At 42.6% G+C, this 122,089-nt stretch overlaps 3 protein-coding genes across 6 annotated transcripts; 1 reads left to right on the top strand and 2 right to left on the bottom strand.

Annotated features, from left to right (window-relative positions):
- The first annotated feature begins 13,599 nt into the window (after positions 1-13,599).
- Positions 13,600-56,764, top strand: LOC112236632 (neurabin-1). Of its 3 annotated transcripts, XM_024405221.2 has the most exons (20): positions 13,600-13,770; positions 14,150-16,105; positions 41,131-41,263; positions 41,424-41,544; positions 41,834-41,938; positions 44,463-44,589; positions 47,212-47,370; positions 47,483-47,536; positions 47,774-48,003; positions 48,704-48,800; positions 48,894-49,038; positions 49,256-49,401; positions 49,593-49,911; positions 50,081-50,132; positions 50,217-50,288; positions 50,448-50,643; positions 51,578-51,622; positions 53,641-53,757; positions 54,892-55,080; positions 55,405-56,764. In XM_024405221.2, exons 2-20 carry the CDS (start codon positions 14,315-14,317, stop codon positions 55,561-55,563), a joined length of 4,257 nt encoding a protein of 1,418 aa, XP_024260989.1. In that variant the 5' UTR covers positions 13,600-13,770; positions 14,150-14,314; the 3' UTR covers positions 55,564-56,764. The 3 variants fall into 3 exon arrangements, with proteins under 3 accessions (XP_024260989.1, XP_024261004.1, XP_024260998.1); XM_024405230.2 differs by lacking the exon at positions 51,578-51,622 and having other exon boundaries at positions 13,602-13,770; XM_024405236.2 differs by lacking the exons at positions 51,578-51,622; positions 53,641-53,757.
- A 3-nt stretch (positions 56,765-56,767) lies between these two features.
- Positions 56,768-60,488, bottom strand: pdk1 (pyruvate dehydrogenase kinase, isozyme 1). Its single transcript, XM_024405247.2, has 11 exons — positions 59,808-60,488; positions 59,523-59,667; positions 59,243-59,314; positions 58,957-59,141; positions 58,609-58,704; positions 58,438-58,515; positions 58,226-58,302; positions 58,022-58,120; positions 57,799-57,906; positions 57,598-57,711; positions 56,768-57,490 (listed from the first exon to the last, which is right to left on the bottom strand). Exons 1-11 carry the CDS (start codon positions 59,917-59,919, stop codon positions 57,350-57,352), a joined length of 1,227 nt encoding a protein of 408 aa, XP_024261015.1. The 5' UTR covers positions 59,920-60,488; the 3' UTR covers positions 56,768-57,349.
- Positions 60,489-63,085: 2,597 nt separating this feature from the next.
- itga6a (integrin, alpha 6a) lies at positions 63,086-88,495 on the bottom strand. 2 transcript variants are annotated; one of them, XM_024405212.2, is made up of 26 exons: positions 88,111-88,494; positions 74,068-74,195; positions 73,838-73,917; positions 73,232-73,493; positions 72,768-72,899; positions 72,064-72,277; positions 71,741-71,934; positions 71,560-71,654; positions 71,339-71,466; positions 71,161-71,250; positions 70,983-71,044; positions 70,687-70,856; positions 70,257-70,400; positions 69,972-70,087; positions 69,713-69,872; positions 69,543-69,629; positions 69,359-69,438; positions 69,189-69,266; positions 68,984-69,086; positions 68,689-68,865; positions 68,459-68,554; positions 68,257-68,373; positions 68,051-68,149; positions 67,815-67,940; positions 67,463-67,591; positions 64,364-64,634 (listed from the first exon to the last, which is right to left on the bottom strand). In XM_024405212.2, exons 1-25 carry the CDS (start codon positions 88,290-88,292, stop codon positions 67,490-67,492), a joined length of 3,222 nt encoding a protein of 1,073 aa, XP_024260980.1. In that variant the 5' UTR covers positions 88,293-88,494; the 3' UTR covers positions 64,364-64,634; positions 67,463-67,489. The 2 variants fall into 2 exon arrangements, with proteins under 2 accessions (XP_024260976.1, XP_024260980.1); XM_024405208.2 differs by lacking the exon at positions 67,463-67,591 and having other exon boundaries at positions 63,086-64,634; positions 88,111-88,495.
- Positions 88,496-122,089: the final 33,594 nt, after the last annotated feature.

The raw sequence follows: 122,089 nt of genomic DNA, 5'->3' as shown, positions 1-122,089 counted from the left end.
CGCACAGGCCACAGCTCACATACCACTGTCAAGTTTGATCCACTGTTATAGAGATTGGGTCTATCTGCGGTGGTGACAAACCACAGTTTGTGTTTGTAAACTGTAATTGGCATCATCTGAAGAGAAGTCTGCTGCCATCACCATAGTTACACCCTCTCTTCTGGAGGTGGAATTTGGAATTGGTCAGCAGGATGGGGTCATATGAGCTTCTCCTGCTCAGGCTCAGGCATGTAGTGCGTGGACACAGCACACATTCCGCTAATACTGCATACCGCCAGCTGCAACATGCCACCATATGAAAGACACACCCTGCCAATTAACACTACGCCACACTCCCTATAGGCTAAGAATTAGTGACCACTGTCGACAAGTTTTTTATTTTCAATCAGACATTTATCCACATTGTTACATATTATATACTATGTTTAAAATACAGTACATGTAAAAAATGGCTTAATGAATAACCCATGGATAACATAGTGAACTGCTGAGGATATACTGCGTTCAGAATTAATAGAATATATGATTTGATTAATGGTATGTAACATTAAAGTCAAAATATGGTACATATTTCCAGTCATGGAGTCAAAAATGGAAATCTGGATGAGGTCTGTGAAGTTTGACTGATGGAATATAATATCATTTCGGGCAGATATGAAACATTGAGGAAAATAATCAGTAAACACTTCAGAGATTTGATCTGTGAAGACCTCAGAGATTTGTATTACATGACTAAGAACTTTAACAGAAAACAGGCCATTTCAAAAATCGGTGGTGCTGGCATGGAAAGTAGTTAACTCGAGAGGGCCTCTGCTCAATGGGCTACGTTTACACAGGCAGTCCAATTGTGATTTTTTTTTTAAACTAATTTGTCTTTTGACCAATCAGATCAGCTCTGAAAAATATCTGAAGTGATTGGTCAAAAGACCAATTAGTTGAAAAAATATCAGAATTGGGCTGCCTGTGTAAATGGCACCAAAGACAAGGATTGAGGCATATCTGGGGGTTTTTTGCCATAAGACTATACATTATTGGCCTCCAGAGTGGCGCAGTGGTCTAAGGCAGTGCAAGCTGTGCCACTAGAGATCCTGGTTCGAGTCCAGGCTCTGTCGTAGCTGGCCGTGACCGGGCAACCCATGGGGTGGAGCACAATTGGCCCAGCGTCGTTTAGGTTAGGGGTGGGTTTGGCCGGCAGGGATGTTCTTGTGCCATCGACCTTCGCCTCTCTTGCAGCGATGGGACAAGACTGTAACTACCAATAGGATACCACGAAATGTTATCAATTTTTTAAAACAAAATAAACAACAAGTGCAAGTTTTAAATTGACACAAAGTGTCACGCCGAGACCTTAGTATTCTTTGTTTTCTTTATTATTTTGGTTAGGTCAGGGTGTGACATGGGTGATGTATGTGTTTTTGTACTGTCTAGGGGTTTTGTATGTTTATGGGGGTGTATACTATCTAGGTGTTTATGTATGTCTATGGTTGCCTAGATTGGTTCTCAATTAGAGGCAGCTGTTTATCAAATCAAATGTATTTTTATAGCCCTTCGTACATCAGCTGATATCACAATGTGCTGTACAGAAACCCAGCCTAAAACCCCAAACAGCAAGCAATGCAGGTGTAGAAGCACGGTGGCTAGGAAAAACTCCCTAGAAAGGCCAAAACCTAGGAAGAAACCTAGAGAGGAACCAGGCTATGTGGGGTGGCCAGTCCTCTTCTGGCTGTGCTGGGTGGAGATAACAGAACATGGCCAAGATGTTCAAATGTTCATAAATGACCAGCATGGTCAAATAATAATAATCACAGGCAGAACAGTTGAAACTGGAGCAGCAGCACGGCCAGGTGGACTGGAGACAGCAAGGAGTCATCATGTCAGGTAGTCCTGAGGCATGGTCCTAGGGCTCAGGTCCTCCGAGAGAAAGAAAGAGAGAAAGAGAGAATTAGTGTGTGCTCGTCAGCACACCTGTGGCGGGGGTGCCCGGCTCGTCAGAGGTCATACGCGTCTGTCATATGCATCCTGGGGCGGGAGCAGGAGCGGGGGATGGGGGAAGAAGAGAAGGAAGGACGTCTCATGATCAGAGTACAGGCCCAGAGGGGAAGGCCCGCAAGGAAGGAGGAGGAGCAAGGAGCAAGGACGGACGAGAGAAGGAAACGGAAGGCACGGGAGTAGGAGAACCGGGAAGAGAGGAGGGAAAAGCGTCGGAAGAAGGCAAGCGAGTGGAGGAGCATGAGAGAGAAGAAAGTGAGGGAGGGGTGGTGGAGAAGGAGACGGTGGAAGGGCAAGTGGAAGGGGAGGGAGGTATCTCTCCACTGCCGCCATCACCAAAGAAGAGAGTGAAGAGTAGGGTGCGATTGGCCGACAGTGAGAGGGAAGGGATGGCCAAGAGAGCGATGGGGGTGGGAGAAACCTCTGGGTTGCTGCTGGTTTCCCCAGGCCCTCAACTCCTGTTGGGTGGGGACCCACCTAACAAGGCCCAGGACTGGGTAGAGGAAGAGGTGGGGAGTTTTTGTTTGGGGACTCAGCCTCCCCTATTTTTTTCCGAACCAGCTACAGCGCTGGGGAGGGGGAGGAGTGTGGGAGTAGACCCATGGTGCAGGGCACCCCGGTGCCAAACACTATTCCTGCATCCTGGGTTGGCGAGATGGAGGAAGAGGGGGGGACGTCGGGAGTACGGATGGTGTTCCCACCGGTAGATATGGAGCAGGGGAGCATCGGGTGAGTCTCCTGTTTTAGTTTTTTTCTGTCTGGGTTTAGTGTTTGAGTGAAATGTTTGATGTTTTTATTTTATTATTTCATGGGGTCTAATTTTACTTTTGTTAGTTTAAATGTAAGCGGTTTAAGGGATTTTGTTAAGAGGAGGGCGGTATTTAGTTATTTGGAGGGTGTGGGGTTTGATTTTTGTTTTTTACAGGAGGTTCACCTGAGGGATGGAGGGGATGTTAGTAGGTTTAAGAGGGAGTGGGACAAGGGGGAGTCGGTTTGGGGTATTGGGGGTGCACTCATCGGGGTAGGGATTTTGTGTGGGCACAGGGAGGTAAAAGTGGAGGGTTCTTTTGTGGTGATGCAGGGGAGGGTTATGGGGGTGGATGTCATTGACGTTTAGATTAGTGGTGGTGTATAGGCCACAGGTTGAGATGGTGGACTGTCTTAGTGGTGTTAGAAATTAGTGATGGGGGATTTTAATATAGATTTTAGGGGGGGGATAGCAGTGCAGGCGCCATCACCGGGCTAATGGCTTGCCATGGTCTGGTTGATGGTGGCCTGCACACTACTCTGAAAATGGCCGGTCCTACATGGCGCAACTCCAGGGGTCTTAAGTTTTTCAGAAGAGGGCGCGGTAGGGCGGATGTGCCCGGGGTTCTCTCTCTGTGAGGGGGCCCTGAGGATTCTCGGGGTGCCATTTTGAGACCTCCGGATCAGCGACGCTGAACTGGAACATGGGTATCGCAGTGGTACGGAGAAAGCTAGTGATGTGGAGGGCTAGGTCTTTGTCTTTTATGGGCAATGTCCTTGTCCTAAAGGTGGATGTGTTGCCGTCTCTTTTGTATTTGGCGTACAACTACCCATTGCCGGCTTGTCTGAGGAGGCCTCTAGTGAGGCTTGTGTTTTAGTTCATGTGGGGTGGCAGGTACGAGTGGGTCGCCAGGGCACGCATGCTCTGTCCCATCAGGGAGGGAGGTAGGGGGGTACCACATCTCCCCCTCAAGCTGGATGCAATTTTTGTTTCTTTCTTGTTAACGGAGCTTGCTCATCCAGTGATACACCCGTCCGGTTACCTCCTGCGGGTGTTCTTCTCGTATCAGGCGAGAAGCGTAATGGTGTGGTCTAACACGGGTCCTCGGGCGGAACAGCTGCGGTGGCACTTTGGCCATGCGGCCAAGTGGCTGCGTGCGCACCCCGAGGTTGAAGTTGCCCGAGTAGGTTTAGATCACGAGGAGGTCAGATAGGCAGGGAGTCCGGCGCCTATAGTGGGCATCTCGGCAGTGGTCTGGGAGGGAGTGCAGGCGCGGGGCCTGGACAACAGGCTCAAGGACCTGAATTAGTTGAGCCTCCACAAGTGCTTGCCGGTACTTGCCGGTGCTTGTACCGGCATAGTTTGGCGCGATCCCCCACCTGTCTAAGATCCTCTTGTGGCAGGGAGGAGACTGTGCGCCATGCCTTTTGGGACTGTGCCTTTGCCAGAGTAGTATGGGCTAGGGCACGGGTGTTGTTAGGTTTGGTAAGGGGGGATTTTGTATTGTCATGGGCCAAGTTAGAGAGAGGTGTAGGGAGAGCGAGAGGGATGGATAGGGACAGGTTTCTGCTCTGGCTTCTCATGAGTCTCTTCAAACGGGGGCTGTGGAAAGCCAGGCAGAACATGGTGAAGACAGGGAAAGATTGGGGGGTGGAAGGGATAGTGAGGAGGGTGGAAGGAGATTTGAGGGAAAGGTAGGGGAGGATGAAGTTTTGTTTTGGGGTTTTTGGAGGAGTATGGAAGTTATAAAGAATGAATGGGCGTAATAAATTATTTTGTCATGCTGGTATAAACTAGTCTCCTCCAGGTGACGTGAGTATAAACTAGAGGTGACGAGCAGGGATTTGTAGTCTAGCATTGTCTAATTAGCATTTTCAAATTAATATAACTAACTAATTAATCAAACTAATATAGTGATAAAAGTCACCTTGTCCAAGAGAGATTTGCATGCCCTTATTTGAAGTATTTCTAAAATTCCCTATGGGAAAAATAATTGGTGGAAAAACAATTAGAACCATTTCCCTATTTGACCGCTAGGTTTTATGGGCATTATGACACCTCTAATACGGTGTATCAAGACTAAGTGGGATGCTTTTTACATTGACGATGTTCTGTAACCTCGTTAGACATCTATCCAGTATATTATCCCAACCAATTATACATTTCTGAAAACCTCAAGATGTTTCCTAATCACACACAACAACAAAAAAATTGATATCATATTCACAGGAGGTATGACACACCCATTTGCGTGCACTGAGTAAAAAACATGTTTTCAGTTTGGATTTGGTAGACAGCAGGATAGATAAACTGGGACACCATTATAGTCCTAATTGTACCCCAATGACAAATCAATTTGTTTGATTAGGAAGCATTGAGGATTTCAGAAATGCATCATGAGTTGGGCTAATATGTTGGATGCAAAAAGTCTCCCACGTTTTCTGAATTCACGTTCTTAACAGACTTGCCTAGTTAAATAAAGGTTAAATAAAACGTCTTTAAAAACGTCTTTAGCTACTCCATCATGCTGTTCTATTGAAACATAATATTGGTAACTTCATGTATTTTGATGCACCAATACACAGTATGCACATTTACATCACAATTTCGCACAGTGCATTATTTAACCTGACCTTCTTTTCTTCTTCCTGTTTTGATGTTATGTCACTGATCTTACCATGTGCTTTGTGGGGTGAGCTCCCTGTTTGAAGCTTACTTGGACTGCAACCCTCTTTGATGTCACACAAATGAATGGATGTGATTTGTACAATGTGGTTTCTCTGCAAGGACTTCACAATAGTTGTGATTGCCTCGTCAGACCAAGCTGTCCCCGTTTGTATGATGTTCAAAAGCTCTAACAAAGGCCAAGATAACAAGAAACACTCTTCAATGAGAAAACAAAAATCCACTTTGGTTAAGAAAATTTAAAAAAAAAACGTTTTTCAAAGATGTAGACTCAGACGCAATAGGCCTACTCGTGATCAAAAACGACCTACCTTTGTAGGTGGTTTGAAATCCGATACAAATCTGATTTAATTAGCACTCAAGTGGTTTTTAGACTGTTATTTGCCTTATCTTGTTGCCTACTAGCTACTCTGTTGACAGTTTGACAAAAAAATGTGGTAGCTAACTAGCTTGTTAATTGTTTACAAACAAATTAGTGAATTTGTTATGAAGATAAACTGCTACCTAGCTAGCCAGTTGACCGCTGTGGCTAGCCAAAAAGGACTTGAATGTTGGATCATCTTATTCTTAGAGGCTTTAAAAGTGTTCTTACACTATTGTTTTCAACATTCAAGGTTTAACTGACTGGGCCACAGTGTCTCAACCCCTCTTGTCTCAGCCTCCAGTTTTCATGCTGCAATAGTTTGTGTCGGGGGGCTAGGGTGAGTCTGTTATATCTGGAGTATTTCTCCTGTCTTTTCCGGTGTCCTGTGTGAATTTAAGTATGCTCTCTAATTCTCTCTCTTTCTCTCTCTCTTTCTCTCAGAGGACCTGAGCCCTAGGACCATGCCTCAGGACTACCTGGCCTGATGTCTCCTTGCTGTCCCCAGTCCACCTGGTCGTTCTGCTACACCAGTTTCAGCTGGTGCTGCGGCTATGGAACCCTTACCTGTTCACCAGACGTGCTACCTTGTCCCAAACCTGCTGTTTTCAACTCTCTAGAGACAGTAGGAGCGGTAGAGATACTCTGAATGATCAGCTATGAAAAGCCAGTTGACATTTACTCCTGAGGTGCTGACCTGTTGCACCCTCTACAACCACTGTGATTATTATTATTTGACCCTGCTGGTCATCTATGAACATTTGAACATCTTGGCCATGGTCTGTTATAGTCTCCACCCGGCACAGCCAGAAGAGGACAGGCCACCCCTCATAGACTGCTTCCTCTCTAGGTTTCTCCCTAGGTTCTGGCCTTTCTAGGGAGTTTTTCCTAGCCACCGTGCTTCTACATCTGCATTGCTTGCTGTTTGGGGTTTTAGGCTGGGTTTCTGTACAGCACTTTGTGACATCAGCTAATGTAAGAAGAGCTTTATAAATTTGATTGATTGAACTGGGAAAAATCCATGGTGGGCAATTGTTGTCACCTTACCTTGCCACATAACTTCTGAGTGATAGGAAGCATGAGCACCACCACCAATCAGCCTACACCACTGCACACATACAGTTGAAGTCGGACGGTCGGTTTACATACACTTAGGTTGCAGTCATTAAAACTCATTTTTCAACCACTCCACAAATTTCTTGTTAACAAACCATAGTTTTGGCAAGTCGGTTAGGACATCTACTTTGTGCATGACACAAGTAATTGTTACAACATTTGTTTAAAGACAGATTATTTCACTGTATCATAATTCCAGTGGGTCGGAAGTTTACATACACTAAGTTGACTGTGCCTTTAAACAGCTTGGAAAATTCTTGGAAAACTCCAGAAACAATGTCATGGCTTTAGAACCTTCTGATAGGCTAACTGACATAATTTGAGTCAATTGGAGGTGTACCTGTGGATGTATTTCAAGGCCTACCTTCAAACTCAGTGCCTCTTTGCTTGATATCATGGGAAAATCAAAAGAAATCAACCAAGACCTTAGAAAAAAAATTGTAGACCTCCACAAGTCTGGTTCATCCTTGAGAGCAATTTCCAAACGCCTGACGGTACCGGCCGCCATACCGCTCAGGAAGGAGATGCGTTCTGTCTCCTAGAGATGAACATACTTTGGTGCGAAAAGTGGAAATCAATCCCAGAACAACAGCAAAGGACCTTGTGAAGATGCTGTAGGAAACAGGTACAAAAGTATCTTTATCCACAGTAAAACGAGTCCTATATCGACAACCTGAAAGGCCACTCAGCAAGGAAGAAGCCACTGCTCCAAAACCGCCATAAAAAAGCCAGACTACGGTTTGTAACTGCACATGGGGACAAAGATCTTACTTTTTGGAGAAATGTCCTCTGGTCTGATGAAACAAAAATAGAACTGTTTGGCCATAATGACCATCGTTATGTTTGGAGGAAAAAGGGGGAGATGTCACACCCTGACCTTAGAGAGCCTGTTTATTTCTCTATATTGTTAGGTCAGGGTGTGATTTGGGTGGGCATTCTAGTTTGTCTGTTCTTTGTTGGCCAGGTATGGTTCCCAATCAGAGGCAGCTGTCTATCGTTGACTCTGATTGGGAATCATACTTAGGCAGCCTTTTTTCCACATGTGTTTGTGGGTAATTATTTATGTTCTGTGAGTGTTTGTGTGCGCCACGGTTGTGTCACGTTTCTGTTTACCTGTTTTTTGTGAAGGTGTCACTCCGATTAAAGATGTGGAATTACATGCACATGGAGCAACATCTCAAGACATCAGTCAGGAAGTTAAAGCTAGGTAGCAAATGGGTCTTCCAAATGGACAATGACCCCAAGCATACTTCCAAAGTTGTGGCAAAATGGTTTAAGGACAACAAAGTCAAGGTATTGGAGTGGCCATCACAAAGACCTGACCTCAATCCTTTTGAAAATCTGTGGGCAAAACTGAAAAAGCGTGTGCGAGCAAGGAGGCCTACAAACCTGACTCAGTTACACCAGCTCTGTCAGGAGGAATGGGCCAAAATTCACCCAACTTATTGTGGGAAGCTTGTGGAAGGCTATCCGAAACATTTGACCCAAGTTAAACAATTTAAAGGCAATGGTAACAAATACTAATTGAGTGTATGTAAACTTCTGACCCACTGGGAATGTGATGAAAGAAATAAAAGATGAAATAAATCATTCTCTCTACTATTATTCTGACATTTCACATTCTTAAAATAAATTGGTGATCCTAACTGACCTAAGACAGGGAATTTTTACTAGGATTAAATGTCAGGAATTGTGAAAAACTGAGTTTAAATGTATTTGGTTAAGGTGTATGTAAACTTCTGACCTCAACTGTACCCGTGTTACAATGACAACTAGCGTAGCCTTGTCAGAAAGTGACTGCTGTCTGAACACACTCACATCCGATTTGGTCACTTGTAATTTGGGCAGTCAGCTGTTTGGGCAGTCAGTAGTCCAAAACGGATTTGAGCATTAATGCCTGCAGTATGAACAAGGCTTTAGCCTATAGGAGATTCTGGAGTGGTGCCAAAGACAGTTTTCCACCACCATCAACAAAACATCAAATAATGGAATTTCTTGTGGAAGAACGATGTCGCATTCCTCCAATATAGTTCCAGACACTTGTAGAATCTATTCTAAGGCGCATTGAAGCTGTTCTGGCGGCTTGTGATAGCCCAACTCCCTAATAAGAAACTTTACGTTGGTGTTTATTTTGGCAGTTCCCTGTATATAGGCCTAGTGAAAAATGTGTTGCAGCTGTGCTATGATTCAAACATATATGTTGTGATTCCTGGCCCCTCAGAGGGCTGAATATCTTCATGATATCATGTAAGCTGTTCACATTGTAGTATGATTTTTAGAATGTTTTGTTGCCTGTACAATGTCCTGTCTTCCCTTGATTTGAAGGTACTGGTGCGTTCAGACATTGTTTGAGGTGTTGTCATGGGGACTGTGGGCCATTGGCCTGCTGGGATTTTACCCCTGGGAGGTATGCTGTCCCACTGACTGCCTGTATGCCTTTCAGGGCCTAATGGCCCACCATTGCTCGGAGATAATCCAGTGAGTTTGTAATAGTAAACACACATGCAGAACACATGTGCACACACAGCATCATTTCAGATGCTAACTAGCATTCAGGCAGCTGCTTTGTTGCAGCTGGTATGTAGATGCCTTTCAAAGTTTCCTACTACTGAAAAAGGGCTACAACAAAGAGTCTTTTTTTACATGTTTTAAAGGCTCCACACACAGTGGATCTAGACATGAGTTTTCACTGAAAAATAAGCCGAGCGCTAAATGTCAAGGGAAATCAAGTCAGTCATCAATCTGTTTCATAATTCCGATCATTGAAACCTTTAACCCTTCACCTTGTTGAACCCACAACAAATCTCTTGACCACAATATAATGTATTTATAGAAATCAAATTAACTATTAAACCAGAAGCACATGTGAGTTTCTGCGAGAAGATTTATAAACCCTCATACATCAGATAACTATGTCCCAAATGGAATGTGAGAGCAGATTACTCCCCAGGAAATGCCTGAGGAGCAGAATTTCTCCAGTTAGACTGCAGAGATTCCTTCCCTAAATGTAGCTACTGCTAAGCTGTTTGTGTTAATTTCTATTTATGAATATGCTCTGACATGTTGACTGTGATGTAGCCTACTTGAGTAGTTACACAAAGGCTGTATTGAAGTAAACTCAGTTGAATCTGTCTACACCATCAGCTACCTACCATTAGCCACACTCTTTTTATATATGAATAAAAAATATATATGATTTGCGTAACTTAACTTCTACATTCAGTGCCTTCGGAAAGTATTCAGACCCCTTGCCTTATTCTAAAATTGATTTTTTTTCTCAGCAATCTAAACACAATACCCCATAATGAGTCAGAATAGTTTGTTAGAAATTTTTGCACATTTATAAAAATTTTAAAAATTACAACTTATTTACATATGTATTCAGACCTTTTGCTATGAGACACGAAATTAAGTTCAGGTGCATCCTGTTTCCATTGATCATCCTTGAGATGTTTCTACAACTTGATTGGAGTCCACCTGTGGTAAATTCAATTGATTGGACATGATTTGGAAAGGCACACACGTGTCTATGTAAGGTCCCACAGTTCACAGCAGATACCAAACCATGAGGTCGAAGGAATTGTCCGTAGAGCACGAGACAGGATTGTGTCGAGGCACAAGTCTCGGGAAGGGTACCAAAACATTTCTGCAGCATTGAAGAACACTGTGGCCTCCATCATTCTTAAATGGAAGAAGTTTGAAACCACCAAGACTCTTCCTAGAGCTGGCCTCAACCGGGGTATAATTGTCTTGGTCAGGAGGTGACCAAGAACCCGATGGTCACTCTGACAGAGCTCTAGAATTCCTCTGTGGAGATGGTAGAACCTTCCAGAAGGACAACTATCTCTGCAGCACTCCACCAATCAGGCCTTTATTGTAGAGTGACCAGACGGGAAGCCACTTCTCACTAAAAGGCACATGACAGCCCGCTTGGAGTTTTGCCAAATGGCACCTAAAGACACTGCCAAAAGGTGCTTCAACAAAGTACTGATTAAAAGGTCTGAATACATATGTAAATGTGATATTTCAGTTATTTTATTTAAATTAGCCTGTTTTTGCTTCATCATTATGGGGTATTGTGTGTAGATTTGAGGGGGGAAATTATTTAATATATTTTAGAATAAGGCTGTAATGTAACAAAATGTTGGAAATTGGGGTCTGAGTACTTTCTGAAGGCACTGTAAGTCATAAAATGTTTGGAGTAGCTCTTCAATCCATTCAATTCTAGTTAAGACATGTTGTTAGACCTACACATTTTTGGAGGGCAATTTTTCTGCAATCTAATGTAGTCTTTGGGTCAGGTACATTTTTCATGTTTAAAACATTTTAAATATGTATGGGTTCACTCCTGGGGTGATTGAGAAAATAACAAAGCTCAACGTATGACAAATAGATCACCATCTGTTTATGCATTAGCTGCCAAGTTTATTTCATTAAATACTGATCAGTAACTTTTGTTTTACACAACGATTTTGGAATGATCACCTAACGAAGTGTCTTCTAAATGTGTTTTGTCCATTATTATCTATGTTTAGTGTGGTCTACTGGTACCAAGACAAGTGTAGGATAGGCAGAAGTTGATGCTCTACAAAGGAACTACTTTTGAATATATCTTGGCTCAGCACAGAAGCCTATTTGCTTTCATGAAAACATTTTCAAGAGGCTTCAGGTGTCATTGACTTCCACTTATCAACGTTAAGATATCTAGTTAGTCTAGTATACGTGTGGAGGCTGCTGAGGGGAGGACGGCTCATAATAATGGCTGGAAGGGAGTCAATGAAATGGTATCATACACATCAAAGACGTGGTTTCCATGTGGTTGATCCACTCCACTGACTCCATTCCAGCCAATATTATGAGCCGTCCTCCCCCCAGCAGCCTCCACTGTTGTACATTGACTTGCAAAGTGATCAGGGTTAACACATTTGATCAAGTCTGTTCTTTATTGGATTGAACATCTACTTAATCTATCCTATACAATGTATTGATGTCTGAGGGTGGAGTGCAAAGCACTTTGTTCTTAAATTCTATTCACCTCTTCTGTCCCCCTTTCTATTTGATTGGTTGGTATTTTTGAAATCTAGGTCCTCGTGTCACCTGGGAAATGTCACTAAACTCTCTTCCAGTGAGTCTGGCTGATCTCAAGAACATCAACAAATCCTGTTAAGGCTATCTTGGTATTTTTAGATTAGAATTAACACATCAAATATGTCTGTCTATAGAGTAGAAGTTAACTTTAACTTGTGTGCTACTTCGTGCAGGGCTACTGTCCCTAAAGGAGGGAACCAGTTTAAATGCTGCATGGTAAGTAATTGCTCCATTTTCCATATTAAATCATTACTGTATTCACTCTTATTCCTATAAAAGAATCCAGTCATTGCATTACAATATGTTGTAGTGTTAAAACATAAAATAATATGATTGCCATTGTTTGGATTGTGTGGAAACGTTTGGCTGTATTAGCACAATTTACCATATAAATTTAACTCCGATCTCAATGATTAGTCAACTCTGAAGTAATATCCTCTATTTACTAAGTGTTATGGTGTGTTCTTCACAGAGAAGATGAGCTCTCCTTACCTGTGCAAACACCACCAGTGTTGATGTTCTCCTGTAAAACGGCACTCATCATTTTCAGTGTACTTTTCCATCCTCAGTAGGCAAACACTGTTTTCTGAGAGGCTGCATAGTCTGGCAGCTACAGAATGACTGAGAGAATGGGACAAAAATCCAAGCAAGCTGGTCCTGGGGCTCTGTTCACAAACACAAACAGAGCCCCAGGACAGCAACACAATTAGACCCAACCAAAATCATGAGAAAACAAAAAGATAATTGCTTGACACATTTGGCCCTAAACAGAGTACACAGTGGCAGAATACGAGAGAGAGAATTTGCATTTGAGAAACTAGTTTGGCTTCTCTGCAAGGCAGCACAGTTCTTCAGTGAGGTAATATAGTGCCATTTATGTACCTTTTTGAGTTTCTTTTCAGGTCAGCTATTCTGGAACAATGTTACACAATCGAATTATGACACATACATCACTGTTCTGCAGTTGTAGTATCGCTAAGATTTATTTATTTAACTAGGCAAATCAGTTAAGAACAAATTCTTATTCACAATGACAGCCAAACCCTCCCCTAACTCGGACGGGACGATGCTGGGCCAATTGTGCGCCGCCCTATGGGACTCCCAATCACGGCTGGTTGTGATACAGCCCAGGATCGAACTCAGGTCTGTAGTGATGCCTCTGGCACTGTGATGCAGTGCCTTAGACCGCTGTGTCATTCGGGAGGCAAAATAGACCAAGTTAAGGTTGGTCGTAAGGTATCTGCGTTGCATCATGCCAAGCCTATTTCACACAAGCTCTTAGACTGTTCACCAAAATCACACCCACTTGTTGGAACATCAAATCACCATATTGCTGTTGAGACATTTACACCAAAACTATCACTATCAGATAGAGAAGCTGCTGAAGATACATACAGTAGCTACCTGAGATAGGTTTTGTTTGAGGACATTTGAAATCTTTCATATGCGGCAGAGCGGTGGGTGAGCTTCTCAAGGAAATCTATTCCTCAAATATTTAATGTGTCTGCGCAACCACGCACTCAAGAAGGGATGGGGGTTTGTCGTCCTGGAATGTTTTGGTGTGCGCGCCCCCGATTGTGTCTGATCGTGTGGCGCGCCAGAGGGCGAGGGTATGTACGCGCGGAAGCGCGATTTGTCTGTATCTGGAGTACAAGGAAGGAGGAAAACTGGAAAGGGGAGTGATGGCGGTAACGAAATGACAAGTTCGGGAGTATAAATTACACAAGAGTTGCATTATGAGGAGCCTTCAGCACCTAGGATGAAGAAACAAGTATCGTAAGAGGTAAAATACAACGGAAGTTAATTTGCGTGCGGTAAAGCTCTGAAATGTTTCGCTCACAGTTTACTTGTAATTGTTACAATGAAACTGATCACCACAAAAGACGTTTGGTATCTAACGTGTTTTGCACAGTTAGCTTATTTTTATTGACTTTTATTGTCAGTGTTTGACCGGCTACGAATTATCATAGGCTCTTAAAAGCCCACTCACGTTCAATAATTAAAGAAGTTGGTCTACGACAATGTAGTGGTGAGGGAAAAGTAATTTGCTTTGAAGCAGCCGGAAGAATGCGATTGCAAGGTATATAGGAAGTTGCTTTGGATAGGCTCGAATAGTACTAACAGCTAGGTTTTGAAAGTGTATTTTCCTCTTGTCTCTGTAGATGACCACCACATTACGCATGATTTAGACTCCCTGACCAAGACGCCGAATAATCTGAGGGATCCGTGTCACTGGTCGACTGAGAACAACAATAGGGGAACAAGAAACACTCAGAAGTTTAACTTCTATCGCCTCTTCCCAAGATACTCCCAGTAAATATTTGAAAATGATAAAAGCCGAGAGCAAAGGAGAAAGGGCACTGAGGAGTGCGTCCCCGCATAGAAATGCTTACAAGTCGGACTTCCACGCTATTAAGTGTACTTTTGATGGGACGAAATCGGACGGTGCTGCAAAGTCATATGCAAATGGCTCTAACGACACACAGGAGGACACGAGGGGGAGGCATTTAGGCAATCGGATAAACAAGATAAAGAATATTTTCCTCCAGATGGATGGCCAGCAACAAGAGATTCAAGAGGTGAAAACAACGTTGAAAGCTGATTTGTCCCAGGTCTCCCCACCAAATGTGCCATTTGCAGTCACCACACACAAAACAAGTTTGAGCTGTGCCACTAGCCCAGAATCTCCAAGTCTAGACAAAACCCCCAAGGGAGAAGATGTCGAAGTTGACAAAACAGCTTTGGCAGAGAAGTTCTCTTCGACCAGGAAACTCTTTGAGAGGACTATCAAAGAACAACCCGCAGCGGAGAAGTCTCCCAACAGAGTTGTAACCCGGGTGCCCCTGGGCAGTGTGTCTGATGGGGGGAAAAGTACCAGGAGATTGTCAGGGTCCACTGAAACTAGCAACATCAAAACAGAGCCTGGTCCCACTCCAGTGACGAGAAGCCAGCCAGATGAGAGGAGCGATACTGAGGAGACTAAACATGTGTCCAGGGTGTCACTGAAAGCTGGACCCATGTCCAGACGGCTAGACAACTTCATTGTGGACTGTGACAATGAGGCAAAAGCCACAGAGATGTTGTCTAAAGTGTGCAGTCTCTCAGATCGCTCAATGCCTACATCTCCGACAAGGGACAGTTTTAACAAATCCACCATTCCAACTAATGATGCCACTAACAAACCTACCTCCATAGTTACCGGTGTCATTCTCAAACCAACTTCCCCATTCAATAACACTACTCACAAAACATTCCCAACAACAGCCAATGCCACTCCAAAGCCCATCTCCCCAGAGCACGTATCCCCAGGTGGCCAAAGCGCTTACAAGCGCTCCCCCTCAACCAGTGATGCTTTCAGTAGACCATCTGTGGGTAGCGACGGAGTAAAACCCTCCAGTCCACCCCCCAGGGATCAAAAACAGCCTTCTGTGTTTGCCAATAGCTTTTACAGTAGCAACAGGGCCAAAACCTCCAACAGTGCCAAGAGTGATGGGCATGTGGCACGGAGTCCCACCAGGGAAAAGCCACCTACCCAGGCCTCGTCTCTGCCTGGCACGGTCCGGGCTGAGCTCGTAGTGGTACAGAATGAGTCATCAGAGAGCGAGGAGAACGAAGAGGAGAATATTGAAGACGATGTTTTTGAGGAAGTGCATGTTCAACCCCCAAAGGAGATCAAAGTTGAGCTAAAAGAATCGCCACCAAAGGCGATCAGTCAGAAGGATGACCACCATCAGCCGATCTCAGAGAAAGATGACGGCAAGGAGACAGAGATTACACTGGAGAAGGAAGAAGGAAGTCGATTTGAGGAGTCACGGCATGAATTGAAAGAGGAGTGGAGAGAAGACACGAATCCTGTAAATCAAACCGCGGATTACGAGGAGGAAAATGCAGAGGAGGTTGCTGAGGAGGAACAGGGCAGAAGGGGCAAGATTTCCCCAGTGGCATATGGTAGAGAGAACACAGCATTTGTGGATGATGGGGATACTGACCAGACCCCCGAGGAGGAGAATGAAGAGCAGCTCTGTGAGGAGGAGTATGAGGAGGCCCCTGGGCTTTCAGATGATGAGGAGGAACCGGAACCACTGAGGAAGATCAAGTTTTCAACGTCACCGATACGGGTAAGCATTGAGAAGAGGGAATGTTACATTGATAATCTGAAGTGAAGTTGATGTTAATTGCTTTCATTTTGGGGTCTTAGAGAATGTGAACCTTACTATATGGTTTCTATTCATGCTAGCTAGCTAGCTTTTGTCTGGCCTAAAAGTTCTGAGAGAGGTCAATTGTACATGTGGTAATATACTGGACAATGTCACAGCTGGCGCCCTTTTGGATCAAATTTATTAACCAAGGAAGTCTACTTTCGCTCAGGTTGTTGACTTATTTGTGGAGGGCATTCTTTGGTGCCTTGATTGACAGATCCCACATAGGAAATGAGTGTCTTTGTTACACATGATGATGTTATGGCTGCTGTAGCACTGTATCAGGTGAAGCATGTCATGGATGAGAACCCAAACTATGGGGTGTTTAAGCTTCTGTAATTACTGAGGCATTGCCTAAAGCTGGTGTGTCTGAGGGTCACATATTTCTCTTGTTAACAATGTTGTGGATCTAGGCTAGTAGTAGTGGAGACATTTCCGGATGTTAGTCCAGAATGCTCCACGCTGTATTTATGGAAACATTGTTGACATTACTTAAGGGGTCTGTGTGAACCCCAGCTGAATGAGGATAGTCGGGAGGGAACTGGAGTGACGTGTTGGAACCCTGACTTAACTGTACTGTACAGTATAAACAACCTCATCATGGCTCTTCCGATGACTTGTTGATGGTTGGTTGGAGGCCTACTCTTGGGGAATGATGATTTCCATTCACTGTGAATCAGCCTTTGAACATTAGGGTTGGGCAGTATTCAGACTTTCATACTGTTTCTGTACCATACTATATATATATATATATAGCACTTGATATATATATATATATCTCTATAGTACCATTCAAAAGTTTGGACACCTACTCATTCAAGGGTTTTTCTTTATTTTTATACATTGTAGAATAATAGTAAAGACATCAACACTATGAAATAACACGTATGGAAGCATGTAGTAACCAAAAAAAGTGTTAAACAAATCAAAATATATTTTATATTCTTCAAAGTAGCCACCCTTTGCCTTGATAACAACTTTGCACACTCTTGGCATTCTCTCAACCAGCTTCACCTGGAATGCTTTTCCAACAGTCTTGAAGGAGTTCCCACATATGCTGAGCACTTGTTGGCTTCTTTTCCTTCACTCTGTGGTCCAACTCATCCCAAACCATCTCAATTGGATTGAGGTCATGTGATTGGAGGCCAGGTCATCTGATGGAGCAATCCATCACTCCTTCTTGGTCAAATAACCCTTACACAGCCTGGAGGTGTGTTGGGTCATTGCCCTGTTGAAAAACAAATGACCGTCCCAAACCAGATGGGATGGCGTTTCGCTGCAGAATGCTGTGGTAGCCATGCTGGTTAAGTGTGCCTTGAATTTTAAATACCTCACATACAGTGTCACCAGCAAAGCAACCCCACACCATCACACCTCCTCCTCCATGCTTCACGGTGGGAATCACACATGTAGAGATCATCCTGTGTCTCATTTGGACTCAAAGGACAGATTTACACCGGTCTAATGTCCATTGCTCATGTTTCTTGGCCCAAGCAAGTCTCTTCTTATTGATGTTCTTTAGTAGTGGTTTCTTTGCAGCAGTTCGACCATGAAAGCTTGATTCACGCAGTCTCTGCTGAACAGTTGATGTTGATGTGTCTGTTACTTGAACTCTGAAGTATTTATTTGGGCTGAAATGAACTTATCCTCTGCAGCAGAGGTAACTCTGTGTCTTCCTTTCCTGTGGTGGTCCTCATGAGAGCCAGTTTCGTCATAGCGCTTGATGGTTTTTGCGACTGGACTTGAATAAACTTTCAAAGGTCTTGAAATTGACTGACCTAATTTCTTAAAGTAATGATGGACTGTAGTTTCTCTTTACTTATTTGAGCTGTTCTTGCCATAATATGGACTTGGTCTTTTACCAAATAGGGCTATCTTCTGTATACCACCCCTAACTTGTCACAACACAACTGATTGGCTCAAACGCATTAAGGAAAGAAATTCCACAAATTAACTTTTAACAAGGCACACCTGTTAATTCAAATGCATTCCAGGTGACTAGCTCATGTAGCTGGCTGCGAGAATGCCAAGAGCGTGCAAAGCTGTCATCAAGGCAAAGGGTGGCTACTTTTTAAAGAATATAAAATATATTTTGAGTTGTTTAACACTTTTTTTTTTTGGTTACTATATGTGTTATTTCATAGTTTTGATGTTTTCACTATTATTCTACGTTGTAGAAAATAGTATAAATAAAGAAAAACCCTGGAGTAGGTGTGTTAAACTTTTGAATGGTACTGTATGTATGTATTTATTTTTTAATTTACGCACAAGAATTTAGGCAATCCAGGGGGGGATTGAATGTCTCTGCTGTAACCAAGAAGCTTCATCTTGACATGTAGCCACTTAACTAGCAAGTTAGCAAATCAAATGCATAGCTGGAGCCCTGAGCTGGATATAATTTATTGACACGTGTTGGATTTTAAAAAATGGTTATACTTAACCTATATACCGTAAAAGCAGTGGCGTAGCCCTCGCCACCGCAAGACGAGGGTGCCCTCAACCCAAATGATATTGAAAATCATTACCGTCAGTATTTCGAAATTCCCCGGTATACGCTATAAACGGTATATCACCCAAGCCTAGTCAACATGTAAGGACTCTTGACCAACAAGACATGTAGATGTTAATTCAACTCGTATGATCTCATTTTACTGACCGGTGCCAAGTCATTTCATGATAATGGTGGGAATAGTAAAACCAATAATTCCCTATTTACTCTACCTTTTACGAGCGAGCGGAACTTAAATCCTTTTGGGAACAAACACATTCCTGCCCTCAGAACTCCCTCCTATCTATTGTGTTAATGATCCGCCTGGTCAATATGCTCAGTTCACTGCTGGTGAGTGACTTGAAGATGGTAAGCTAGAGGGTACTCTTATCTGTGCATGGCATTCTCCTTTACCACTGGCACTCATGGGAATGTAGGGCTGGGCGATATATCAAGTTAATTTGAATTTATGTTCATTCCTAATGCCTGTAGCGTTGTTTTTATGAGCGTTTATGTACGCTTGTTCTCACGTTGTCTTTTCGGTCTTGTTCGCTCCTTCTGTGCTGTGCACCTTCCCATTTACACCAGAGATCTGTATATAATGACGAGACGCTCATGTCTCCGCCCTAACAATGGGAGTCGTTGTCCCAAAGGCGGGAAGGCAGGTGACAATCTTAGGTTCAAAATAAGAGCATAGAAATGCATTGGGCTTATTTTGGACAGATTTTGGCGAGAGTGAAACCTCTTGCTTCGCCTCTTTCACCCAAGCCTCTCCTCCTACCACTCAACAACAACAACAGATGGGATATCCCATCTTCCTCTCTGACAAACGGTTTCAACTTGCTATTTGCATTTGAGGTTTGGTCCAACAGAATGGGTCATATGGACACCAAAACACATGGGAGACATTATTTTTCTGTAATAGATGAGAAGTTTCAAACCATAACCTTTTTTTAAATGTTTCAACTCCTCATGATTTGAAACAGAGCAGATACTACTGAAACAGATGTACCAATGAACATTCTGGAAAATGAATGCTCAGTTAGTCGCGCGCGCATTATGGTACCACGTATCGCTAGCAGATTTTTAGTCAAATAAAGATTGTTATACTAGCTGTGTAATCTGTGTTTTATAAATGTGCAATAAGCGTAAAACAATTTATGTGAGGAATTGGCAACTTGTTCTCATTCTTTAGAAACAAGGCAGGCCACTTGATTTCAACATTTGAACAAACTGGACAGGCTAGCATGCTGTTCAAACAGTTGGAGACAGACAGAATGTTGTGTTCCTAACAATACAACTGTTAGCTGAATTCAGATCCAAATTAGCCAAACTTGAAATATAAATATTAGCTGGCTACTCACTAGCACATGGACTTGTTTATGAGAATGGTGTTAATTTTCTATAATGCCTGCTACGTTATTAGTGAATGGTAAAATTTCTAACAAAAAGGGCTTTTTTTATAGACCAACCTGAAAGCTAGTTCAGTGATTGTTTGGGGGAAAAACAGCAGATACAACTATTTTGATAAATAATGACATTATTATGGTTGTGGAATGCGTACATTACCGTTCAAAAGTTTGGGGTCACTTAGAAATGTCCTTGTTTTTGAAAGAAAAGCACTTTTTCCCCCTCCATCCCTCCAAAATTGATCTGAAATGTAGTGTAAACGTTGTAAATGACTATTGTAGCTGGAAACGGCTGATTTCTAATGGAGTATCTACAGGGGCGTATAGAGGCCCATTATCAGCAACCATCACTCCTGTGTTCCAATGACACGTTGTGTTAGCTAAGTACTATTTAATGAAGCTGCCAATTGAGGTCTTGTGAGGTGTCTGTTTCTCAAACTAGACACTAATGTACTTGTCTTCTTGCTCAGTTGTGCACTGGGGCCTCCCACAATTTCTATTCTTAGCCAGTTAGCACTGTTTTGCGAAGGGAGTAGTACACAGTGTTGTACGAGATCTTCCATTTCTTGGCAATTTCTCACATGGAACAGCCTTCACTTCTCAGAACAAGAATAGACTGACTAGTTTCAGAAGAAAGTTATTTGTTTCTGGCCATTTTGAGCCTGTAATCGAACCCCCAAACATTTGAACGTAGTGTACGTTCAGCCTAATTTCACAAGCTCCGAAATCATTAGATTATTGCTGACTGTTTTTAAATGCAGTGTATTTGACCTTTTAATTGTACAACAAAGCTTATTTAGAGAAAACAAATATATATACAAATTTTGAATTGCCCATAGGTTTGAAAAATATTGAGATAGGGCTGGGCTATATGGCCTAAAACTAATTTGTGAAAGGCGTCAAAATGAAATGGGCTGGGCATGGGGGGTGTTGGGTGATATCTCCCATCAACACAGCTTATCAACAATTTTGGCAGATCAGGGGGGAAAAAATCACTTCAGGGCATTCCACAGCCTATATACTGGTCAATGTTTATCCAGGGCCTCGTGTGTTATCACAGGGTGTGGATGGCCCCAATTGGCCTGACATAGGGTCCTAGGGAGGGGGTCCCGTGAGAGGGGGCCAGTAGCTGACCTGGAGGACGACACAAACAGTGTGCTGCATCTGTCCTAGGGACGACATAGCAGAGATTAGCCTAGCTTTACACTTCACGTCATTGTGTTACAGTAACAGTTCACATATTGATAGAGCTCAGTAACAGTGTGAGTGAAGAGAGACACACACACATGTGTTCAGAAATTCAAGCCATTGCAAACTCCATTATCAAACACTGTTTCAGTGAAGAATGCATTACTTCTAAACTCCTGTACAAACGATGGATCGATTTATGATCACCAGTCTTTTTGTCCATGTAACGCTAAGGTTAAAGGGTGTCTCCTTGTTAGGACTAGGTCGTAAGTGTGACGTGACATCTGTTGGTTGATAGTGTTCTTCCCGTGGTTGTGAAATGGTGGATTCTTCGTTTTGGTCTTGCCCTGGCATGTGCTGCTCATCATTCTTCCCTCCTTGTTTCTCAATTCTAACAGGCTGAAGGTAGATAGCATGGCATATGTCTGGGACAAAGTGCTTACTAGTTATTAATGAAAGATTGTTTTCCGCAAGCTTTTTCGCACCCTTCATTTTTTTTTGCCTTCTATACTCCTTAGGGTGCCATCTGTAAAATGGTGGGTGTCCTATTTTAGATGAGTCATGATTGAACTGCTTCCAGACAGTTTGAAGTGGGCACGGCACTTTAGGTTTTCCTCAAGCATGCACTTCCTGAAAACACTCCACCCTGGAGTATCTCTTAACAACACGAGGATGAGATGCGTCTTCTGCTATGTGTTGACTCGAAAGTGGAATGCTTCCTCTGGTCTTTCCTTTAAACGTCAACGATGATATTGCAAGCAGGGATGGCTTCTGTTACAATACTTAACAATTTGTTTCCACAATTGTAGCCTTACTTGCCTAGAGAGTAAAGTTATGTAAGCAGAGTTCTTTCCCTCTCAAACAGGCCTCAGGAGAAAAGACACTCTCTTTTTGCAATAGGGGTAATTTCGGTGACAGGTTGGCCCTTGCTGTTGGTGTTTGAATATCAGTTGAAAAAGGGGATTGACTGTCTAATCACAACTGTTGTCTTTTTCAATTATCTGAAAAGCAGAAAGATTTGCATTTGACAGTTTGGTCTTCAACCGAAGTGTCTTTCCATTTCATTTTCAATACCAGTCTGTCCTCACCTCTAGTGGCACAATACAGAATGATTCTAGTTTACCTCACTAGTAGTGCTTGACTAGGGTATTCAGTCGACAATGCCTCAGACAGTGTGCTGGTTTGAGCTGGCCCTGCCTGGCGTGGCATGGTGGGTCACTCTGGAGCCCTGGCCTGCTATCAGAGGAGAGTTGAAGTGCTTTGTGCTACAGCCTGCAGCAGGATTTAGGTCTTTGTGTGCAACCTGAGCCTGTACAGGGGACCTGTCGTCTGAGGAAGAAAGGTCTTCTTTGTCAAGCTGCTGCAGGAGACTTCCATTCTGAACATGTTCCTTGACCGAGGCTCAAAAGACAGTTTGCAGCTGCACATATGGAGAGTTACTGTTTGTTTTTCGCAAATGAATGGATTGTAAATTCGTTGAGACTGATTTTCAGACACCTGTACTCCTATCCCATTAGCTCTGTACTTAATCTGCTTGTTCGGCTTTGATGCATCTTTAAAAATAGAGGTTGTGCTTTACTTAAGGAATCTCAACTTAAGTTGACGCTTTGTACCCATCAGAGGCTGAGTATTCCGGGCCTCCCGAGTGGCGCAGCGGTCTAAGGCACTGCATCGCAGTGTTGCGGCATCACTACAGCCTGGGGTCATAACCGTCCGTGACCGGGAATCCCATAGAGCGGCGCACAAATGGCCCTGCGTCGTCCGGGTTAGGGGAGGGTTTGCCCAGGGGTGCTTTACTTGGCTCATCTCGCTCTAGCGACTCCTTGTGTCGGGCCGGGTGCCTGCAGGCTGACCTCGGTCATCAGTTGAACTGTGTTTGCTCTGACCAGTGGTGGGAAAAGTACCTAATTGTCGTCCTTGAGTAACAGCATAGCTACCTTTTTTTTAAAGTAAAATAAAGTAAAATAAAATACTACTTCAGTAAAAGTCAAAGTATTTGGTTTAAAATATTCTTAAGTATCAAAAGTAAATATAAATAAGAAAGAAAGGACACGACTCCACCTTCGCCTCTCCCGCCAGTTGTGGAGTTGCAGCGACGAGACCAGATCGCAATCACAAAATTGTGGAGAATAAAGGTGTAAAAAAAATGACTAACTATAAAAACAACAACAAAGAAGCTGAGTATTCCAACCTGAAGTGCCATAATGGTTATTTGAAGGTTAGGCTTAATTACTAGGTGACATTTACGTCAAAGTTACGTTGGACCTTTTTTGTTTACTGCCTGCTATACTACCCGGAGACCACCCACTGGCTTGTTGACACGTGCACACTGTCATATTTCTGTATGCCAGATAATATAGGGCAGACCACTTCTGCTCCTTGATTTACTGTAGTCGAAATGTCTGTATTGCCGCAGGTTCCTCAGTCAGTCAATGCATTAACGCAATGGTGGGGGGGAAATATCTTCATGTTAATATTTGGATAACAGAGCACCTAGATGGGGCGTTGGATACGATATACTGCATTCCCATAGCAGCTGAGTCGGTAGTAGTCTGTTGCTGCAGCAGTCTGAACCGTCTGTACAGGCCTCGTGATAAATGGTCAACATAAACACTGGGGTTATACCTTAGTCTTTTCCACACGTTTTATCTTCAAGATATCTCTTTGCGCAATCTATCGTTTTATGTCATATTGCGTAGCTTTTATTCTTACTTCAAAGAATGGCTGGGTGATCAATCAAATGAATTTGAATGCATGTTTTGGTGCGCTGTTCCAAATGCCTGTATCACAAGAATCCTTAACATTCTCATCTGTTGCATCAGACTAATTGCTTTTCAAGGTAACTGGTTGTATGAATTTGGACTCTATCATCTCACAACTGTCCCAGAGTCTGTTTGGAATAGGCTATTTCTTTCTTGACAAGCTGACCAATAGAATAGGTCAACTTTTCTACTATAGGGGGTAGTAGGTTGACAAAGGCCAGTGATTTTGCTGTTCGTTACTCGTCTTGCTGGCTGAGAAAAATACAGTTATTCTAACATCTTCAAAGTGCACATCAGAATTCGGTAAGAAGGACCGCACATCGTTCATCCTCGACTTGCATATTCTGATTATATGAATTACCCTAATATAAATGTGATTTCTGTCATTCTGAGCACCGTAGGTGGATGCCCCAATCAGGTTACGCAACCTATGCATATGGGTACGGTCAAGTTCTCAAATGTCCGGCAAATTAAAATGCTGCTGGTCAAATGTCCGGCGCCACGTTTTCCTAATTGAAACCATGTCATAGACAGACTTGAAAGCCAGATCGGTGATTATTGCAAAAAAAACAGGTTAAACTAATTTGATCAAATAAAATGATTAGTGGGTCTTATGGTTTTGGAAGGCTTATTTAGCCTAAATATAATTTTACAAGCCCTGAATTAATTTGATTATACCTGACTGTATACCTGACTGTATACCTGACTGAAATGCAGTGTATTGACCTTTTTTTAATTGTGCAACAAAGCTTATTTAGATCTTGAATCGCCCATAAATAAAAAATGTAAAAAATGCTATATGATTTTCAGGACATATCTCCCAGCCCTATTTCAAAGGGCTTTTGAAACATTTGATTGTGTCATAGGCAGAGGTAAGGAAAGGGTTAACTCCTCTTCTCCGTACAGTTGGAATTGTGTTTTCTAGGTGTGGCCTAATCTGAAGAAAATTATGGAGTGGTGTGACACACAGAGCTATGTTCAAACTGTGAACCACAGGTCTAACAAACAGCACACCCGGCAATCTGTATCTGCTGACATTCACATTCACCTTGACACCAATGCTATGACCACATGTTGTAGAATTATAGTAGAGAGCGGTAACACTCCCCAGTTCCAGGTGTGTTATTATCCTGTTGTAGATACTGTGTGCAGTACCGAGGTAAGTACACTGTAGTTTATCCAGTTAATTCACTGTCCAGAGTGGCTGACTAAACTATTGTACTGTGCTGCTCATTGCTGTTGAAGTTTGGGTAGACATTTGGAGTTGGGAATGAGTTAATCTTCAGAGAAAAGGAAAATGGCACTGAGTATGGATCAACAATATTGTTGTTACTCCACAATACTAACCTAATTGACATTGTGGAAAGAAGGAAAAAATATGTATCCTGTTTGCAACAAGGCACTAAAGTAATACTGCAGTAAATGTGGCAGAGCTATTACCTTTTTGTCCTGAATACAAAGTGCTATGTTTGGGGCAAATCCAATACTATAAGGACAGACGCTGGAGATGAGAAGCAGGTACAGGGAGTGAACATTTAGTCAACGGACAGTGTCTGGACAGGGGAAACATAAACGACAATAATGCTGACACGGGAAACAAACTGAGGAGCAGATATATATATATATATATGGACAATCAACAAAGTAAGGGAGTCCAGGTGAGTAATGAGCGCTGATGCGCGTAATGATGGTGACAGGTGTGCGTTATGAAGGGCAGCCTGGTGCCCCACCCGGCGTCCCACCTGGCCCACCTGGGCGAGCCTAACGGGCTGGCTGAAGCGTAGAAGCCCGACGAGCCAGCTGAGTCGTGGAGCCCGATGAACTGGCTGAGGCATGACGTGGGTTGGGCGCCTGCCGAGCCAACCGAGGCAAGTAAACCGCTCGGGCCAACTGAGGCACCCCCAGTTCCATCGGCGATGGAACCCGGACCCAACGTCAAAAACAAAAACTCCCTGATGTTTCACATATTGGTGTCAGCATTCTGTAAGGATAGACGCTGGAGATGAGAAGCAGGTACAGGGAGTGAACATTTAATAACCAACAAACAGAACAGAATACGGACAGGGGAAACTTAAACGACAATGCTGACATGGGGAACAAACTGAGGAGCAGACAGATATAGAGGGGCAATCAATAAAGTAAGGGAGTCCAGTGGAGTCCAATGAGCGCTGATGGTGTGCATAATGAAGGGCAGCCTGGTGCCCTCGAGCGCTAGAGAGGGAGAGCGGGAATAGGTGTGACAAATACAACACATTACTGAATATGACTATACATATTTTCAAGCTTAGTTGTGGCTGCATCATGTTATGGGTATTCTTGTAATCATTAAGGACCGGGGAGTTTTTCGGAATTAAAAAAAATAAAAATGGATTGGATTGGAGCTAAGCACAGGCAAAATCGTAGAGGAAAACCTGGTTGTCTGCTTTACACCAGACACTGGGAGATTAATTCACCTTTCAGCAGGACAATGAACTAAAACACAAGGCTAGAGTTGCTCTACACTAGAGATGCTCACCAAGAAGACAGCGAATGTTTCTGAGGGGTGTGTTAAATCTTGAATTGACTTAAATCCACTTGAAAATCTATGGCAATATCTGAAAATGGTTGTCTAGCAATGATCAACACCTAATTTGATAGAGCTTGAAATGATTTGAAAATAATAATTGGCAAATGTTGATGTAACAGATGTAATTGCTGCCGATGGTGCTTCTACAAAGAATTGACTCGGGTGTGACTCCTTATGTAAATGAGATAGATCTGTATTTAATTTGAAATACATTTGCAAAAAGAAATTAAACATGTTTTCACTTTGTCGTTATGGGGTATTGTGTGTAGCTGGTGAGAAAAACAACTTTCGTGTGTAGTAAGTAAAGGGTTATGAATTCTTTCTGAAGGCACTGTACAGTGTCAATGTTTAGGATCACTATGTTTGATGTACAGTTACCAGATGACATGTCGTCATACCCTGGGTTGTTATGAACAGAATGAATCTATGACTCAGATTGCCAATTATAATGGGTTGTTTTTGGATAGGGTAAACAACCGGAATTGTGTGATGGCAGGGATGCAGTGCTGTGTTCCAAATAAAACTACCAGTGTGCTTGCTGTAGTTCAACGGCACAGCTAGGAGAGCTCAAAAAAACACCTTATAGTTGAAGACTCTTCTTTGAGTCATAAAAGTGCATTGAGATTACTGTGCACACGTTGAAAAGGTGTGGCCACTTGGAGACACCAGTTAGACCTCATTCAAGCCTTGTAATTTTTTGTCTTGTGTTGCACCGACCCCACATTTTCCAGGAATGTTCTTATGATTTTACTCAATGTATCCAGTATATTTTCTGACTTGGTTATCAACAAATGCGGCTAAAAGTAGAGTAAATGTAAAATTCTCAAATCAACAGTGTAATGTTTGGATCCAGTCTTCTGTCATGTGAACTGTCCCCAAACAATTTGATTTGTTGGTTCTAAGCATTAAACTTTCAAGTAGTTCTTTGTTGACTGTTGCTGGGTGCTATCGTCCTCCATCCTCACCGGCCTGTACCCCACCTGCCCTAAGAGCTCTCCTAGCCCCTTACACTGTCTGAATTTGTCCTGCTAGGTGACCTAAACTAGGACATGCTTAAAACACCTGACCAAGTCCTAAAGCAATGGGACTCCCTAAATCTTTCTCAGATTATTACCAATCCCGCAAGGTATGACTCCAAATACCCAGAAAAGGCTACTCTCCTCGATGTTATCATCACAAATAATTCTGATAGGTATCAGTCCAGTGGTTTCTCTAATGACCTTAGTGATCACTATTTAACAGCCTGTGTTTGTAATGGCTGCTCAGTGAAACAACCTGTCCTGATTTGTCATTGACACTTGCTAAAAAACTTAATGAACTGGCCTCTGTAAAATGGTATAGAATCAGCTTGAAGACGCTTGCAACTTTAAAAAAATATATTTTCTGTGGTATTATTAACAAATACGCCCCATAAAGAAAATTAGAATTAAAAACAGGTTCAGCCCCTGGTTCGACTGTGATCTTGCAGAGTTACTCCACCTCAACAATTGCATTTGGCAAAAATGTTCAGGCAAATGAGAAATAAGTGCACTCAGGCTATCCGGAAGGCCAAAGTTTGTTACTTTAACTTCTCTGGGATATGTGGGACGGGAGCGTCCCACCTCGCCAACAGCCAGTGAAATTGCAGGGCGCCAAATTCAAAACAACAGAAATCCCATAATTAAAATTCCTCAAACATACAGGTACTTTACACCATTTTAAAAATAAACTTATTGTAAATCCAGCCACAGTATCCGATTTCAAATAGGCTTTACGGCGAAAGCACACCAAAAGTTAGGTCAGCACCTAGTTATAGAAAACCATATAGCCATTTTCCAGCCAAGGAGAGGGCTCACAAAAATCAGAAATAGCCATTTAAATTAATCACTAACCTTTTGATGATCTTCATCAGATGGCACTTACAGGACTTCATGTTACACAATAAATGTGTGTTTTGTTCGATAAAGTTAATCTTTATGTCCAAAAACCTAATTTGAAATTGGTGTGTTATGATCAGAAATGCATTGTCTCAAACAAACATCCGCTGAAAGTGCAGAGAGCCACATCAAATTACAGAAATACTCATAATAAACATTGATAAAAGATACAAGTGTTAGACATGGAAATAACTTTAACTTCTCCTTAATGCAACCGCTATGTCAGATTTCAAAATGGTTTTACGGCGAAAGCTCACCTTGCGATTATGTTCGGTCAGCGCTGGTCTCAGAAAAACATCCAGCCATTTCCCAAAGAAGGAGAGGTGTCAGAAATAGCGTTATTTACTTACCTATATTCACTTACCTTTTGATGATCTTGATCGGAATGCACTCCCAGGAATCCCAGTTCCACAATAAATGTTTGTTTTGTTCGATAAAGTCCATAATTTCTGTCCAAATACCTCCTTTTTGTTAGCGCGTTTAGCCCAGTAATCCAAATGCATAATGCGCGATCACTTGTTCAGACGAAATGTCAAAAAGGTTCTATTACAGTTCGTAGAAACATGTCAAGGGATGTATAGAATCAATCTTTAGGATGTTTTTAACATAAATCTTCAATAATGTTCCAACCGGAGAATTCCTTTGTCTTTAGAAATGCAATGGAACGCAGCAACCTTTCACGGGAGCGCTCGTGATCAGCTCATGGCACTCTGCCAGACACCTGGTTGAAACAGCTCTCATTCGCCCCCACTTCACAGTAGAAGCCTCAAACAAGGTTATAAAGACTGTTGACCTCTAGTGGAAGCCTTAGGAAGTGCAATATGATCCCATAGACACTGTATATTCGATAGGCAATGCCTTGAAAAACTACAAACCTCAGACTTCCCATTTCCTGGTTGGATTTTTTTCTCAGGTTTTTGCCTGCCATATGAGTTCTGTTATACTCACAGATATCATCAAACTGTTTTAGAAACTTCAGAGTGTTTTCTATCCAAATCTACTAATTATATGCTTTTGGGCCTGAGTAGCAGGCAGTTTACTCTGGGCACCTTTTTATCCAAGCTACTCAATACTGCCCCCCAGTCCCAAAGAAGTTAAGGAGCAGTGCTCTCTCTGTGGGTCCTAACCCCAAGAAGTTCTGGAAAATGGTTAAAGACCTGGAGAATAAACCCTCCTCGTCACAGCTGCCCATGCCCCTTAATGTTGATGACGTGGTTGTTACTGACAAGAAGCACATGGCTGAGCTCTTTAATCACCACTTCATTAAGTCAGGATTCCTATTTGACTCAGCTATGCCTCCTTGCCCGTCCAACATTTAATCTCCCACCCCTTCTAATGCAACTACCGACACTTCTCCCCCTTTTTCCCCTGCCCCGCTACAAAGTTTCTCCCTGCAGGCAGTCACTGAGTCCGAGGTGCTAAAGGAGCTCCTTAATTAAACTTGACCCCAAAAAAACATCTTGGTCAGATGTTTTTTTTAAATGTAGTTTACTTAAATAAAGGTTAACTAGGCAAGTCAGTTAACCTGTCTAGCGCAGGCTCGACAACATTCCGCTGAAAAGGTAGTGCGCGAAATTCAAAAATATGTGACTTTCACACATTAACAAGTTCAATACAGCAAATGAAAGATAAACATCTTGTTAATCTACCCATCGTGTCCGATTTAAAAAATGCTTTACAGCAAAAGCACAACATATGATTATGTTAGGTCAGAGTCAAGTCACAAAAACGCACACAGCCATTTTCCAACCAAAGATAGGAGTCACAAAAAGCAGAAATATAGATAAAATTAATCACTAACCTTTGATCTTCATCAGATGACACTCATAGGACATCATGTTACACAATACATGTATGATTTGTTTGATAATGTGCATATTTATATCCAAAACTCTGTGTACATTGGCGCGTTACGTGCAGTAATGTTTTGATTCCAAAACATCCAGAGTTTTTAACATAAATCATCAATAAGGTTCCAACCGGAGAATTTAATTGTCTGAAGAAAAGCATTGGAACGAGAGCAAACTCTGTCGGGAGCGCGCGTCATGAGTCCGAGGCTCTCTGCCAGACCACTCACTTAAAGAGCTCTCATTGACCCCTCCTTTATAGTAGAATCCTCAAACCAGTTTCTAAAGATGGTGACGTCTAGTGGAAGCCCTAGGATGTACAACATCATCCATATCTGACTTTGATTTCAATAGGTACTGTTTTGGATTTCTTCTCATGTTTTTGCCTGCCATATGAGTTCTGTTATACTCACAGACATCATTCAAACAGTTTTAGAAACTTCAGAGTACTTTCTATCCAATACTAATATTCATATATTAGCATCTGGGACAGAGTAGGACGCAGTTCCATCTGGGCACACAATTCATCCAAAAGTGAAAATGCTGCCCCCTATCCCAAAAAGGTTAAGAACAAATTCTTATTTACAATGATGTCCTACCCTGGCCAAACCCAGACGACACTTGGCCAATTGTGCGCCACCCTATGGGGCGGCCTGGATTCAAACCAGGTACTGCAGTGACACATCTTGCACTGAGATGCATTGTCTCAGACCACTGCGCCACTCGGGAGCCCACTTGTTTAGACCCTTTCTTCTTTAAGATTTCTGCCCCTATCATCGCCAAGCCTATCTCTGACCTTTTTTAATCGGTCTCTCCTTTCTGGGGAGATTCCCATTGCTTGGAAGGCAGCCACGTTTCCTCCTTTTATTTAACTGTTATAGGTCTATTTCTATTTTGCCCTGTTTATCAAAAGTGTTGGGAAAAACTTGTCTGTAATCAACTGACTAGGTTACTACCTCAAGAGTCAGAACATCTGCTGTCTCAGCCACTGCCTGTCACCAAGGGAGTACCCCAAGGCTCGATCCTAGGCCCTACGCTCTTCTCAATTTGCATCAACAACATAGCTCAGGTAGTAGGAAGCCCTCATCCATTTACATGCAGATGATAGTCATATACTCAGCTGGCCTGGACTTTGTGTTAAATGCTTTACAACAAAGCTTTGTTAGAGTTAAACAAGCTTTCTCTGCCCTTCAGAACACCTCCAAAACAAAGGTCATGTGGTTTGTTAAAAATAATTCCCTTCTCCCCACAGGTGTGATTACTACCTCTGAGGGGTTAGAGCTTGAGGTAGTCACCTCATACAAGTACTTGGGAGTATGGATAGACGGTACACTGTCCTTCTCTCAGCACATATCAAAGCTCCAGGCTAAAGTTAAATCTAGACTTGGTTTCCTCTGTCGTAATCGCTCCTCCTTCACCCCAGCTGCCAAACTAACCCTGATTCAGATGACCATCCTACCCTTGCAAGATTACGGAGATATAATTTATAGATCGGCAGGTACGGGTGATCTCGAGCGGCTAGATGTTCTTTACTGTTCGGCCATCGGATTTGCCACCAATGTTCCTTATAGGACACATCACTGCACTCTATACTCTTCTGTAAGCTGGTCATCTCTGTATACGCGTCGCAAGACCCACTAGTTGATGCTTATTTCTAAAACCTGCTTAGGCCTCACTCCGCCCTATCTCAGATATCTACTGCAGCCCTCATCCTCCACATACAACACCCGTTCTGCCAGTCACATTCTTTTAAAGGACCCAAAGCGCACACATTCCTGGGTCGCTCGTCTTCTAAGTTGGCTGCAGCTTGCGACTGGAACGAGCTGCAACAAACACTCAAACTGGACCATTTTATTTCAATCTCTTCATTGAAAGACTCAATCATGGACACTCTCACTGACAGTTGTGGCTGCTTTTCATGATGTATTGTTGTCTCTACCTTCTTGCCCTCTGTGCTGTTGTCTGTGCCCAGTAATGTTTTGTGCTGCTACCATGTTGTTGTTGTGTTGCTACCATGCTGTGTTATGTGTTGTTTGCTTGCTATGTTGTCTTAGGTCTGTTATGTAGTGTTATCGTGATGTGTGTGTGTGTGTGTGTGTTGTCCTATATTTATTTTATTTTTGTAATTTTTAATCCCAGCCCCCGTTCCGCAGGAGGCCTTTTTGCCTTTTGGTAGGCCGTCATTGTAAAAAATCATTTGTTCTTAACTGGTCTAGTTAAATAAAAACTGTTTTGTCCTAAACTTTGGTCTAATAATTTTCCCATAATCTCCAAACTGTTGCCTTTCCATTATTTTCAGGTTTCTTCCTTAAGAAACATTTACATTTAGCCTATCCATATAGGCCAATTCCCACACGTGTAAAGGGTTCAAATAAATAATTGTTAAACATTTACTTTTTTGCCCAGATGCACTTTTAAATTTAGATTTTGGCAAATAAGCCGTTTTTCTACTTACCCTGAATCAGATGAACTCATGGGTATCATTTTTATGTCTGCGCGCAGTTTGTAGGAAGTTGCTAACTAGTGTTAGCGCAATGACTGGAAGTCTATGCGAGCAGCTAGCAAGTCTATGGGAGCAGCTATTATAGATGTCCAGTCATTGCGCTTAACGCTAGTTAGCAGTGGTTCACAAAACTCATTTTAACTTCCTTAATTCAAACTGCTCACGGAGACAAATTGTATCAATGTGTTCATCTGACTCTGGGTAAGTATACGAAGGGCTTGATTACCAAAATATTGCACTATCCCTTTAAATCAGTGACAAGTTACAATGTATATTTGTCGCAAACAGAATTAGCAGTGGCGCTAATCAGAGACGTGAATCAGTTATATCTCAGATGGTGTCAACATAAATAAGTTAACTTTTTTTTAAAGTCACCAGAAGTGACTTTCTCAGTCGTTCTACAGAAAGAAACATTATGTTGTGGCATGCCCTTTGTCCTGCTCGATTTCCTGTGTGTGAATCCTGGAAAGTGGAGAGAAGTGAACGTAGATACCATTCGGCCCCACTACTCTAGTCATGGACACTCAAGGAGGGGCGGCTCCTGTACATCCCCCTCCGCAAAATGTTATACTTTAATTTCCTGTCTCTGTTTCGTTCTCTGTGGTTGCCAGAGGAATGTGTCTGACACACTCCACCAACGTTCCCTCGAAGCTGTGCGCGCAGTAGCCCTGAGACTGCCGCGCAAAGCTTACAAGAAATATCAGCCCATGGAGAGACGAACGAGATTGAACTTCACTCAACTTCCTCGAGTTTTCCCCGTTAACACTATCGACGTTTCCGTTTACCGTGGCAACTGGGATCGAATCAATGCAATATTACCCACTTTCAATACGACATACCGAAACAAAACAAATTATGCAAGAGAGTTTGTTGTAGGCAGAACGAATCGGAGTAGGGTTTTATTGGGCACGATAATCAGAGCTGCGGTAGGCCTAAATGCAAATCAACCATTGCCATATATGGATCTGTGCCATTTACTTTGAACTGGACTGTGTTTACAGCTGTGGTCGTGATAGAGATGAGCTTGTTTTGAGATCAAAGCAAGAGCTGCATGTAGCCACGTGTGGACATTTTGTTCATATATTTTGCTAGTTAGTGAGTTATTAGCCCAGTTATAGATACTTTGTAGTCAGCAATAAGGGAGTGATTGCTTCCTACAAGAGCACAAAATGTGTACATCTCTAGACGTCTTTGAAAAGCGAGTCAGGTAAAGAGCTTTTTTTGTCTTAAAGGCAGTGTTGTATTTTTAGACTGGCTTAAATAAGCTAAGTAGCCAATAGGCAGAGGGTAGCATAATGTGTCTGATTCTCTGTAATAATGGTATGGGAATAATAATGAATTTAATTTTGTAAAGTGGTTTCTTGCATCTAGCAACACAAATGTTTTCAAGCATCTCCTTGTCTGAAGGACAAGTGGATAAACAGGTTAATGTCAAGCCCTGCATGTTTTTTTTCCTTCTCCAAAGTCTCATGGAATGCCTACGTTGAACTCAACACATTCTCTGCTACTTTAGGCTGAGTGATAGAACAGCTATTTCCATGTTTAAAATGTTGTGGGATGCATCATTTTCTTCATTGTTTTTGATGGTCTGGTAGGCCTACATTATGGTCAAATAGCCACAGTAGTCTACCTGGCCACTGCTTAAACTGTAACTTAAAGCAGGTTCAGCCTCAGTGTTCACAGTAAACACACGCTGGAAGTTGCACAGAATTTTCATAATGTTCAAGTTTGCACTCAGCAGACCTGAAATTTGCTCAGTGACGAAAATATTTTGAGGGAACATTGCACTCCACCCCTTACCCAGCCAACAAAGAAGCCAGAGAGGTGAGGAGAGGGAGGCCTGGCCTGCCAGGATCTGAGCTCCCTCCAGACACCTGGGCTGGAGACTGGAGGGATGGGCCTGAATACTAATACAGCTGCCTCAATGCTGCCTTTTTGCTCTTTGGCACAGGGAGACTCCGACTAGTCTGGGGCTGATTGTGATTGCCTCATAATGCGTTTCATTGTGTGATTTTAAAAGTAAGTACATCAATAACTGTTGTTTTCACTTAGCTGGTTGACAGAAGATGAACTGGTATCGGAGGGTTTTTAACAGCTGCCCATAGCAGGGCACGAGAGGTGCCTGTTAATCTGAGTCTGTGGGCCGTTTAGAAGCAAACCTGTTCAACCTGTCTTTACTCCACGCTCCTTTGAATATGATTCCAAAATGGAACCCAGCCGCATTCTATCCATCTTAATCCACATCACCAAACACAAGGTTAGGGTATGGCCTCTTTCTCACAATTAAACAGTCAGTCACTTGCTTTTCCAGAGTGATTCATTGTTTATTTCTTCAAAGGTAGAGTTGAAAGGGAGGCCTCTTTGACAGATATTTTTGGTTGTTGAACCAATGTCTATTTTTTTTAAATCTGGTCTCATCTTTTTGTAGAGCGTGCTAGCAGGAAGTATTGAACCGATTCCGTGCTCTGTTTATTCAGGACTGAATAACTTGGCGGCATGCTTTCTTTCCTAATTACTGTATGATCTGCACCAGGCCCCTGCCCTGCTCCCACAGCATGTTTTCATTTGTTGTCTTTGTAGAGCTGCTTACATTATGTGCTCGTCCCGATCCAGCGCTCGGCGCTCGCTTTGGTGCCCTTGCGTAGCTCGGGCTTCTCTGGTTAGCTTCCCTCCCAGCTGCTGACTCATTTCCCACAGTGGTATGTTTTGGGGGGAAGGGATAACGGGAGAGGGGGAAAGTGTGTGTGTGTGTGTGTGTACAGCAGGCAGGCCTCTGTGGTGGTTGAAGGTGGATGAAGTGTAATTGTCAAGCCAGGCGTGCTGGGAGACAGGCTTTCACAAGCCATGGAGAAACAGAAAATATGAAGCAGATGGCACTACGGTTTACCAAGCCACATCACAGCTTCTGTCACTCTATTAAAGATTTAGTGGCACAAAATTACAAAATAAAATGCTACATTAATTGCCAAGCTTTCAGCTCAGTAGTCAAAGAGAATACTATGCACTTGACCGATTTTGATCTGAATCTGCTTGTCCTTGCCCTCCAGAATGGAACAAATTGCAACTCTTACCTGGCCAACCACCAGGCCTGCACACAGAGATAAAGGTAAATGGGTGTTTCACATGGTAACTGGAGATTGGTGATCACAACAGCAAGCTGTTTTTTAGGGGGGGGGGGGTTAATAAAGACATTGATTCCAGAGTCTCTATCTTGTGTGGAAGACGGTGCTTGAGTGATTAGGTTTCGGCAACAGAGAAAGGAACATTGTTCCGAATAGCTGGAGTATTCCATGGCAACAGGAAAATGGAACAAAAGAAGTGAGAGGGGAGAAGCCAAGCAAAACCACTGCAGCGCTACTGCAGAGTCCAACTGAGGCCTGGGATGCATCAGTATGTTCCCGCCGTTCTACAATTTACATTTTCTATTAACGTTTCTCCACTTAATTACTGTACACCCCCAAAACCAGGACTTTTTTTTATCCTGAATGACTTTTGTCTGCTTCAGTTTTATTGATTCTTTTTTGGATTTTAACTGGCTATTAAATCCCAAACCAATCTGATTCGGTTGTTCACATAGACTTTTTCTAGAGCACACTGTTCTCAGCCTTAGTAAATGTGTGCGTGTCAGATAATTCAAGGACTGGTGTGCTCCGACTAAACTATTTTCATTTGAAATGGCAGAGAGCACTTGTACTATACATCCTGTATTAATTGGCAGATTCACTCATCTCAATACCAAGTGAGATGGCATTGCTTGTGTCCAAGCTTAAGCAATGTCTGTCCAGCTAGGAGAATAAAGCCAAAGCAGGGGATGCAGGCAGGGAAAATGGTGTTCAGCTATGAGATTATACCCACGGACACGGTCAAAATCTACATCTACTTCTAGTAAAATGAGGGCCATTCTTCCCTTCCACAAAATTGCAATAGTGTGTACAAACCCTTTTGGATTGTAATCTGTTTACATGGGAATGTGCTTGTGAGAACCCATAGCGGTCTACACGGAGACGGACGGTCGGTCGTCTCCTACTCCCGCTGAGCTCCTGCCAGGTTCCTCAAGTCCTGGCATGCTCCAGCACCCAGACCTCAGACTGGGCTTCTCAGAGTGGAAATGTTTACTGGATTACATCATGCAGGCTTCACACTACTCCTCCATCCAAGCTTCCAAAGGGATCTACTTCTAATCATGTAGCTTTCCTCAGTCACTCTCTGCCTACCTCGGCAGACAGCAAACCTCTGCCTTTTTCTGAGGGCTGGCTTGTGCTGTCTCGTGGACCGTACTTCCTTACCACTCGCAACATTTGGGGGGGACTTGGAGATCACAACTGCCATGAACCGCCATGAAGGGAGAGGATTCGTCTCCCTCAGTTAGACATCTATTTTCTACATTGTAGAATAATAGCGAAGACATCAATACCATGAAATAACACACATGGCATCATGTAATAACCAAACAAGTGTTAATAAACAAATCCAAAATATATTTTATATTTGAGATTCTTCAAAGTAGCCACCCTTTGCTTTGATGACAGCTTTGCACACTCTTGGCATTCTCTCAACCAGCTTCACGAGGTAGTCACCTGCAATGCATTTCAATTAAAAGTTCATTTGTGGAATTTCTTTCCTTAATGCGTTTGAGCCAATAATTTGTGTTGTGACAAGGTATGGGTGGTATACAGAAGAGCCCTATTTGGTTAAAGACCAAGTCCATTTTATGGCAAGAACAGCTCAAATAAGCAAAGAGAAACGACAGTCCATTCCTTTAAGACATGAGGGTCAGTCAGTCCGGAAAATGTCAAGAACTTTGAAAGTTTCTTCAAGTGCAGTCGCCAAAACCATCAAGTGCTATGATGAAACTGGCTCTCATGAGGACCTTCACAGGAAAGGAAGACCCAGAGTCACCCAGAGACCAATAATAAGAAGAGTCTTACTTGGGCCAAAAAACACAAGTAATGGACATTAGACCGGTGGAAATCTGTCCTTTGGTCTGATGAGTCCAAATTTAGATTTTTGGTTCCAACCTCCATGTCTTTGTGAGACGCAGAGTAGGTGAACGGATGATCTCTGCTAGAGGTCGACCGATTTATGATTTTTCAACGCCGATACCGATTATTGGAGGACACACAAAAAAACGCCGATACCGATAAATCGGACGATTTTTATATATATATTCGGAATAATGACAATTACAACAATACAGAATGAACAATGAACACTTTTTTACTTAATACATAAATAAAAACTGTTTAGTCTCATAAATAATGAAATATGTTCAATTCGGTTTAAATAATGGAAAAACACAGTGTTGGAGAATAAGGTAAAAGTGCAATATGTGCCATGTAAAAAAGCTAACTTTTAAGTTCCTTGCTCAGAACATGAGAACATATGAAAGCTGGTGGTTTCTTTGAACATGAGTCTTCAATATTCCCAGTTAAGAAGTTTTAGGTTGTAGTTATTATAGAAATTATGACGCGTCAACTATTTCTCTCTCTACCATTTGTATTTCATACATCTTTGACTATTGCATGTTCTTATAGGCACTTTAGCATTGCCAGCTTAATCGCGGGAGTTAATAGGCTTGAAGTCATAAACAGCGCTGTGCTTCAAGCATTGCTAGGAGTTGCTGGCAAACGCAGTAAAGTGCTGTTTGAATGAATGCTTACGAGCCTGCTGCTGCCTACCACCGCTCAGTCAGACTGGTCTGTCAAATATCAAATCATAGACTTAATTATAATAAAGACTCAGAAATCAATATGGTCAAATCAGGAAACTATAATTGCGTAAACAAAAGGTTTATTCTTTCAGTGAAATATGGAACCGTTTTATCGAACGGGTGGCAACCCTAACTCTAAATATTGCTGTTACATTGCACAACCTTCAATGTCTTGTCATAATTATGTAAAATTCGGGCAAATTAATTACGGTCTTTGTTAGGAAGAAATGGTCTTTACACAGTTCACAATGAGCCCGGTGGCCCAAACTGCTGCATAGAAGTGCATAGAAGAGAAGTGACACAATTTCTCTAGTTAATATTGCCTGCTTAACTTGCATTTCTTTTAACTAAATATGCAGGTTTAAAAATATATACTTCTGTGTACTGATTTTAAGAAAGGCATTGATGTTTATGGTTAGGTACATTTTGTGCAACAGGTGTGCTTTTTTTGGGAATGTTTTTGTTAAATCGTCACCCGTTTGGCGAAGTTGAGGTAGGCTAATCCATCCACCTGACAGGTCAGGCATATCAAGAAGTTGATTAAACAGCATGATAATTACACAGATGCACCTTGTGCTGGGAGACAAAAGGCTACTCTAAAATGTGCAGTTTTGTCACACAACACAATGCCACAGATGTCTCAAGTTTTGAGGGAGTGCGCAATTGGCATGCTGACAGCAGGAATGCCCAAAGGAGCTGTTGCCCAGAGAATTTAATGTTCAATTATCTACCATAAGCTGCCTCCAACATCGTTTTAGAGAACGGCCTCACAACCGGGGTGCTAAGAAGTATTTCTGTATGTAATAATGCCATTTTGTGAGGGGGAAAAAACGTATTCTGATTGGCTAGGTCTGGCTCCCAAGTAGATGGGCCTGGCTCTCAAGTGGGTGGACCTATGCCCTCCCAGGCCCACCCATGGCTGCGCCCCTGCCCAGTTATGTGAAATCTATAGATTAGGACCTAATGAATGTATTTCAATTTACTTATTTCCTTCTATGAACTGTAACTCAGCAAAATCTTTGAAATTGTTGCGTTTTATATTTTTGTTCAATATAGTGCGTGCTCTGACTAACATTGGGCCTCACTTTTCTGAGCTCGTCATTGGGTTGTAATAACACAGTGGGTCATGTCTAAGACTCTGTAGTGACATGAGGTAACAACTACCCTGTCCATGTATGGAGATTGCTGTTGTTACAGTGAGGTCACACTTGAAGCTGACCCCATGCCTTAAAAATGAGGGAGAACAGAACAACTCTAGACTAGAGTTTATTCCCTTGGCTTTGCAGTTGTAGACTCCGCATTCCAACTCTTTTAAACCTTGACATATCTTCCCTTTCCTCCGTTTCCTGTAGCTAGCAACACATTTCGTTTTGAGTGAGTTTCCTGCAGTTCTTGACATAGGATGTCCGAAGAATATCAAAGCTGAAGACTAATGTGTGGTCCGATCTATTCCATCCCCACCATCAGTAGAGCTCCCTTCTCTCGGAGCAGATCTGAGATCATCTGAAAAAAGATACCTTGAAATCTCAGCTGGCTGTGCTGCTTGCTCTGGCTCTCTGTCTCTTTGGCTGGATATCACATTGTGACTGAGAGGACACCATACAGACGTGGGAGCCCACAGCCCAAGCCGTTTTAGATAGATTGGATTCATACCTTTCTTACTACATCCTGGTAACGTCGTCACTGTAGATGGTTCTAAGAGTGTTTCACAAATTCGATTATGGAAGGCGGCCATGCCAGCTGACTAATACACGCGGTATGCCGGGCTAAATGAACTGTGTGATGTTTGATTTAATCACAGATATGGCGGGATAACGCCCACCTGCAATGAAAGCTGGCAGAGGGCAGGAGATTGCTGACTGAATACAGGCTTTCTGTGAGCTATTCATTTTAGCGCTGAGGATTGCCACCTGTTGCCACAGAGCAATGATCTTTGCCACATCCACTCTTTTCCTTCCAGCTGTGGCCTGCTTTTTCTCGAGGCAGGGCGTGTTTTGCCTGCCACACTTTGTGCGACTAGGATCCTAACACGGAAACCACTACATCGTCTCTGAACTGAACAGAGACTGAACTAGTGCTCTGATGTTATGTCTGCTGAAATCGTAGGTTCTTTAAACCTTAATGGAATCCCTGTAACAGTGTGTCTTGGTGCATACTGGCATTTGCATGCCTCAGTGCTTTAGTTTGCTGTAAACTAGGGAGACTGCAAGTTACCTCACTGTCTGAAAACTAAGACACAGAAGCCTCTTTCACTGGCGAAGGGTGAACCAGAGTTGGCACCGGGAGTGCTTTTTTAATTGATCATTAATGGAGGGTTAGAGTTCGAGACATCAAGGCCTAGTCTGCTTAATATTTATTGAAACGCATAACCACAGTAGAGACAAAAACAAATACAATAGTTCTGTGCAGAACAGACTTATTTTAGAGAATAACGTTAATTCTATGAGTACAGAGACAGAAAATGTGTGTCCCATATTAGGTCCATTGCTTGTTGGAGTGTGGGGAGTGGTTTACCTAGTTGTAAGCCCCCCGTGCTTGTTGTTCCCACACTGCAGGTGTTCAGCACCTACTCTAACGAGGATTACGACCGGCGCAACGATGAGGTGGACCCCGTGGCGGCGTCTGCTGAGTACGAGCTGGAGAAGAGGGTGGAGAAGATGGACGTGTTCCCTGTGGAAATTGAAAAGGGTCCGTCGCCTTGTCTGTCTTTCATCTTTCCTTTATTAATCCATTTGAGTACCATTGGGCAGCCCTGGCCAATATACATCCTCATCAACATCATCACAAGGGTCCAGAGAATGCAGTCCCATCCATTCACTCTAACTTCCCATCTGTCTTTGCCCCACAGGAGACAACGGCCTGGGCATCAGTATCATAGGGATGGGAGTGGGAGCTGACCAGGGCTTGGAGAAACTAGGAATCTTTGTGAAGACCATATCTGAGCGTGGAGCAGCTGAACGGGATGGCAGGTGATGCCCCTGCCTTTGGGGAAACGCGCTCCGCTCCACTGTGCTTAACCGAACAATTACAGTTTTAACCTTGGCATTTAAAATGTGTTGTGAATTATAGGCGTATCACGATGATCCACAACGCTGGAAGAATTTGTGCATTTCAAAGAAATTAAGGAAAAGCGTCACTATAACATAGTTACAGTACTTTTCTCAAATATCCTCCCCTGTTGATTACACTCCCTCTTTCTAACATACAGTATGTCTCAAATGTCTTTCCTTATGATTGCATTTTGTCCTTTCCAACTAGAATCCAGGTGAATGACCAGATAGTGGAGGTGGATGGGATCAGTCTGGTAGGAGTGACCCAGCTGTTTGCTGCTACAGTTCTGAAGAACACTAAAGGAACAGTCAGGTGAGCTCAGAGTCCAGCTCTAATAGACCTTTTGATAGAATGGCGCCGGAGGAGATGGCTGCCGTTTTACGGGCTCCAAGCCAATTCTGCTATTGTGTGTTTCTTTTTGATGTTGTTATTTGTAACTTATTTTGTACATTACTTATTATGCCACCGTCTCTTATGACCGAAAAGAGCTTCTGGATATCAGAACAGTGATTACTCACCTCGTACTGGACAAAGATTTTTTTCTTTAACGAGTCTGACGCAAAGGATTTACTTCAGACACCTGACATGGCCCAAATCCCCATCATTCATATGAGAAAGAGACAAAGATATCAGGGACGTAGTCCCCACAGGACTCTAACCCGGACGCTTATAACCATCAAACAGACAAGCATCAATACAGGACTAAGATTGAATTCTACTACACCGGCTCCGATGCTCGCCGGATGGGACAGGGCTTGCAAACTATTACGGACTACAAAGGGAAGCACAGCAGCAAGCTGCCCAGTGACACAAGCCTACCAGACGAGCTAAATTAATTCTAACGACCTGTAGCACTCACGTCTGTAGCCATGAAGTGCTATGAAAGGATGGTCATGGCTCACATCACACCATTATCCCAGGGTGGTGTGGAGTGCAATCTCTATTGCACTCCACACCGCCCTTTCCCACCTGGACAAAAGGAACACCTATGTGAGAATGCTATTCATTGACTACAGCTCAGAGTTCAACACCATAGTGCATCACTTAGCTGACCCTGGGACTAAACACCTCCCTCTGCAACTGGATCCTGGACTTCCTGACTGGCCGCCCCCAGGTGGTAAGGGTAGGTAACAACACATCTGCCATGCTGATCCTCAACACAGGGGCCCCTCAGGGGTGCGTGCTCAGTCCCCTCCTGTACTCCCTGTTCACCCATGACTGCATGGTCAAGCACGACTCCAACACCATTATTAAGTTTGCCGACGACACAACAGTGGTAGCATTTATCACCCACAACGATGAGATAGCCTATAGGGAGGAGGTCAGAGACCTGCTGGTGTGGTGCAAAGATAACACCCTCTCCCTCAACGTGACCAAAGGAGATTATCGTGGACCAGAGGAAAAGAGGGCCGAGCACTCCCCCCATTCTCATCGACAGGACTCTAGTGGAGCAGGTTGAGAGCTTCAAGTTCCTTGGTGTCCACATCACCAACGAACTCTCATGGTCCAAACACACAAAGACCGTTGTGAAGAGGGCACGACAAAGCCTATTCCCCCTCAGGAAACTGAAAATATTTGGTATGGCTCCTCAGTTCTACAACTGCACCATCAAGAGCATCCTAACTGGTTGCATCACCACTTGGTATGGCAACTGCTCTGCCTCCAACCACAAGGCACTACAGAGAATAATGTGTACGGCCCAGTACATCACTAGGGCCAAGCTTCCTGCCATCCAGGACCTCTATACCAGGTGATATCAGAGGAAGGCCCTACAAATTGCCAAAGACTCTATCCACCCTAGTCGTAGATTGTTCTCTCTGCTACCGCACAGCAAGCAGTACCGGAGCGCCAAGTCTAGGTCCAAGAGGCTCCTTAACAGCTTCTACCCCCAAGCCATAATACTATATATCAGAGGAATATATATCAGAGGACTCCTGAACAGCTAATAATTTTTACGCTGATTCTACTCTGTTTATCATCTATGCCTGGATACTTTACCTCTGTACATATTACCTCAATTACCTCGACTAATCGGTGCCCCCTCACATTGACTGTACCGTTACCCCCAGTATATAGCCTCGTTACTGTTATTTTATTGTTGCTCTTTATTTATTTGTTATTTTCTTCTTTTTTTCTTTCTTTTTTTACTTATTTGTTTATACTTCAGTTTTATTTAGTAAATACTTAACACTTATTTTTCTTTAAACTGCATTGGTTAAGGGCTTGTAAGTAAGCATTTCACTGTAAGGTCTACACCTGTTGTATTCTACGCACGTGACAAATAAAACGTGAGCTGATTTGATTTTGAAATAAGTCGTAATCATCCTAGGTGTGGCTAGCCTCGCCCCCAGAGTTCTAGGTTGCCTGGCAACACGAGATTAAGGTGTGACAGTAATGGAACGTCCCACAAAATACCTCATAGCTTTCTTCAAGTGATATGGTATGACTGGAGGAAAATAAATATCCTTGAGGAATGTCGAAATATTGAATAAATCGGTTGGTTTTTATTATTGTCTACTGCATGTGCCTCAGGCCTCCACACAGAGAGTAGCCCACATGGGACACGGGTGAATATGTTAATGATTTACTGTACACAATTGAAACGAGAGCACACACACACTCTAGGAAAAGTTCAATAAACAGGCTTCACCCATTTGCCTTACATTACAACGACTCATATCAGTATGAGCCCGCTATTATGATTGAAACTACGCTGGTATGCCAAGACTTAGAGCAAAGGACATAAAATCGACTAGGCAAGGTGTCTGCCAGATACTAAGGCGTCTGCTGGTACTACCACTCTCCACGCTGACCCACTGCACTCTCACACAAACAGCTTTCTGATTGGCCGGGAGAAGCCGGGGACGCAGAGCGAGGTGGCACGTCTGATCAGTGAGACCCTGGAGCAGGAGAAGAGTGAGCAGCAGCACCTGGACGACCCCTATGAACAGTCCACTGAGGAGGTGAGTCACCTGGCCCGTTGGTTAGCCCAATCCAGTTACACTCCATCCGGGAAGGGAGCAGTGAGTAACCCTGGTGCTGTGTGGGTGGGGTGGCTGCTGGAGCCTGCTGGAATTGTGCAATGTTTGCTTTTCAAAAGCCCAGGCAACCACAGGCCTTTATTTGTAGAGGGAACTGGGCATGAAAAGGTAGGGCTCCTTGAAAAGAGACTAAGCTTAAACCTATTGGATCTGTTAAAAGGCGATATACACTGATTATACAAAACATTATGATCACCTGCCCTTTCCATGACATAGACTGACCAGGTGAAAGCTATGATCCCTTGTTGATGTCACGTTAAATCCACTTCAATCAGTGTAGATGAAGGGGAGGAGACAGGCTAAAGAAGGATTTTTAAGCATTGAGACAATTGAGACATGGATAGTGTATGTGTGCCATTCAGAGGCTGAATGGGCAAGACAAAAGATTTTAGTGCCTTTGAACGGGGTATGGTTGTAGGTGCCAGATGCACCGGTTTGTTTTAAGAACTGCAATGCTGCTGGGTTTTTCACGCTCAACAGTTTCCTGTGTGTATCAAGAATGTTCTACCACCCAAAGGACATCCAGCCAGCTTGACACAACTGTGGGAAGCATTGGAGTCAACATCCAAGTGGAACACTTCCGACACCTTGTAGAGGCCATGCCCAGGCGAATTGAGGCTGTTCTGAGGGCAAAAGGGGGGGTTGCAACTCAATATTAGGAAGGTGTTCTTAATGTTTTGTACATGCAGTGTACATGTCTCGTTGTGGAGCATATCATGTAGATACAGTGCTTTTGGAAACTATTCAGACCCCTTGACTTGTTCCACATTTTGTTACGTTACAGCCTTATTAAGAAATGTATTCCATTGTTTTTTCCCCTCATCAATCTGCACACAATACACCATAATGACAAAACAAAACAGGTTTTTAGAATTGTTTGCCAATGTAAGTATTCAGACCCTTTACTCGGTACTTTGAAGCACCTTTGGCAGTGATTACAGCCTCAAGCTACAAGCTTGGCACACCTGTATTTGGGGAGTTTCTCCCATTCTTCTCTACAGATCCTCTCAAGCTCTGTCAGGTTGGATGGGGAGCATCACTGCACAGCTATTTTCAGGTCTATCCAGAGATGTTAGATCGGGTTCAAGTCCAGGCTCTGGCTGGGCCACTCAAGGACATTCAAAGACTTGTCCCGAAGCTACTCCTGCATTGTCTGGGCTGTGTGCATAGGGTAGTTGTCCTGTTGGAAGGTAAACTTTCGCCCTTTCATCAAGGATCTCTCTGTGCTTTTCGCCGTTCATCTTTCCCTCGATCCTGACTAGTCTCCCAGCCCCTGCTGCTGAAAAACATCCCCGCAGCATGATGTTGCCTCCACCATGCTTCACCGTAGGGATGGTGCCAGGTATCCTCCAGACGTGACTCTTGGCAAAGAGTTCAATCTTGGTTTCATCAGACCAGAGAATCTTGTTTCTCATGGTCTGAGTCCTTTAGGTGCTGTTTGGCAAACTCCAAGTGGGCTGTCATGTGTGTTTTACTGAGGAGTGGCATCTGTCTGGCCACTCTACCATAAAGGCCTGATTGGTGGAGTGCTGCAGAGATTGTTGTCCTTCTGGAAGATTCTCCCATCTCCACAGAGTAACTCTGGAGGTCTGTCAGCGTGACCATCGGGTTCTTGGTCACCTCCCCGACAAGGCCCTTCTCCCCCGACTGCTCAGTTTGGCCTGGCGGAAGTGGTTCCAAACTTCTTCCATTTAAGAATGATGGAGGCCACTGTGTTCTTGGGGACCTTGAATGCTGCAGAAATGTTTCCCAGATCTGTGCCCCGACACAATCCTGTCATGGAATTGTCCTTCGACATCATAGCTTGGTTCTTGTCTGACATGCACTGTGAACTGTGGGAACTTATATAGACAGGTGTGTGCCTTTCCAAATCATGTCCAATCAATTGAATTTACTACAGGTGGACTCCAAGTTGTAGAAACATCTCAGGGATGATCAATGGAAACAGGATGCGCCTGAGCTAAATTTAAACTATCAAAGCAAAGGGTCTGAATACTTATGTAAATATGGTGTTTTTTATTTTGAGTAAATGTGCAAACATTTCTAAAAACCTGTTTTTGTTTTGTCATTATGGGGTATTGTGTGTAGATTGAGGGAACAAACATATTTTAACCCATTTTAGAATATGGCTGTAACGTAACAAAATCTGGAAAAAGTAAAGGGGTCTGAATACATTCCGAATGCCGAACTACTCCTGTCCAAGGAGCTGTTGGTAGTGGTGAACAAATTTGGCCATTTCAATGTGGGTATGCAATTAATCTGTGCAGTAGTGTGATGGGGCTTTTTGTGTTGTTTTTTTCTAAGTGTGTGGTGGCTCATGTTTGGGGTTGTGTGTGTGTGTGTGATGGAACATGTTGATGAGCAGAAGATATGAATTTCCTGCTGATACAGGCCTCCTGCTGAGCTCTCTGCAGGCTACCACGGTAACACTGAGATATGATGTAGTGATTACCCATACCTCTCCCCTGGGCTCCGAGCCGAGCTGCTGGGCGCCACGTGGGCAAGTGATTGGCTGCGTGATTGTGTGGTTGTTTTGTGTTTCAGGAGGAGCACTATGAGGAAGAGGAGGGAGAGGAGGGAGGTATCCTAGGGTCTAGTTTCTCCGGCGGAAGGACAGTGGAGGTGTTTGACCTGCCGAAGACCGAGGCCATGTTCATGCCCTCCAACGTGGACTCCACACAGATGGGCTTCAAATTCAAGGAGGTATTTCTAATGTTAGAATTATCACAAGGTTACAGTTTGGTGGCTGTGTAATTATGTGTGTGATATGTGCTTGTTTTTGTTGCTTAGATTGTTTCTTTCTTTACTACCCTAGCTCCAGCTGAAACACAACACAGCAACAGCTGAAATAAACCAACTGAAGGAAAAGGTAGGTCAATCTGAAGAACAAACGATTGTTTTATAAACACGAGAACTTATGGATAAATGCTTGGAGCGTAAGCCGACGCCAGCCCAGTGACTAACCATAAATGTCATCAGTCACACTGTCTGTCTCTGCCTGTCAGTCACCTGACTGACCGTAATGATTTGAATATGTTGATTGTGCTAGTAGACGAGAAGCCCTTACGTTTAGGTAGTAAAAATACCTTTCACTCTTCCTTCACAGCTAAGGGTGTCTGAGGAGGACAAAGCATCCAGGGAGTCCATGGAGGTTGATTTGGAGCAGAAGATTGAGGAGAATAACGAGAAGATGTTGAAGCTGGAGAAGTACTGGCTGGAGGCCCAGGCTCTGTGTAAAACTGTCAACAAGCAACTGTCGGAGACCCAGAGCCAGTACGGGACACTGGACAAGAAATACAACAAGGCCAAGAAACTGCTCAAAGACTACCAGCAGAAGTGAGTTTTATTTTTTTATTTCACTTTTATTTAACCAGGTAGGCCAGTTGAGAACAAGTTCTCATTTGCAATTGCGACCTGGCCAAGATAAAGCACAGCAGTCCGACACATACAACAACACAGAGTTACACATGGAGTAAAACAAACATACAGTCAATAATACAGTAGAAAAAAGAAAAGTGTATATATACAGTGTGTGCAAATGAGGTAAGATAAGGGAGGTAAGGCAAGAAATAGGCCCGGGTGGCGAAGTAATTACAATATAGCAATTAAACACTGGAATGGTAGATGTGAAGAAGATGAATGTGCAAGTAGAGATACTGGGGTGCAAAGGAGCAAGATGAAAAAATAAATGCAGTATGGGGATGAGGTAGTTGGATGGGCTGTTTACAGATGAACTATGTACAGGTGCAGTGATCTGTGAGCTGCTCTGACAGCTGGTGCTTAAAGCTAGTGAGGGAGACATGAGTCATCAGTTTCAGTGATTTTTGCAGTTCGTTTTGCAGTTCGAGTTGAGTTCACTAAGTTAGACGTGCATTTTTTCATTATTTAGAAGTCGCTACTTCAGCTAAGTAAGTTTCTGTGTTGACCAGGCCAAAGGCTTCCTTCCACTATGCTGAGTCACGTAGTGTAGAAAGTACAATATGTTTATATGTCAGTGGAATGATTTCTGAAGTTTAATGCTCTGATTCCTTTCCAGGGAGATTGACTTTGTGAAGAAGGAGGAGGAGATGAGGAACGTTCTAGATGAGAAGGATCGATGGTACAAGGAGCAGCTTGAAAGCCTGCAGGACAGGGTAAGAGGGACATATTGGAATAAAGAGACTTCAACATTAGAACAGACTGAGTGGAGAAGAAGTTGACTGGCCATTCTGTGGTTCTCTCCTCAGATAGCGGTCCTAGAGGGCAGCGGTCCACCTGCTGACCATGAAGAGACCCAGGCGGGTCAGGACTCTGCTGTGGAGAGAAGACGGAGCAGCCAGGGGAGTGAAGGCCCTCTCATCAACACACAGTCAGTGGACTCTCTAGCGCTGGGTAGGGCTCCAACGTACACTTGACGAACAGGATAGAAGCCACCCATTATTTACGACCACTGGAAAGCGTGACTGTCTCTGTGACTGTCTCTGTGACTGTCTCTGTGACTGTCTCTGTGACTGTCTCTGTGACTGTCTCCGAACACCAGTGTGTCTGAGAATAGGGTACAGTTTGCCTTATGTTGTGTTTACTGAGCTGTATTGTCTCTCCTCCACAGATGCAGACTGGAGCGAGCTGGTTCCAGAGACTGAGCGCTTGGACACCAGTGCACACAAAGCCAAGTGCCTACTGGCCCCAAGGAGGAATCGTCCGTCTCGCAACAAACGGAAGGAGAACCTCGTCATGTCCCCTTGCCACTCACAGGTCAGCTCAGAAAGTTCTCTCATTCATTTTGAAAACAATTTCGGGGTTCAATAGTACTAGCTATTTCAAAGATTTCTTCTTCCGCAATCTCTTTCTATGGATGCATGTTCAATATCAATATTCACATGTTTCAGTTCTATCGCCGAGCCACTGTTTGTCTGCTCAATTCACTGACCTTTTTTCTCCTCCAGGAGAACGAGGAGGAGGAGGAGGACTCTGCCAGCAGGAAGAGGTGCATCCAGGAGAGCCTGTCCCTGCCCGGGCCCATCTGCTGTCCTAGGAACGGCCAGAGGGACGACACCCCCGAGGCTGCGGAGAGATCCAGGAGCAAGTTGAAGCTCTCCAGCAGCCCCTCCCTGCCCGCGTCCCAGAGAGATAGTGTCGAAAGCGGGGGCAGTCCTTCCCTGTCCCCGCCGAAAGACACCTCTTCGCCCTCGCCACACTCCCCCTCAGGGTTCCTTCGCAACGTCAAGAAGAGGGAGTCCAAGGGGAAGGGCAAGGAGCTCAAAGGTACCGCCATTAATCTGCTACCCAAAATATGCTGTTTACACAGTACATTTATAAAACAAGTTGTTGCTGCTACCTCCACTGACTGTCACCATATTGATATGCCTCTTACTGGCTCTCTGCTTGTGGCAGTTCATTACTTTGTATAAAAAAAAAATGGACTCTGTTACAGATGAGACAAATGAGAGTTCTTCCGTCGGAAAACCCAAAAAGACGATTTTTGGGTAAGTGCCTGTAATAAAGATTAGATTCCAGTTTGACAGTCCTGTTAGTCCCTGCGCAATCTAAAGCTTTTGAATAACCAACAGTGGCCTTCGGAAGTCTGGTGGCAAAGGGAAGAAACATGACAAGGAGGCGATGCGAGCATCTCTGGACAGCAGGTATGTCACATGTCATGTTACCAGGCTGACTGTTTCACCACATCCTAGATACGTCACCACAGTACACTCACAGCTCTGCTAGCAGAGGACCTTTCTCCTATTAAAGGGACAATATATAACTTGGAGACTTTTATTTTTCTTTATTTTCCTAATGTCCAGGGGTTCTGCCGAGCTCCTGGAGGAATCTGGGGGAAACTTGTCCCCTTCTGAGTCCATGACCTCTATTCCCACATGTATGCCTTTCTCCTGGTTTGGGGACCGAGATAGGGACAAGGAGCCTTCGTCCACCAGCAGCAGCCTACCATACGTAGCCACTGAGACCAGCAGTGAGCAGAGCCAGGACCGCAAGAACAAAGTGAGCACACACACGCACACACACACAGTGCCAACTCCATCAAAAGACAGAAAGAAAAAGCTCTCATCTAGACATCTTTATCCAAGAGGTAGAGATTTTCAGTCACTTCAGAAACAAACGGAAGCAGAACATATAAAGGAATGATTGCATGAGGACATTTTACTGTAATGAAAAATATAGCCGGGATTCGAATTACATTTAATTTGCTACTACTAAGTGGAATAAAAGAAGTCCTGTGTCACTGAACTGACCCCTCTGTCATTTCCTGACCGTTTCATAGTGAGTTGGCCAGTAATAAGCCAGTGATTCATTGGTCAGTAATCCACTGTTTAAAGCAGGTTTTTGCTCTGCGTGGAAATACCACATTCAGTCAAGAGATGTGTAGAGCGTGACGATGACCTTGCTGTGGAGTGGCTGTTCTGTCTCCTATAGCTCCTCCCATTCAGGAAGAGAGCAGAACAGGGTTGCACTGCTGCTGCTCCTGCTGCCGCCTGTGGAACCATATGGGGGCCGTGGTTGCGTCCCAAATGGCACCTTATTCCTCTATGGGCCCTGGTCAAAAGTAGTGCACTATATAGGGAACAGGGTGCCATTTGAGACGGTACCCCGTCATTAATCTGAGAGCAAGAGGAGGAGGAGGAGGATTCACTGGCATTTTCAATGGCTTAGCAACTAGATAATTATCCCCATTAAATGCATCTGCACAAATAGGCCTGAGTAATTCCCAACCAGGCTGCCTGGGGAGTAGACGGAGGCCAACAGCACAAGGGCTGTGGGGAGTGGGCGATGTGTGCCACAAACAGGGCCTCCCCTGGTTCCTCTGGCTGGAATTCTACTCTGTGTGGTCCCGTGGCAGCTAGAGGTGGGTGTCAACCCCAGTGTACAGTATGGAGAACGACGTGACAATCTCTCCAACCGTTCTTCTTTTAAACAGACAAATCTCTCCTGGTCCTCTTTATTCAGTCGCTCGTTAGATTTGGTACAGTATGATTTCCTTTTTACAACCCCAGTCTTAGAGCTGGTAGATTAGAACTAACCAGTCATATAGTTTAGTGTTGTGATAGTTCATTTCACATCTAGATTGTACTAATAACCCAACATTGATTTGTGGTGTTGTAGTGGAATTGGGTTTTGTGGTAGTGTGTCAAGCACTTACAGTGCCCTCAGAAAGTATTCACACCCCTTGACTTTTCCCCTCGTTTTGTTGTGTTACAGCCTGGATATAAAATGGATTGACATTTAGATGTTTGTGTCTACACACAATACACCAGAATGTCAAAGTGGAATTATGTTTTTCTAAATGTTTACAAAAGATGTCTTGAGTCAATAAGTATTCAACCCCTTTGTTATGACAAGCCTAAATAGGTTCCGGAGTAAAAAATGTGCTTAACAAGTCACAGAGTAAGTTGCATGGACATAGTCTGTGTGCAATAATAGTGTTTAACGTGATTTTTGAATGTCTACCTCATCTCTATACCTCACACATACAATTATCTCTAAGGCACTTCAGTCAAACAGTGAATTTCAAACACAGATTCAACCATGAGGCCATGGTGTGGTGACTTTAAAACAGTTAGAGTTTAATGGCTGGGATAGGAGAGAACTGAGGATAGATCCACAACATTGTAGTTACTCCACAATATTAACCTAATTGACAGAGTGAAAAGAAGGAAGCCTGTACAGAATGAGAAATATTCCAAAACATGCATCCTGTTTGCAACAACATCACTAAAGTAATACTGTAAAAAATGTGGCGAAGCAATTCACTTTTTGTCCTCAATACAAAGTGTTATGTTTGGGGTAAATCCAATACAACACATTACTGAGTACCACTCCATATTTTCAAGCATAATGGTGGCCTCATCATGTTATGGGTATGCTTGTGATCGTTAAGGACAGGGGAGTTTTTCAGGATAAAAATAAATGGAATGGCGCTAAGCATAGGTAAAATCATAGAGGAAAATCTGGTTCATTCTGCTTTCCATCAGACACTGGGAGATGAATTCACCTTTCAGCAGGACAATAACCTAAAACACAAGGTCAAATCTACGCTGGAGTTGCTTACCAAGAAGACTGTGAATGTACCTGAGTGTCCTAGTTAAGTAGATTTTCTTCTACTTACATCTAAGGCAAGACCTGAAAATGGTTGTCTAGCAATGATCAGCAACCAATTTGACAGAGCTTGAAGAAATGGGCAAATGTTGCACAATCCGGGTGTGGAAAGCTCTTAGATACTTACGCAGAACGATTCACAGCTGTAATCGATGCCAAAGGTGCTTCTACAAAGTATTGACTCAGGGGTGTGAATACTTATGTAAATGAGATATTTCTGCATTTAATTTTCAATAAATGTGCAAATATTTTTTTTATGGGGTATTGTCTAAGATGAGTGAGAAAATGTTGAATTTGAATTCAGGCTGTGACAAAAAATGTGTGAATACTTTCTGAAGGCACTGTAAATCTAACTTCACTTTTATGCTCCCTCGCGGTACCTTTCATATCACACATGATATGATGAATATTATCAGTTCGGAATTCATCACAAATTATTGAAAAACGTACTCTTGATACAGTACCACAAAGGTTTTTCGAGTGCTGCTGTTAGTGCTGTACCAATAGAAATTGTGTGTCATCATTGTCGTAGTAGAAGTCGTTTTGTCATGATAGCAATTCTGTCGAGTTATGTTTGCCTTGAGCTCAGTTGGTTATCCAGTTTGATTTATGAATGTGAAATCATTGACCTGATATCTTCTTCTTCCCGTCTGTTATGATGCAGATGCATTTTGACACAGTATTCCCAGTGTTGATATCACCATAGACCAAATCATGTCAATGATAATCCCCATTTAATTCTCAACCTCAATTTCCACGTTTACAGTTCAACTGCTGATCGTCTTCCTCCCTAGAGCTTTAGGCCACTGAACTGTTGTTTACCCACCCATGTGTTTGTCTAGTTAATGCGTTCTTCCTTGTTTCCTCCTTGTTCCACTGCTCTAGAGTTTGTCAGTCATAGATGATTCGAACCTTGGCAGCCCCAGTTCAGACATCTCAGGCTTAGTTGCAGAGCCCAATCTGCCTGGGCGCTCACATACTTTAGTCTTCTCGTCCAATGAGGTGAGTGCTCTCTCTCTTTGTTCCACAAACCCCTGTGTGGGATGGTGCTGCTCTCAGATTTCTCTGAAAGGGGACAGTCTCAAGCATGCTTTTTGAGTTTACCCCCCTTGCGGCTGTGATGATGGAGTCGTGAATGACCACCGGAGAAGGAAGTTGCATGTGTGTGCTGAAGTTGTCTGTGTGGTGTTAAAACAAGTGTCTTTAGCTTTGGGTCCTTGTTGTGTTACTACCAGCTGAACTAGCAGTAGAGGCTACTTAGTTATTCCAGTGGTCTTCCGTTTTTCTCATCGACCTTAGAACAGGGATCATCAACTAGATACAGCCACAAGCCATTTTTTTTTTACTTGAGCGGTGGGGCGGAACATAATTACAAATCATTTGTAGAAGCCCAAACAGAAATCACATTTGACTAAAACATGAATCATTTCAAACCTTGCTTACATTTGTATATGATTACATGTATTTCTAATATGCGTGGAGATACTGGGAACAGATTTCCCAAATTAAAATCACTTGGAGCTGATTTCCTGGTGTTTTTACAGTCTTTTATGTCCAACAATTATCATTTAAAATTCACAACAACAACAAAAGATATGTTTTGGGGCCAAATACAACCACACCGCAGGCCGTCCGCCAGTTGGGGAACCCTGCCATAAAATTATCTGTGCCGTTCCTGTGTCTGTTTAGTGGAGCTCGTCTTACATTCCTTTTCAAATGGTTCTGGATTGTGTGTATAATTGTGTTTTATGACTGTTTGGCTTATCTTGTTGGGTGTTTCAGTGATAGGATTTTACTCTGATAAACACTACACTTAAGCCCTGCCTACTATACTCAAACAAGCAGACGTATGCCAGGTAGAACAAAACAGACATGCTCCCGCCGCATGTTCTGGCCTGTTCCACTTAACAGAGTTGTGATAAACTCTGAATGGACCATTGGACACAGCTTTTTTTTTTAAATGTGATTTCAGTCACTGGATGTGCAATGCATGTACCAAATGCTTTGCACTGTGCCATAGAGTTTTGATATTGTGCTTAAAACATGAATTTGCTATTTCATCCATTATACTGTGCTGTAGGTGAGTTTTTTTCGTTAGTTTTCTTGGGATGTCATGTGTTTCTTGGCGTTCCGTAGGACCTGGATGACGAGCCAGTGCCCACGGGGAAGGAATATCAATGGCAGAACCGCCCTGTCTCCGAGTGGACCAATCAGCAAGTCTGTCACTGGTTGATGGGCATGAACATGGACCAATACACGCCCGAGTTCACCGCCAAGGGTGTGGATGGCCATCAGCTCATGCACCTGGACAGTGACAAGTTGAAGGTACGAGGGCATCACAAGCAACAAGACCACAGTTCAGAACTCATATATAGGCCACACAGTTTCAGTCAGAAGGAAGAAAGTACTATTGAAGTGATTTTTCATATCATCCAAATGCAAGCGCTTCCATTTACAGCAGCGGTCAGGTTTATAAGCCATAGACTTCCACCTTATAGCCCCAAATAAACCGGCTGAATTCCACAATGATTTACACTAAAATGGTACATATGGAAAACGACACAATAAATGAGAGGATATTGTCCGAAGTGTATATACATTTCATAGAGGTGTGTTCTAAAATGTGACCAGTGATGTTTGTCCCCTCAGGCTCTAGGTGTGTCCAGCCAAAGTGACCGGGCCACTATCAAGAAGAAGCTGAAGGACATGAGGAAGGCCCAGGAGAAGATGGAGAAACAGAGGGAGAAAAGGGAGAAGGAATCACGGCGCAGCGGGAGACTGCCTCCCAACACTGACTCTGTCTGCTGAACTGCCCCAGAGGTGACCCACTCTCTCTCTGAACATAACCCAACACATTCTCCCTCAAGTGAGGCAGGACATTCAACGACCCTTGTATCTGTTCTGTTTCACATATAGGTCTACGTAAGTGCCATCCACCTCAGTTCACTGCAGTTACTAAGAGAGCACTAAAGCAGTCACTCATCATGTGAGTTTATAATGACCAGTAACAATAATGTTAGCACACCAGTGTTGATTTACCATGCCAATTGGAAGAATCATCTGAAAATAGCCCGATTTGTCGTTGGCAATTGATACTTTTCCTAGTTTCCTAGTCTTGGGTTATTCACAAGAACACACGAGCTGGCTCTGCTTTATAATCAAATCAAACACGCTGACAGTCCTGTCGCCAGCAGTATCTGTGTCACATCATTGTGGTAGATTGGGGGGGGGGTGAAAGTGATACTGTAATGACAAGTGTTGGGGACATGACCAAAGGCAAAACCCAACATGTTTTTTTTTACCTTTATAAAGCTATAGGAGCAGTCATTTTATCCCTTTTTGAGTTTCCAGATATGTAGTTGCAGGATTTGTGTACATTTACCCATACAACAAGTGGAATGAGTTCAGTACTGCTTTTTACATGTTTTATAGTGTATTTTTGCTAGCGTAACTTTCCTGTAGCCATGTACAGATATTTTGTTGCAGGAACTTTGTACAGTTGAGATAAAAGTACTATACAATCTTTTAAGCTTAAGGGTGACAAGGTTTTAGGTGTATAAATTAACGTTTCTACATATCAATTAACTGCATAACCTTTTTTTTTAAATCAAATTATTAAAGGTTCATCATTTTATAATACTTTTTCTACTAAGTAGAATAGCCACTAGGATGAAAACATCTTTGCTAAAGGCAAAAGAATCAAGTAACGACAACGTAAATGCTGTTTATATATATATAACCCGTTCCCAACTGTGCCTGTTTTGAGAACGGATGTACTACTCCGTGGTCCTATTGAGCCGGAGAATTTGACGTGTTGCTGAAATGGTACCAAGACATGCAATATTATTCTACAGTGCATGCACTCCTTGCTGACAGGTTGTGGGGTCCATGAGAACACGAGGTGTGTGTGTGCCTATGACAGTAAATCTGTTGAATAGCTTGCGGTCTTGTCAACATGAATGATGGGTGCATGTTAAGCAGCATAAAATAAACAAATTCTCACATCAGATTCTTCTGTGGGTGTATTTTGTGCTTTATTGGAAGGTCTAATGGGTTTCCGATATCATGAGATGGAAGTTCCACTATAAGGTCAGTAACACTTGACAGATATAACACATATCGGTTAGAACAAGTACTATATTTTTATTTCTCTGATGTATCACTGGAAGACAAAGAAAACATGTACTTCTATACTGTCGAGATGATAAAATAATATTCCTTCAGCGATAGGAGAGGACATGGAAAAAGACCTCGTAGCTGCACAACTTTAACAAACATCTTCAGCCAGTGGAGAACACTCAGTATAAATAACAAGCAACATTCACACTTTTTCCCCTTTCAGCAAAATGCTAGAAACCAAGCAATCCTTTCACGTAATAAACATGTCAGTTTTGAAAAAGCAACACTCCCAGAAACACAAACGTATGGCACTAGAACTTCGCTAGTTATGTATCCATACAACCGGTAAAGGTGCAAAGGGTTTTGACCTATTGCTTCCCACAGTGGAACAGCTATAGCGTCACTCACACAAAGCAATTCATGTACAGGAAGTCATCTAGCAAATGACACTAGTCTAACCAGGAGGCATCTAGGCCTAAAAACTACGGAACGTTGTCATGTCCTTGGGCTCCTTGCTTGGAACACACCAGTCGTCTGCCTCGTGCATGGTCTTGTAGTGCTTCCAGACTGACTTGTTGTAAACAGGAAGCCTCTCGATGGACTCCGTGGACAATGCCTGCACACAATTGTAGAGGGAATAATGGGAGAAATGAGTTTCAAGTTACTCTGAAAAATATCAGCACTTGTATACAATGCTTTTAACGTCTCGTTTTTGTGACTTACCCGGATATATATCACAGCATCGGTGCCATAGCCCTCCAGAGAGTACAGCTTCAAATCACCTTGGAAGTATCTGGCATATAATCGAGAGATGGGCAGGCCGTACCCATATCCAGCCTACAACAGAACAGATAAGAGAATGCTTACAATACTGTAATGAATATTAATACTATGAGCTCCTTGTTATAAAGTGGAAAGTCTCACCAGAGGGCTGCGTTGGCCGTCCATGCTGGGCGGGGGGGCGGTGGAGTAGGTGTAGGTGAACAGCCTCTCAATCTTCCTCAGAGGGACCCCTCCTCCGCGATCACTCACCTGGAAGAGTAAATAGCATCGACTAGAGATGCACTGATAAGCCTGATATGATATGGTGTCTTTCTAGCCATATAAGAGAGGACAAATGAGAAGCAGCACTGCAGAGTAGTTGTACCTTGACTGTCAGGTCTTCACTCCCCAGGGCCACCTGGGCATGTACAGGAGGATAGTCCATAGAGTCGCCATACAACTCCATGGTGGCTCTCATGGCATTCTGGAGAGATCGAATCCACATTTAAGGTTACATTTTTTTCTCAGAACTTAAAAAAAACGGAAGCTCATAAGTCATGAATTTTGAAGTTTAAAAAATAAGGCATACCTTGAAAAGTTCAAATACCATGTGGTAGAGATGGGATGGCACATACACTACAGTCACTGGCTTTCCATCATCTTTCACTGTAGGGACAATTGGAAAATGTAGGAACTGTCATGCAATAATTTCAGAAAATACATGTAAATGCAGTCTAATATCATAAATGTCCACCAAGTTTATTATTATGTATAAGTCAGGAATGAAAACCAAACATTTACCATTGAATTGTTCCAGTACCAACTCAGGAGAGTTCATGTAATACCGATCACAAAGGTTTCTTGCATTTTCATACGCATCTGGGGTAAAGGCAAAGCAGTTAGGAAAGTAATACTAAATTGTTGCCATCAATTTAGGCCTATTTCAGTTGTTTAAAATTGTGCAGCACTTACCCCTAACTACTTCAGTAACACTGCAGTGCGGATCAATACTGCCAATCTGTTTAGGATGCGCTGGGTTTACCCTCACCTTCCCACCAAAGAGCAGGGCTAAAATAGAAGACGTGCAAAACCATCACCACTAACATTTAACAGATGTTTATATAACGGGTTTGACAGCTCTGCGCCCGTTATTTGTCAATTTCTTTCAGATATTCTGATCGTATGATGTAAGCTATTTTTCGCCTTAAAACAGAATGTCTTTAAACTGCCAGAAACAGTTTCCATTTCAAATGTTCCTCTTCTGAGCAATGCTGTAGCTTTTGATGTCAGTGTAGGTGCTATAACAGGTGACATGCTCACTGTGCTGGTTAAGCAGCATCCTGATGGATATTCTGCTCATGTAGAAGCGATCCAGGAAATACTGAACGTTCTGGCTGACGATGGGGTCTGTGCCATAGGTCTCCTTGTACTCCACAACCCCCTGGGCCATTGTCGGGATGACGTCATTGTGACGGTTTCGGATCTTTATAACAGCATCAGTGAAACTGTGTGAAGACAGACACCAAAAGGAATTATGATCCACAATGGGCCCCGTTTATATCAGTGATATGTCAGCATGAATAACGAAACGGGATTATAATCTTACTCATATGTTACTTTCTCATCATCGGCATCTTTCTCCTTGAACTCAATAATGTCTTGAAGACTTTGCATGTACCTAAAAAAGAGAAAATTACCCAATACATTGGTTAAGCTATTCATAGGCCTGATGAAAATGCATAACAGGAGAAGATGGGAATCAGCCTGGTGGAATTGATTTCTGCATTCACCATCCTGCTTTACTGAAGTGAAATGCAATGGAATGGTAAAAGCAGCATTCAGGCTGGTTCCACAAGGCTAGATGGGGGTCCGTTGACAGTACTCACCAACTCTGTACCAACCGGACTGATGGAGTCTTTAGCAGATTATCAGGTAACAAGTTGATCTCCTTCATTATGTTTGCCAACCTCACAGGTAGCTCCTGTCTGAGGAATGCAAACGATGTTTTCTCGCATGCATTTTCACCAGACCCTGAATGTGGAACAGAACAAACATGACTGTTGGTTAGTTCGATGAAACAGGTGAAGCAGCCATATAAAGCCTATGTGCCACATATCTCAATAAAGCTATTCAACAGTTGGCTAAAGACATTGAAAATCAAGTACACTTACCGAAGTCCAAGAACTGTTTCATTGAGAGGGGAGAAGGGGAGAACCTGGAGTAGTAATCAATATGCTTTCCCATTGAAGCGGCGTTACTCAGCAAGGCCCGTAGAATCCTCATTTTGATCGACTTAGCTCACAGTTGATAAACGGGCGTGGATAGAAATGATTCAGTTGACGGTGTTGAACAGCTGATTGCCCATGGCATTGTTGACATCTGATGAACGCAGCGAGATATGTAGCTAAGCTAGCTACGTTACTAGCTAACTTTTAACAGCTAGCTAGTTAGCTTAGGTAGCTTTTGTGAAGTTCGTTTGCAGCCATCACGATCCACAAGTAAACAATTAGGCTAGGTAACGGTTACACTTTACAATAAATGACAAAAGCTCAGTGGAGATAGCTAGCTTATTTAGCTAGCTAACGTTAGTACTCCAGCATGTCATTCATTCAAGTCGACTGGAACAGTTCGCAAACGTTCCTAGAAAGTGAGCTATTTACATTATCTTAAAACATGTATTTATACGTATTAGTTTAGCGTATTATAACGTTACTTTCTACATTGAACAACCCATATATCGCTTCAAGAAGCATGCATTGGTTCTGTTGTGCTAGCTAACTTCCAGCAGCATGCTAGCAATCAAAATAAACACGAACGCGCTTCATCTTCTTCTTCGGTGGGGATTTGTCGGTGGTTGGCATCCAACATTATGGTGTATTACCGCCACCTACTGTACTAGAGTTTGGTCCATGAGACAGGGAAAAACGAAATCCTACCTGCCAGCCCCTTTTCTCTTAAAAAAATATAAAATATTTGAGACTATAACTAATGAATTCCTCCACCCACTGCAAGGCCAACAGCATGGCCATCACACCTTTTTTGTTGAAAATTTATAAAAATGTAAAACTGAAATACCTTATTTACATAAGTATTCAGACCCTTTGCTATCAGACTCGAAATTGAGCTCAGATGCATCCTGTTTCCATTGATTGTCCTTGAGATGTTTCTACAACTTGATTGGAGTCCACCTGTGGTAAAATCAATTGATTGGACATTATTTTGAAAGGCCTGTCAATATAGGTTCCACAGTTGACAGTGCATGTCAGAGCCAAAACCAAGCCATAAGGTTGAAGGAATTGTCAGTAGAACGCTGAGACAGGATTGCGGCAAGGCACAGATCTGGGGAACGGTACCAAAACATTTTTGCAGCATTGAAGGTCCCGAAGAATCCAGTGGCCTCCATCATCATTTTTTTTCTTCTTTTTTTGAATTTTTACCCCGTTTTCTCCCCAATTTCATGGTATCCAATTGTTTTTAGTAGCTACTATCTTGTCTCATCGCTACAACTCCCGTACGGGCTCGGGAGAGATGAAGGTTGAAAGTCATGCCTCCTCCGATACACGACCCAACCAAGCCGCACTGCTTCATAATACAGCGCGCATCCAACCGGAAGCCAGCCGCACCAATGTGTCAGAGGAAACACCGTGCCCCTGGCAACCTTGGTTAGCGCGCACGGCGCCCGGCCCGCCACAGGAGTCGCTGGTGCGCGATGAGACAAGGATATCCCTACCGGCCAACCCCTCCCTAACCCAGACGACGCTAGGCCAATTGTGCGTCGCCCCACGGACCTCCCGGTTGCGTCCGGTTACGACAGAGCCTGGGCGCGAACCCAGTACAGCGCCCTTAACCACTGCACCACCCGGAAGGCCTGCCTCCATCATTCTTAAATGGATGAAGTCTGGAACCACCAAGACTCTTCTTAGAGCTGGCCGCCCGGCAAAACTGAGCAATTGGGGGAGAAGGTTCTTGGTCACCTCCCTGACCAAGGCCCTTCTCCCCCAATTGCTCAGTTTTGCCGGGCGGCTAGCTGAATATCACTTTGACAGAGCTCCAGAGTTCCTTTGTGGAGATGGGAGAACCTTCCAGAAGGTTAACCATCTCCGCAGCACCCTAGCAATCAGGCCTTTATGGTTGAGTGGCCAGACGGAAGCCACTCTTCAGTAAAAGGCATATGACAGCCCGCTTGGAGTTTACTAAAAGGTACCTAAAGACTCTCAGACCAACAAGATTCTCTGGTCAGATGAAACCAAGATCGAACTCTTTGGCCTGAATGCTAAGCATCACATCTGGAGTAAACATGGCACCATACCTACAGTGAAGCATGGTGGTGGCAGCATCCTGCTGTGGGGGATGTTTTTCAGCAGCAGTGACTGACACCAGTCAGGATCGAGGGAAAGATGAACGGAGCAAAGTACAGAGCGATCCTTGATGAAAACCTGCTCGAGTGCTCAGGACCTCAGACTGGGGCGAAGGTTCACCTTCCAACAGGAAAACAACCCTAAGCACACAGCCAAGACAACACAGGAGTGGCTTCGGGACAAGTCTCTGAATGTCCTTGAGTGGTCCAGCCAGAGCCCGGACTTGAACCTGATCAAACATCTCTGGACAGACTTGAAAATAGCTGTGCAGCGACACTCCCCATCCAACCTGACAGAGCTCGAGAGGATCTGCAGAGAAGAATGGGAGAAACTCTCCAAATACAGGTGTGCCAAGCTTTTAGCACGATACCCAAGAAGACTCGAGGCTGTAATTGCTGCCAAAGGTGCTTCAAAAAAAGTACAGAGTAAAGGGTCTGAATACTTACGTAGATGTGATATTCCATTTATTTGTGTTTTTATAAATGAGCAGAAATGTCTAAACCTGTTTTTGCTTTGTCATTACAGGGTATTGGGGGAGTAGTAATCAATTTTGCAAAAAGGCTGTAACACAACAAAATGTGGAAAAGTCAAGGGGTCTGAATACTTTCCGAAGGCACGGTACATGGTCCTCAATGAGGAACTCCCAGCCCACCACTCTTTTCCCATCAGACAGCACATGACATTTAGCTCATTACTTTCCCACCACTCTCTCAATGTGTTCTGCCCAGGTCAGCCTAGTGTTAAAGTACACCCCAAGAGTGAGCTTCCTCTTTGGTTCAGGGTCCTTGACGTCACACATGGCCCTTTAGTAGACTCAGAAATGCCTGTTTCCTTAGTCTATATACTTTTTAAGCATTTATTTAATCAAAACAAGCACATAAAGAGTGTTGGGCCAGTAGCCGAAATGTCGCTAGTTCGAATCCCAAGCCGACAAGGTAAAAAATCAGTCGACGTGCCGTTGAGCAAAGCAGTTAAACCTTATGCTCCAGGGTTGCTGTTGAAAATGGTAGACACTGGCTTTCACCCCATTCTGAGGTTGTCTCAGGGAGACTAAAGTATGCAAAAAACACATTTCCCAAAAACAAAACAAAAACTTTGAGCCATTTATTCTCTTTTTATTGCAATTTGTCACAAAACACAGTATTCAAAACATCTGACTAGAGGAATGAATGAAGAGCCAGTGATGAGACTTACATTATTATTTTTTTCAAAGCATGTTTTAGGTAGGCATAGTACTAAATAGGCCTTTTCACACTGCATTGTTCTTAGCCCCAGTGTTCACACAAACATTTGTTAACCCTGAGCTAAGGTGCAGTGTGAAAGCACCCAATGCTTCTCATTGATCACCATTCCACAGCAATTACCCTTTGAATAGCTTCCATATCAAATGAAGTCTGTTAGGCCTACAGACAGCATTCATCAAGAAGATCACTTTCCGAAGTCGGCATTTTGGGGGTTTGTATTATGATTCTTATGTCAGGTGGCATCTCAACCTTCAAGACACACATAACAAATACCATTACTGAGTGCCTTCCTTCTTACTCAGGAATGCTCAAATAAAATTAGCGAAACAATAAACTGCATTTTACTGCTTCTTTCGAGCTCCAGTTGTCCCAGCTGCATGCTACTGAAGTATCACCCAGTACAGTATTTGCGTATATGAAATGGCTTTGACAGGGGGCCACTGTATTGGATAAACAGAGGTTTGGTGGGAATCAGTTAAATATCTCAAACTCATAACTGACATAACTGTCTTAGAAATATTCATAAAGGTGCTATTCTTTTCTAATTCGGGAATTGAGAGGCATTGCATAAACTTTGTACCTGTTTGACTTGTGTAGAAATGACATACCTTTTTTTAATAATCAAGTGCAAAGAATGAGTCCCAATTACAATGTTATTCACATAATACCTGTAGCTACTTTTAAGTCTGTGCAGCACTAGAAAATCAGCAGTACCATTTACCCTAACTTATTATACTGAAAAGTAACTTGGGATAAAAAAAATGTAAAAAGACGTTGGCCAATGCATATCTTTTTTTTATACAGATAATGACAAAAATAAATATACAGTGTGCTAAAGTATTTAAATATATACAAAACATACAGAATGTTCCAGTCAATTCATTGAAGGAATTATACAATATGGAGATTGGATAAAACTGACTGCAAAAAAACACAGCAGAAAGATTATCTACAGCTAAACATTGGAGATTGAAACTCAATTCATCACGTCATTAAAAACTGTATCAGTGGCAGATAATGGATTTCAAAGTCCCAATTTCCTTTTTCTACCCAAATGTAAGACGTGATGCTTCTAATTTGCTCAGATGCGACACAGGATAGATTTTCATCTGAGAGTCCTTGGGGAGAATAGAAAACGTTTCTTTTGTAGTTTGCTTCCCAAATGCAGTCATTGGATGTTTAGAAAAATAGGAGATTATTGTATCTGACCGTATCCCAACAGTCAAGTGTCTCATGAGTAGCTCTCGTTCTCATTCCAGCTTGTCATCCACTGCTTTTTCTCAAAGGAATCCAGCTTGGCTTTTCCGTCTTTAAACTGACAAGCCTCCTTCTTGATCCGTACGGCATGGTATCTTGGAACGCTGTCATCATGTTTTGAGCGTTTGAAAAATCCACACTGGCAAGAGAAAATATACAGTGGGGCAAAAAAAGTATTTAGTCAGCCACCAATTGTGCAAGTTATCCCACTTAAAAAGATGAGAGAGGCTTGTAATTATCATCATAGGTACACTTCAACTATGACAGACAAAATTTGGGGGAAAAAATCCCAAAAATCACATTGTAGGATTTTTAATGAATTTATTTGCAAATTATGGTGGAAAATAAGTATTTGGTCAATAACAAAAGTTTATCTCAATACTTTGTTATATACCCTTTGTTGGCAATGACAGGTCTAACGTTTTCTGTAAGTCTTCACAAGGTTTTCACACACTGTTGCTGGTATTTTGGCCCATTCCTCCATGCAGATCTCCTCTAGAGCAGTGTTGTTTTGGGGCTGTTGCTGGGCAACATGAACTTTCAACTCCCTCCAAAGATTTTCTATGGGGTTGAGATCTGGAGACTGGCTAGGCCACTCCAGGATCTTGAAATGCTTCTTATGAAGCCACTCCTCCGTTGCCCGGGCGGTGTGTTTAGGATCATTGTCATGCTGAAAGACCCAGCCACGTTTCATCTTCAATGCCCTTGCTGATGGAAGGAGGTTTTCACTCAAAATCTCACGATACATGGCCCCATTCATTCTTTCCTTTACACGGATTAGTCGTCCTGGTCCCTTTGCAGAAAAACAGCCCCAAATCATGATGTTTCCACCCCCCTGCTTCACAGTAGGTATGGTGTTCTTTGGATGCAACTCAGCATTCTTTGTCCTCCAAACACGACGAGTTGAGTTTTTACCCAAAAATTATATTTTGGTTTCATCTGACCATATGACATTCTCCCAATCTTCTTCTGGATCATCCAAATGCTCTCTAGCAAACTTCAGACGGGCCTGGACATGTACTGGCTTAAGCAGGATTTGAGTCCCTGGCGGCGTAGTGTGTTACTGATGGTAGGCTTTGTTACTTTGGTCCCATCTCTCTGCAGGTCATTCACTAGGTCCCCCCGTGTGGTTCTGGGATTTTTGCTCACCGTTCTTGTGATCATTTTGACCCCACGGGGTGAGATCTTGCGTGGAGCCCCAGATCGAGGGAGATTATCAGTGGTCTTGTATGTCTTCCATTTCCTAATAATTGCTCCCACAGTTGATTCCTTCAAACCAAGCTGCTTACCTATTGCAGATTCAGTCTTCCCAGCCTGGTGCAGGTCTACAATTTTGTTTCTGGTGTCCTTTGACAGCTCTTTGGTCTTGGCCATAGTGGAGTTTGGAGTGTGACTGTTTGAGGTTGTGGACAGGTGTCTTTTATACTGATAACAAGTTCAAACAGGTGCCATTAATACAGGTAATGAGTGGAGGACAGAGGGGCCTCTTAAAGAAGAAGTTACAGGTCTGTGAGAGCCAGAAATATTGCTTGTTTGTAGGTGACCAAATACTTATTTTCCACCATAATTTGCAAATAAATTCATTAAAAATCCTACAATGTGATTTTCTGGATTTTTTTTCTCATTTTGTCTGTCATAGTTGAAGTGTACCTATGATGAAAATTACAGGCCTCTCTCATCTTTTTAAGTGGGAGAACTTGCACAATTGGTGGCTGACTAAATACTTTTTTGCCCCACTGTACATTATTATAAATGAGACTTGTATCAACCTGCACATATAAATACAACACTTAGAAAATATAATGCTCAAGCAAATCAGAGGCAATGCAAAGAGAGTGATTTGTGAGAGAGCATGCTTCCCTTGGAAAGAGTAATATTCAAAATAGCATTTCCAAACAGCCAGGCGTGCAAAGCACAAACCTAGAAAAATAAAGAAGCTGGGATAAAAAGTTTAATAGGTTTGAAAATTAAGGGAAATCGAATATCTGCTCATTCGGGGGAAAAAACTTTAAATGCTGACCAAATTCAAACACACAGATACTGTATCTGAATAGTGCATACTCTTTGCACATATTCAAATTAGATCGATTCCAATGACCAGATATAGTACACAAAACTTTTAATTTGGTGTCACACTCCACCATTATGGTTTTGAGATCAAATGTTTTATATGAGGTGACAGTACAGATTTTCCCCTTTTTTTTTAGGGTGTTTTCATTCATATCTGTTTTACAGTTTAGAAATAATCCCTTTATGTATCTAGTCCCCCCATTTGAAGGTATCATAAGTATTTTGACAAATTCACTTATCGTGTATTCAATTTAGTCAAAAGTTTTAGTGAGAAAGTTACAGAGGCAATAATATCATGCTTTTTTTGGGGGGGGGGGGTGTATGATATTTATGCCTCTAACTTTCTCACCAAATTGTTTCGGGGGCATGATCTTTGTGCATTTGTAACTTTCTCACTCATCATTATTCACGATTCATTCATGATTATCCGTAATCATGGTGGCGTTCAAATTAATGTAGAGGTGTTCAGAAACATACTCTATTCTTATTGACAATAAATGTGACTCCAAAATGATATAATGCATTATTTACCATTCATTTCTATTGGGCACAACATAATCCGAAACACAACCAAAACAAACTGCAAATGCATCCAACAAGTTTGTAGAGTCACAAGCTTGGTGTAGTCATTGCGTGCTAGGAATATGGGACCAAATACTAAACTTTTGACTACTTAATATATAATAAGCGAATTTGTCCAATACTTATGACACCTTCAAATGGGGGGGACTAGATACATAAAGTGCATTCACTTAGGGAGTATGGGAGTGTGTCCATTCAAATATTTTCACACGAGACGTTCGGAAGTAGCTTCGGAAGTAAGCATTTCCTTTAAAGCCAAAGTGAGTTAGTCTTTGTTAAGCCCACACTCCATGCTGACTGCAATGTTCATTTTACCCCAGGTCTGAGTGCAGAGATCAGGCACTATGCCTCAGTAGTGAGTTCCTCTTTGTCAGAGGGCTGAACATGGATCTGTGCCTTGTGATACGCTGCATCATACTGTGGGGCTCTCTTGAAGAAACCACACTTAAGGAGAGCAAGGGTGATGAGAATCAATATGAAAATGGAAATATACTGTAACACCGCAAGTGTGAATAAAATCAATTTTATCAGAAAGATACGTTCTAATCACTGTATGTTATGATTACCACCTGAATGAATAATGATTCACTGTTACATGCGTCTACTAATAGCAGAGTACAACACAGTGAATATATTAGTAAATGTGTTGCAGCTAGACTGTCCTTACCTTCCAGAGTAGAAACACTAGCAACGCCAACATCAGAATACCAGCCAGGACAGCCACGAGGATGATCCACCATGGGACTCCACCAAACTGGGCTACTGCCTTCTCCGGAAACACTGTGACTCTCACCTGCATGGGCACAAGAAGAAACCGTATGTTTATTTTGATTTGTTACATAGAAACTCTTAGTTGTATTGATCAGTGAAGGAGTCATTGTGTGAGTGGACTGTGCAACTCACCTGAGTCTCAGCATTCCTGAGAACCATATTCTTTGCAGGAGCATCAAGGCTGATGGAAGCTTTCACAATTATATCAAGATAGTTCAAAGACGCGTAATTCTGTTTCAAAATAAAGGTTTTCAATGTTAGAGAATGTCCGAATCAATCGTATCGGCTATTTAGGACTATTTTGAGAAGCAAATAGCAACAGACATGTTGTTTCTCACCTCAAGGAAGGTAGCATTCCACAGACGGGACCTTAGAGAAATCACTGCACTACTGTCCAAGCCCAGTAGAGGGCACTTGATCACCACACATCTAGAGTCATAGCCATTGCCACACATCTGAGAGGAAAATACTTTTTGTCAGACAACCTAGATGTCATTATTGATCCATTTTTAAAAAAAATGCAAATGAAAGTGTGTTTACCAAAATCTTGTGCTTTCTTTGGTCTGATACCAAAGAGATTTTGCCTCCAGATGTTTTGCCTCCAGCTTCACGCTTTTTCCTAGATGTGCTAGACTCCTAAAAAAGAAAAAATCACAAATTAGTATTTCAAACTAGAATTTCATTAAGTGTTTTAAAACCTCATCTCTGGACATTTTTTGCTTCTACAAAAATGCATAGAGTACAGTGAAACTGCATTAGGAAAGTATTACCTGAATGTGTTTGAGAGAGTTGATCTCAGTTTCTGGGGAGCAGGGGATCTCTTCCAGGCCAGTGGTGCTGATCTTAACCAGATATAACAGCCACTTCCCATCCACATTCTCTTTGGGCCACTGAATGTTCAACGAGGCTGTGCCAAAGGACTTCAACGGCTTACCCAAATTGATTATCTGGAGGTATTAACATTTTCAACATCACAGTCCTCAGATCAGTCCTCATCACAGTCCTCTAACCTCAGATCAAGTTATATTGAGAAACTCAGTGAGATAAGCAGACAACGATAATTACCCTAAATTCATAATCGATCAAACTGCCGATCTCCTCTTCTGTCTTGATGGCACTCTCTCCTTGCACATCGCCCCCAAAATACACCTGGGAAGGTCTCGCAACTCTGTTGATAAACAAACCACATGTTAGAGGACCACATTGCTCACAATAGCTTTCAAAACTAATTGATGCAGTAGTCAAAAAGTGTCAATGTTTGAATACTTACCCTGCAACAGAAAGTAACATCTCAATCACTACTTTTGCCCTTGCTTTCAGACTGCCTGTTCTTTCCTGTGTACTGGTCCTGAAAGAAGAGAAATGACACAAAAAAGTGTTTTACAAGGCCACCAAGTCAGTCATCAGTCACGTTTGTGCGAAAACTATAGTGCTACTTACGTTTGAAGCTCAAGGTCAATGTCGATTTCTGTGGTATTGAGAGAGATACCAGCAGTGCTCAAGATTATGTAGAAAGTAACCTGGAAACACATTGCATCCAAATATTAAATAACCTTCACCATGAGTGAGCCACACAATGACAGAATAAGAAAAATACTGTAAAGAAAACTGCTTCATAGCCTACCTCTGAATCTCTTTTGAATGGATTCCCCAGTTCACACTCTGTCTGGGAACCATTCTGATTGGCTAAACAAAGCACCGGTTTATCCCTCTGGAGAACAAGAGCCCATTACAATGTTGTTACTTGACTGATAGCAAATCCATGCTGAAATAATCCAGTGTCCCTCCACTTACCGTAGTTTTCTGAGAGCGAAAGCCGGAGAATGAGAGAGCATTAGGGAACATCCCCACCAGCTTAGCCTCATGGGCATCATCCCCATTTCTGTTCTTCACTGTCACCTCCAGAGCTATGTCCTTCTGATCACTGAGGGAGATCACTGGTAGACCATTCTGCCTGGATAAAAACAAAAACAAAACATTGCCTTATACCTCTTCCTCAGATTCATGAACATCCCAGAATGTATATGCATTAAGAATGTTTGTTCATACTCACATCTGTAACGGGTGGAATACCTCTTGGTTGGGCTCTTTGGAGCAGAATCTGTACTCCAGTTGTAAATTACTCTGGCAAATATTATCATTTCCACATCCTTCCTTTAAGAAGTTAACCTGTAGTGAAGCACAATACGCAAAAAGCGTATTTTTAATGCATCTGACAGTAAGTCTGTTCTAAACGTTACTGAATTCCATTCGCCCTGAGACATTCAATGGCATCGTGAAGTATATGCAACAATGGGGACATGGAGATCCTCTCTCAGCTCTGAAGCAGTATGATTACCTCAGTGACGACCTTGCTTGGCTGGGAGTTGTCAAGAATAGGCACAAGCTGGGGGAGAGCATTCTGCCTCTTCTGACGCTTGGTACCCTGGATTCCCACTGACACCTCAATGGGAATACCACGCAGCTTGTCCCTAATGTTATCCTACAGACAGAGAACACAACCATGATGAGTACACCATCTCCCTCGCCACATTCTAGGTGTTATTCTAAAATCTCAAGAGGGTTACACGTCAGACAACTATACGCCAGCAGTGACTCTATACGCTGGCTACATTGATGGACACGTTGTAGACCACTTATGAATAGTTATTTGAAAGGTCGGTATTAATACATAGATATTTCACTTGTGCATCATTTTCTGTTGGAAATGTTGAGTAAGTGGTTCTTTTAGTTTTTCACAATTTAGTTGTGCATCAACTCCTCTGTACCTGCAGTCTGATTTTTGTCTTGGTACACGCTCTTTTGTTTTGTCCCCGGAGGTCCAGAAATCCGGTGGACTGGAAGTCCTGGTCGGTGCGAGACTTGTTCAGAAACAGGACCCTAGAGATCAGCCCTTGCTTCCTGCGATCTGCTTCAGCCTCAAATGCATAGCGGATAGCTGTAAGGAAACATTCCAGAACAACAGTATGTATTATGTAAGGACAAATGGATTCAGTCATTTCGGGACTACGACAAATGATCCCAATTGGGGTGGGGTTACTGGAGAGAGAGAAGCTTTGCTTACTTAGTTTTGGGCTGTAGGATGCAGGGTTTGCTTTATAGGTGAAGCATGCTTCCACGGTCAAACTATAGACAACAAATGGATGTCATTCAATTAAATTAGCAAACAAATGTACAGAAGTATAAAGATGTCAGACATATTTTCAAACATGAGTAGTCATCAAATCCCATCAACACCTTACCAGATACTGTTGCCACAGGTTTTCTTTGTGAAGTCAATTTCCTTCGGAGTAATTTTGACATCCTTCTTGATACTAATAATTGGCCTTGCCCTAAAAAAAAAAATGGTTATGTGTTATCTTGAAATGGATTTGTGAGGTCGAAACTAGACTGCTATAGATAGCCTAACAAGATCATCACCTGTAAACGAGTACTGTATCTGAGAGCGACCCAATGGCTATATCAGGATAGGAATTCTTATCTAAATCCATGTTCCCAGCCAGAGAATATCCAAATAATCTGATGTTGTTGGTCTTTCCCTCAAGGATCTGAAATGGCAAATAAAAATAGGATGCAGCAGAGATGTCATTTCACTATGTCAACAAGGATATTCACAACCAATAAAACACTGCAAAACCAACCTGTGCAGGCATGGTGTTGATTCCATTAGCAGAACCATGGTAAATGTACACTTTTCCTGCACCAGTGTCAGCGTAGGGCGCTCCAACAGCAATGTCTGTAAAAGAGAAGCCATTTAGCTATGTGATTTGGTGGAAAAAGCACAGAAAAGGCCAGAAACAAGAACAGATACCAGGTTCCCACCTTGATAGGAGTCCTGATTGATGTCACCGATGTTTTCCACTGCCAGCCCAAACATTGAGTCCTTGGTTCCATTGAGGCGGATTGGGGTGATCTTGGCCCACTTTCCTGCCTGGTTGATGTAGACATAAACAGCTCCTCCAATGTCTCCCTCTTTCATGAAGAACTGAGGGGCTCCCACAACAATATCCTGCCACCTGGGATGCAAAAAAAACAACCATTTTAAAAGAAATTGAATCATAACTTACAATATCCATGTAGGTTTGATCACATAATGTATGGATAAGCCACAACTGGAAAAGTAGATGTGAACTTGTGTGACATACCCATCTCCATTCAGGTCGACCACAGCTACATCATATCCAAAAGACGATGCCAGTCCAGGCCCTTCTAGAATGTACTCTGGGGAGAGTCTTGCTGACGCTTCATTCTCTTTTCGCAACAGGACCACAGCCCCACAGTGATTGGCTCGTGGTGCTCCAGACACAATAGTTAGGCCATGCCCCTTGGTGATGCTAAAGCCAGAATCAAGGGAAAATCCTGCAACATAAAATAACAGGAATCAAGGTATATCTCTTACACGGTCTATAATACAGATCATGCATATTTCATGGATAAATGAGTGAATTTGGGATGTAAAGAAAAACACAAATAAATATACTAGTCATGTTATCTTGACGCAACCTAGAAAACATATGTTGATGCACACATAATTATACCAGTAATAATAACTGCAGTGCATTCAAGCATTATGTTAAAATAATGACATGCTAAATATTTACACTATAAACCATTCACTAGTTAGCCATCATGGAGATGGAATGGTTCATGTTTTAGGCACCTCGAAGGTCACAAACCTAAGTAAGTATTGGTCGTTACATCTAGAGTTCTCTCAAAGCTGACCTGCAGAGAAGGCGACTTATACACAAACTGATCAGGGTTGGCAGCAGACAAACAGGTCATGAACAGGATACCTAAGCACACAAAACACATGATTCCCACAATCAAGGTTCAGACCTACTGTACCCACCTAGGTAGCTGTTAGCAGGCACAGGCACCAGGTCAGGATCCAAGCGGTTCTCATCTCCAACTTCATAAGGTCCGTCATCATAAAATCCCTTTTCCAACAAAGTGTTGTTCTTTTGCTCTACACGTACAATGCCTAGAGTGGTTGAGAGTGAGGGGTGAAGATGTCAATGGAATGCTGCTGGCTTAAATATGACCCTCAACAAAACAATAATGACACAAGCTAAATGTAATTGGGTGAATTTATTCTACAAGTGAAATAAAAATTCAATTAAAGCACAGTATGGAAATGTCAAATGAAGAATGTTGCAATGCCTTTCTTTACCTCTAGAGGGCAATGTAAGTTACAATTACTACATGGTTCATTCAGCTGACATTCAAATCAAAACATTGGACACCCATTGATTTTCAAAGTAAATAGGTTTGGCAACTACAACTTAAGTTCTTGCCTTATGAACAGACTCCTACCTTTCCAGTTGTAGGCGCCAGGCGCTCCAAACACCACGTAATGGTAGTCTTTGGTGAACGTGGCAGCCAGACCCTGCTGGCATGAGCCAAACCTCTCATGGCCTCTGGCACGTCCCTCACAGAACTTCCAGTTCCCTCCGTCTTCATCAGAGGACGTATCAATAGTGAGGTCCTGACTCAGGACGTAGCAGCGGCCTGTGATGTCACGGGACTCCTGAGCAGTGTCCACAAACAGACGTCTCTGGTAGCGATGAGCACAGGTCTGCAATGACAAGACAGTGGAATCAGGTTAATCTGGAGGTGAGAGAAACGCACACCTGTTTAGGCGAGATGCTGGCTAGCGGAGTAGAACACTTGAAAAAGAAAAAGAGAGCCGCACACTCTAGGAGCTCAGATGCAATAATTGAACAACCTAAATAACCAACGTTTTGACAGACAAGCTGTCTTCATCAGGGTATAATGAAATCAGGTTAACATCCACCAAGTAAGACAGATCCTCAGCTAATGACTACTGCAGATCTAACACGAAGTTCCACATGTGAGATATACAAAGCAAAATGAACCTGGTCAGGAAACCAACCAGTATATCTTCGGACACTGACTTACCACAATCTTCCCTCCGGGGCCCTGGCTGTTAACTGTCACCCCCATCCACTGGTTCTCCTTGTTCTCAACTCTCACATCCTCTGTGGAAATTCATCAGAAGGAATCAGGATGTTATTTTTATTCTTGCTTTAGAATCATTTATTACAATTACAGTATATTGTGAATAATAAAGCATCGTGTTAATTCATATGTTGTGTAGGAGAGAGAAACAGATATGAGTAACACCTCACCTTCATTGTCAAAATCGATGCGATCACAGTCATCGGATTCTGTGGTGATGTCACAACTGTACAGGCCTCCGGTTATGTTGGCTCTCTGGTTGGCCAGAGCTTTGGCTCTTGGTGCTCCAATCAACAGTCTGTAAGAAAAATCCAATGACTGTATCTTTAAGATATGTATGGTCTGTAGATTAATGTACTGTGACAATAGCAGATGTCAGAGATGTTTGGTAATCCTATACTGCAGCTGTTCTATTCAATAATTCATACTGACCATTTTTAGACATGGGATTAGATGCAGTCAATTTAGTACCCAGGACTGCACTGAATAACAGAAACCATGTCAAACTGGCAAACACATGTCCATTACTGTGTGCCTATACAAATTGCCAGACAAACGTCCAGCATTCATAATACTGTCTCAAGCTTAATAATTGGGAACATGCCCTTTGAGACACGAATACAAACAATTTGTATATCAACTGGCTGTCAGTCCTCAAAATAATTATTTTGGTGGCTAGGGACAAAAAAAAAGAGATTCTCATGATCTATTTAGTCGGAGGTTTACATAGACCTTAGCCAAATACATTTAAAGTCAGTTTTTCACAATTCCTGACATTTAATCAATGTAAAAAATTCCCTGTCTTAGGTCAGTTAAGATCACCACTTTATTTTAAGGATGTGAAATGTCAGAATAATAGTAGAGATAATGATTTATTTCAGCTTGTATTTCTTTCATCATATTCCCAGTGGGTCAGAAGTTTACAAACGTTTCGGGTAGCCTTCCTCAAGTGTCCCACAATAAGTTTGGTGAATTATGGCCCATTCCTCCTGACAGAGATGGTGTAACTGAGTCAGGTTTGTAGGCCTCCTTGCTCGCACATGCTTTTTCAGTTCTGCCCACAAATTTTATATAGGATTGAGGTCAGGGCTTTGTGATGGCCACTCAAATACCTTGACTTTGTTGTCCTTAAGCCATTTTGACACAAATTTGGAAGTATGCTTGGGGTCACTGTCCATTTGGAAGACCCATTTGCGACCAAGCTTTAACTAACTGATGTCTTGACATGTTGCCTCAATACATCCACATAATTTCCCTGCCTCGTGATGCCATCTATTTTGTGAAGTGCACTAGTCCCTTCTGCAGCAAAGCACCCCCACAACATGATGCTGCCACCCCCGTGCTACACGGTTGGGATGGTGTTCTTCGGCTTGAAAGCATCCCCCTTTTTCCTCCAAACATAACGATGGTCATTATGGCCAAACAGTTCTATTTTTGTTTCATCCGACCAGAAGACGTTTCTCCAAAAAGTACGATCTTTGTCCCCATATGCAGTTGCAAACCGTAGTCTGTCTTTTTTATGGCGGTTTTGGAGCAGTGGCTTCTTCCTTGCTCAGCGGCCTTTCAGGTTATGTCGATATAGGACTCGTTTCATTGTGGATTTAGATACTTTTGTACCTGTTTCCACCAGTATCTTCACAAGGTCCTTTGCTGTTGTTCTGGGATTGATTTGCACTTTTCACACCAAAGTACGTTCCTCTCTAGGAGACAGAACGCGTCTCCTTCCTGAGCGGTATGACAGCTGTGTGGTCCCATGGTGTTTATACTTCGGTAATATTGTTTGTACAGATCAACGTCATACCTTCAGTCGTTTGGAAATTGCTCCCAAGGATGAACCAGACTTGTGGAGGTCTACATTTTTTTTTATGAGGACTTGACTGATTTCTTTTGATTTCCCCACGATGTCAAGCAAAGAGGCACTGAGTTTGAAGGTAGGCCTTGAAATTCATCCACTGGTACACACCTCCAATTGACTCAAATGATGTCAATTAGCCTATCAGAAGCTTCTAAAGCCATGACATAATTTTCTGGCATTTTCCAAGCTGTTTAAAGGCACAGTCAACTTAGTGTATGTAAACTTCTGACCCACTGGAATTGTGATACAGTGAATTATAAGTGAAATAATCTGTCTGTAAACAATTGTTGGTAAAATTACTTGTGTCATGCACAAAGTAGACGTCCTAACCGACTTGCCAAAACTATGGTTTGTTAACAAGACATTTGTGGAGTGGTTGAAAAACAAGTTTCAATGACTCCAACCTAAGTGTATGTAAACGTCTGACTTCAACTGTATGTAGTAGAGTAGACTATTGTGCAATACAATGAACAATAGGCAGAGCAACAGTAGAGCCGACAATCTAATTTGCAACATATTCAATAATGTGATTGTCATGTACAACATTAGCTCACTGACAACAACTTATCCAAATCATCCCCCAGTCCCTCAGAGAATCCTAACAACCACCGGGGGACAATAGGCCTGTGTGAATACGTTAAAGGCTTGAATCATTTGTAGAGCCATTTACATTTGTATTTACTTATTTAACTGGGCAAGTCAGTTAAGAACAAATTCGGCCTACACCGGCCAAACCCTAACCACGCTGGGCCAATTGTGCGCCGCCCTGTGGGCCTCCCAATCACGGCCGGTTGTGATACAGCCTGGAATCAAACCAGGGTGTGTGTAGTTATGAGATTCAGTGCCTTAGACCGCTGCCCACTCAGGAGCACATATATTTATGCACAATGCTTTATAAGACCTGTGACTGAATGAGATATTGGAATGAAACATTTCAAGTAATATCTTTGCAGGGCTTTTAGGAATTGGCTGCACTTCATTAAATGAAAAAAAGTGTTCCTGTTAGACTAACACTATAGAGGGAAACACACAGGCAGCTTGCGCATTGTTGAACAACCACAGTGAGAGAAACACCTCAGCAGGACCACTCTGGGTCACATTTCCCAGCCTGGACAGTGAGTGAGAGCCACAGCCCATACCGGGGAGCACTGAGAAAAACGTGAGCAGAAGCATCAATATGAGAATGGCTCACTCTGGGCAAAAATATTGCATAGGCCTATTGCATATTAACTAGAGGAAGTCGTTTTGTAATGCAATTAGGGAAATGTATTACAGTCCACAGTACAAGTCCTCTGTTCAACTGCTTAGGGACCGATCTAGTGGAGAACACATTTGGGTGATCGTGGACCACAGTGTGAATCCAATGGAAACATTGTAAGAATTTCCTCAAAGGGGGTCAGGGAATCCTCTTCACCCTCTTCCTCCACTCTGCATGATTCCACAGGCTCTTCCGTAAACCCCCTATTGATTCATTGGATAGTGTAATAGACCTCCAATTAACAAACAAGAACTCCCAAGAGGAAGCCTGTTGGGAAAGAGGAAGATAGAAGCCCAAATTCTGTCCCCTCCCTTCTATCAACAGCCAGTGAAATGCAAATAAGAGCTTAGTCAATATAAAGATCGTAACTACAATTTCACAGTGCAGCTGAGCTTCAGTGTTAGGCACAGTTAGAATGTATATAGTTGAGGGCTTTCAGAATCACAATTTATTTATTGTAATGTTACTCTTGCACATCACACTCTCACTTAACCCTGGAGAAAACAACCCCATACACTTGTAGAAAAAAAGGTTCCAAAAGGTTTCTGCGGCTGTCCCCATAGGATAAGTCTTTTTGGTTCCGGGTAGAACCAAAAGGGTTCTATATGGAACCAAAAAGGGTTATTCGAAGGGTTCTCCTATTTTGACAAGCGAAGAACCATTTTTGGTTCTAGATATAACCTTTTTTCCCAGAGTATAGAGCTATATTAGGTGGGAAACAACACATCAATGCAGAGATAGCAACACAGAGATAGTAACACAGAGATAGGGATTTGTATCTGCAAGAAAAGGTTTTCAGCATGGTTCCTCAGTGATAGTTGTAGAATTCGACAAATCACTGAAGAGTAATATTGACATTAACACGCAACACTTCAGCCTTTGCATCCAAAGTCTGGTGCACACATGTAAACAAGCTGCTAATTTCTGATGACTTATGGACAAGCACCTTATCCACCCTGTCATATTGACTACTAAACAGCTTCTGATGTAGATAAACTCATTCGGAATGACTAAGCCATTAGAACCAAAAAGTCAAAACTGCTACTTGGAGCTTCTGAAACTTTCTTCCCTCTGGTCTTCATAGATCTGAATGCCCTAGAGAAGTAATGGGAACACTGTGATGTGATATAAGCTACCGCTAAGCTACCTTCTTCGTAGCGAACTGCCGACAAGTTACATTTGCGGGAAATGAGACATTTTCGGACACATTCAAAAAATAACATTGCAAATCTACTGCCCCTGTTTCCCTAAAACAGAAAACATCCAGGTTATAGTATCAAGTCAGCATAACTACCACAGGTAATTAAAAGCATACATGGGAAGCCATATCCCTATCCCTGTCAAGAAGTCTAAAAGACAATAGGAAGAGCAAAGAAAACCAAAACAGAGACCATGTCAAAGCATGGCAGATCAACCATCAGAATGGTTGGTTACAGACTAACAGGAAATGAATAGTGGTGACCAAATTATGGGTGCATCCTTTGTTCACATGTGTGACGCTGCCCCCACCACCGCGCACTCACAGTCCCCAGGACCCCTGCAGCTGTTCTAACTGTGTCCGTTTACCCACACCAACACTTGGCACTGGCCTGGAGTTGGCTTGTTACATCAGCCAGGCCATTACAAGAATTAGGCGTGCTGGATTTAAGCAGAGATCCTGCTCAGTGAAAGCTCAGATAGGAACAAAACCCCTGTTAGATCTGGTGCAAAGAGTTCATATACATACTACTGTACAGTGTGATCCAAGAAAAGCCACGATTTCTAGCTGGTTTTGAGTGTCTTGTCTGAGAGAAAACTGCTGCAAGCGGTCTATTGGGTTACATGTGCACAGATGGCCTGGCATGTACAATTCAATGGCCTTTTCTCTGGTTTCACTGTGGAGATATCCTAACCAAATCATCGACGTACATAGCTATTCACGGAGGTATCCAATTCATTGTTTTGAAAAGGATGCATTAACATGTTCAATATATACACTACCTTTCAGAAGTTTGGGGTCACTTAGAAATGTCCTTGTTTTTTAAAGAAAAACACCTTTTTTGTCCATTACAATAACATCAAATCGATCAGAAATACAGTGTAGACATTGTTAATGTTGTAAATGACTATTGTAGCTGTAAAACGGCAGATTTTTTTATGGAATATCTACACAAGCGTACAGAGGCCCATTATCAGCAACCATCAGTCCTGTATTCCAATGGCACGTTGTGTTAGCTAATCTAAGTTTATAATTTTAAAAGGCTAATTGATCACTAGAAAACCATTTTGCAATTATGTTAGCACAGCTGAAAACTGTTCTGCTGATTAAAGAAGCAATAAAACTGGCCTTCTTTAGACTAGTTGAGTATCTGGAGCATCAGCATTTGTGGGTTCGATTACAGGCTCTAAATGTTTAGAAACAACAAATAACTTTCTTCTGAAACTCGTCAGTCTATTCTTGTTCGGAGAAATGAAGGCTATTCCATGCGAGAAATTGCCAAGAAACTGAAGATCTCGTACAACGCTGTGTACTACTCCCTTCACAGATCAGCGCAAATTCGCTCTAACCAGAATAGAAAGAGGAGTGGGAGGCCCCGGTGCACAACTGAGAAAGAGGACAAGTACATTAGAGTGTCTAGTTTGAGAAACAGACGCCTCTCAAGTCCTCAATTGGCAACTTCATTAAATAGTACCCGCAAAACACCAGTTTCAACTAGAAGTCGACCGATTAATTGGCATTGGCCAATTTATTAGGGCCGATTTCAAGTTTTCATAACAATCTGTAAATCAACCTTTTTGGATTATGGCCGATAACATTGCAATCCATGAGGAAACTGCGTAGCAGGCTGACCACCTGTTGCACGAGTGTAACGTCAAAAGGACCTTGTGGCTGCAAGGAGCCACGGTAAGTTGCTAGCTAGCATTAAACTTATCTTGTAAAAAACCATCAATCTTCACATAATCACTAGTTAACTACACACGGTTGATGATATTACTAGGTTAACTAGCTTGTCCTGAGTTTAATTTATCATCGAATCACAGCCTACTTCAACTTCGCCAAACGGGTGATGATTTAACAAAAGCGCATTCCCGAAAAAAAGCACAATCTTTGCACAAATGTACCTAACCATAAACATCAATGCCTTTCTTAAAATCAATACACAGAAGTATATATTTTTAAACCTGCATATTTAGTTCAAAGAAATTAATGTTAGCAGGCAATATTAACTAGGGAAATTGCGTCACTTCTCTTGCTTCCACTGCAAGCAGAGTCAGGGTATATGCAACATTTTGGGCCGCCTGGCTAGTTTCAAAATAATTTGCCAGAAGTTTACATAATTATAACATGACATTGAAGCTTGTGCAATGTAACAGCAATATTTAGACATAGGGTTGCCACCCGTTCGATAAAATATGGAACGGTTTCGTATTTCACTGAAAGAATAAACGTTTTGTTTTAGAAATTATAGTTTCAGGATTTGACCATATTAATGACCTAAGGCTCGTATTTCTGTGTTTATTATATTATAATTAAGTCTATGATTTGATATTTGATAAAGCAGTCTGACTGAGAAGCGGTAGGTAGCAGCAGGCTCGTAGGCATTCATTCAAACAGCACTTTACTGTGTATGCCAGCAGCTCTTAGCAATGCTTGATGCACAGCGCTCTTCATGCCAATCAACTCCCGAGATTAGGCTGGCAATACTAAAGTGCCTATAAGAAATCCAATAGTCAAAGATATATGAAATACGGGCCTCCCGGGTGGCGCAGTGGTCTAGGGCACTGCATCACAGCGCTAGCTGTGCTACCAGAGACTCTGGTTTCGCGCCCAGGCTCTGTCGCAGCCGGCCGTGACCGGGAGGTCTGTAAGGCGACACACAATTGGCCTAGGGAGGATTTGGCCGGTATGGATATCCTTGTCTCATCGCGCACCAGCGACTCCTGTGGCGGGCCGGGAGCAGTGCATGCTAACCAAGGTCGCCAGGTGCACCGTGTTTCCTCCGACACATGCACGCTGTGTTAAGAAACAATGCGGCTTGGTTGGGTTGCGTTTCGGAGGACGCATGGCTTTCGACCTTCGTCTCTCCTGAGCCCGTACGGGAGTCGTAGCGATGAGACAAGATAGTAACTACTAACAATTGGATACCACGAAAAAGGGGGCAAAAATTCAACAACAACAAAAAAAGATATATGAAATACAAATTGTATAGAGAAATAGTCGACTCGTCAAAATTCCTATAATAACTTCAACCTAAAACTTCTTAACTGGGAATATTGAACCACCAGCATTCATATGTTCTCATGTTCTGAGCAAGGTGCTTAAACGTTAGCTTTTTTACATGGCACATATTGCACGTTTACTTTCTTCTCCAACACTGTGTTTTTGCATTATTTAAACTAAATTGAACATGTTTCATTATTTATTTGAGACTAAATAGATTTTATTTATGTATTATATCAAGTTAAAATAAAAGTGTTCATTGTTCATTCATTATTGTTGTAATTGTCATTATTACAAATATATATATAAAAACCATCTGATTAATCGATATCGGCTTTTTTTGGTCCTCCAATAATCGGTATTGGTATTGGCATTGAAAAATCGTAAACGTTCGACCTCTAGTCTCAACATCAACAGTGAAGACGTGACTCCGGGATGCTGGCCTTCTAGGCAGAGTTGCAAAGAAAAAGCCATATCTCAGACTGGCCAATAAAAATAAAATATTAAGATGGGCAAAAGAGCACAGACACTGGATAGAGGAACTCTGCCTAGAAGGCCAGCATCCCGGAGTTGCTTCTTCACTGTTGACGTTAAGACTGGTGTTTTGCGGGGACTATTTAATGAAGTTGAAAGTTGAGGACTGGACAGTTGAAGAGATCTTCAGTTTCTTAGCAATTTCTCGCATGGAATAGCATTCATTTCTCGGAACAAGAATAGACTGACGAGTTTCAGAAGAAAGTTATTTTGTTTCTGGTCATTTTGAGTCTGTAATCGAACACACAAATGCTGATTGTCACGTGTGCTCCCTCTCCGACCTCTAGGTCACCAGGCTGCTCATTATGGCGCACACCTGTCACCATCGTTACGCACACCTGCGTGTCATCAGACTCACCTGGACTCCATCACTTCCCTGATTACCTTCCCTATATATGTCACTCCCTTTCCTTCCCCAGTCATCATTGTTTACATTTCTGTTTCATGTCTGTGCGTGTTTCTTGTTTTGTATTATTTTGCGTTTATTTATAAAAACACTCACTCCCTGAACTTGCTTCCTGACTTTCAGTGCACATCGTTACACTGATGCTCCAGATACTCATCTTGTCACGTTCTGACCTTAGTTCCTTTGTTTTGTCTTTTGTTTTAGTATTGTCAGGGCGTGAGTTGGGTGGGTTGTCTATGTTAGTGTTTCTATGATTTTCTATTTCTGTGTTTGGCCTGATATGGTTCTCAATCAGAGGCAGCTGTCAATCGTTGTCCCTGATTGACAACCATATTTAGGTAGCCTGTTTTCCTTTGTGTTTTGTGGGTGGTTATTTTCAGTCTTTGTGTGTCTGCACCAGATAACAACAAAGTGACAACCAAAACAGTTCTATTTATTTTTGAAGTGTTCCGTTTCTTATTAAAAAGATGAACACTAACCACGCTGCGCTTTGGTCCTCTCCTTCTTCCACCTCTGAATGCCGTTACAGAACCACCCACCAAAAAAGGACCAAGCAGCGTGGTAACGGGCAGCAGCAGCGAGATCTGGACTATGTCACAACTTGGGAGGAGATAGACAGGTGGTCGGTCGACCCAGGGAGAGTGCCGGAGCCCGCCTGGGATTCTCTGGAGCAGTGTGAGGAGGGATACCGGCGAATGGAGTAAGCACGGCGGCGCGGAAGGAAGCCCGAGAGGCAGCCCCAAAAATATATTGGGGGGGGGGGGCACACGGGGAGTGTGGCGAGTTCAGGTAGGAGACCTGCACCAACTTCCCGTGCTTACCGGTGCGGTACATCCCAGCTCCTCGTATCGGCCGGGCTAGAGTGAGCATCGAGCCAGGTGCCATGAAGCCGGCTCAGCGCATTTGGTCTCCAGTGCGTCTCCTAGGGCCGGTGTACATGGCACCAGCTCTACGCATGGTGTCCCCGGTTCGCCAGCACAGCCCAGTGCGGGCTATTCCACCTCGCCGCACTGGCCTGGCTATGGGGAGCATTCAACCAGTTGGGCAGGCTCGGTGCTCGAGACCTCCTGTGCGCCTTCACGGTCAGGTCTATCCAGTGCCACCTCCACGCACCAGCCCTCCGGCGGCAGCCCCCCGCACCAGGCTGTCTCTCTGTCTTCTGCCTACAGGTGCTCCCGCCTCTCCAGCGCTGCCAGAGTCTCCCTCCTCTCAAGCGCTGCCAGAGTCTCCCTCCTCTCCAGCGCTGCCAGAGTCTCCAAAAAACTATGGGAAGTGTGGTCCACGTCCCGCGCCAGAGCCACCACCTCGGACAGACACCCACCCAGACCCTCCCCTATAGGTTTAGGTTTTGCAGCCGGAGTCCGCACCTTTGGGGGGAGGTACTGTCACGTTCTGACCTTAGTTCCTTTGTTTTGTCTTTTGTTTTAGTATGGTCAGGGCGTGAGTTGGGTGGGTTGTCTATTTTCGTTTTTCTATGATTTTCTATTTCTGTGTTTGGCCTGATATGGTTCTCAATCAGAGGCAGCTGTCAATCGTTGTCCCTGATTGACAACCATATTTAGGTAGCCTGTTTTCCTTTGTGTTTTGTGGGTGGTTATTTTCAGTCGTTGTGTGTCTGCACCAGATAGAACTGTTTCGGGTGTCACTTTGTTGTTATCTATTTTTGAAGTGTTCAGTTTCTTATTAAAAAGATGAACACTAACCACGCTGCGCTTTGGTCCTCTCCTTCTTCCACCTCTGAATGCCGTTACACATCTAGTCTAAAGAAGGCCAGTTTTATTGTTTCTTTAATCAGCACAACAGTTTTCAGCTGTGCTAACATAATTGCAAAAGGATTTTCTAATGATCAATTAGCCTTTAAAATGATAAACTTGGATTAGCTAACACAACGTGCCATTGGAACACAGAAGTGATGGTTGCTGATAATGGGCCCCTGTACGCCTATGTAGATATTCCATTAAAAAAACAGCCGGTTCCAGCTACAATAGTCATTTACAACATTAACAATGTCTACATTGTATTTCTGATCAATTTGATGTTATTGTAATGGACAACAAACATGTGTTTTTTGTTCAGAAACAAGGACATTTCTAAGTGACCCCCAAATTTTAAAGGTAGTGTATATTATTATTTTACTAGGCAAGTCAATTAAGAACAAATCCTTATTTACAATGGCGGCCTACACCAGCCAAACACAGACCACGCTGGGCCAATTGTGCGCCACCCTATGGGACTCCCAATCATGGCCGGTTGTAATAAAGCCTGGATTTGAACCAGGGTGTCTGTAGTGATGCCCTTTGCACTGAAATGCAGTGCCTTCCACAGGAAACTACATAATTAGAAGGAAGGAAAATACTTTAGTGTATCACACTTAAAACGAGGTTGTGCTTTCAATGAAACCATTGGGGAGTTGCAGTGCACAGAGACATTGGCAATAAGACCCTGAAGGGCTTGAGGTTGTTTTGAGTTCAAATCAGTTTAACACAATCGTTGCTAGACACCGAAGGTTATCTAACTAGAGAGGAAGGGTAAGTGAGTTAATCACTTTGGTTTAGTTGAGTTCAGACAGTGAGGATATTAGTCTGTTATATAGACACACCCGCTGCTCCAATAAGTATGGCCAGCTCATCATAATAGACTATATGCTCCTTTAAAAAAAAAATTCCAAGCCCCAATGTACTAAAAAGGAAGTGGTCACTCAGTACAAGCAATAGCCAACAAATGAGTTGCTAACATTATTAATTCATTCATGTTCCCAAATAAATGTTGCTGATCATTTGGCCAGATTTGCATTTTCCATTAACGCCACTGACTGTGAATATCAGATGCTCTAGGTGGGGGAAAATATAAATACAGTCAGTTGTCGATTGGTTTCACAAATATTTGCGTTGACATTTGGTTTTCTGAGCTGTGTAAAGACATAGCAGGTTAATGAGCATCACAGCTGTTAGCCAGGGCTACACATTAACTATCTTTGTGATCAACTCTGCTTTCACTTGGTTTGTTCATTATCTAAGGTCACATGAGGATTTAAATTTGAGATCACAGCTAGTTCTTGACTTGGGCAGGAGTTCACCAGAGCTGAGTGCCGGTACCTCAAATGTTCTACTGCTTGAGCTCCTGTTCCTAGAATATTACATCAAAAGTATTGTGGAGCTCCTGCACCTAAAGATAAACTGTACCGGCACCCAAAATGAGTACCGTCACCTATTTCAGTTCAAGTAAAGCACTGATTACAGACAAAATGTTTACAAGACACTGTGTTTCCCTGCTGGTCTCAATGACCTAAAATGGATAGGCCTACACATTGTTTTATGATACTATCTTCTTTGTAACAACCAACCAAGGACAAGAACCCAACAGGGAGGGGAAACTGTCATAAAGGCAAATGGTTCATTTTCCACACGTCTTCTTAGCCTTCATTGGAGTTCTGTAGAAGACAGGGACAGATTTACTAGAATGTTTGTCATTCTCCTAACATTGACTTGACTTTTTGTTTGAATTGTTATTCTTCCGAAATGACATTGCTTCGTAAATCTGATCCCAATGTGTGTGGCTTTTCAAAACACCAAGACTTGAGCTCTTCTATCGTTGTTAATAAATCAGTGGCTCTCTCTCTACCCAACCAAGGAACTCTAGCTTCCCTTTGAAATTGACTGGGACACAGCCAACTGCCAGGCTCCTGAGAAATACCAAGCTTCTGTTTGTCCAACAAATACCATGAAATTCACTATTTGGGCCATCAGCAGGCTTCTCTTGAACTTATTTCTTGGACAAGCAGAGAGATACACACACTTGTAAAACATTAACATACAAGTAGGACATTCAACTTTTTTTAACTAGTAATTTACAGCAGCCATTACGGTGAAAATGTGCTTTGAAAATAGCATTAAAAAAACATTTTAAAAGTTGTGTTGTTCATCTGTTTCCACTCCCTATCCATTTATGGGCACAAAGGCATGATTTTGTCTAAGATGAGCATTTTAACTGTCTTATTCTAACCTTTATTCAAAGCACTTAACCTCAAGCGTGTTCCCTTTCAAATGACACTATGGTTATGCTTAACTGCATCCTCCTACTGTATATGCTAATTATAATAATTTAACTGTGGGTCCATATTGCTTAACCTAAAAATCTCTGGTGTTGTAGGTGATAAGCATGTAGTAAATGTGTTAATAGTGATACCAAGAACTGCCGTACCTGAAGAGGTTCACATTGCATTCCTCAAAGCAGGATCTAAGTGAGGATCTAAGCAAAGGAAGGGCAATCTGAGTGATCTAAGGAATCCTGGCCAAACTGTTGTTATCAGTGCATTGCAGACTGGGCCTTTGCATCTCTAATGTACTGCAGCAAGTGCCCTCTGGCTGCCACCAAATGTGTGCTTGCTTGTTGGAGCTCAGCTAAGCTCACCCTGGCTACAGTTTGTGTGTGGATATGACATGCAGCAGAGCCCATCCCCCTGCTCTGTTCTTCTGGTGGTTAGCTGGAACACACACCTATGAGGCATGGTTTTATCCCGCACTGGATCATTGCATTCACCCCTAACTTTCCTGGCACCTCAGGGTTTGCTAAATTAAATGAATCACAGGTTACACACGGATGGTGCCCATCCTATCTATCATTACCATTACTAATCATTATTGAATGTCAGGTATGTCAAAATATTTTGCTCTTTCGGTAATAAAGCAATGCTGACCATAGTTAAAATACATCTTTATTTGATAAAGTTAGACTTCATGGATTGTTCTTTAACTAAATATATTCAATGTTCATGGCTGCAATGTTTTTAAATGGTGCACAGTGCACTGCACACACACAGTGTGTTCTGTCTGGGCCACTGCCCTTAGCACCCTGTTCTAAACCAATAATTCACCCCGACCCATGCCACACTCATCCACTCTCCGTCGGGACAATTACATCAGGTCACCAATCATTCCTCTTTTCAGAGGAATTAATCTAAACTATCAGAGAATGGATTACAGATGAATAGATAAAACCATGGTTGCACCACTGCAGATGCCTGAGTTGCTATTTAGTAGAATGACAACCATTTGTTATAAACTCGGGTTTATAACCATGTTATGAACTCATTAAATAAGTGCACAAGAATGGAGTTGCAGGCAGATCTATTTTTAAGAATTAAAAACAGCAGAAGTAATGCTGTTGGTTACTTGACACCAAAATTCTTCTGAAATGATAACAGTGGTAATATACTTTTCAATAAACATCTGGGTGTGCAATACAGTGTCCCATACTATGAAAAAAACGTATGATATCCCGTGTGTATTCACTTCTTACATATTTCCTATTCATATTCAGAGGTCCCCATCTCAACCTCTCATTTGGGGGATAGAGTCACTTTCTTTTGAACAAATGTCATTAACATGCATGATTTCTCCAGTGACAAAGCTCGTTACCTCTGGTTTTCCATTGTTAATTTGTAGCAAGGACCCTGTCAAAGGGCATTCTGAAACACACAATGGCTGGACCCACGCACTACTGAATATAAATACTCATTGTGCTTCTAGCCTATTAACACGCATTCAACACGTAGGTCTCCAAAACATAGAGTAAAAAAAATGTTTAAATGTTTAACTTTAAAATATTAAAATAATAATATAAAATATTTAAAAACCATGTACGAATAGAAATAGTTCATTTCTCTCCATAACGAAACAATTGTGGAACGTTGCGTTAATAGTAAACGTTTTTAAATGCACAGTATCGTTTTAAATGCATAATATTCTCCTGCCTTGACAAGAAAACGGTCCCACCGGAATTTGGTCAATGGACCTGCTACCATACATCAAGTGATGAACGCTCCAACTAACGTTACTGTAAAATGGAGACCGGAGACGCACAAGAAGTAGCCTAACCTACCCACACGAAGTGTAAGCCTAATAAATATTACATAACTAATTCAACAACAATATCAACAACAACAAAAAACTAAACTTACATTCTCTTATCTGAAGGAATAAGTTGCCGGTGCATGGCTAGAGAGAATCCAAATAAACTGCCCGGTTCCCCGTCTTTCCTCAGGACATTCAAGGTATCCAGGTTGAAGGCTGATATAGGAGTCCATTCTAGCAAACAAAAAAGTGCCACATGAATTGGAAAATATCTTATTGGGAGAACCATTGCGCTAGGAGCAAATGGTACCACTATAGTCCAATGTTGTGCCGCTGTCTCCACGTTCCACTACACCTCGCTCAGGATTCTCTGCTGAATTGTTCTGTTGTTTTCCCGGGGTTATGGATAAAGTTCGTGTAGTACAGCGCCCCTCCCTCCTCTGCTTGGTTGTCACTAGTTAACACATCGACAAAAGTCTAAATTGGCTATGGTAATCATTCTTGAAAACAAAAAAACAGCTTTTTGCTTTTAATTTAAGGTTAGAGTTAGGTTTAGAATTAGCAGTGTGGTTACGATTAAAAGTTAAGGTTAGGGTTATGTTTAAATCACATTTTAAGAAGAGAAATTGTAGAAATAAACGGGGTTTAGCCATTTGTGGCTGTGTTGACTAGTGACACTCCTCTGCTGCGCTGCCCTCCACCCTTTACTTACGTCACCTTGCAAATCCCCACAACAGTTTTCTGGGGTTTGATTTGATTTAGATTTGCCCTGCAATGGCCATTCAGTAGTCATCATTCATTCCAGTTTCCATTTAAGGTTTATTAGTGTGTAACTTACCATTATTTTTAGACATTTTTTCCCCTTGACATGGTCAAATAACTATGGAAGCCCATTCCCACCACCAAAAACAATATAAAATGTAGATCAAAATGTCGAGATACTTAAGTCAAAAATTGGACATACTAAATCGAAATTTCGAGATACTAACAAAAAAATGTAGATGCCCCAACACTTTTATTCGGTTAAAAAATATGGACACAAAAGCAAGTATTGTTGTTTATTTAGACTGATTTGCCTCAGCACAATTAATCTGTGCTTCAGTCTGATCAACTGTAGTTTACTGATAACCACCACAGCTGCAGGTAGCCTAGAGCTCTGATCCCTCTGGCCAGGGGAAATTAAGCAGTAATGTCATGTATTTATAGCCTAAGCTATGCATTTATAGCCTAAAAAATGCCTATTTATTTGTGTTAAGAAAAATGGGAATGTGATAAAATGTTGTTTATATTCAAATTTCAGGTGGCTTAACTACCTAGACCTTTTCAATCCAAAATTATTGACTGGAATTAATTAATCAACACAATAGTGATGACATACTATGTGAGTAACTTTTTAATTACAGATGCCCTGATAATTCTATTGTCCAATCACATTTGTTGTTTAGTCAAAAAAATACATATGACTTGTATGACTAGCCCATATAAAACCATTTTACAGCTGATTTATTACTATGTCATACTAGCGTCCGGAGTTTTACCTGGTTAGGTTAGCCCAGTGGTTCTCAAACCTCTCCTCGGGGACACCCAGATGTTTCACAATTTTGTTTTAGCCTTGAACTAGTTCACTTGATTGACCTAATCAAGGGCGTGATGATTAGTTGACCATTTGAATCAGGTGTGCTAGTTCTGGAATAGATCAAATACATGAACCGGCTGGGGGTCCCCGAGGAGAGGTTTGAGAACCACTGGGTCAGCCTAACCAAAAATAATGGCACTGATTGGCCTATAGGTGGAGCTGTTATAAACAGTCTCACTTAAATCCTCATATCCTCCACCCTGTTTGACCAAGAGACTGCAAACTTTGTAGGTAGAGGTCTTTCTTCATGCTGAACACATTTGTCTCTGAAAAAACTGCTGACTTATTAATAAATCAGGACATCCAGCCTCCCAAGTGGCACAGTGGTCTAAAGCATTGCATCGCAGTGGCATCACTACAGACCCAGGTTCGATCCCAGGCTGTAACACAACCGGCCGTGATCAGGAATCCCATAGGGCGGCGCACAATTGGCCCAGCATCGTACGGGTTAGGGGAGGGTTGACCTTTAGTTGGCTCATTGCACTCTAGAGAATCTTTGTGGCGGGCCGGGCAACTTCAGGCTGACCTTGGTTGTCAGTTGAATGGTGTTACCTCCGACACATTTGTGCGGCTGGATTCCAGGTTAAGCAGGCGTGGTTTGGCGGGTCATGTTTCGGAGGAAGCCTCTCGAGCCTGTTGGGGAGTTGGAGCGATGAGACAAGATCGAAATTGGGGAGAAATCTGATTTTACATGTCCATTTAAATCCTTTGTAAATACACTTCACAGTGGCCTATCAACGTGAAACGATATAGGATCATCAAAGACATTACCATGATGAAACATTCAGTTTGCCATTGATATCTTAAAAAATAAGGAAACTATTAGCAATTCTCTTTTTTGACTATGTAACGCTAATGCTTAAAATAATCATGAAAAATCTTCTCATTGACTAAAACTCAGATTCACTCCAAATTTTGTAAAAATGGACTCATCACAATAGTCCCTAAAGATTTTGAGAAAAATAACGGTGATGCACTCAAAGACGGCCGCCAGTAGATGCATATTAGCACATACTCTAATATGCTAAAAATGCAAAAAATACTTCTCATGAACCATAGGACCAAATGACACCAAATGTTGTAGGCCCATGGTACATGTCTTAACTTAGTTCAAGAAAGCTAAGATATTGGTCAAAAGATGGCTGAGTTATAAAAAATAAAAATAGCGTTTTTACTTGTCCATTTAACCCACTGTAAATCCACTCCACAGTGGTCTATCAACTTGAAACAACCCTCTTATGGACATCCCTAAAATGAACCACACTTGAATTTGGTATTGATATCACACTGAATTTGGTATTGATACATATCGTCGAAAACCTCGTAACTAAATGTTTACCAATTAAATTTTTTAAATATTTATTGAAAGCAGTAACTACCCTCATGAATAGCTTCATTAAATTAAATTAAAGTTTGCTGTAGCCAATATTGATCAGAAATGGCTATTTGGTAACGAGACTGGACTGAGAGATGCATGTAGTCTATTCATCAATGTATATGTACCAATAATCACACTCTTATGCCGACAAATTATAATCAGAAGAGGTCCATATGTTTTAGGGTATCTAGCTAATAATGTCGAAGTGGCCAGGGCTTTTTAGTATTACTAATGTTTGGACATGGATGGACAGCAGGTCAACTGTGAAGACAATCAGTTGGATAATGAACCTCCCAAATCCAGGCAGACAAAGAGATATAGTTGAATTCGGAAGTTTACATAGACCTTAGCCAAATACATTTAAACTCAGTTTTTCACAATTCCTGACTTTTAATCCTTATTCCTCCTCCTTTAATTCCCTTTCTTAGGTCAGTTAGGATCACCACTTAATTTTAAGAATGTGAAATGTCAGAATAATAGTAGAGAGAATAATTTATTTCAGCTTTTATTTCTTTCATCACATTCCCAGGGGGTCAGACGTTTTACATACACTCAATTAGTATTTGCTAGCGTTGCTGTTAAATTGTTTAACTTGGGTAAAACGTTTTAGGTAGCCTTCCAATTTTGTTCCATTCCTCCTGACAGAGATGATGTAACTGAGACAGCCTCCTTGCTCACACACACTTTTTCAGTTCTGCCCACACATTTTCTATAGGATTGAGGTCAGGGCTCTGTGATGGCGACTCCAATACCTTGACTTTGCTGTCCTTAAGCCATTTTGCCACAACTTTGGAAGTATGCTTGGGGTCATTGTCCATTTGGAAGACCCATTTGTGACCAAGCTTTAACTTCCTGACTGATGTCATGACATGTTGCTTCAATATATCCACATAATTTCCCTGCCTCATGATGCCATCTATTTTGTGAAGTGCACCACTCCCTCCTGCAGCAAAGCACCCCCACAACATGATGCTGCCACCCCCGTGCTTCACAGTTGGGAAGATATCCCTCTAGTGGTGTGGGGGCTGTGCTTTGGCAAAGTGGGTGGGGTTATATCCTTCCTGTTTGGCCCTGTCCGGGGGTGTCCTCAGATGGGGCCAGTGTTTCCAGACCCCTCCTGTCTCAGCCTCCAGTATTTATGCTGCAGTAGTTTATGTGTCGGGGGGCTAGGGTCAGTTTGTTATATCTGGAGTACTTCTCCTGTCCTATTCGGTGTCCTGTGTGAATCTAAGTGTGCATTCTCTAATTCTCTCCTTCTCTCTTTCTTTCTCTCTCTCGGAGGACCTGAGCCCTAGGACCATGCCCCAGGACTACCTGACATGATGACTCCTTGCTGTCCCCAGTCCACCTGGCCATGCTGCTGCTCCAGTTTCAACTGTTCTGCCTTATTATTATTCGACCATGCTGGTCATTTATGAACATTTGAACATCTTGGCCATGTTCTGTTATAATCTCCACCCGGCACAGCCAGAAGAGGACTGGCCACCCCACATGTGCTCTCTCTAATTCTCTCTTTCTTTCTCTCTCTCGGAGGACCTGAGCCCTAGGACCATGTCCCAGGACCACCTGACATGATGACTCCTTGCTGTCCCCAGTCCACCTGGCCGTGCTGCTGCTCCAGTTTCAACTGTTCTGCCTTATTATTATTCGACCATGCTGGTCATTTATGAACATTTGAACATCTTGGCCATGTTCTGTTATAATCTCCACCCGGCACAGCCAGAAGAGGACTGGCCACCCCACATAGCCTGGTTCCTCTCTAGGTTTCTTCCTAGGTTTTGGCCTTTCTAGGGAGTTTTTCCTAGCCACCGTGCATCTCCACCTGCATTGCTTGCTGTTTGGGGTTTTAGGCTGGGTTTCTGTACAGCACTTTGAGATATCAGCTGATGTACGAAGGGCTATATAAATACATTTGATTTGATTTGATTTGATTTGTTCTTCGGCTTGAAAGCATACCCCTTTTTCCTCCAAACATAACGATGGTCATTATGGCCAAACAGTTCTATTTTTGTTTCATCAGACCAGATGACATTTCTCCAAAAAGTACGATCTTTGTCCCCATGTGCAGTTGCAAACCGTAGTCTGGCTTTCTTAAGGCGGTTTTGGAGCAGTGGCTTCTTCCTTGCGGAGCGGCCTTTCAGGTTATGTCAATATAGGGCTAGTTTTACTGTGGATATAGATACTTTCCTCCAGCATCTTCACAAGGTCCTTTGCTGTTGTTCTGGGATTGATTTGCACGTTTTGCACCAAAGTACATTCATCTCTAGGAGACAGAATGCGTCTCCTTCCTGGGCGGTATGACAGCTGCGTGGTCCCATGGTGTTTGTACAGATGTACGTGGTACCTACCTTAAGGCATTTGGAAATTGCTCCCAAGGATGAACCAGACTTGTGGAGGTCTACAATTGTTTGGAGTTCTTTTGATTTTTCCTTGATGTCAAGCAAAGAGGCACTGAGTTTGAAGGTAGGCCTTGAAATGCATCCACAGGTACACCTCCAATTGACTCAAATTATGTCAATTAGCCTATCAGAAGGTTCTAAAGCATCATTTTCTGGAATTTTCCAAGCTGTTTAAAGGTACAGTCAACTTAGTGTATGTAAACTTCTGACCCACTGAAATTGTGAATTATAAGTCAAATAATCTGTCTGTAAACAATTGTTCGAAAAATTACTTGTGTCATGCACAAAGTAGATGTCTTAACCGACTTGCCAAAACTATAGTTTGTTAACAATAAATTTGTGGAGTGTTTGAAAAATTAGTTTTAATGACTCCAACCTAAGTGTATGTAAACTTCCAACTTCAAACTGTAGGTAGAATTGGCACACTGACTAGTCCAGTCTTTGCCTCAAGCCTTTTTTTTTCATTAAGCTGCAAGGAATGGAGCTTCTCAAATTCAGGCTCCATAAGAAAACTTAAAGATTTTCATTTTAAAAGCTTCTTAAAACAAAGAATACTTTTGGTAGACAATGGTCAATTTGATAGGCTCCTAATCCTTCATCAACAAGAGAATGGCTTCTAAAATATGTATGACCATTCTGACTCATAACACCTGGTGGACACAATGTTCATGAATAAGTCATTATTCCTAAATGTTGTGGTCTCTACACTTACAGTATGTCTCAAATGAAATGGCATCCTTCTCTCCCAGGGAACCATGCCAGCTCCTTGGCACATCCCCTTACAGGAAGAACACAGCTAATGTGCCAGCTATGCCCTGCTATCTTCTCAATACATTTTGGGAACATAAAACAATTGAATGATGTATGTAGTGCTGTCCTTGAGCTGTTCTGTCCTTGAGCTGTTCTTGTCTAATGATGTTCTGTATTATGTCATTCTGTATTATGTTTCATGTTTTGTGTGGACCCCAGGAAGAGTAGCTGCTGCTTTTACAACAGTAAATAGGGATCCTAATAAAATACCAAATACCAAAAATACCAAAATGAGTCAAAGCCACTGTGGGTCAGAGCTGAGGACATCCTAAAATGTTGACAACACTGCCCACGTCGCGTGCGCGAGCGATGCAAAATAAATGTACACATTTTTGTTATTCAATCATTGCTCCCACACTGCTTGAGCGCATCAACGAGAGTCTGCGTAGTCAGGCACTAAAATAGAACTTGGTTCTATTTGTGTCGCTTGACGCGCAACATGTCCTGCCTCTCCCATTGGGGGATTGTGGGTGATTGAAAGATGAACTGAGGTCCACACTCCAGTCCAGTTGGTGGTGGTAATGCACCTTAAAGTTGGTTGCCAACCACCATATGAAGTCCAAAGAAGAAGAAGAAGATTCCTGAAGGAGGAGAGATTACTAGAAACAAACTGGTTTATCCTTTTATCTGTGGATTAATTGTCGGAGTAGAGGACCATTTCAGGTAAAATAACAGCCCAATATTTATATCATAGGACAAATGAACTAGCAACAGCAAGCTAGCTCGCTAAATTGTCATAAATGTTTCATGCTTTTCGACCTGTCCCCAAATTAATATAGTTGGTTCAGAGTTCGTTTTGATATTTCAACCTTCTTGTCCTGATTGTGTCTGGTGTGGGTGGACAAAATCAACATGCGCACGATGGTGCATACACACGCGTGAGCGGTGTGGTCAGCATGTAAGGGGCACTCTGCCCACAGCCTTGTCTGATGAACAAGAGAACAACACTGTGCATAACACTCTTGTTGGGAGACTTCTGACTCAAAGTGTGAGCATTAGTCTTCTCTCTGTTGGACAAACGCGTGAATACAGTTTGTTGGCATGTCCTGCCAGAAAAGATTATTGATGAGTAGAGTGTACTTTAGCCTCAAGGAATACTTAATTTTAAAAAATTTGATAACCCAACCCTGTGTACATTTGTTCACACATATCAAATACACATGGTCTTAACATGTTTCAATGGAATGTTTGCCGCCTATTTCTCATTCACAAAATATTGTGTTTGATCATGCCTTTAAGATGGTTTACAGATTGAACTGACCTGAGCCTTGTTCTCACTGCAGAGAACAAAACAATGTGGGCATTGTAGAGACGTCAAAGCTAAATCTGTTCCCATTTCAGCAAGTCAAAGATTATAGGGAGAGAGAGTGAGTGAGAAAGAGAGAGAGAGAGAGAAATTCCATCTAGACACAATTGTTTTAGAGCACACAAAAAAACGATACATACCTCGGCCTACACATCAGCGCCACAGGTAACTTCCAAAAGCTGTGAACGATCTGAGAGATGCCATCAAACGGAACATAAAATTTGACATACCAATTATGATCTGACTAAAAATACTTGAATCAGTTATAGAACCCATTGCCCTTTATTGTTGTGAGGTCTGGGATCCGTTCACCAACCAGGAATTCACAAAGTGGAACAAACACCAAATTGAGACTCTGCATGCAGAAATATGCAAAAATGTCCTACAACGTAAAGCACAAAATAATCCACGCAGAGCAGAATTAGGCCGATACCCGCTGATTATCAAACTCAAGCTGGTCCTTGGGTAAGCTGGTCCTTGGCCTCTGTTCACAAACACAAACAGAGCCCCAGGACAGCAACACAACCAAATCATGTGAAAACAAAAAGATAATTACTTGACACATTGGAAAGAATTAACAAACAAAAAACAACGCAAACTAGAATGCTCTTTGGCAATAAACAGAGAGTACACAGTGGAGGAATGCCTGGCCACTGTGACTGCCCCAAAATTAAGGAAAGCTTTGACTATGTACAGATTCAGTGAGCATAGCCTTGCTATTGAGAGAGGCCGCCATAGGCAGCCCTGGCTCCAAAGAGAAGACAGGCTGTGTGCACACTGCCCACAAAATCAGGTGAAAACTGAGATGCACTTCCTAACCTCCTGCCAAATATATAACTATATTAGAGACACATATTTCCCTCAGATTACACAGACCCACAAATAATTTGAAAACAAATCCAATTTTGATAAACTCCCATATCTTTTGGGTGAAATACCACAGTGTGACATCACAGCAGCAAGATTTGTGACCTGTTGCCACAAGAAAAGAGCAACCAGTGAAGAACAAAGACCATTGTAAATACAACCTATGTTTATGTTTATTTATTTTCCCTTTTGTACGTTAGCTATTTGCACATCGTTACAACACTGTACTGTAGCCATATTATGACATTTGAAATGTCTCTATTCCTTTGGAACTTTTGTGAGTGTAATGCTTACTGTTCATTTTTTGTTTATTTCACTTTTGTTAATCATCTATATCACTTGCTTTGGCAATGTAAACATATAACATATGTTTCCCAATCCAATAAAGCTCTTTGAATTTAATTGAGGGGGGGGGCGTGCCTATGACTGGGAGGTGCCTATGACTGGGAGGTGCCTATGCCAGGTCATTATAATAGAAGCATTTACTGGTTACAGCAAAGATGTGTCAGAACACAAGGATTACAATAATGGAGATCACAAGACCAAAGCAAGATACCATTAGGCAAGTCTCTTTACGAATGTAATCCAGTTATCTCATGAGGTAGAACAAATAGTACAGTGCATGTATGTACAGTATGTAACGTTATGCTCAGCATTTCCTCAACAAAAAGATTAAAATAGTTTCCATCAAGTCAATGTATGCTTTATAATTGCAATAAAGCAGGATATTGAGTTCCAATACTAAGGAACTTGATTATCTATCCTCTCAAACTACAATCTTGTGAAACACAAAGGTCAATTACATGACCATTCTAAGTCAGGAACAAGAATTCCAGATTACTTGTTGAATAGCTTCTGAGTCAAATTGTCCCTCTTATGAACAACAATTATGAACTCTTAAGTCCAAGCGTCTTGGTGCCCGCCTATCTCTCATAGGGTAACCGCGGTCAATCTGACTATCAAGAACAATGTCTTTAGACGGTGGCATTGTCACAGGTGTAGGCATGCAAGTAGCCTGTGTCACAGTCTCGTCACACACATGCGTGGATGCAGCTGAGTCAGTGTCCTGAGAATTTGACTGTGAGCCCCCAGGTGATGACTGCTGGGTCAGAGGGTCACCCAGTAACAGTTCTGGACCACTCACGACTGGTGGTTCTGTCGGTGTGACAGTAACTGATTTGTGTGCCTTCTCCAGATGACGTCCTCTGCAGGTTGAACAGTGTAGGACACAGGACCAGTCTGAGCAATGACTGTAGCAGGAACCCACATTGGTCCATTGAGGTAGTTCCTAGCTAGACCATTTCTCCAGGATTGAAAGCTCTGTCCTTTGCTCTCTGTTTACAATGTATGGCTTGACTCTTCTGTTGACTTCACACTTCGTCTCTTTTGCGTTCTGAGGTTTGAGTAGGTTGAAGCTTGTGCGTAGCTCTCTTTTCATGAGTAGAGATGCAGGCGAAGCCTTGGTGGTTGCGTGCAGCTTGTTCCTGTAGGATAGCATAAAGCTGTTCAAGCGTCCCTTGACCCTAAGACACTTTCAAGGCATGTTTCATGGTCTGTAGGAACCTCTCCATCAGCCCATTGGTAGATGGATGATACATTTCAGACCTGATGTGCATTCACCTGTAGGAACATGGACATTTCTTGGGACACTAACTGTGGTCCGCTGTCGCTAACAAGTTGGAGTGGCGATCCTAACCGACTAAACACTTCTCCAATCTTCTTAATGGTCTTCTCAGTAGTAGTAGACCTCATGATTGCAACTTCTGGCCACTTGCTATAAGCATCCATGACCACGACAAACATTCTGTCTTTGATTGGACCTGCAAAGTCAATGCTTTCTCCTCAATGCTTCCATCCAATCTAGGCCACCAGAAATAGCTTTGTGCGATTTCCTTCATGTGAACCATTCCATAATGACCTGAGTGTAGCTGTTGCAACACTGGTTTCTTTAGAGAAAACGGAATGATAACTCTCCTCCCCACAGCAGACAAACCGACAGCTCAGGTTTCAGGTCCGGAGCATCTCCTGCAGCTTTACCTTTGATGATAATTTGGGGCGGCAGGGTAGCCTAGTGGTTAGAGCGTTGGGCTAGTAACCGAAAGGTTGCAAGTTCAAATCCCCGAGCTGACAAGGTACAAATGTGTTGTTCTGCCCCTGAACAGGCAGTTAACCCACTGTTCCTAGGCTGTCATTGAAAATAAGAATTTGTTCTTAACTGACTTGCCTAGTAAAATAAAGGTTAAATTTTTTTTTATTAAAATCTCCATCACATCAGATAACACGGGTCATTTCTGGCGTTTCTCCACACTTATGTTGAAATGAATGGTGCGTTTTCCACTTGTCTGAAGTAGAAGATGTCCACTTGGTGTGACTCTGGTTTGACCACAGGTAGTGGAAATCTGGAAAGTCCATCTGCGTTGCAGTGCAGTACTGACTTGCGGTTCTTGATGTCGTAGGTGTGTGCTGACAACAACAAAGCCCATCTTTGCATATTCCTTGCAGCAAGTGACAGAATCCCAGTATACGGTCCAAAGATGCTCCTCAGTGGACGATGATCTGTAAGAAGGGTGAACTTCCTCCCATACTGATACCGGTGAAACTTCCGCACTCCAAAAATTATGCCTTGGGCTTCTCGTTCTATCGGTGCATAACTAGTTACTTTTCTGCTTCGTTCAATGTCCTCAATGCGAAAGCGATCGGCTTCTCTTTACCGGAAGGCATGATATGGGACAAGATTGCTACCACACCATATGGACTACTATCATCAGTTAGTTGGATGGGCAATGACAGGTCAAAGTGTGTCAGTGCCTGAGGTTTCAGGAGTGCATCCTTGGTTTTCATGAATGCTTCCTCGCGTTGTTTAGTACATTACCTTGTTTTGTCCTGACAAAGCGACTGATGCAGTGGCTTCAGCTTTGTTGCTAAGCTCTGGATATAGCGTCCATAGTAATTCAGTAACCCCAGGAAAGAAAGTAGTTGGCTCCCGTTCTGAGAAGCTAGGGCGTCCAAGATAGCCTTGACCTTGGATGGCGTGATGACATGTCCGGAGTATTCAACCCATGATTGGAAGAATGCACGTATGTCCTTACAAACTCACTGTCCATAGTCCATCTCTGTAAAGTCTCATCCAAGTTCTCAAGATGGTCTTCTTTGTCCTTCCCACTAATGAGGATGTCATCCAGGTCGCACTGTACTCCTAGCAAGCCACACAAGATCTGGTTCACCGCCCTCTGGAACAGTGCTGGAGAACTTGTGATTCCAAATGGTAGACGACAGTACCTGAAGAGCCAGCCCCTTGTGTACGACGACGGTCAGCAGCTCCTTTGACTTTTCATCCACATCCATCTGCAAATAGGCTTGGCAGAACTTTTGACCCCCAGCTAAATTCTCTAAAGGATTGTTGATATGTAGTAGTGGATACTGCTCAGCGGACAACTCAGGGTTAATTGTGACTTTAAAGTCTCCACATATCCTGACACCACCGTCCTTCTTGAGGACTGGTATGATAAGTGTCGCCCATTTACTCATGCTGACCGGCTCCAGTACTTTGTTCTTGACTAAAGCATCCAAGTCAGCCTCAACTTTTGCTCTGATAGCATAAGGAAACTTTGGTTTGCTGTCTGGCTTAATGCTAATCTTCACTTTAATATATTTCATACTACCCAGTTCTCCATTAAAGACTCCTCAATGTTTCTTTAATGTGGAGGGTAGGTCTGTGTCTCCATGTGTCGTTGTAGTGATGGCCAGTCCAGTATGATGTTCTCCAACCACGAACGTCCCAATAGTGATGGATAGTCTCCTTGTACAACGTAGAGTGGTAGCTTTTCAGTTTGTCCGTTTAACTGAACTGTGACGTCAGTGAGGACTCTCACGGTGATAGTTCACCACAGGCTCTGTAATCCTTGTCCTTACACCAGCATGTAGACAGACGCCTGATGTCCCACTTTGCCACAGCGGAAGCATGTGCCTTGATTTCCCTGTCTCTGATTTTCAGTTGCAAGTCTATGCACTTTTCCTGATGAACTTAACTGCTGAGCCTCTTTAGCTGCTAGTTCCATGGACACACTGACTTCAATGGTCTTTGTCAAGGTCATATTACTTCTGTGTAGCTTTACTCCGTACCCCACATACTCGTTTGTCTCTAATGGTGTCATTTAGAACATCATTAACTTCACAGTGCACTGATAGTTTCTTTAACGCAGCAGCATTTTTTTCTGTGGAACCTAAACCTTTCAGCAATAACTAGTGGTTTCGGGGGAAAAGTGCCATTTCAATATTTCCACAATATCCCCATACATCTTATTACTGGGCCTCTCTGGCTGTATCAGGCTGTGAGGTGAATTGTTAACACAATTTTGTCCTCATTAATGTAATTTGCAAGAACAAAATACTCTAACCATTCTGTGTATGAGCTCCACTGCTCAATACTTTCATCAAACTGTCAAATGTTTCCAACAATTCCAGACATTTTTTTTTCCAATAGGCTCCTGATTGTCACTCACTTCAATATTGTCCTCAACCACAGCAAGAGTTTCCTCAGTCACGTGATCTTCATTCACTTCACTAACTAATGTTTCATCTTCAAATTCGCTAATTTAGCAGTTTTCTTCTTCCCATGTTCGTCTTCACAGTTGAATACATTTTCCTTTCCTTTACTCACTGAATATTCCTCCCTTTTTAACCACGTTGTTTTCCCGCTCCGATGTCCATAGTGAATCATTTTCTGCCATCCATGCCGATGCTAACTCTCTCTTAGCTAGCTTGATGATGCACTTGCCACTGCTATCAATACACTGTCCTAACATTAGCCTAGACAGTACCACGGAAAACTTGTAAAAACGGAGTCCTTCCGGACAGAATTGTCACTGCACTGTAGGTTCAGACTTACTCGTCGCAAATCTTTTGCTATGTCTCGTGGATTTCATAACCATGAGTTTATAACAATTCAACAATGATGAAACAGGAGACAGGAATTCAGTTCAACCATTTTTCTAGAACATGATCATATCAACACACACAACTCTGTTGATGCTCTGCTGCACAACCCCAATACACCACAACTGTGGCTACGCTACATTACCTGGGAGAATGTGATTTGGCTCAGTGGCAGTGAAGCATGAGTCAAATCAGTTTTCAGTGTAGGTATTTCTAAGATTCCATTGATCCGGCATGGTCTGTGCATCTTCACCTCAGGCATACAATGAGTGTACAAAACATTCGGGACACCTGCTCTTTCCATGACGTAGACTGACTAGGTGAATCCAGGTGAAGGCTAGGATCCCTTATTGATGTCACTTGTTAAATCCACTTCACTCAGTGTAGATGAAGGGGAGGAGACAGGTTAAATAATCATTTTTAAGCCTAGAAACAATTTAGACATGGATAGTGTATGTGTGCCATTCAGATGGTAAATGGGAAGACAAAATATTTAAGTGCCTTTGAACAGGGTATGGTAGTAGGTGCCAGGCGCACTGGTTTGGGTTAAGAATTGCGACGTTACTGGGTTTCCCACGTGTATCAAGAATGGTCCACCACCCAATGATGTCCATCCAACTTGACACAACTGTGGGAAGCATTGGAGTCAACATGAGCCAGCATCTCTGTGGAACGCGTTCAACACCTTGTAGAGTCCATGCCCCGACAAATTGAGGCTGTTACGAGGGCAATACAGAGGGGTGCAACTTAATTTTAGGAAGGTGTTCTTAATGTTTTGTACACTCAGTGTACAGTACTACCCTTTACGGTGATATTTTCTGAGCAGTGATTAATAACTGTACAGTATAAATATGTAATGTCACAGAATTGACAGGCCAGTTGAATATAATTACTGATAATGCTTAGAATTGATCATGATAATTGGTTTAAGAACAATACAGGTAACTGCTGTGGGCCTATGAATTGTTAAGTTGGGTTGGCGCCCCCCCTTGGGTTGTGCCGTGGCAGAGATCTTTGTGGGCTATACTCGGCCTTGTCTCAGGATGGTAAGTTGGTGGTTGAAGATATCCCTCTAGTGGTGTGGGGGCTGTGCTTTGCAAAGTGGGTGAGGTTATATCCTGCCTGTTTGGCCCTGTCTGGGGGTATCATCGGATGGGGCCACAGTGTCTCCTGACCCTTCCTGTCTCAGCCTCCAGTATTTATACTGCAGTAGTTTATGTGTCGGGGGGCTAGGGTCAGTCTGTTATATCTGGAGTACTTCTCCTGTCTTATCCGGTGTCCTGTGTGAATTTAAGTATGCGCTCTCTAATTCTCTCTTTCTTTCTCTCTCTCGGAGGACCTGAGCCCTAGGACCATACCTCAGGACTACCTTGCATGATGACTCCTTGCTTTCCCCAGTCCACCTGGCCGTGCAGCTGCTCCAGTTTCAATTGTTCTGCCTGCGGCTATGGAACCCTGACCTGTTCACCGGACGTGCTACCTGTCCCAGACCTGCTGTTTTCAACTCTCTAGAGAGAGCAGGAACAGTAGAGATACTCTTAATTATCGGCTATGAAAAACCAACTGACATCTACTCCTGAGGTGCTGACTTGCTGCACCCTCGACAACTACTGTGATTATTGTTATTTAACCATGCTGGTCATTTATGAACATTTGAACATCTTGGCCATGTTCTGTTATAATCTCCACCCGGCACAGTTAGAAAAGGACTGGCCACCCCTCATAGCCTGGTTCCTCTCTAGGTTCCTTCCTAGGTTTTGACCTTTCTAGGTAGTTTTTCCTAGTCACCTTGCTTCTACATCTGCATTGCTTGCTGTTTCGGGTTTTAGGCTGGGTTTCTGTACAGCACTTTGAGATATCAGCTGATGTACGAAGGAATACATAAATACATTTGATTTGATTTTGATTTGATTAAGTCAAATATAGATGTGAAACCAGCATCTCTATTAATAGTCTCAGGCATGTGCAGATTTTTCAACAGTGTTGTTTGAATCTGCTGTAGAGCTCCAAGGCTGTGTTGATACCAGGCTGGAGGCTGAGGTAAAGTGAGAGAGGAAGTGCCAAAAAAGCTAATGATAGCGGTCATGCAGCTGGTATCAGCCCGTGAGAAAACCATCAATCCACGCATACAGAATACAAGATTTTAAGTCTATGGTTTCATATGCTACATGCAACTGAATTTATTGCTATTGTGAAATTAAGATGTGCTTAGAAATGATTTATCTTTATCTATGTTGGCAATTTACCAAATTAGGTGGCAAATTAATTAATGGCTTTGTGACATAAATCAAGGCGACTGATAGTGCCCTATGTGCTGTACTGTATGTTATGTATCCTCATCAAGAATTATAGCCTATTTTTCTGTCTTACTGTCCAAAATTTTGATTTGATAAATTAATGGGTAGCAAAGGGTCATGAAGTCACCAGGGCCATGAAGTCACCAGGGCCTTTGACCTATGAGGTATGCCTCCCATTATCAAACTAGCATAGCAACCAAAAAAAGAAACCACATAAACAGCAGGCAGGGCTTTCATGTCCAGTATAGCCCTGGGTGGGTATGTAATAGGAGATGTCAGAAGAGGTCAGTTTGCTATGCCAGATTGTCTCAGGTCAACGGTACGGGGTAACCTGAGAGATATTGGGGAGAGACAGGTGAATCTCTACAGATGAGAGAGCCTTTCTTCACAGATTTGCTTATATTATAGCAAGAACAGCTCAAATACGCAAAGAGAAATGACATTTGATCGTTACTTTAAGACGTGAAAGTCAGTTAATACGGAAAAGTTCAAGAACTTTGAAAGTTTCTTTAAGTGCAGTCGCAAAAGCCATCAACCACTATGATGAAACTGGCTCTCATGAGGACCGCCACAGGAAAGGAAGACACAGAGTTCATCAGAGTTACCAGCCTCAAAAATTGCAGCCCAAATAAATGCTTCACAGAGTTCAAGTAACAAACACATCTCAACATCAATTGTTCAGAGGAGACTGCATTGAAATAGGCCTTCGTGGTCGAATTGCTGCGAAGAAACCACTACTTAAGAACACCAATAAGAAGAAGAGACCTGCTTGGGCCAAGAAACACGAGCAATGGACATTAGACCAGTGGAAATCTGTCCTTTGGTCTGATGACTCCAAATTTGAGATTTTTGGTTCCAACCGCCATGACTTTGTGAGACAGAGTAGGTGAATGGATGATCTCTGCATGTGCGGTTCCCACCATGAAGCACGGATGTGTTAGGGTGTGAGGGTGCTTTGCTGATGACACTGTCTGTGATTTACTTAGAATTCAAGGCACACTTAACCAGCATGGCTGCAGCGACACACCATTCCATCTGGTTTTCATTTGTTTTTCAACAGGACAATGACCCAACACACCTCCAGGCTGTGTAAGGGCTATTTGACCAAGAAGGAGACTGATGGATTGCTGCATCAGATGACCTGGCCTCCACAATCACCCGACTTCAACCCAAATGAGATGGTTAGGGATGAGTTGGACTACAGAGTGAAGGAAAAGCACCCAACAAGGGCTCAGCATATGTGGGAACTCCTTCAAGACTGTTGGAAAAGCATTCCAGGTTAAGCTGTTTGAGAGAATGCCAAGAGTGTGCAAACCTGTCATCAAGGCAAAGGATGGCTACTTTGAAGAATCTCAAATATAAAATATGTTTTGATTTGTTCAACACTTTTTTGATTACTACAGTACATGATTCCATATGTGTTATTTCATGGTTTTGATGTCTTCACAATTTTTCTACAATGTATAAAATAGGAAAAATAAGGAAAAACCCTTGAATAGGTGTGTCCTAGGTGTGAGTAGGTGTGTCCAAACTTTTGACTGGTCCTGTACATTTGTATATACTTTATATTCCATAAAACATGATTTATTATGTATATATATATTTTACCACTTTAAATATGTTTTGCCACCAGACTTTATTGCTTTGTTAAGGCGTCTTAATACCAGTGCTGTTTGGAACCCATGCTGCTTTTGAGATTGGAGGGCTGGCTTCTGAAGTTACAGTGGTGAAATCAAAACTGACTGGTTGAAGAAACCAAACCCAGAAGTTATCGGACAGTGCCCAAAGAGCACAGCAGGCTTGGCACTCATAAAGGCATTTAGACAACTGCCGTTACACCCCATCTAACAATCCTGGACTAGTCACTGCAATGCAATGCAATGACAGATGCACCATTAGACCACTAAGCAGTACAGCACTCCTCATTCATTACCACGCCATCTGTTCACCTCATTTATTACACACTTAGCCTCTTGTCATTCTGTGTCTTCAAGTCTCAATATGAGGAAATGGGAGTGTAGTGTGGTTCAAAGGGATTTAAATGCATTCTAATTGATGACATCCATTTTAAGTTTGATTCTTTGGTGTAGCTCTAATAAATGGTCACATGATCGCATCATAATGATTTCTCACAGGATTTTGTTACATCTGTGTTTGGGGAGATATTTGGGCTACTTGCATATCAGGTGGTTCTTTTGTCTCATAAAAACATGACTTGGACAGATTTATCATCCTTATGTTTGCATACGCATCTTAATTCAGTCTGACATCTCCAACAGGCGAGATAAAGTGTCACCTGAGACAAATTCACCATGAAACTCCAGAGAGCACAGACTCACATACCATTGTGACCCCACTGCACAGTTCACCCTGCATCACTTCAGATCAATCGATTTCTGAGATAATACAAAATGTGTAAACAAAAATATTCAACTCTGAAGCTTGTTATCAAGGTTATACATTTTAGGAAATGCGGTTGGAAAAACACAAACATCAGTCACAGCTATTAACAATTGAGCCGCAGAGCGCTTACTGCTTTTCATTAAAAGTGCGTGAACGTCTGGTGAGTGAGTGTGTGTGACACTAAAAGCCACAGTGAAAAGTCTCCGGCCAGAGAGGCACCAGTAGCTGTGTGAAGCGTGGTGTTAAATCACACTGTGTGAAAGGGAGAGCTCCTGATCTACTCCTGTTGTGACAGTGGCACAGCCCTTTGTGGAGAAACCCCTGGCAGTAAATCTGCTCTGGTCCCCCTCACAAAGGACTGCCTCCCTTTTATGACTCCTGGGAGGGTGGTGTGCCTCTGAATAAACAATGAGGGGAGTGGGACCTTGCGGCATTCTTTCTCAGGCAGGTCCAGCAGATGACGAAGGGAATTCTGGGGGACTCCCCTTTGTTCTCACTTCAAACTGCAGGATTGTGTTTCCCTCGATACAAAGCCATGCAATTTCTCCATGTGTCTCTCAGGTTGTTCTGGCATAGCATCGTAAGGCTCATCGCAGGTAATAAGGTCAATTTGTAATATCCCCAAGAAGTGCTAATTCTAAATGATAATACATATATAATACATTTAGAACATAATTATATCCTGTGCACTGCAATGACATATTCACCATGCTAACCATGTGTATGTGACAAATAAAATTTGATTTGATTTGATTTGATTTTGATTTGACCATTTAAATGCACAGAATGAATGCACTGCGTGAATAAATAATACAGTTTCAAAGTGTCAATTGGCTAAACACAAATAATCCAATCAATGTTGACACTATCTGCTGTATAATATGCACTCAAACACATTGCTTCATCTGCAAGAAGGTAACCTAATTATAGTGTTGTTTGAAAGTGAACACTTCCAGTTGTTATTCCAGCTGCAGCTTGCCCATTTGAAGCTATTGTTGTAAAAAAAAAAAAAGACCCTCTTATCTGAAAAAAAGGCAACATGACTTATTCAAAGGAAACAGGTGCTCAATCATGAGAGCCCGGGCATGGATGGTTCTAACATTAACGTCGGTCTCTTCCTGCACCTAGCAGAGGAACTCAGAGGTCTCAGAGAGCTACCCTGGCCAGAGTCTGACCAGGAATGGTCTTACAAAGCTAAAAACCAGTTGAGGAAATCATATCCATGTTCAAAGGATGCATGAATATGTGAGGTACATTGAGGAAAATCCATATACTAATGGTATTCATGCATTTTTCTTGACCAATGGTTATATCAATCATATGAATTGCATTTTCAAATGGCAGTTGGTGCTTGACTAATCAGCAAAACAATATAAACATTTTCAGAATTTTGTGTGCTAAGACAAAGGGAAACATAAATCACCAGTTGCGTATGGATTACATAACCATAAAATCAACCATGTATAAACATCGGGTCCAATTGACTAAGGGATGACCAAGGGCGAGTTGCCATGGTGATGAATGCTGCAACCATAGAATTAGGAATTAGAATACTTAGCAATTTCTATAGCTATAGTTTCTATAGATCTCTATAGCTGCAACACTCCCAGCAAGACAGGCTCAGCGAATCACACGGCAGCCAAAGCCCTTTTACTGAACTCGAAAGCTGCCTGCATTCATTGAGTGATCTCACTTATAGATTACTCAACCTTAAATGTTTGACATTGTCTTATAGTCATTGTCTTATAGTCATTGTCTCATACAGTATGATTCGGGTTATGGTAGATTTGAACTCCACAGTAGGAGAGAGAGAAGCCTTTTAGCACCAGGCAGGCTCAGTTGATTTATGGGGATCCTATGCACCACTGCTCCCTCAGCGCAGAGCAGCAGGAGAACCCAGCGAACACAGTGGGGTTGCCCACAGTTGATTTGCCTCACAATGCACCACAATGAAAGTCATATCCTCCACTTTCTTCTATAATCTTGTTAGGTGCAGGAACAGTCCTTGGCCACTGAAGTGTTGCAAACTCAACTAAGTATAGTGTGTGTGTGTGTGTGTGTGTGTTTTCTCTGTTGAAAGTTTAAACAGAAACAGATTTGTCTTCACTGAAATGGGCCTGACCCCCAGGAAAAATCATTTGAATCTCCCTACTTTGTCTGTATTGTCCAACTTCAGAATAATTTAAAGGATAAATAAACAACATGAAAACATACTAATAAAAGTAACCTTACCCATTAGGCATTGGGGTCTTTCCCTCCCCTTTCCCACTGCGAATCTCTGCCTGATGAGAGGAATGGCTGCTTTTGTAAAGAACATTGGAAGTGTAAACAGGCACTATTGGTCACCCTGGATACCTGGAATTCCAAACAGGGACCGGGGTGGACAACCAAATTTGGATCAAGGGTCATGTTTGCCAGGGCCCGAGTCACATGGTTTATCAACAATAGAAATACATAACTACAGTTAAATATTGCACAACATATATTAGGAAGGCTGGAAGTCAGATATTCTTCCATTTTAAGGGACATGCTCATTGACCATAATGTATTAAGTTGATTTTCAGCGATCCTGTGATCTGTCCACGTCCAATGTCTGGTCAGCTTTATTAGATCACTGATGAAGAATGTTGATCTGTTGACCGCGTCTATTCATTGGCGACCTAATTAATTGTGTGTCACAATTCTGAGTTGATGACTGATTTTATTTTTTAAAACCGCTCAGCATTTAATTGCCTCAGTGAGCGGCTGGACAGATATGGTTACCATCTCCCTCACTTCTGCTGAGCCTGTTGGTTGTATGAGATGAATACCATAATTTGAAACGACTCAACTGTGCAAAATGAACGTCAGTGAGACCTACATGGTAGTCCCATAAGGGCTGTATCTACTATATATTTCTAGATTAAATCTACACACTAGCTTCAATCCAGCTCTTTAGTCGTCAAACTTCCTCATAAAAACACATTACATAAAAAAGATATGTTTTTTGACATAACTATAGACTTTTCATTGGAATGCTCGTGTGTTGCCAGGGTGACCACTTATGAATTATCTTTATCTACTCCTAAACCATTAGTGTTGTTCCCACTGCAGTGTTGGGAAATAAACTGTGAAGATGTAGTTTACCAAGCTACCAATTACTTCACACTGGAAGAAGTTAAGCTACACCAAAGCTGCTCTTAAGAAATCTTTGACCCGTGCGTTAATTTAATTAACATAATAAAACAATTCCCATCAAACTCTGTCAGTTTAACCTAGAGATACAGTACAAGACCAAAAGTATGTGGACACCTGCTCGTCAAACATCTCATTCCAAAATCATGGGCATTAATATGAAGTTGGTCCCCCCCTTTGATGCTATAACAACCTCCACTCTTCTGGGAAGGTTTTCCACTAGCTGTTGGAACATTGCTGCAGGGATTTGCTTCCATTCAGCCACAAGAGCATTAGTGAGGTCGAGCACTGATGTTGGACGATTAGGCCTGGATCGTAGTCGGCGGTCCAATTAATCCCAAAGGTGTTCAATGGAGTTGAGGTCAGGGCTCTGTGAAGGCCAGTCAAGTTCTTCTACAATGATCTCGACAAACCATTTCTGTATGGACCTAGCTTTGTGCATGTGGGCATTGTCATGCTGAAACAGGAAAGGGCCTTCCCAAACTTTTGCCACAAAGTTGGAAGCACAGAATCGTCTATAATGTCATTGTATGCTGTAGCATTAAGATTTCCCTTCACTGGAACTAAGGAGCCTAGTCCGAACCATGAAAGACAGCCACAGACCATTATTCCTCCTCCACCAAACTTTACAGTTGACACCTTGCATTGGGGAAGGTAGCATTCTCCTTGCATCCAGTCCAATGGCTTCAAGCTTTACATCACTCCAGCTGACGCTTGGCATTGCGCATGGTGATCTAAGGCTTGTGTGCTCCTGCTCGGCCACGGAAACCCATTTCATGAAGCTTCCGATAAACAGTTATTGTGCTGATGTTGCTTCCAGAGGCAGTTTGGAACTCGGTAGTAAGTGTTGCAAACGAGGACAGACGATTTATACGTGCTATGCGCTTCAGCACTCAGCGGTCCCGTTCTGTGAGCTTGTGCGGCCTACCACTTCGCAGCTGACCTGTTTTGGCTCCTAGACGTTTCCACTTCACAATAACAGCACTTATAGTTGACAGGGGCAGCTCTAGCGAGGCATAAATTTGACGAACTGACTTGTTGAAAAGGTAGCAGCCTATGACGGGCCATTCTACTGCCAGTATTTGTCTCTGGAGATTGCATGGCTGTGTGCTCAATTTTATACACCTGTCAGCAACGGGTGTGGTTGAAACAGCCGAATCCACAAATTTGAAGGCTTGTCCACATACTTTTGTTTTTTTGCATGGGCATATGCCTATGTCGGCCTTCTGCATCTGCAGTGAAAAGTGGCAGAGCTAACAGCGCTGTTTGTCAGACCAGGAGAACATGAGACATCCCAAAAATCGGTCTCCTCATGAAAACATCTGTAGTGTCTGAATGGTTTGGCCTACTAACTAATAAAAGACTACTCTATGAAAGACGATACTCTCACAAATACATTTGCTCTAAGACCCCCACAAGTGTCACGGGACTCGTCTGAAGGTAACCCATACAAATGAATGGGAAGTATGGTGGTAGTTTTGTGCCAACAAAAAAAAAACGTTAAATATGTGTCCAAAATGTTTTTTACAATTTATTTTTGGACTGTCTTTTTTGCCATTTATGAATGTGTCATTCAATGAGTTTCTATGGGTCAAATTAAATATTTTATCAAATATTTATTTAAAAAAAAATACATACAGGGGTTCTAAGATTCCAAATCAAATAGCTTAATGATACATGCATGGTATGACCATCTTAAAACAATTCCATATTTTAGCTTAGTAGAACTTCCCCCAGGCTTTGACTTTTAGAGGTCTAGAAAAATATAGTTTACTTAACTAAAGCTACCTTGAAAAAGTAGTCCACTACATCCAAACTGCTTCGTGAAAAATTAGAATACAAATTGCAAGAACAGGTCACTCAGTAGTCCGATTTTAACATAATGTGGCATTTATTCTATTAAACACAAAAACTATGTTTCAAGTGTGAACTAGGCAGAATTAGCAACTTTTTGCCTACTTCATCCATATTTTATTTTATGTTTGCAAAAAAGCTAGTGTGTTGTTCCAGTAGTTAGCTACACTGCTAATTAATGACTGAAAACACTACCAAGATTTGAATTTCGTACTACCAAGCTACTGTAAAATGTAGTTTAATTACTAGTTGAACTACGTGTAGTTCACTAATCCCCAACACTGTCCCACTGGCAGCCAATAGTTTTCAGAAGAAGTTCTGAGCTTTCTCTGCCAGGAATAGCTCATTAATGGCCATTCTGATAGATGGAGCCTGAAGTCTGTATTTGTTCCAGCATGGGGATTTGGCTTCAGGTCAAATGAAGCATTACAGTGAAGACCCAAAGAAAGAGCACATCAATCTGAGAAATTGCCAGTAGCTGTGATTTCAGTCCAGTATACATAGACACATCATATTCTCAGGCCTCGTGTTGGCAATAGCATGATGTGGTCATAGGCAAAGCCATGGCAGCCATGGCAGCGAAGCCATGGCAGGGCAGAGACCCTGCCAGATTGAACACTGGCCCACCCATAATTTGATTTGTTTGTATTGTCTCCTGGCAAATCAGAAATGTTGAAAAATGCAGTAGGAAGTTCCTGGGATCTAATTGTTTAAACCGCAATCATATGGTACCCCTACCATCACTGCGTTGGTGTAACAGTATAAATTTAGACCGTCCCCTCGCCCATACCCGGGCACGAACCAGGGACCCTCTGCACACATCAACAACAGTCACCCACGAAGCATTGTTACCCATCACTCCAAAAAAGCCGTGGCCCTTGCAGAGCAAGGGGAACAACTACTGACGTCACCGATTGAAACGCTATTTAGCGCGCACCACCGCTAACTAAGCTAGCCGTTTCACATCCGTTACATTGGGAAGGTCAGGAATTCCCATCCCTTATTGAAGTTTAGGACAGCTGCAGCCCTGACATTTTCCCTAACATCAATAGACTACTAAGGGCCTCACCCTTCCTACTGTGTGACTTCATGTACTGTTGAGAGACTCTTCACCACTACAGGCCGTATCAAAACATCCATCCGATCTTGCATGCTGTCTGCACCTCAACAACCTAGCCCTATGAAATAGGACGGCTGTATTCATACCCACCGTGGTATTATGTGTAATGATTTCATTTTTTCATTTCTGAATGCCTATACAGTAGTTTTCTTATTCAAAGTGAGCTATTTATTTCATACCTGCCATAGAGCTCAAGATACAGGCTTAAAGTGTTTGTATTGTATTGTGTGTGGGTGTTTTCACATGGGAAAGGTGTGCACTTGGGGGCTTAATGAAAATACTTTCAGGGCTTTCTTTTCTTTCTTGCATCTTTGTGCAATAAACTGTTTGCACATATTCCAATCCAGTGCCGAGCTGGTGTCCGGCTGATGCACTGACCATGGTCCTGAATCCACCTGTTGTGCCTGTACTGCAGATCGCTCCTTTTAGTGGAAGTGGTCAGTCTGATCTGATAATATATTGATTATTTCATGAGGTTGGACTCTCGGACTGAACACCAGCCATTATCTGTTTTTTTTATAACGGTATAATTTTTCACGTTTTGTCACTGTACTTGTTTGCTGCTGTAGAATCTCTTTCTTTGGTTCTTTCTTTCTTTCTCTCTCTCTCTCTCTCTCTCTCTCTGAATAAGTAGGTGATAGACATGTATCAAATCAAATCAAATGTTATTAGTCACATGCGTCGAGTACAACAGGTGTAGACCTTACAGTGAAATGCTTACTTATGAGCCCCTAACCAACAATGCAGTTAAAAAATATATGGATTAGAATTAAAAAATACAAGTCAAAAGTAATTCAAGAGCAGCAGTAAAATAACAATAGCGAGACTATATACAGGGGGGTATCGATACAGAGTCAGTGTGCGGGGGCACCGGTTAGTTTGTCACGTCTGCACCTGGACTCACTTATCACCTGTTCATTTCCTCCCCTATATTTGTCAGTTCCCTGCTCTGTTCCCCCGCTGCTGTATTGTATTGTTGTTGTCTTTAGTATTAGTTTGCTGATGCTGTTCCTGTCTCCTTTTATGTCCATCTTTATTAAATGTTTTTACTCCTCGTACCTGCTTCGTCATCTCATGTGACAGAATGCAGCAGCCAACATACATCGGGGAGTACTGGCGGTACGGTTGGTATGGTGGCATTGGCTCTGGGTTGCCACCGATAGAACCGGGGGTGCCTAGCCAGCTCGTCGGGCTTCCACGCCCTAGCTGGCTCGAGAGGTTTCCTTGCCCCGGTTGGCTCGGATGGTGCCCATCCCACATCGTTGTTGGTGAGCAAGCCTACCACTGTTGTGTCTTCGGCAAACTTATTGATGGTGTTGGAGTCATGCCTGGCCGTGCAGTCATGAGTGAACAGGGAGTACAGGAGGGGACTGAGCACGCACCCCTGAGGGGCCCCTGTGTTGAGGATCAGCATGGCGGATGGGTTGTTACCTACCCTTACCTCCTGGGGGGGCAGCCTGTCAGGAAGTCCAGGAACCAGTTACAGAGAAAGGTGTTTAGTCCCAGGGTCTTTAGCTTATTGATGAGCTTTGAGGGTACTATGGTGTTGAATGCTGAGCTGTAGTCAATGAATAGCATTCTCACCTAGGTGTTCCTTTTGTCAAGGTGGGAAAGGGCAGTGTGGAGTGCAATAGAGATGCATCATCTGTGGATCTGTTGGGGCGGTATGCAAATTGGAGTGGGTCTAGGGTTTCTGGGAAAATTGTGTTGATGTGAACCATGACCAGCCCTTCAAAGCACTTCATGGCTACAGACATGAGTGCTACGGGTCGGTAGTCATTTAGGCAGGTTACCTTAGTGTTCTTGGACACAGGCACTATCAGCTGCGGAGAGCGTGATCACACAGTCTTCCGGAACAGCTGGTGCTCTCATCCATGTTTGTGTTATATTTCATTATGTTTGTTTACTGTTGTACTGTTTTGTCAGTGGTGGTGTTAATAAGCAGTTGTGTAGTTGCGCACTTGCGCTGCCTACTTGGCAATAATAACGGGCTTGTTTGTGGTGTAGTTGGTCACATTTATGATGTGTTGTGTGTTAAATTATGCAATGTGATTGCGTTAATTTTCACTTGAATATGTCAGGGATGGAAAATGTTGGCCCAGCCACTTTTACTTATGCTCAGCCACACAGCAATTTCTGCCTGCGCTGCCCGCTGGGCATGGTGGACGACATCTGGAAGAGATTGTTAGCATGATTGTGTTCCCATGCAGCTCCATTACCTACTTGGAGGGCTAATCCCCCACTGGTGTCTGAGGTGTGATCACAACAGCAACTCTCCCACTTGGAGTGCTCAAATCAATCCAGGGCAAATTGGGATGCCATGGAATCAGGCCAAGTCATTTATTTTCTCCAGAAACTGTGTCCAGCTAAAGTGTCTCAGGTGTTGCCTACTTCAAACAGCTTTTACACCTCCAGTTGAGGCACAGTGACATGGAACTTGCTGGGATATGTTGGACACTTAAGTAGAATGTATAGATCGTCTCTAGAGGTCAAAATCGTTATCTGTCACATTGACATCCTGCTGTCTGAACTTTGACTGCTAACAGCAAGTATCAATACCAGCTGATGTTTAACTACTGAAACCTGTTTGTGACCATTTTGCATCATACAGAACTACAACCTACCTGCGGTAGGCTCTTGTATGAGGCTCTAAAGTAGCAGAGGTGGGTGAAGATAGGGCAGGAATGTGTTGTTGTGCCAGTGAGGGCAGTGAGAGCTACATGGAGTCAGAGAGTGAGGTTGTGGGTGGGAATGCAGGGGAGTGAGAGGAAGATATAGACGCCATTGCTTTGCCTTGATTGTACAGATTGTGTGCTGTGTGCATTAGTAAAAAGGACAGAGAGAGAGAGAGAGAGAGAGAGACAGAGATAGAGACAGACAGAGACAGATAGAGGCAGAGGCAGAGACAGAGAAAGAGAGGAATATGACCCTGTTATCAGCAGAAACAAGAAGTTAGAGGATAACAGAGCACAGCAACCTTGTCTGGCCTTGTTGTGTCTTCAGGAGTATTTAGAAGAGAATAATAAAGTCTAAATAAAACACACACTAACACAGTCATTTATAAATGCCCATTCACACCAAGACATATAAATCACATCAACTCAATGTGGCAATGACATTTGCTTAAACATTTTTTTTTTATATTGTCAGCCATCTTTGCTAACGTTCCCTATTGACTTACACAGTAATACATAATATATGAGCATTTTAAGTATTCAATTATTGATAATGCAGCAAAAAAGAGAAGTGCTTCTATTACACATGATTTCAGGCTTTTATCCTATAACAGATCCAATAGGAAGTCTGTACAGCATGTGAATTGGCCAAAGAAAAACATCCAATCAAGAAAGGTACATTTTTCTCAGCCATTGAAACAATACATCTGGAAAAATCCTGTTAATTGAATTCTCCCTGCAGCTATCTGTTCTACTTACCATCAGCAGATGTTCACACTGTTTCTTATTACGTCAACACATTGTAACCCCATTCTCAAAATCAGAATGAAACACGTTGGGAGATGGATACTGTCAACTTAGTGCTGCAAACCAACTAAAACGACAGTCATTGTGGCAAAGATCATCACAGATATTCAAACCAGACTGGTTAGTGAGCTTCTCCTTGGGTCAAGGAGGGTTTACGAGCACAGGGGTGAAACATGATTGTTCTAGACGGCCTTGGCACCTGCTCCTTGTCTCTTGTCATTATCCTCATTTCAGTTAACACTGAGAAGATCCACTGTGCCATGCTGGAGCACAGCGCTGAGGGGAAAAACTCAGGAAAACAGCTAAATCAATAAGTTCAATACAACCAGGACCTGCTGTCCTTAAGGTAGTAGTGAGAAGAGTAGTCGTGTAGTAGCTCCAGTCCTGTAAATAATCCCCATGTAGGGTAAAACAACACTGAAATAGTGTCATGGCAGTGTGAAATCCCACCATTCCACAATCTCAAAGTGATGACTCACGCATTCCCAGTGCCTCTCTGCTCCTTTTAACAGCTTCTGACAGTATTTATGTTTTTCATGCCAAGTATTTGCACCCTGTGCCTTGTTAGCTGGCCTCCTGAGAAAAACAGATGTTGAGACAATGGGCGAATCTATTCTAGGGACACTCTTGTGGAACACAACCAAGACTCAAGCTGTCACCTCTTCACACAGTGCCAAGCAGAGGAGAGTAGTGGGAGTGATAACTGCTAATCTTTTCACTCCAGACTACTTTATGATGACTGTCCTGGCTGAAAACACATCGTCAGTCTATTTCCGCTTGTTGAATCTCAACCCCCAACATATCAATAACCAAATTAATTTGTATGGAGCACATATTCAAACTAATTAGCCACTTAAATGTAGGAAACGTAGCGAGACTACTCATAACCATGCAATAGGTCGCAATAGTTTTTTCCTAGACGTATGTTTATTTCAAAGAACAAACTTACACTTCTATCCTTAGAAAAAACATCAAGTGATACTGAAACAGATCAACTTCAGTGCTCCTACTCTAACTGCACAGGAGCAACTCATTCTGGCCGCAGACTATTTGGTTGTTGCTGGCTGAGTGCAGTGAGACTGTGGAGATCCTTAATTGGCTGTGACAGGCAGTCCCCATCGGTCCAGCCTGGGAATGGAGTGCTGTGTCCCTGGAAACAATGGGCAGACTGTATCTCCCTTCAATATGTGTGGAAGTGAGATCCCAGCAGCCTGGCTCTGAGACCAGGAGAACTCAAACTGACCATGTCCACCACAGCAGTCGGCCAGGTCAGAGGTAACCTGGCAACAGAAGAGCATGTGTATGTATGGCTTATTGAATCTCATTTTCCTGTTAACTTATTTTATTTATTTATTTTTCTATTTACAATGTAACCATATTATGCCTTTTTACGTTTTCAATGCAAAGTGCAAATTGGACATCTTTCTGAGTAGGTAAAGTCTTTCTGAAAGGCAGTAGCAGGTGCGTTGATAAAATCGCTGGAGAAGCCAAGCTAATAAAAAAAGCCACATTACAACCTATGTTGTGATATTTGTGTTATTTTCTCTATAACCCATTTATTCATACGCCACCTTGATATACAATAAGGGCGTGACAACAAAAATACAACAGTCACACAGTGGAGGAATAAAATCACAACACTAGAGTGCAACATCTGTCCTGTGAAGTCGACGAAGCAAATATTACAAGTAACAGTTATATGACCTGCAACATGGTCAAGCAAATTAATGTTTTTGACAGTTTACTAAACAACTGCTAATTTAGAACCACAGAGCTACCGCAAGTCAGTACGAAGACAACAAGAGCACTGCCTCCACTATTGCAGCACTATTTCAACTTCAACATTTAAACATAATCAAATCAACAAGGCTATATATTGAATTAGAGGGTGATGCCTCTGGAATTTATACACTGATTGAGTAAATTAAGTTATGGAGATTGTACTCTTGTTAGAGAGACAGTGAGAGTGGCAGTTCCTCCGTTCAGGGTTATTTAATGTTGATTGGACATTAACAATGTTTGCAATTTTGTGCCATGTCACCGAGCTGTGATTATCCAATTAACTGTCCATTTATCCATACAAGATGTGGTCTGGAAATAATAAACATGAATACAATGGCATCAAATACTAAGATAAGGCACATTCATTTAGCAATAACAAAACAAGATAAACAGCTCTCATCTGTTATAATAATCCAATGACTGAAACGAAAATACAAGTAGCTAGCAACATCAGACTAACAAGCTAACAATGACAGGCGAAAATGTAGCTAACAATGTTAGATACAGTTGAAGTTCAGAAGTTTACATACACTTGGGTTGGAGTCATTAAAACTCGTTTTTCAAACACTCCACAAATTTCTTGTTAAACAAACTATAGTTTTGGGAAGTTGGTGAGGACATCTACTTTGTGCATGACACAAGTAATTTTTCCAATAATTGTTTACAGACAGATTCTTTCATAATTCACTCTATCACAATTCCAGTGGGTCAGAAGTTTACATACACTAAGATGACTGTGCCTTTAAACTGCTTGGAAAATTCCAGAAAAGGATGTCATGGCTTCAGAAGCTTCTGAAAGGCTAATTGACATAATTTGAGTCAATTGGAGGTATACCTGTGGATGTATTTCAAGGCCTACCTTCAAACGCAGTGCCTCTTTGCTTGACATCATGGGAAAATCAAAATAAATCAGCCAAGACCTCAAAAAAAGAATTGTAGGCCTTCACAATTCTGGTTCATTCTTGGGAGCAATTTCCAAATGCCTGAAGGTACCATGTTCATCTGTACAGGCAATAGTACGCAAGTATAAACATCATGGGACCACGCAGCAAGGAAGAAGCCACTGCTCCAAAACCGCCATAAAAAAGCCAGACTACGGTTTGCAACTGCACATGGAGACAAAGATCGTACTTTTTGTAGAAATGTCCTTTGGGCTGATGAAACAAAAATAGAACTGTTTGGCCATAATGACCATTGTTATTTTTGGAGGAAAAAGGGGGATGCTTGCAAGCCGAAGAACACCATCCCAACTGTGAAGCACGGGGTGGCAGCATCATGTTGTGGGGTTGCTTTGCTGCAGGACGGACTAGTGCACTTCACAAAATAGATGGCATCATGAGGCAGGGAAATTATGTAGATATATTGAAGCAACATATCAAGACATCAGTCAGGAAGTTAAAGCTTGGTCACAAATGGACAATGACCCCAAGCATACTTCCAAAGTTGTGGCAAAATGGCTTAAGGACAACAAAGTCAAGGTATTGGAGTGGCCATCACAAAGCCCTGACCTCAATCCCATAGGAAATGTGTGGGCTGAACTGAAAAAGTGTGAGCAAGTAGGGACGCTTACAAACCGGACTCAGTTACAACAGCTCTGTCAGGAGGAATGGACCAAAATTCATCCAACTTATTGTGGGAAGCTTGTAGGAGGCTACCTAAAACGTTTGACTCAAGTTAAACAATTTAAAGGCAATGCTACCAAATACTAATTGAGTGCATGTAAACTTTTACTCTGAATAAATGTCAGGAATTGTGAAAATCTGAGTTTAAATGTATTTGGCTAAGGTGTATATAAACTTCCGACTTCAACTGTAGCTAGCATAAAACGAGATACATAACTGAACAGCCAGCTTGTGATAGCTGTGAGATCATCACTGACTTCTTAAAAGGGACACACTTTACACAGCCACACCAAATGTCTGCTACGCTATTCTAACCAGATGAAAAGTCTGTTCTTGGTGAAAGGTTCTTCTGTATCATCATCAAGGATGGCTGGGAGCTGCACCAGCCGGACAACTGGTCGTAGGTAAGTCCGAACCTTGACCTGGATGGCAGCAGTCCAAATACGTCCATCAGCTCTAGGGTAAGTATGAGTCACCTTCCTAACAGGCCAGAGAGCTCGAGGGAGCTGAGGGTCCGTGATGAGAACCTCTTGATCGACGGTAAGTTCCCTTCCATCCTTCCTCCACTTCTGTCTTTCCTGTAGACTCGGCAAGTAGTAGCGAACGAACTGGGACCAAAAGTGATCGGCAAGCACTTGGCTATGCCTCCAGCAATGTTTCCCTAAGATGTCATTTCAGTCGTACAAAACCCGAGGAAGAGATGTGTCGTAGCGTCCCATGAGTATGAGGCTAGGGGGAATGGTATCTGGGTCCGCGACATCGGAGGTGATGTACCCGAGAGGTTTAGCATTCAAGATTCCCTCCAATTCGGTAAGCACAGTACAGAGCTCGGTTCCTGTGACTGTCTGCTCTTTGAGTATGACTTTGAGAGCACGTTCCCACGTTCCACTAATGTGAGGAGCGCCTGGTGGGTTGATCCGTTATCCTCTGTTTGGCCAACTGTTCCTTCAGGTGGGGTGCCATCGCTTTGAACTGCCATCGCAGTTCTCGGTCTCCTCCAACGAAGTTAATACCATTGTCTGAAAGAAGCTAAAAAGGTTTGCCTCAATGTGCAATGAAGCATCTTAAAGACATCAAGAAGGTATCAGCGTCCAGACTCTCCAGGAGGTCCAGGTGGGTGCAGCGGCTGGTCATGCATTTGTAGCCGATGCCCCATCTCTTTTCATTGCAACGTCCGATTTTATGTTGAATGGTCCAAAACAATCCACTCCGGTAGAGTAGAAGGGTGGCTTGTACAGTCGCATGAGGTAGGGCCGCCATCTTAGGAACTTCAGGTTTGGCGCACCATCTTTGGCATTGCAAGCAGGTGTGCTGAAACTTTTGGATGGCATCCCTTCCCTGCAGAATCCAGTATCTGCAGCGCTGTTCTGCCAGAACCCTCTCTGGGCTAGGATGGAGGAGAGTCTTGTCGAAATCTTGAATGAGTAGCTTGGTCAATGGATGATGCGGATCCAAGACGATGGGGTGCATAGCATCCATCTCCAGATGCTCTGCGAGGTGTCCCACCAACTCTAAGTAGTCCTGAATCCTTATCGTACTCAGGAGACAAGGGACCCATACAACTGTTAGAAGGTATAGACCGGTTTGACCGGAAACGATTCCATCTGAGCTTGCTTCAGGAGGAGGTTTTCTGCGGCTATGTAATCTGCTGCTTTGCTGGGTTAACTGGAGAGTGGACCCGGCTGCCCCGTTCTGCTTGGAGGACACTGGCCAGCTGAGCCCCAGTGAGTGCAGCACTCAGCTCCAAGCGTGGCATCGACAGCTGATTCTTTGGAGCAACGCGAAACCTGGCCAGAATGAAGGAAATGTGTACCTGCTTCTGGTCATCCACAGTCCGCATGCAGGCAACAGAGCCATTTCGCTCTCTATGATGCATCACTGAATATGTAGAGGTCTCTGGTCAGCTTTGGGTTGTCAGCATACGGTTCTGGGTAGTTCCATCTGGACAAGAACAGGAATCTCTTGTTTCCAAACAAGCCATCTGTCCAGCAGTCTCTGAGGCTGAATGGGGTCATCCCAACCTATCCCTTCTTTCCACAGGTCCTGGACGAGTATCTTGGCTCAGATTGTGAAAGGCGCGATGTAGCCTAGTGGGTCGTAGTGACACGTGAGCATGATTTAGATAATACTCATTGTAGGTTTGGAGCTCTCCTTGTATCCCAAGGAGTCTCTGAGGCAGTTCCAATGTAGCCCCAGGGTTGGTTCCTGGAGATCCATGCTACTTTCGGAAAGCCACAGTTTGCTGCATTCTGATCTGGCCTCAGGCGGTATGTGCTTGATGACAGCTGGTACATTGCTAGCCCACTGGCTTATCTCAAAGCCTCCAGTATGGAGCAACTGCCGCAGTTCATTAACAAGGTTTCTTTCTTCATCAGCAGAGGGGATGCTTCGAAGGCAGTTGTCCACGTAGAAGGACTCTTCGACTGACTTCACAAGCTCTTGGTTGGCTCCTACGTTGTGCTGAACATGATGCTGCAGAAAATAGATGGTAAAACTTGGACTACAAGTAGTGCCGAATGGCAAGAACTGCCACTCAAAGTTGTTCGGATCTTCAGTTCTTTGCATATTCCGGCAGATGAAGCGTAGCACCAGTTTGTCAACTGGTAAGAGGCAGATCTGATGAAACATGCCTTTGATGTCACCACTTACAACTACAGCATGTTCACGGAATCTGAGGAGGACACCGAGCATGGATGGTCCCAAGGTTGGTCCAGCGAGGAGAAGGTCATTGAGCGACTGTCCTTTATGCTGGAACAAACAGTTAAACACAATCCTATCCTTTCCACTGTGATGCACAATATGGTGGGGTATAAACCAGGCCTCAGTAGATTGTTCAGCTACCTCAGGTGGCCCAAGTGACCCGTAGCTTGCCATCTGCAGCTTCTTGATCTCCTGGCAGTACACCTCTGCACATTTTGGGTCTTTGGTGAGTCTTCGCTCCATGCTATGAAGGCTTGGCAGTACAGCTTCCTTTGGAGCATGGAGAGTTGCATCATTTACTCGACGAAGCCGGGATGTTGC

Source organism: Oncorhynchus tshawytscha, linkage group LG03 (genome assembly GCF_018296145.1).
Source record: "Oncorhynchus tshawytscha isolate Ot180627B linkage group LG03, Otsh_v2.0, whole genome shotgun sequence".
In the NCBI taxonomy this organism is placed as follows: domain Eukaryota; kingdom Metazoa; phylum Chordata; class Actinopteri; order Salmoniformes; family Salmonidae; genus Oncorhynchus; species Oncorhynchus tshawytscha.
The sequence above is the reverse complement of the archived record's forward strand: the minus strand, read 5'-3'. Positions and strand labels throughout refer to the sequence as shown.

What these genes read in the sequence shown, in the direction of transcription:
- pdk1 (XM_024405247.2), bottom strand. Translation starts at nt 59,919, where the DNA reads ATGAGGATTCTACGGGCCTTGCTGAGTAACGCCGCTTCAATGGGAAAG. An exon ending in GTCCGGTTGGTACAGAGTTG is followed by an intron (nt 59,315 to 59,522) that starts GTGAGTACTGTC and finishes TCTCTTTTTTAG; the next exon opens with GTACATGCAAAGTCTTCAAG. An exon ending in ATGCTGTGATATATATCCGG is followed by an intron (nt 57,491 to 57,597) that starts GTAAGTCACAAA and finishes AATTGTGTGCAG; the next exon opens with GCATTGTCCACGGAGTCCAT.
- itga6a (XM_024405208.2), bottom strand. Translation starts at nt 88,292, where the DNA reads ATGGTTCTCCCAATAAGATATTTTCCAATTCATGTGGCACTTTTTTGT. An exon ending in ATCCTACAGCCCAAAACTAA is followed by an intron (nt 70,857 to 70,982) that starts GTAAGCAAAGCT and finishes GTTTCCTTACAG; the next exon opens with CTATCCGCTATGCATTTGAG. An exon ending in GGAATGCTACCTTCCTTGAG is followed by an intron (nt 68,150 to 68,256) that starts GTGAGAAACAAC and finishes ATTTTGAAACAG; the next exon opens with AATTACGCGTCTTTGAACTA.
- LOC112236632 (XM_024405221.2), top strand. Translation starts at nt 14,315, where the DNA reads ATGATAAAAGCCGAGAGCAAAGGAGAAAGGGCACTGAGGAGTGCGTCC. An exon ending in AACACTAAAGGAACAGTCAG is followed by an intron (nt 41,939 to 44,462) that starts GTGAGCTCAGAG and finishes TCACACAAACAG; the next exon opens with CTTTCTGATTGGCCGGGAGA. An exon ending in ATGAACAGTCCACTGAGGAG is followed by an intron (nt 44,590 to 47,211) that starts GTGAGTCACCTG and finishes TTTGTGTTTCAG; the next exon opens with GAGGAGCACTATGAGGAAGA.